At 43.0% G+C, this 144,179-nt stretch overlaps 2 protein-coding genes across 4 annotated transcripts; both read left to right on the forward strand.

The window, feature by feature from the left end:
* The first annotated feature begins 11,089 nt into the window (after positions 1-11,089).
* On the forward strand, positions 11,090-40,986 carry LPXB (lipid-A-disaccharide synthase B). Of its 2 annotated transcripts, none has more exons than XM_086482698.1 (8): positions 11,090-11,355; positions 36,938-37,037; positions 37,130-37,235; positions 37,333-37,556; positions 37,948-38,026; positions 39,820-40,058; positions 40,158-40,384; positions 40,478-40,986. In XM_086482698.1, exons 1-8 carry the CDS (start codon positions 11,195-11,197, stop codon positions 40,653-40,655), a joined length of 1,314 nt encoding a protein of 437 aa, XP_086338824.1. In that variant the 5' UTR covers positions 11,090-11,194; the 3' UTR covers positions 40,656-40,986. The 2 variants fall into 2 exon arrangements, with proteins under 2 accessions (XP_086338824.1, XP_086338823.1); XM_086482697.1 differs by having other exon boundaries at positions 11,091-11,355; positions 40,475-40,986.
* A 78-nt stretch (positions 40,987-41,064) lies between these two features.
* Positions 41,065-102,106, forward strand: LOC147440884 (uncharacterized). Of its 2 annotated transcripts, none has more exons than XR_015184293.1 (2): positions 41,065-41,707; positions 101,649-102,106. XR_015184293.1 is itself a non-coding variant. In XM_086482699.1 (2 exons), exons 1-2 carry the CDS (start codon positions 100,853-100,855, stop codon positions 101,839-101,841), a joined length of 894 nt encoding a protein of 297 aa, XP_086338825.1. In that variant the 5' UTR covers positions 98,460-100,852; the 3' UTR covers positions 101,842-102,106. The 2 variants fall into 2 exon arrangements, 1 of the variants encoding a protein (XP_086338825.1); XM_086482699.1 differs by lacking the exon at positions 41,065-41,707 and adding an exon at positions 98,460-101,553.
* Positions 102,107-144,179: the final 42,073 nt, after the last annotated feature.

Raw genomic sequence — 144,179 nt, forward strand, 5'->3', positions numbered from 1 at the left:
GGGAAATTTTTTTTTGAGCGTCGCTGTGTGAGCGTTGCTAATATGAATAGCCTCTTGTAGTGATTTTTTTTTCTTTGTTCCTCATTGTCCCATCCTATGTCTACTTCAAATTTGATTTTTGGTGACGCTCCTCTCTATAATGAAAATTCCTCAACATAAAATGCTTCTTTATCTTCTCCCCATGCCATGGGATAAAGAATCACATAAAGCTAATGGTAAGAGCTTACATCAGAATATAGTTGAAGCTAAGAGCTTACATGAAAATAAATTCAAGAGCTCGTATGATGACCAAGAAGTAGCTATATTAAAACTCAAGGAACATTTTTCTTACATGAAAATATAGTAAAAACTAAGAGCTGACACGATGATAAAGTCAAGAATAGATATGGTGATCACACACAATTTATATTACAACTCAAAGAGTTGCTTAAGGATTATGAAGGCATCTTTCAAATCATTTGTTTACCACTTGACAAAGCTCTACAACACTACATGGAGGTTGTTTTAGGGAACAAAACTATAAGAAAATCATCATATAGACTTAGTTGCAGCAAAGCACTTGAGGTACAATAACAGCTTGTTGATTACCTCAGTTGAGGCTTCATTTAGCCAAGATCTTCACCATGGGCATCCCCTATTCTCTTGGTAAAGAAGAAAGATAGTACCATGTGTATGCGTGTGGTTTATCATAGATTGAACTTTGTTACTACTAAGAATAAGTATGCGCTCCCTAGGTAGATGAATTGATTGATCAATTGGAAGGAGCATGCTAGTTTACATTGAGTGCAAAAATAGATTTGCACTCAATGTCTCACTAAGTTGGCATAAGCCTTGCGGACATACCCAAGACTACCTTTAGAACATCGTGTAGAATTGCATTTTTTGGTTATGCCCATTGGGTTTACCAATGCTCCTACCATGTTAATGGCACTAAAATTAGTTGGTTATGCTCTTTGGGTTTACCAATGCTCTTGCTACGTTTATGACACTCATGGATAGTGGCTTAAGGCCATCTTTGAACAAGTTCTTATTATATTTCTAGATGGAAGTTGTAGATATAGGGCTACCAATGAGGAGCACTTGAAGCATCTCAAGCATGTGTTTGAGTTTCTTTGCAAACAAAGCTTCATGCCAAGAGAAGAAATGTGAATTTCTTAATTCACAGATGAACTTTCCATAAATAGTTCCAAAGTGGAAGCTATAGTTAAATGGCCTTATCCTGACAAATTGGAAAAGTGCTCAAGCAATCTTTAGCATCAATACCTATTATAGCTAAAGGTTATCAACTTAAGCCATTTTTTAAGGAAATTGATGCGAGTTCTAGGGCTATTGGTGTAGTTCCACTTCAATACAATAGGCTAGTTGCTTTTGAGCGCAAGAAACTCGATCTATAACGATAGCATTATTCTACTTATGAGAGAGAACTCTATGCTATAGTCTATGCTTTAATTGAAAGAGTGGAGACATTATTGGTATGGAGCATAATTTGAAATTGTGTTTGACCACAAAAGTATTAAGTGGTTTACATAGAAAAATGATCTGACATGTCAAAAGGCTTGATGTCTTATTTTGAAGGCGTTGGTAGAATATTTGTAGAAAATATTTGTAATAGGTTGCTAGAGATCAACTCTCTCTAGCTTACATAACTAAAACGAGACTAAAACATTAGTTTATAAAGTCTTCTAAGGACAAAGATGAGGCATACTCCAACAATGATGGTAGTGCATTTAGTATTTCATTACACAACTTTCCATTGTTGAGTGATGAACTTTTGGAAGGCTATATTTAAGAGATTGGGCATGTAACTTCAGAGAAGTACCCGTAATTATCCAAAGATGGATACTCAAGATGAAAGGGTCAACCAAGATCTTGAAATTTTTTCTAGAGCACATGTGGAAAAGAAGCAAAAAATTGGAAATATAATCTCCCCATCTTGGAATTTGGTTATAAAGATGTCAAGCATGTGACGACAAAATTTAGCTCATTTATGCTCATGTATGGCTTCAACTAAGCTCACTGTTTATCATAGAGACGGCCAAAGAAAGGCTTCAACAAGTCAAGGACTTTATCCAAGAATATGAAGGCTTTCATTAGAATGTTCAACAAGTACATGATAATTTTAAGAAGTATGATGATGGAGAAGGAGAGACACACAAATGTGTGTGAAGCATCCTCTTTTCCATTGTGAGAGAGAGCTTCTTATTCTGTAAGAGTAGGAGATGTACAATAGAGTGGGTGCCCAAAAACCTAGTGTAGGTCTAGCCCGAGCAAGGCATATCGCCTTTACCCCAACATATCCTGGAGGGATTGTGGATTTTTATGAATTGTGAACATGGCATCTTGTTGGTTGGAAAGCATTAGTCAAGTGGAAGGATAGACCTAAAGAAGAACCCACTTAGGAAAACGTCAGTGTTCATAAATAGAGATTACCCACTTTTGTTTTTAATGTTAAAAAGTCTTCATCTAGGGGGGAGTAATATAAGGAAATGGATCCTAGATAGCAAGGCTCCAAGATGGCATGCAAGGGGATTCTTTGTGTGGAAGTTTGTATATAGAGGCAGGTCAAGAGGACTCGCGAGGGTGTTGCTATCATACCTTATTCAGGTTGAAAGGCTAGGATTGCATGCATGTTGTGATCCTTCTACCCTCTCCCTAATATTTAAGTTTGTGAAATCTGTATGGCTAAGAATGAAAGTTTAGGTGAAAACCATTTACTTTGTGTATACATTGTAGTTTCTGCAATTAATAAAAGGATTTTGGGATGATGCACCTCATGTGGAAATAATTCTAGAGGTCTCTCCTAACTTACAGAATCGGGGACAACAAGTGGGCCTATAAGATAACTTATGCAAGTGAAGGGAAAAGCGTACCACTCATAGTAGAGTAGGAAGAAAGGAGTTTATCTTTGGAAAGGCCCATTCATAAATTGGTTGATATATATGCATTTTTAAACTTCTTAAGACTAAAAGAAGGCTATAGGTTGATCAATAAGGTCAAATCCTTCGGTATTAGCATTATCTCTCAAGAATCAACCAATAGAGATAATACCCTCTCTCAAACCCAAAAGTTGGGGCGGCCAAGTTTCATGGGAAGACACCCAGGATGTTTGCAATGTGGGCCATTTTGAGCCTAGATGGTCTAAAAGTGGATTTGATGGGCTTTATGGAATTGGCATAAAAGAACACTTTGTAGCAACCCTTCAAGGGAAAGCCATGGCTTGGTTTATGCAGTATGATATTGTTGCATATGATGACATGCAACAAAGATTTTTGACAAGGTTCAAAGGAGAGAAGACACATTAGGATATACTAAAGAAAATAAGGATAATTATTTTTTGGTAAAAGATTAGGTTCAAAATTTTAAAATTTTGGTTGGAAGATTGTTAAATGATCAAAGCTATTTTTTAGAACATTTGAGAGACTGTCACATAGAAAATAGTTGAAGAGAGTAGTTGTAGGTTATAATATAGTTATTGCTTGTTAGGGCCAATTTGCTTGGTAGATGCACCTATTATGGATTTGTGAATTAGAGCAAAGGAAAGAAAAAAAAGGAGAAAATATCATTTAGAGAGTGAAAATGAAGATTCTGAAAGTGAAGTTGATGAAGAGTCAGATGTAGGTATAGATGATGAAGAAGATACTTTGTCTCAAAAGAAAAAGAAAATGTAATTTTCATCAACCATGTGATGATTTTCCACATCTAGTGAACATGTTTCTTTTGCAGTGAAACTCATGCAATTTGAGCAACACGCACAAAAAAAATGCAATGGCATTGATGATTGGGAAATGTCATAAAATCTAATATCTAGCTAATCCAAATGATTTTCTCATATTAAACTGATCATTTAATGTGGGAGAATAAAGGGGAACAAGAGTTAGAATAGAGACATGTGCTTCTAGACCTATCTCAATAGGGGACCAAGAGGAGAGATGGTTGCATCTCAATAGGGGTTCAAAAGGAGATTTTCTACCAAAGAGCAATGTGCAATAAGTTCTTCTAGACTTATCTTAGCAGGGGACCAAGAGGAGAGATGGTTACATCTCAATATGGGTCCAAAAGGATGTAGTCTATCAAAGAGAAACATGCATCTAATGGACCTTAAAGACCTTAGGGTTAGCTTCATTAAAGACCTCCAAAGGTTAGTGTTAAAAGGATGTAGTCTATCAAAGAGAAACATGCATCTAATGGACCTTAAAGACCTTAGGGTTAGCTTCATTAAAGACCTCCAAAGGTTAGTGTTAAAAGTCCTTAGACCTTAGGCAAGCTAGGGATGTGCTTGAGGTGGGAACCCGGCCCAAGCTTCAGGTGCTTGTCATGCTTGGTGACTAAGGTGCTTGAGGTGCTTGTCATGCTTGATGAGCAAGGTGCTCAAGGTGCTTGTCGTGCTTGCTGACTAAGGTGCTTGTCATGCTTGCTGACTAAGGTGCTTGAGGTGCTTGTCATGCTTGATGAGCAAGGTGCTCGAGGTGCTTGTTGTGCTTGCTGACTAAGGTGCTTGTCATGCTTGCTGACTAAGGTGCTTGTCATGCTTGATGAGGAAGGTGCTTGAGAAGATTCCCATGCATGGGGGGTAAGGTGCTTGAGTCAAAAAGAGACCCTACAAAGGAGGAGGGAAAGCCCCAAAGTTAGGGGAATCTTTGACTTAACCTCCCACTCACCCAAAGGGCACCCCCTTTCTCAAGGGGCACATGGACACATGTCAAGCTCTCCCTATGCTTAGGCACATGATGTGCTCGAATCCTATTGACTTACCTAAAGAGGGGTCCAATGAGCCTCTAGGTCAAATCAACAAATATCTAGATATTTTCAAGCTCTCTCTCTGAAAGAGGTAAGGAGGACAATTGTCCTAATGCTACCCATGTTGCTTAAAATGCATTGTGCATGTGATTAGCTAGGCTTAGAGGGGTCCAATGAGCTTCAAGCTTGAGCTACAAGGAGGGGTCGACCAAAGCAAGCAAGGGGTGTGCTTGGGGGTATACACACTCTCTTTCTCTCTCTCTCTCACACACACACACACACACACACACACTCATTTTTCATAGATTCTCACTTGGTGAAAGTGCAAGAACTCCATCTCCTTCTCCAAGCTTGTTGAGAAGTTGAGAGCCTACACCAACACTCTTGGCTATGGAATGCAAATCCAACCAAGAGCCATGCCTCAATGCTTAAGCTTGCCATCTTCTCCATCTTCATTACTATGCGATTATGCTATGCTAAGCAAGAAGAGTAATGATAAGTGAGGAACTATTTCTTTCTCCCATGAATGATTCTTATTCCTCGTCGCTACCCTCATTACCTACCCTCATTCCCTGCTAGCTCTCTCCACCTTCGAAGGTGTTTGAGGCCTTGGGACTGAGGCCAGGATGGTTAATGCTTTTACAAAGTTTATGTTATGCTCGTGATGCATGAAGGTTTCCATCTTCATAGCATCACCAAGGTCACAAGGAACATAAAGATTGTATTATACCAAGTCTCTCTTTATGGGAGAATCTATAATACAAAAGCCTATTGGAGGGGGTGTTGGGATTAAAGCCCAAGTGGCCTCTTATACGGATATGGCTGGCCGCCCGCCTAACTCACTTATCACTAACTCTTTGTATATACTCACTTATACTTTTGTGGATCATAAGGTTTTGGGAGATAACCCTTCAAACGAATTCTCTGCGTACTGTGTAAGCTCTGTGTGTACTGTGTATCTCTATGTGTGTGTGTGTGTGTGTGTGTGTGTGTGTGTGTGTGTGTGTGTGTGTGTGTGTGTGTGTGTGTGTGTGTGTGTGTGTGTGTGTGTGTGAGTCGATCTACGCTCCGCTCCGCGACTTTAGGGGGGACCGGCTCCACATAAATCCGGTCTTCAACTGTTGTCAAGTTCTCTAATTCTCTCTCTCTCTCTTTTGCAAAAGTATTGTTCATGCCAATTTAATTAAGTATAATGGTTATGTTGGTACCTCTAATTAAGTTTACCCTCTATGTTCTCAAAGTAGTCTCACAAAAATACTCTCTTTAAGTCTCCTAATTCCACTATTCTCAAAATTCATGGGCCAATTTCCATTACAGGGAAAAGTAAGCCTAATTTATTTTTGGGCTTTTTGAAATCTGAATCGCTTCCAACATCAAAAGCCCAAACCTAGCTCCTAAAACTGGAATTCCCTCATGCTAAAGGAAAGCAGGGTGTGTCTTTTCATGATTTTTTTAATAGGAGAGAATAGCGCCACCTCTCCCCATTCATTGTGTGTGGTATTTCAGCTCACTTTTAGTGTAGAAGTTATCACATAGGCACTCAAATAGTCACCAATTTTTTGGTTTTTTGTTGCCTTTGGTTGCAAGGAGAGTAGCATTGGAGAAGAAAAAAATATTCAATACGGGATAATTTGCAATCATCTTCTAGCCTACGTAATTTGCAATCATGTTTAATACGAGATAATTTGCAATCATCTTCTAACCTAAGTAGCGAGTAATTTTAAGGGCTTTTCTTTTCTTTTCTTCTCCCATTCATTGAAGCTTGCACTGGTCTAGTAGTCTATAGGAATGGTAAGATGGTTGTTTCTTTATAAGATGTTTTTTCTCTGACATATGTAGTCACTCATTGTGGTATTTTTTAAATCAAGAAGATAGTATTTCATACTCACAAAGACACTTAGTTACTCATGAATTAGTAATTATTGCTTAGCAAGCTATATTAGGGAAGCTTACAAGGATTTTAGGAGTCAAGATTGCAAAGGGATTGCATCTACACTCGTAATGTGCAATATACACATTGACAATGTACATATCATGATGTTGTTGTGGGGACTAACTCTCCCTTGTCCTGCCATTGCTCTCCCTTGAAGGAGTTTTTTTGTCCTTGAAAACATCAATGAAACAAATCTTCTTAAGAACATTAATGTTTTCCTAATCAGAACCTACAGCATGTCAATCGATCCTAAAGCTGCACAATAACTGAACCTACTTCTCTTTGCTTAAAATTATGTGCCCTTATGACTACATGTTGCCTCTAGTTTGAGTAGCCAAAGGTGAACCAAAATGTGACCAAATCTAGCATCAAACCACACGTCCATAGTTTTGAGAAATAGTAAGCTCATAAGAAAATGAAATAAGCCACATAAATTGTGTTTGCTTGTATCTATATATACAATAAAAGAGAAATACTGACGTGGAAAATTGAACTGGAACACGTTGTTGGGCGCATTTTCGACATCCCATTTCTTATAAATTTGTACATATGGACATGACACCCGATGTCAAAAGGGTGTGTGGGGTTTCTTTTGTGGGTTTTAAAAAGCAAGCACATGTACATGTAGGGCAAATCGCTAGGGTAGTGTCAGCTATCGGGTTGATGTAAGTTCCCGTTAGTGAGTTTTTAAAGGCATGACTTGTATATAACTAAAACTTATGTACAAACTTAAAAAATTCCAGCCAAAGTTCAAAAAATTGCAGGTTTTAGCTCGTTGTGCCTCCTTGATGCTTTTGGATGCAGTTTTTTGTCCTCACCTTGCCTTCTCTACCTGTAGTTTGTACCGAGACATCGTCAATTTTGCACATAGTTGAGTCGTTGTGCCTCCTTGATGCTTTTGGATGTAGTTTTTTGCCCTCACCTTGCCTTCTCTACCTGTAGTTCGTACCAGGACATCGTCAATTTTGCACATAGCGGAGTGTAGAATCAAATTTGATCATCTTTAGATTTCTCGCCAATCATTTTTCAAGATTTATTCCAAGCTTTAAAGTGCCCCAATCTTATTTGTGCTCTTCAAGTTAGGACTAGTTCTCTGCAGGGTTATGGCTATGGCAGCCTAGTGGCAAATTGTCTGTAGAAAGATTGGGACGGCATGTATCTATGAGTTGTGGAGTTAATGGTGAAATTGTGGGTTTGTGATGTTCAATAGTTAAAGGGGAGGCCCTTGTCTTCGTATGCATTGGTCGGTGTGTGCTGTAAATCCGTGCTTTGACAGGGTTTTGCTCCTATGTGCTATGGTCCTTTGGGCGGGCGTGTGCTTGTGAATTCCCAAGGGAGCTTTTTGTTGGGGTTTACTAAGAGTGGTTTTGGTATACCTTTTGGCGCTGAGGTTGAAGTTTTAATGCTCTTGGGCTATAAAGATATAAAGGTGTCCCACTTTTTCTTTTGCCCAACAACGTCTACTATAGTATCGTGATGTTTGTGAAAATGATCTTGATTTTCACTTTGCTCGAGACACACTCAATATATACCTTACCATCTCTTTGATATACTGATAAAAAGTGGAAGTGCAATTGTTTGATGAAATAAAATCCAAATTAAAAGTGCACATTGTACTTGGTCTTTTGACATGCATAGACTACCTTAGTCTAGAAATTTTAAATATGATTGTACATATGATCGATGCTATAATCGAAATGGAACACTCATAGTGTTTGGATGGAGTGAGAATGAATCTTGGTTTGAATGTTTACCAAGGCATTATACTCATAAAGCATACCTTACCACCTTGTAGAGGTAGTGATAAAATCTGCATTAGAATTGCTAAAAGAATAAAAGTAAACGAGTAGTTTGTATCATACTTACATGTCCTCATACATGTGATAAAGTATCCATAATATTGCACTTAGAACACAGCTAGAAAATCTAATCTCCACTCTTTGAATGATCATAGCATAACAAAGAAAAAACCATTTGAAGTGACATCATCATTAGGTTTGCTTTATTTATAAAGACAATTTAGATTAGCAAATTGCTAGAGGAATAATATTTGGTTAACAATCCGCCCATGTAGAAGTACTTTGTTATGGTTCATGACCATGCGAACTGATAAGGGAAAACATCATATGCTGCATGCATATGATGTTATGGTTCATGACCATGCGAACGGATAAGAGAAAACATCATATGCTGCATGCATATCATAATGAAAGAATTCAATCATAAATGAGTTGTTGGTCGTCCAATAGAGCCAAAATAAATGCTTAGAAGAAGATATCCATATCCAAAGCATAAAAAATTGTGTACAAGGCACTATAAATGCCAATCAAAACCTTTGTTGCATCGTTGTGCATACCTTGCATACCATAATATGGTCGATGTTGTTCTCGATAGAGTGTCGTGTGTCGTAGTGGAAGCGTGAATAAAAACCTTCTTGTTTGGAGTTAAGTCCACCACTGGCATGCCTTGCATTCAGCTTCTTCACATGTAGCAACAAGCATTTGCAATGTTGTTCTTGATAGAGTGTCGTGTGTCATAGTGAAAGCGTAAAGAAAAATCTTATTGTGTGGAGCTAAGTCCACCACTGGCATGCCTTGCATTCAACTCTTTCACATGTAGCAGCAAGCATTTGCAATTTTTTGACCTCTTAGATCTCCAAAAATTGGTTTGTATCCTCAGGTTCCAAATCTTGAGCCGTTTGCCTTCATTGAAGCCACCATGCCTTGCTAAGGAAATTACAGTTTCGATAATGTCTTGGAAGTGTTTGCCTTCTTGATAGACCATCTACAGAGCTTTGCTCTTTGAAAGTCGATACCTTTGCATGATGGTTTTTGCTTGGCCTTGTTCCTTAAATTAGCTCCCAACTTCGAGCTCTACATTTTCTTTTCTCTTTGAACTTAATAGTCTTGCCTTGCCTTGCATGGTTGTGCATGGTCTTGCTGCGCTCGTCACACACCTTATAAAGAGCCTTGCTCCGACAAACTTGAATTGCTCGTGCTTGTTGATCACTAAATTGGTAAGTAAAAGCGTGGTTCAAATCCACTTGAGAGGAAGGGTTATAAGCCATGTTTGTAGAGAAACAAACCTTAAGCCTTGCTTTAACATCTTGAGATAATGAAAACATATGGAGCTTTGATGGCTCCTCGCCCCATGGCTTGCCTTGCAGCTCAAAAATTTTCCATGGCTTTCCATGCTCTTCACATGCCCTTGCATCCGGTAGAAGCCTTGCTCCCCTTTCATTGAATTTGCTTGTTGCGTGTTTGGCTCGGGTATTACCAATGTAAAGCAACAAGGGGGAAGAGAGAGAGAGAGAGAGAGAGAGAGAGAGAGAGAGAGAGAGAGAGAGAGAGAGAGAGAGAGAGAGAGAGAGAGAGAGTACATAGTAGAATTTCTAATAGGAAACTTGATTGGAGGGTTGCAAACACCATAGATTCTTGAATGTCGATGAGGAGTGGAGGAATGATGTTTCTCCCCATCGTCTTCTCTAAAGGGTTGTCCCATGTGGCCTTATTGAAGGCATAAAGAGATGTATTCATTGAGCCTTTGAATCTCGATGGTCCACCCTTTGAATTCTCCACACAATGTGATCAAATTGTGCTTTGGAATGTTTGCAATTGGAACTAAGGGCATTTACACACTAAAGGAGTCTCTGCCCATCCCTAGGATGGACAGGGTGTTTTACACACCATACAATCCAAGCACAAGTATATATTCAAAATCAAACAAGGGCAGAGACTTTGGTGGTCAATTGCTTTGGCCCTCCCTTTTTACACTCAATCCCCTACCCAATTTTGGTTGTCGAGCGCGAAAGTCTCAAAACCCTTAGAGGGATCCCCCATAGACCCTTTAATGGTGCTTTTGGGGGGCCCTTGAAAGAAGTAATGCATGCCTCATACGGTTGCTCAAAAGCAAAGGGCCCTCCACCTAAATTTTCTCTCAAAAAGTTTAGGGGGTCCTTCAACCACCCCTTACAATTGAGAAATGCCTTTTTAACTTGTTATAGGGGATCAACAAGTCAAAACAGGTATGTGTACTCTGAATTTCCTTGTGTATGCAGTCGAGTGGATACTTGTTGTTACTGGGCATATGGGCACACATGAAGATTTGTAAAGGGCCCTCTAAATTTCAAAGGGTCCTTTTTTTAAATGTTGATTAGAGGGCTTTTTTGTCACTCAAAAGCCCGCTGGCTCATGCACCCGATGTCCATCTTTAGGCAACTGTTGTGTAATCTGCCATGGCCTCCGGGTGCAAACCATGGAATCAATGATACATATCCAAATCGGGGCTATTGTTGAATCTCAGTCGTCGATATATAAAGAGATCTCGAGATTAATTTTTCCGAATCCCGAGATTAGTGTTTTATTAATTATTAAAAATTATAAACGCACAGTTTCGCAAGGTATGCATGCGAGCGAGGCGTTGGGATTGAATTTGGGTCGGTCAATCCCATGGGTTGCACCCCGTTGTAAAGGGGAGGATGACTCTTAAGGAGCACTAACGGCAGTAAACAGCAAAAGCACGGGGATGAGGTGCTTCTTCAGGAGAGCCTTCAGTTGTCGCTACTACCATCAGCTCCGTGTGTTCCTGATCGCGGGTGAACCTTCGGGCGATGTCATCGGCTCCCGCCTGATGGCCTCCTTAAACCAGCTGCATCCTTTTGGTCTCAAGTTTGCTGGAGTTGGCGGGTACGGAAATCATGTCTTCACACACACACACACACACACACACACACACACACACTTTTTTTTGTTTTTTTGTAAATCACTGGTGTTAATTTACCAAGTGGGAAACCTCAACACGAGGAAAACCCACTAGAAGATGATATACAACAGAAGGGAACACTAGTGTTCTCATGAAAAGAAAGCTAAAAACATTCAAAGAAATTTCTGGAGGCATAAAGCCAGCCTCCAAGGCATAGTGTAATGATTGCCCAAGCGACAATTTAAAGTGGTGAAAAGGATCAGCCATAGAGCCATGAAACATCTGAAGTTTGTGCTGGTATAGGGCCCACAAAGCCCAAAACCTGACCCAGCTAAAGAATACCTCAAACTGAGAATGCCGAGGCTGTATCACACCAAAGAGCCAAAACCGTTTATGAAAGGCACCTGAGGGGAAACGAAGATGAAGGTCATCCGAGAGCCTACAATAGAAAAGATGAGAGTGTCTACACTGCCATAACATGTGCGACACTGATTCCTCAGCAACACCACATCGGGAACATGAAGAGGACGTGATATCCCTTGCCTGTAGGAAGCGACCAATTGGAAGAGCACCCACCACACATCACCATAGGAAGATGCGCTCTTTCAGAGGCAAATGATTCTTCCATATACGAGACAAAGTGCGTTTCCACCACAATCTGGATTCATGAATAGTCCATGACAGGCTGCCATGCTGCACTATCCAAGCATCCGCTTGTAAGAAGGCATAAACACGGCCAGCGGACAAGTGATCAGAGGCACCAGTCGAGCAAACGAGAATCCACGATGCATGGAGGTATTGGGGCAAAGTCCACAAGCATGGACTGAATCTCCCGCCAAACATGATGATAATGAGGACCCAATGTGAAGCGCCGAGTTGCATCCCGAAAAGGCAAAACATGCCCATCAATATCAACCACCTGATCAACTTGCGATAGTCCTTTTGGAGAGAGGAAGTGTAACAAACTTGGACACTCCAAGTCAAGAATCAACCGCGACAGCACCAAATAACCACTTCAAAACAATTCACAGATCACAATAGATTTGCACTGGCCCGGCGGAGTTCCGTGCCTAGAGATATTGGCCCCAAAGACTGGCGCCCCTTTCGGTATTTCTTTTTATATTAATCAATCATCAAAGTACAAGAGAGCGGTTAGGGTTTCACTCTCAGACTCTGCGTCCAGATGCTCTGAGAAGTGAGGCCCTCACCACTAATTTAAAGGTTACAAGGGATGCCCAAAAGTAGAGCCCCAAAAGCTTTTAAAATCAAAAGCATCAGTTCTCTCTCTCTCTTGAGAGTCTTTTCTCTTTTTTTTTTATTAAAAAAAGAGCAAAAGCAAAATTCGCGTCGCTCACCATTTTCAAATTTTTTTTTTTTTTTTTTATAATAATAATCCGCCTCCGCGATTTCTGGAATTTAGGGTTTTTGGCAAAAATTAGGGTTTGCAAGAATTTTAGGGTTTCTGGCAGAAATTAGGGTTTCTGCTGTCCGCCACGTCATCACTTTGTGACATACCCCCCTCTTGAAAGCATTGTAATCGACCGCGATTACGCCTGCAAAACCGACAAAAGCCATAAACCGTCTTAGCAGACACTGACTGTTAGTACCTACGTACTAGGAACACACATCTAGCACATGTACAAAATCGACAGTCACATCACACGACATCACAGGACATCACCAGACATCACAGGACATCACATGACATTCAACATTCATTCGGATCTTAGACCATGATTTATCGGCAATGTAGCTAGCAATCACATCTAGGTCCAATCGGGACCTCATCGATGTCCGATTGACTAACCCCTATTGCAACCATGTCTATTCGAGATCAATTAGACCAAAATGCTGCAGTCATTTCGTCTATCAGTTCCTGCACTCACAAGAAGTCAAGAACAAATCAGTATCATAATCAGGAATTCCATTTCATAAAGTCATCCAGCAGAAGACTGTCAGCTCTCAGTATCCCTGAAGCTCAAAGAGACATCAGTGACTTTAGTATCAAAATCGAGGCATCTGTTGACAAAAGAGCGGAGTAACTCCCCTCTTGTGCATCCCACTGCACCAGATCTTCGGCCAAGCTGAATTCTGGGTTCCATTTGGAGTAGACTATGCTAAACCAAAACATCGAGGTAAAGTTTCACAATCCGAGGAGTATCTGCTAGGTCCTCCTCCTCCATCCACTTCGCATCAAATGCAGGAAAGTTCTTGAACTTAACCAAGAACCCGCCTTCGGACTTTACCCTTCTTCGTATCATTATGTGCCAAAATCTGTTCAGAAACAAGGATCTCCTCGTTTTCTTCCACTTTGGGTTGCTCATCAGGCTCCCCATCATCAGGCACATCACCCTTAACAGGTTTCAAGAGACTCACATGCAATGCACTGTGAATCCTCCAAGTATCTGGCAGTTTCAATCGGAAGGAGACATCATTTATCTTGTCAGTAATCTGGAAAGGTCCGTAGTATCACATACTAAGCTTTGGAAAAAGCCTCTCCTTTCCCTTGTTCTTTCGTAGGCGTGCCTTCTCAAAACGTAAGAGCACCCAATCATCCTCCTTCAATTTCATGTCGCGACGATGGCGATCCGCTGCCTTTTTCTGTCGTTCTTGAGACTTCTGCAAAGTCTCGCGAACCTTGGCAAAAGCCGTATCCAGATCTCGCGTATATTCATCCGCTTCAAAGATCTTATCTTTCGTGCTCAGGAAGGGTGGAACCTTTGCAGCACCTTCAACAATCTCAAATGGCGCCTTCCCTGTCGACGAGTGTATCGTGTTATTGTAGGCAAATTCCACCAAAGGTAAATATCTTTCCCATTGAGTCTTCTGATCTGAGATATAAGACTTCAATAAATCTAGAACCACTGAATTGGCAATCTCGGATTGCCCATCAGTCTGCAGGTGGAACGATGACGAGAACTGCAACCGCGTGCCAATGTTCTCCCAAATTGCCTTCCAAAACAAACTCGTAAATCTGGGGTCTCTGTCGGAGACAATTGTCTTAGGCATGCCATGTAATCTGAAAATCTGGGCCACAAACAGTCTCGCTAAGTGATCCGGCTTGACTGTTTTCTTCACTGGAATGAAATGAGCCTGTTTGCTAAATCTGTCAATAACAGTCCAGATACCATCGTGACCACTCTGTGTTCTCGGGAGATCAAAAATGAAATCCATCGCTATACTTTCCCAGGGGCGGGTGGGTATGGGTAAAGGCTGTAACAATCCCTGTGCTTTATGCCTGTCAAACTTGACCTTCTGGCATACCAAGCAACTGCGCACAAACTCTTCCACATCTTTCTTGAGTCTCGGCCAAAAGAAATATCTCTCTACCCCTTTCATGGTGGTAGCAATGCCGCGGTGACCCGTAAAGGTGGACAGTGGCATTCAGTCATAACCTTTTCCCTCAACGGCTGTGTAACGCACAACATAGTCTTTTTCATCAAGTAGCCTTCCCGAAGGGAGTATCCCGCTACTGTCTCCCCATCCCGTATCCGTGTAAAAATATCTGCAAAATCTGTATCTGTGGCATACTGATCGACCATATCCTCGAAGCTCCTATGATGTATCGCGGAAATAGCCAGAACCAACGGTTTCCGAGACAAAGCATCTGCCACCACATTCTTCTGTCCCTGCACATGGACAATCTGGAAGTGAAACTGTGACAAGATGTTCGCCCACCGCATCTGCTTTTCCGAAAGCTGCTTCTGTGACAAGAAGTAGCGCAAACTCTGATGGTCTGTAAAGACAGTAAAATCCGCTCCGAGTAGGTAATGCCGCCACTGAGTAAGAGCATGGATAACCGCCAAAAGCTCTTTCTCATAAATCTGTGCTGTCATCTCCGGCCTAGAGAACAAACGGCTCTCGTAAGCTATGACATGGCCTTCTTGCATCAAGACCGCACCCAGACTACGACCACAAGCATCACAATATACTTCGAATGACTTCTGCAAGTCCGGCAAAGTCAAAATAGGTCCCGTAGTCAAATTTCTCTTTCAATGTCTCAAAGGCAGTCACCTCTGTGGGTCCCCACGAAAAAGGTACTCCTTTCTGTGTCAAGATATGCAAAGGGGAAGCAACCTCTGCAAACTTTCGTATGAACCGCCTGTAGTACGAACACAGTCCCAAGAAGCTTCCAACTTTATGGACATTCCTCAAATCGGGCCAATCACGGATAGTCTCTATCTTGGCCGGGTCCATTTGCACTCCTGCTGCTGACACAATGTGTCCCAAAAAGTGTATCTCTGGTAGGAAAAAAATTCACTTTTCTTTGCATTAATCACTAACGTGTGATCTCGTAATGCCTGAAAGACTTGAAGCAGATGATCTCTGTGTTCTGCCTCATTCTTGGAGAAAACAATGATGTCGTCAAAGAAAGTGCCAACAAATAGCCTGTACTCTCGAAAAATCCTGTCCATCATCCGGTTAAATGTCGCAGGAGCATTGGTTAAGCCAAAAGGCATCACCAAAAACTCAAATAACCCAAAAGTCGTCCGAAAAGCTGTCTTGTAGACATCTCCTGGCGCTATCCTGATCTGATGATATCCACTCTTCAAGTCAATCCTGCTAAAGCACGAGGATCCCTGTAACCTGTCGAGTATATCATCGATCCTAGGAATCGGAAATCTGTTCTTGATGGTGATTTCGTTGAGAGTGCTATAATCGATGCACATTCTCCAAGATCTGTCTTTCTTCAAAACCAACAACACTGGAGAGCAATACGGTGAAGTACTAAGCTGGACAAGACCCTTTTCCAAGAGGTCTTTCACTGAGTTCATAATCTTTTCATTCTGTACTCGGCTCACACGATAAGGTGGCCGATTCGGTGGCGTGCTTCCAGATATCAGATCAATGGTATGATCTTCAGGCCCTCTCAAAAGCAATCGGCATGAGCGTGGAGAAAAAAATCTTGGCGTTCTTTTCTTCAGGTCAAAACATATTCAACCTTTATCCATCGTTCAGTTCTCCCAAAAGAATGAGTAAGAAAACTGAAGTTCATCAAGTACAATCTCTAAGCCCTTCATTTATCAAAGTCGCTTTCTCGGCCCGGTAGTCAACCACGGCGTAGTTCTTGTGGTACCAAGGGATCCCGAGTAGAACGTCACTCACGTGCCCTGAACACCCCTGTCATTGCAAACGAAGTTTGCCAATGCTCGGTGTAATGGCAACATCCCATCCGGGTGCCAGTCGAACTACCTCCGCCTGTGGCGTCAGTCTGTCGGGCGCAGTTCCAAATCGAGCCGCCAATTCCAAGTGAAAAGAAGTTGGCCTTGGCTCCTTCAAAAGAGCTTCCTGATCCTTCACTTTGTCCCGAAAGCGGCAAAGTTTGTACTTTCATTCATTAGATTCGGTGCAGGTCCCACGCCATGTGGTACCAGTTCTGCTTTTCTATCTGCCTTTTCTGCCACATTCCTCAACTGCTCTCGAACTCTCAGACCTGTCGTCGTCTTTATCTTTGTGTTCTTTCTGTGCCTTATCAGGGCACTTTGCGGAAATATGTCCATGTTCCCCGCATCCAAAGCACTTCCCCTCGCTCTCTCCTCAGGAGTAAGCTTGGGTCGTGCATCCTTTTTTTTCTCTGGGTTGCTCTTTTTCATTCTACTTTCATTCCCAGAAGTCTGTTCGGCTCGTTGTGTCATGGCCTCATCTGTGGGGTAGGTCAGACTGCCAGAGTGAATGGCAAAGCCCCGCTTCGCATGACTCATCAACTCTTGAATAGAAGCTGACTTCTGTTCCAAGCAGTGATTTCGGATCTCTGTAGGTAGACCCAAGGTAAACTGCTCAATCTGTTCTCTGAACGAGATCTTCTTGAATGAAGAGGCGGGTAGAAAAGAGCTCCAAAATCTTTCACAATAAGAATTCACTGTATCGCTCTTGGTCATCCGGAGATGGTTCCAAGCAGCTCGTATATCTCGCTCAAACTCTTGAGTCAACCAAGAAGAAATAAAAAGCCTCTTGAATTTCAGCCATGTAACTGGCACAGTCTTGCTTAATAGAAGCGTGGACCACCAAGTACGAGCATTCCCCTTAAAGTAAGAGGCAGCTCTCCGAATCTTGGAGTGCTCTGAATAGCGTCCTCCCGCGAAAGCGATGTCAAACTGCTGTATAAAAGACAAAGCCTTCGAAGCATCTGAGTATCCTCAAAAGTATCAAACTTGATCGAGTGGCCACCTTCCTTAAACTCTCGGACTTTCTTGCTTTTATCTTCGAGAAAGTCATACTGGTTGGCTTTGTAAAAAAAAATTCTTCTTGTTCGCATAAAACTTTCCGTCATCGGAGTCTGAGCTGTAAGTAGACGAGTCCTCAGTAGAACTGTCTATCTCTGGGCGAGATGTAGCCTTCTTTGCCTTTTTCTTGCCCTTTCCGAAGCTTTGTGTCTTGCTTCACTTTTTGCTTTTTTCTGTCTTCTTCGCTCTAATCCGAGGAGCTAGAAGAACTGTCAGAAGAAGAAGAAGAAGAACTGGGTAGGTCTTCAAACTTGACGCGCTTCTTCAATTTCTTTGCCTTGTCAAATGTCGACCGACGACCTAAATATCCCGGGAAGTCAGTGTCTTTCTTCTGCTTTTTGCCGTGCTTTTTGGCTTTCTTTTGCGTGTCAAAAAGCTTAGCAATCCGTGTATCAACCACGTTCTCCAGTTCCTTCTCCGTATATTTCTTGGAGGCAGAAGGTTTCTTGAGAGCGGGTTTCGGGAGTGGTGTTGTGGTTCTCTGCAACTCCATCTGTACCTCTTTCAAAGAGGTCTGGTTCATATATTTTGCCATCTTCGGGTCCTTGGCAAAATTGAGCATCATCTTTGTTGCATCGCCAATCAATTGACGACACTCCATCTCTCTTTGCTCCGCCTGAGTAGGCCGAGGCGGGCCATACTCTCTGTCTGAATCTTCGTTGTGATCCCAGCCTGCATCTCCAGATGCAGAGGGAGTCGACTGATCATTGCCTGAAGCCATAGGTGCCGCGGAAAAAAATTCGGGGATCGGATTTCCCGTAGAAGAGAAATCGACCGTGCTCTGATACCACTGTAACAAACTTGGACACTCCAAGTCAAGAATCAACCGCGACAGCACCAAATAACCACTTCAAAACAATTCACAGATCACAATAGATTTGCACTGGCCCGGCGGAGTTCCGTGCCTAGAGATATTGGCCCCAAAGACTGGCGCCCCTTTCGGTATTTCTTTTTATATTAATCAATCATCAAAGTACAAGAGAGCGGTTAGGGTTTCACTCTCAGACTCTGCGTCCAGATGCTTTGAGAAGTGAGGCCCTCACCACTAATTTAAAGGTTACAAGGGATGCCCAAAAGTAGAGCCCCAAAAGCTTTTAAAATCAAAAGCATCAGTTCTCTCTCTCTCTTGAGAGTCTTTTCTCTTTTTTTTTTATTAAAAAAAAAGCAAAAGCAAAATTCGCGTCGCTCACCATTTTCAAAATTTTTTTTTTTTTTTTTATAATAATAATCCGCCTCCGCGATTTCTGGAATTTAGGGTTTTTGGCAAAAATTAGGGTTTGCAGGAATTTTAGGGTTTCTGGCAGAAATTAGGGTTTCTGCTGTCCGCCACGTCATCACTTTGTGACAGGAAGTATGCCTGACGAGGAGAGCGCTGAGTCAGACTGGTTGAGAAGACCTTACTCCAATGAATACTCTCCAATCTCAGAGAATTCCTAGAAGGGAATCGACGACCATGCCATGATAAATGCACTGTAATAGCCTCCAATTAACAATAAGGGAAGAAGCAAAGGGGCAGCCTGAAATACGACCTTCAAGCTTGCCAAATATGACCTTCCAATACGATGTATGCCAATGACCAAAAGCAGGTGTAACAATATTGGCGCATAGATAAGAAAGCATTTGAGTCCAAGGTTGCTGTTGGGCCACCAGAACAGGTAACAACATAGAACGGGTAACAACATGGCTTTCCTGGCGTAGACATGTTTTCGTAAATCCAAAATATTCAATCCCCAAGGCGCTTAGGAGTGCATATTTTATCCATAGAAAGAAGCCTAAGGCCTTTACGACGAGAGGAGGTGCGCCAAAAATACTCCATGATGCATGACATGAGGCTATTCAATCTTTGTTGTGGCCAAGATAAGAGAGGCGGATAAAACTGCACATATGCCACAAGAATACATTGGACAATTTTGAGACGCACATGTAGTGGCCAGGTAGATAATTTCCAGTAATCCAATTTAGATTCAAGGTGATACCATACCCAATCAAGCTTATGCTTAGCAGACACATTTCATTCAATTGAATATCCCAAATGACACACTAGTGTGATAGGAAACAATCTCACCCGGGCATAATACCTTGTGCCATTCATGAGCATTGAGAGGGATCAACCTGGATTTGCGAAAGTTAACTTTCAGCCCAGCCGCCAATCCAAAGAGATGGAGAACATGCATAATTTGCTGAGCATCCTCATAATGATTCCGAGGTGTGAACAATGAATCATCCGTATACCCTTGACTAATAAAATGCTTTCCAGACGGCAGTGTCAGGCCATGCAAGTCTCCAGCTGAGGTTAAGGACTCTAAATGCATAAACAAAGGATGAGTAGCAATAGCATAAAGCAAAGCACTGAGAGGACATCCTTGCCTGACAGAACGACCTAGAGACCAAGGATCAGTAATGTAACCATCAAGCAAACCAGCGGATGTGCTATGAGCAATATAAGAAATACACCACCTGCGCAAGTTTAAGCCCAAATCCAAGCTGCATACCTCAGCAATGTAGTCCCAAAGGACCGAGTCAAAAGCTTTTTCTATGTCAACCTGCATGGCCAGCACATCCTGCTTGGTGTACTTTGCATATTCCATAGGAAGAATGACATTTGCCAGATTATTAGTAATTTGGCGTCGTGGAATAAAACCATATTGAGATTGATGTATGCCTGAATGCAGGTAATCTTTGATACAATTAACAAGCATCTTGGCCATTAACTTATAAACAATAGGCATGAGAGTGATCGATCGCCAATGGGAGAACTCCTCACATAGGACCAGTTTCGGCAACAATTTAAGAAAGCCCTCTTTCTAAGAGGATGGCATCTGCTGTTGTTCCCATGCCCTATTCACCATAAATAGCAATGGGTCCTTGAGATGATCCCATGATGAAATGAAAAACTCAACAGTGAGTCCATCCCAACCCGGGGATTTCCCACGGCCCAAATGCCTTAAGCTGCGTTGCAATTCCTCCTCAGTGGAAGGAACCTCAAGCTCCTGTGCTTGCTGCGGGGAAAGGATTGGATTTACATGCGATAGACAAAAAACGTACTTGCCGTGCTTTCTGTGAAAGATGAGTAGGAGCCGCAAAAACAGTCCCATGATGTATCACCAAAGCTTCAATAAGCTTCTGCATGGAAGAAGTCCACTCCCTAGATGGAAGTTTAATTCTTTTGATAGCTTGATTTTGTCTAGTATGATGTAAATGCTTGAAAATCTGCTTGGAAGCACAACCTCTATTTTGAAATGCATGCTATCTAGCTCTAGTTTGCCACTTGGTCAGTTTTCTTTGATCATCGAGACGCAATATATTTTGAGCTGAAAATAATTCAGCCAGCTGAGCTTCAGAGAGCTGAGAATTATTGACCATTTGCATTAATATTTGACATGTACTTTTAGCATGCTGCACTTGCCTTCGTTGGCGTGACATCTAGACTTTTCCGTACTCTTGAATGACATGTTGAACTCGCATAACAAAACGATACCAAGCCATGTCAATATGACCATACATCTGGAACAAAAGAGGCGAAATGGTATCCACAATCATATTGCGAAAGGTTGACAAATATGCATTATCGATATGTAGCAACCGCTTCTTGGGTAATGTGGTAGCATCTTGCATGTAGACAAAGTGTAATGATACACTTATGGGAGCATGATCTGAGATGCCAAGCATATAATCAATACTCATTTCACATATATAGTCCTCATACTGTTGCATATGCAAAATATACCATTGATCCAAGCGAGCACGATAAGAGGACAACGCTTGTGCTGGAAAGTGAATCCTGGATCATTCTTATGCAAAGAATACCACATATCCAATGCATTACATCGCGACATCAAGTGATCCCATGACTGCTTTTCCACGGCTAGCATATGAGAATGACCAGTCGTATTATCCCGAGGATTCGGCGCATTATTAAAATCCCACAAAGAAATGCATTCGAGCGCCAATTGTAATATGCCATATCATTCCATAGCTTGCCCTTTCCGCAGAAGCTGTATAAGCATATACACCTGCAAATTCAAAGACTTCCCCATTCACCATACATTGGATTACCATCCACTCCCATCAGGATCGTTAAAAGCCAGAATTGGTTGCAGTTCATGACGAATAAGCATAAGCACTCCTTAGTAATCGCCAGATCCTGCATAGGCGATCAAATACCCCTCGTAGTAAGATATCTGGCCAGCATACTCATGCTGATTATGTTCTTGTAAAACTACGATGTTTGCCTTACATGTATGTACATATTGCCAAGTAAGCCGCCACTTTGCGTGATTGCTTAACCCACGCACATTGTATGAAATGCATTTTAAAGAGCTATGCAGTATAACTAATATGTACAAAGGTCAAAGAAAGAGGATAATTTAATTGTTGCTGTGCATAAGCACATCCTCGTCGACCAAAGGTGGATGAGGAAATGCTACCTGATAAGACTTCGGCAATATCGAATGGGATGTATTGGGCGAAGAAGAAAGAGGTCTTGAAGTATCCTCTATGACTACATCCTTATAGGAACGAACGACCTTGTCCCAAGCCTCCGCCAAAGACTTGTTATCGTTGCAGAGAAGCTTCTTCTGAGAGAGGTTGGGAGAGGAGGAAGAAGGTACATAATTGCGTAAAGAAACCTCATTACGTACTTTAATCACCTATTTGGGAACTATCCAAGCCTCTGTGACTAAGACGGGGGTCTTGCCTTTATCTTTACTCTTGTCTTTCGCTTTATCCTTTGTCGTTGTCTCTCTCTCTCTCTCTCTCTCTCTCACACACACACACACACACACACACATCAATCACAATGTAACCACGCATACCCACCCACACATTCACACTTAGATGCACGCGATTACATCAAGCAAATGTCGTTGATTTAGCTCGAGTATCTCAAAGATGTACAATTTTTGACATTTTATTCAGCTCTAGTATCTCAAAGACGTACAATTTTTGACTTTGCCACACCATCCTCCAAAGACACATTAGATCCTCAAAGATGTCCGTTACACCAACCTCCAAAGATTGATGAGGTCCTCTAAGCTCTGCCAAGGAAGTAGGAATCACCACCTTAGCACCATCTTTGGCTACTCAATCACGTCATGAACTATGAAGTTAAGGTCATAGGTCTCCAATACCGCCTCCATAAGCACCTTCTAGCCCTGGTAGTTGATGGCATCCAACTATTGGTCGTGTGGAAACATCGGCAACACCAGAACCTTCTTCTCAAGTAACTCTTGCAACTCCTCGCTATGAGTAGACTTTCGTAAACGCTCCAAAGCATTATCCACTACTGTGTATGTCTTCATAGATTTTTTCTTTAGTGTCTCCATCACGAGAATTCTTTGGTCGTGTGGAAACATCGGCAACACCCGAATCTTTTTCTCAAGTAACTCTTGCAACTCCTCGCTATGAGTAACTTTCGTAAACGCTCCAAAGCATTATCCACTACAATGTATGTCTTCATAGATTTCTTCTTTAGTGTCTCCATCACAAGAATATTTTTTTTTGGTTTGGTGCCATCATCAAGACACGTTGAGGTCGCAGAGCAATCCTCCGTAGATAGGTACAACCTGGGTATCAAGGTTGCAAGCAACCTCTTGTCAAAAGGGGGATTTACTAACGTCAGGTGCAATGGAATTGAAATGGTGAAGATTTAGGTTTTACACTTCCAAAAATCCTTTACTTCTTTTCCTTGCGTTAGTGATTCCTTTTAGCTTGAATGATGGTTCCTTTTACTTTTCCGTGAAGAGAGGGAATGAGAGAGAGCGATAGAGATGTGTGTGTGTGTGAGAGAGAGAGAGAGAGAGAGAGAGAGAGAGAGAGAGAGAGAGAGAATTACATCCGATGGGGTCCCAACCAACCCTCTCAAGGGCCCCCCACACCGTTGCCGATGTGGTATTTACTTTTGATTACGTAAATGGAGCATACACAAATGCAATACCTCAAGTGCAAACTCTACTGACTCTGTAACGGACTTGGATACTTCAAGTCAAGAATCTACCGCGACAGCACCAAATAACCACTTCAAAACAGTTCACAGTTCACAATTTATTCGACACTGGCCCGACGGAGTTCCGTGCCTAGAGATATTGGCCCCAAAGACTGACGCCCCTTTCGGTATTTCTTTTTGTATTAATCTGAGTTCAAAGTACAAGAGTGCGGACAGGCGCTCACACTCAGACTCTGCGTCCAAATGCTCTGAGTTGTGAGTGGCCAGCCCGCTTATTTAAAGGTTACATGGGATGCCAAAAGCAGAGCCCAAAAGCTGTTAAACTCAAAAGCTTTGAAAAAATAAAGCAAAGGTTCTTCCTCTCTCTTGCTTGTAAAAATAAAGCAAAAGAAATCTCTCTTTCTCATCTTGCGTAGAAAAAGCAAGTCCAACATTGCGTAGAAAATAAAGCAGGACTTTCCCATGCTGAATTTGCCCAAAAGCAGCGCCGCAATTCACGGAAGTCGTTCAGCCTGCCACGTGTCAGGTTCTCCGCAATTTGCGGGCCTGTCCGTACCCTGCAGCCACGTCATCAGTACGGCAGCCTTCACTTAGGGTACTGGGCAGCCACGTCACAAACTGCATTTAGGGTTTCCTGCAGTTAGGGTTTTCTTTAGCATTGGGCTGAGCCACGTCACAGTTTGTGACATACCCCCCCTCTTGAAAGCATTGTAATCGCCCTCGATTACGCCTCCAAAACAGATAGAGGCCATGAACTGTCTTAGCAGACACTGACTGTTAGTACCTACGCACTAGGAACACACATCTAGCACATGTACCCATTGACAGTCACATCACATGACATCACGGGACATCACATGATATTCAATATTCATTCGGATCTCAGACCATGATATATCGGCAATGCAGTTAGCAATCGCATCTAGATCGAGTCGTGACCTCATAGATGTCCGATTGACTAACCCCTATTGCAACCATGTCTATTTGAGACCATTTAGACCAAAATGCTGCAGTCATTTTGTCTATCAGTTCCTGCATTAAAAAACAAGTCAAGAACAAATCAGTTTCATATTCAGGAATTCCATTTCATAAAGTCATACAGCAGAATACTGTCAGCTGTCAGTATCCCTGAAACTCAAAGAGACATCAGTGACTCTAGTATTCTAAAAATCAAGGCATCTGATGACAAAGGAGCGGAGTAACTCCCCTCTTGTGCATCCCACTGCACCAGATCTCCGATCAAGCTGAATTTTGGGTTCCATTTGGAATAGACTATGCTAAACGAAAAGCTTCAAGGTAAAGGTTCACAATCGAGGAGTATCTGCTAGGTCCTCCTCCTCCATCCACTTTGCATCCGATGCAGGATAGTTCTTGAATATAACCAAGAACCCCCTTCTTACTTTACCCTTATTCTTTCTGTCCTTATGTGCCAAAATCTGTTCAGGAACAAGGTTTTCCTCCACTTCGGGTTTCGCATGAAATGCATTGTGAATCCTCCAAGTGTCAGACAGTTTCAGTCGGAAGGAGACATCATTGATCTTACAGAAATCTGGAAATGTCCGTAGTATCGCATACTATGTAACAGACTTGGACACTCCAAGTCAAGAATCAATCGCGACAGCCCCAAATAACCACTTCAAAACAGTTCACAATTCACAATAGATTTGCACTGGCCCGGCGGAGTTCCGTGCCTAGAGATATTGGCCTCAAAGACTGGCGCCCCTTTCGGTATTTCTTTTTGTATTAATCAGTGTTCAAAGTACAAGAGTGGTTGGGTCTCGCTCTTAGACTCTGCGTCCAGATGCTTTGCAGAGTGGGAGCCCAATCCACTTACTTATTTTACAAGGGTTGCCAAAAGCAGAGCCCCGAAAGCTTAAAATAAAGCCAAGGTTCTTTTCTCTCACAAGCTCTCTTGAGCTTTCCAAATTAAAGCAAAGTTTCTTTCTCTCTCTCTTTTTGCGTAGAAAAAATCCATCAGCTGGCCTTCCGTAAATCACGCCGCAAAAAGCGGGATTCTACCATACGGTGCCATGTGTCATATCTGCGCATTTTCCGGGTTCTGCCTTGCTGCCATTAGGGTTAGGGTTAGGGTTTTTGCAATTTTAGGGTTTCTGGCAGGTTTTAGGGTTAGGCTTTCCAGAATTAGGGTTTTCAGCAGCAGTTAGGGTTTCTGCTCTCGGGCAGTCACGTCATCACTTTGTGACATACCCCCTCTTGAAAGCATTGTAATCGCCCTCGATTACGCCTGTGAAACAGACAGAGGCCATAAACCATCTTAGCAGACACTGACTGTAAGTACCTACGTACTAGGAACACACATCTAGCACATGTACCAATCGACAGTCACATCGCACAACATCACAAGACATCACTAGACATCAGAGGACATCACATGACATTCAACATTCATTCGGATCTTAGACCATGATTTATCGGCAATGTAGCCAGTAATCGCATCTAGATCCAGTCGGGACCTCATCGATATCCGATTGACTAACCCCTATTGCAACCATGTCTATTCGAGATCAAGTAGACCAAAATGCTGCAGTCATTTCGTCTATCAGTTTCTGCACTTAAAAAGAAGTCAAGAACAAATCAGTATCATATTCAGGAATTCCATTTCATAAAGTCATATAGCAGAATACTGTCAGCTTTCAGTATCCTTGAAGCTCAAAGAGACATCGTGACTCTAGTATCAAAATCAGGGCACTGCTGACAAAGGAGCGGAGTAACTCCTCTCTTGTGCATCCCACTGCACCAGGTCTCCGGCCTGAATTCTGGGTTCCATTGATTAGCCTCGAGGTAAAGTTTCACAATCTGAGGAGTATCTGCTAGGTCCTCCTCCTCAACCACTTCGCATCCAATGCAGGATAGTATGTGTGGGTGAGGGTTTGTCAGCTCAAACGGTATGCATAAATATTAAACCCACACAACTGTACATATAGATGAGTAGCCCTTGAGCTGGGCATCACGTTTCTGCATTCAAAAGGTGAGAGAGGTGCATGAGAGCGGAATCATTGTGCTACATTGAACAGAGGAGAAGGCAAGCTTTCCATTGAAACTGTGATCACCTGTACCCACTACTCACACACACAATAACACTGATGGGGGCTTTTCACAAGCCAAGCTCCCATACCCCTCTTCTCTCGTCCCCACCCCATGAAAACCCCCTCTTAGGGAGGGAGTGATAAAAGACATTGGAAAAAGTAAGAAAAAAATAAGGTATGATTATGTAAATATATGAGAAAGGTAAAATAGGCCACCTCACGCCTGCGGGGCAGCCCATCCCCACCTTGCCTCCTTTTTCTTCACTGTTGCCCCGCCGTGTGTCCCTTTTCTTCTCTTCCACTCAAAAGGTCAACCCCCTCTCTCTTCCCCTTGTCCTTTCTCCTTTCTCTCTCCCCTCAAGCTACCCCACCTCTCACCAATAATGTATTCTAACTCACCAATAATGCACCCTAACTCACATGCAACTTACCTTATTTTCCAAAATAGTATACCCCACCCCCCCTTTCTCTCTCCTATCATATCCCATGACCCAAATACCCCCCTCTCTCTCTAAAGGGCGCCATGTCTCTTGTCTTGTAGCTAAATAACCTCCCCCACACTCACACACACTCAGTTTCACTAAAAAAGGTGCCCACAGACCCATCCCCACCCGGTGGTTACCTGATTTTTCTTGTGTTCACACACATTTGCACACAGATTCACCTCTGAACACACTCCTCTCTCTCACCTCTTGTAATTAGTTTATTCTCCATGTCACCTCTCACTTTTTTTCATCAACCCATCTCTCTCTCTTAGTCTCTCTCTCATGAGACTATTGTTCTGGCACATATACACACAGCCAGACAAGTGGGGCCCACAGTCACATGGCCTATGTAGATAATGATTTCTTCATTTCTAAATTCTAGAATTTCTCCCCCCCCTCCTCCCTTATATAAAGAGGGGTCACCATCACACAAAAACACACAACATCACCAAAGAACACACTATGCACTGTGTGTGCCTAGTGCACACACACACACCCACACCATCACCATCACCGCAATCACCATGCTTGTCTTGAGCATGACCTCTACACCCTTGGCTATGGAAGATGAAGGGCAACTAAATGAAGGATGATGGCCATAATCCTCGTGCGAGTCTTTGCCATCAACTCCCACCTATCCGCCATGTGCTCTACCACTCTCTCCCTTCTCATTCCCCTACCCTATGCTCCCCATTTCATCGCTTAATTCTCTAAATAAAGCTTGAGGTTTTGTGAGTATGTTTTCTTGCAATGTTTTGTCCATGTGAGGTGTGCGGAATCGTCACCTAGTCTTGTGTTTTGGAGTGAGCTTGTGTATGTGTGAAGGGTGTGCGGATTCGCCATCCTTTTGTGATGCCTAAGTACTAAGCCGCTATACCCCCTCCCTCACTCTCTCTCTCTCTCTCTCTCTCTCTCTCTCACTTGATTTCATTCCCTTTCCTTTTCATCATTACTCCCAAGCATCCATCTCTCTTGGATGAAAACTTTGTTATGGTGGTGTGTTGTTTGCGTCCTAGCCGCTGAAGCTAGGTGGTGCCCCCTGTTTGCTTTACCATGACAGGCTCGAGGCGCGCCATTCGGTCCCCGGTGTTTTAGAGGCCGTCGGGGTTCGGGGTTCGCTTTGCTCCCGTCATTTGGTGCCTCCACTGAGGATCTTTTCATGAAACCCTTCAGTTTACAAGACTGAAACCCTTAAACTATTGTGAATGGATGAATGGCTAGCAGGATTTGCTAATTGGACGACAGAAGAAGAAGAGCTCCAAGCACAACTAGACGAACTCCGCATCTCCATCGAAGCTCGAGTGCCAGGCGTAACGGTAATCGATTTGCAGTGGGAGAGTCAACCAACATGCCAAACCCAGTGGATATACATAGGCCAAGTGCCAAGAAGAAGAAAGAGAAGGTCGAAACCATGTCCGCAGCCTACAACCAACCCACAACAACAAAATGGAAGGAGCTCTACACAATAGAGAATCAACACTATTCTACTTTGAGAATCGGGTAACTCAAGTCACCGAGGTAATTATCACAGTCAGTTTTCAAGTCGCACCTGATGCTGCAGCACAGATAACGGAAGCATTGGCTCACACTCTCACTAGAGAAACTAGGGATCTACTGAGTTTGTTTCAGGAAAGAACACCACCCTCTCCCACAAGCTTGGACAGTGACTAAGCACCTCTAAGCTTCACATGAATCAGTACAACCTACCTCAAGACAGATCACACATACCAACACGTGTACGTTCAATCAAGGTAATACTGGATTTGAAGGCTCACTACCAGCACGTCATTGACACCATGCCGGGTGGGGAGCGGTTTTTGGAGGTTCTGGCATCAGATCAACCATTTGTCTTACCTTTGGTACAAGGCAATGTACCGTTTGAAGTTTTAATCTATGTCCTAGTATAAGAGGGTATACACGCCTCCTTGTAAAGAAGAAAAAAACTTTTGCAAGTTAAGCAGTGTGTCTTTCTAGCTCTCTCTTAGTAATCATGGCAAGTGTAGCATTTCCAACATTTAAAGAAAAGAAGGGGGAGGATTTGGTAACAGACTTCCTAGATGACTTTGAAGTAGCATGTGTAGTGAGCAACAAAGATACGGATGAATCCCGGGTTAGAATCTTTAAGCATCTCATGAAGCTAGAAGCTAGATCATGGTACAATGCACTTCCACAAGCAACCAAGGATGACTGGGAACCCTTAAAAACCACTTTTAAGAGGCGCTTTGGGGGAGGTACCACTTCAGAAAAGTTGTGGGACAAGTTGAGAGACTTGAAGCAGGAGGGTCTTTTAGAATATGCCACCTATGAGTCCAAATTTGTGGATTTGTGGGAACGGTGGGTTGAGTCACTGGCTAGGGGGGAAGCTGCACCCGATTTCCTAAAAAAAGATCGGTTCACGCATGGCTTATGGCTGCTTCTTAAGGAGAAGGTGAAAGGTAGATTCCCGGCTACGTACGAGTTAGCCGTTGAGATTGCTCGCCTTAAAGACAAGAAGCTGCGAATGAAAGCCAAAGAAACCGAGTCAATAGAATCAGGAACATCGCGTCGACCAGCAACTACGACAACCACCATTCCACCACCACCACCGGCTCTTGGGGTAAGAGATGACCAACAAGATATGCTGGCCCATATTACTGACCAACTGCAGAATTTGTCTGTCCACTTAATACAACAAGGGAGGAGTCAAGAAAGAGATCAAGACCCTGGAAGAGCACGACGACAAAACAGGGAGTATCATTGCTACAACTGCGGAGAAGACGGTCACGGTATGTACTATTGTCCTAAACCACGACAAAACTATAATAGAGGAGGTAGGAGGAACCATTGTCACCCCCTAGAGAAAGAACACCCCCACCCCGAGCACCACCCCCACCAACACAAATTCTACGTCCACCCCAGACACCACTACAAGCATCCATCCCACCTCTTCCACCAGCCCCACCACCTGATCGCCCTGTAAACATCTTAAGGCTAGAAGAGAAAGGAAAAGCCATAGTAGTGGATCCGCCCAGAGCAAAGGAGAGGGACAAGGGTAAGGAGAAGGTAACCTTTTTAGAACCACTTGAAGCCATGACTGTGAAAAGAGCTAGGAGGGAGAAAGCTACACAATCAGATGATGAGAGAAGCATGAGAGGAGAAACTAGCAAGAGGCCATCCAGGCCACGACGGAAATTGGGCATCACCGACTTCCAGCTAGGGGAAAGTTCTAAGCCCTATGATCTAACATTGGATGTGGCAGAGCAAGGACCGAAGATTACATGGCTATAGCTGCTACATCTTGCACCAAAAGTAAGGCAACAATGGTCTAAAATGGTAAGTACAAGACGCTCCAAAACAAAGGTAGCCGGAGCAATTTCGGGATGCAACATGGATGACATCCTTCCAATTGTCGACGTAAACATAAAAGGAAAGAGGGTTGGAAACACCTACATTGATGGAGGTGCACAAATCTGTGTAATGAGCGAAGCTATGATGCTTCGATTAAGGCTCGAGGTTGACAGGCCTTCTCCATGCAAGGCAAAGATGGCAAACAACGCAAAAGTAAAGTGTGTGGGTGTGGTAAGTGCCGTGAAAATCAAAGCTTTCAACACTGAGGTAGAGGTAGATGTTTTTGTAATGCCTACTAAGGGGGAGGGCTATCCACTAATTTTGGGAAGGCCATGGTTGATGGCTATGAAGGCAAAATAGGACTGGGGTACTGGCCTTCTACGCATGACCGGTAAGAAAGGGGAGACAATCTACTACGACATGAGGATTGGCAAGCAGAAGCAAATGAATCTGGAAACATCGGCAGATGAAACTACTAGCGAATCTTCCAGTTCTGAGGAGGAGACCACATCCACCGACGAAAGTGACAGTTCCATTGATGTGATGGGTATCATTATGAAGGATCCACAAAGGGTAAGCACAACTGGTGATCCATCACCAAAAGGGAAACCCAATGAAGAGGAGAGAAAATCACCTGGCCTAGGAGGAAGTAGGTTGAAGGGTATGTTGTCTACGGAATTAACACTTGAGGAGAAAGATAGTTTTTTGCAAATGTTGATGGGATTTCCTAAACTGTTCATTGACAACTATGAAAGAATCACAGGAATTACAGTGGTGGAACATCATATTAAGCTGAAGGAAGGGGTAAAACCAGTTGTGCAAAAGCTACGACGATTGGGGGTCATACAAGAAAAGGCACTCTTGGCCGAGGTAAGGAAACTGCTGGAGGCGGGATTCATCTATCCTGTAGAAAACTCAGAATGGGTGTCACCCGTAGTGGTGACGCCTAAAAAGAATGATAAGTGGAGGGTCTGTGTTGACTACAAACCACTAAATGCAGCTACAAAGAGAGACCACTTTCCTCTCTCTTTCTTGGATGAAATTCTGAATGAAGTAGCGGGTTTTGAATGCTATACCGTCTGTGATGGTTATTCTGGATACTTTCAAATACGCATAGCCTTGGAAGATCAGCTAAAAACCCCTTTTATCACGCTATGGGGTTGTTTTGCATACAGGGTTATGCCATTTGGTCTCATAAATGCACCTGTCACATTCCAAAGATATGTCACATATGTTTTTCAACCGTTGTTTGGAACATCCATAAGAGTGTTCATTGATGATTTTTGTATATATAGCTCCCGTATTTCACATTTAGAAAAGGTAACTGAAGGTTTGGCCAGGCTGCAGAGCCTAGGTGGGCAATTAAATGTGGATAAATGCCACATTGGGGAGAGTAAAGTCATTCTACTAGGCCATGAAATTTCAGCAAAAGGTATCAACGCCGACCCAAGTAAGGTGTCCGCACTCATAGCCCTACCTTCACCAACGACCGCACGTCAACTGGTCTCTTTTCTACAGAAGGTGAGGTACTTAAGTAGATTCATACATCTACTATCACAACTTGTTCTACCACTGCAACAACTCACTCAAAGATCAACTTTCACTTGGGACGAGGAAAGCGAACATCACTACAACAAGGTAAAGGAGGTCTTAGCCACTCTGCCAACTATCTCACCACCTAAGTGGGATGAAAAATTCTATTTCACCTCAAGTGTTGGTGATGACTCATTGGGGGCTGTGCTACTCCAAAAGGATACGACGACATCTTTCATGAGGCCAATCTACTTCTCTAGTTGAACGATGACAGCAGGAGAGAAAGGTTTCACCCATGTGGAACACTTAGTCCTAGCTCTTAGATTTGCAACTACAAAGTTTAGGTCATATTTGCTGCCTAAGCAATTTGTGATTCTAACCACGGATGAAATATTTCCCTATGTTGTACAACACATGGATGTGTCTGCTAGAATTACTAAATGGCTAGTTCGTCTGCAAGAGTTTGACTACACGGTACAGGTAGAAAGAACGACAAGGGCAAGTTTGGGGGGACTCATGACCTACCAAGTCTTTGAAAGGAAGGAGAAGTCCGATTACCTCCCGTACCACCGATGGTAGAAGGAGCATACTCTCTCTACTTTGATGGAGCCTACAAGCGAGCGTCCGACAAAGCAGCTGCAGACATAGTGGTCTTTGATGACAAAGGGACAAAGGTATTTTCGTTGGGCCAATTGTTAGATTCACATTCTAACAATGAAGCTGAGTATGCAGCACTAACCAAGGGTCTACAATGGTGCGTCTCGCAAGGTGTACAACGCCTTAATGTATTTGGGGATGCTCTACTTCTGGTAAGGCAAGTAAATGGAGCATGGACATGCAAGAATCCTAGTTTAAGGACTCACTTAAGTGGTGTAAAAACCTTGTTGGGTAAGTTTGAAGAAGTTCAAATACACCATATCCCAAGGGCTCAAAACCAAGAAGCAGATGCCCTAGCAAGTGAAAGACTACAGGAAGTGGTGGTTGGAGCAATAAAACTAAAGCTCTCTCTATTTCAAGGAAGTGATGCCTTGCCTGACATCATGCATTTTTTGGAAACAGGGGAATGCCCATCAGATTTAACAAAGGGACAGAAGCAATGGCTGACGCGGAAGGCCACAAGGTATCAACTCATCAATGACGGTTTGTACTGTAAGGGTAAGGACCAAATACTCAGGAAGGTCCCTCTCTCTCAGGAAATCACGGGAGTAATTGCTAGCTGTCACGACGGGGTTTGTGGTGGTCACTTTGCCCTAAACATAACAAGTAGGAAAATCTTGCAGGCAGGCTTCATATGGCCTAGCCTCAACCGTGATGTACACCACTCGTGCAAAACATATAAGTTGTGTCAAAAGGCGGGCACTAGGTCACTTATGCCTGAACCACAGACACCTATTCTCTCATATGGCCCATTTGAAAAATGGGGTATCGATGCCATTGGGCTATTACCTAGGGCCAACTCAGGAAAATTCTACATTATCATGGGGGTCGACTACATGACTAGATGGGCAGAGGCTACAGCCACCACTAGAATCACAGCGGTAGAGGTAGCTAAATTTATCTACGAGCACATATGTTGTAGGTTTGGCACACCTTTAGAGATCATCTCTGATAGAGGTCCAGGTTTCAGAGCAGACTTGGTAGGAGAATTAATGCAGAAACTGGGCATTACAAGGAGGCACTCTTCACCATATTACCCTCAAATGTAATGGCCTAGTTGAAAAGGTAAATGGAATGGTTTCTAAAATTATTACCAAGCAGGTAAACAATCATCCTGGAGACTGGGATAAGTATCTACTACCAGCTTTATGGGCCTACAGAACTTCATTTCGTACATCCTTGGGATTTACACCGTATCATCTAGTATTTGGTAAGGAAGCAATCTTGCCCATTGAAGTGCAACTACAAAGTCTCAGAGTAATGGCAAGCCAGCTTCAACAGCCCAACATGCATTTGAGAGATCACATCATCAACTTGGAAAGACTGCAACTGGACAGAGAAGAAGCAATAAATTATTATGCAGCACAAGCAGAGCATAGACGGCTTAGCTTTAACAAGCATCTCGGGAAAAAAGAATTGAAGAAAGGAATGTTGGTGCTCCGCTACGACAATCGCTTCGACACGCGCAAGGATAAGAAACTCCTACTCCGATGGGAAGGTCCTTTCATCGTCAGGAAAAAGTATGCCAATGGAAGCTACCAGCTTATGGAGGCTGATGGAAAACTTCATAAAACCAGGGTAAATGGTTGGCGACTTAAACCTTATTTTCTTCGATTTGACCAGGCTCCACCTATTGACATTCCAGATGAGGACACACCATTAGCCGCCACCTCCGACGATAATGATCAAACAGATGAGCTAGAGACATGAATGCCTCTAGCCAAAAGGGGAGGGCTAATGATGGGGGCTTTTCACAAGCCAAGCTCCCATACCCCTCTTCTCTCGTCCCCACCCCATGAAAACCCCCTCTTAGGGAGGGAGTGATAAAAGACATTGGAAAAAGTAAGAAAAAAATAAGGTATGATTATGTAAATATATGAGAAAGGTAAAATAGGCCACCTCATGTCTGCGGGGCAGCCCATCCCCACCTTGCCTCCTTTTTCTTCACTGTTGCCCCGCCGTGTGTCCCTTTTCCTCTCCTCCACTCAAAAGGTCAACCCCCTCTCTCTTCCCCTTGTCCTTTCTCCTTTCTCTCTCCTCTCAAGCTACCCCACCTCTCACCAATAATGTATTCTAACTCACCAATAATGCACCCTAACTCACATGCAACTTACCCTATCTTCCAAAATAGTATACCCCACCCCCCCTTTCTCTCTCCTATCATATCCCATGACCCAAATACCCCCCCCTCTCTCTAAAGGGCGTCATGTCTCTTGTCTTGTAGCTAAATAACCTCCCCCACACTCACACACACTCAGTTTCACTAAAAAAGGTGCCCACAGACCCATCCCCACCCGGTGGTTACCTGATTTTTCTTGTGTTCACACACATTTGCACACAGATTCACCTCTGAACACACTCCTCTCTCTCACCTCTTGTAATTAGTTTATTCTCCATGTCACCTCTCACTTTTTTTCATCAACCCATCTCTCTCTCTTAGTCTCTCTCTCATGAGACTATTGTTCTGGCACATATACACACAGCCAGACAAGTGGGGCCCACAGTCACATGGCCTATGTAGATAATGATTTCTTCATTTCTAAATTCTAGAATTTCTCCCCCCCCTCCTCCCTTATATAAAGAGGGGTCACCATCACACAAAAACACACAACATCACCAAAGAACACACTATGCACTGTGTGTGCCTAGTGCACACACACACACCCACACCATCACCATCACCGCAATCACCATGCTTGTCTTGAGCATGACCTCTACACCCTTGGCTATGGAAGATGAAGGGCAACTAAATGAAGGATGATGGCCATAATCCTCGTGCGAGTCTTCGCCATCAACTCCCACCTATCCGCCATGTGCTCTACCACTCTCTCCCTTCTCATTCCCCTACCCTATGCTCCCCATTTCATCGCCTAATTCTCTAAATAAAGCTTGAGGTTTTGTGAGTATGTTTTCTTGCAATGTTTTGCCCATGTGAGGTGTGCGGAATCGCCACCTAGTCTTGTGTTTTGGAGTGAGCTTGTGTATGTGTGAAGGGTGTGCGGATTCGCCATCCTTTTGTGATGCCTAAGTAGTAAGCCGCTATACCCCCTCCCTCACTCTCTCTCTCTCTCTCTCTCTCTCTCTCTCTCACTTGATCTCATTCCCTTTCCTTTTCATCATTACTCCCAAGCATCCATCTCTCTTGGATGAAAACTTTGTTATGGTGGTGTGTTGTTTGCGTCCTAGCCGCTGAAGCTAAGTGGTGCCCCCTGTTTGCTTTACCATGACAGGCTCGGGGCGCGCCATTCGGTCCCCGGTGTTTTAGAGGCCGTCGGGGTTCGGGGTTCGCTTTGCTCCCGTCAACACTTACGAAGTCAAAATCAGCCCCTTCTCTTGCCTTGATGGATTTTGGGTGCCCCCGTTAGCTCAGGTGTCTGGCAGATGCACCTGGAGCCGCCAAGTGTCCTGTTTGCCCTTTTGAGTTAATTTCCTAGTACTCACCAACTTATAAAATATCGCGTGGGGTCTAAATGACTTTGAACCGAGCGTAGCCACCCTTTTACTACATGGATTTCAGTGCTAATTGGCCCAACCAACTTGTGGTGACCTGGCCTTCATTGCTGCGAGTGAAACTCTCAGCCGTCAACCGTTTCACACTGGCCATACAGTGTCCGGCCATTTGTGACTTTAAAAAGAGGGTCCCAAAAATTAAAATAAAAAATCAAGGGAACGAAACCAACAACTAAGGTTAGTGGTCGTCACAGCCTCGTGGCAGACCTTTAAAAGAGCCTTCCATGTACACACTCTTTGAATGTAGTATCAATGAATCCATCTTTCCTTTTTCTCAATTACATTTGTTCATTGTGTCTACACATCACCAATGCATCATCTGTTTATTATCCTTAATCACTACTGCATACAATTTTTTGCTTCCTCCTAACTCATGCACACAAGCATCATTGCATAGATGTGCTTATAAATTAGACAATGTCTGCATGTGATGGGTGGCGAGCCCCATAATCCAAGCCTTATCCTACCCTGACTCATGTCTAAAAGTTTGATCATTCCTTGTATGAACAGGGGTTTTAGTATATAAATGGCCACGTCCAAAGTGAAATACATCAACCCTGTAAGAATCCACTTGAGAAGACACAACTCTTTAACTACTTTTCACTACATATAAAAAGCGTCATTCTGAAACTGTGTTAGGGGCCCTACAAAGTAGCGGGCATTTGAGCATTTGTAAAGGGTTGTCATTCTTTTTAACTTGGGTAGCCCAATGCTGAAATTTTCGTAACAGCAAACACTGTGCTTACAGTTTCTTTATGTCTTTAAATGTTTTTTGTATCTTAGATATGTCTGCATAACATTCTATGCTGTAATGTTATTCTGATTTTTTTTCTTTGCAGTCCCTTGATGGAAAAACAAGGTCTGACATCAGAGTTTCCAATGGATGACCTTTCAGTCATGGGTGCCCTTGAGTTGCTTCCCCACTTATTCAAACTCCGAGTAAAGTATTATGGCTTTCTGTACTAGCCGCTGCTCTTAACAATGGCATCTGGTATGATCTTCTCAAAGCATAGGACATCTGCATCTTACAGGCTCGGTTAAAGCAAACCCTGGTAGCGGCAGAAATATTTCAGCCTGACATTGTTGTAGCTATTGATTCCAAAGGATTTTCTTTTCGTGTGCTTAAACAGTTGAGAGGTACTGTACGCATTTGCTTTTCCTGCTTTAGAGAGGTTCCAAGGTTGATTTTTCAGTACTTTGTTGCTTGCATATCTGATACAAGAATTTCTTGTAGCAAAGTGTATGGAGCAGCAACGGAACATCCCTTTGAGCATCCTTTATGTGGCTCCCTCAGTCTGGGCTTGGAAGGGTGGTGAAAGACAGTTATGGAAATGGATTGGTATTGTGGATCACATTCTTTGTATCCTTCCATTTGAGGAGTCACTATGCAAACAGAATGGCTTGGCAGCAACTTTTGTGGGCCATCCTGCCCTTGAAGATGCATTTTTTGATTCTAATGTATGCCCTAATTCTGAAGATGTCTTGTATTGTGTATGTCGATGTTGAAAGAATGGGCCATGAATATGCAGGAAATTTATGTTCTTTGTGGTCTTCAAACATGCCTACAGCTTATCTTATGGCCAAGTTAACTATCAATCCATTTGATGTAGGAGCAAAGCTACCAAGACAAAACAGTTTGGAAGTCACTGATCAATTTTGAAGATAGATGCATACACTCTAAAATTCACAACTAAAGATAATGCAATGATTATCTGGAAGGGTTATTGATATTGCTTTTGCACACATCAAGTTTTATGTGCAGTGGAGTTTAGTTTTGTGTGTACTTTTTGGATAGTGTTTTGTGGGCATGCTGTTTCATGATATTGTTTTTTTATTTTAACTTTTTCAGAGAGCCAACAGTTGGACATTGAAGTGGCATATAGAAGGAGATAAGAAGAACTTTTTCTCATCACACGGCCTGCCTGAAGGTAACTTTGTTGTTTTTCTGATGCATAAAAAGGATCCTTCTTGTAGTTTTTGAAACTGCCCAATGCGCTACATTACCCCTAACGTGAGGGAAACTGTACCAAAAATGGAGACTCTCTTAGGATGAAAAATTAGAGATATACGATGGCTACTTCAAATAGTGGGAGGGGGAAAATTCCAAACTTGAGGCCTGTTAGTGCCATTCAAGAGTCAAGACTATACCCCACTGCGAAGAAAGGTCTCGGCCACCATAAACTAATGAAATCGTGGCGCCGTCTCAGCTCGGCAGGTATTACGAGTGCTCTGCCCCACACTTCTATCCAGAAGTGTGGTGTGTGAGCTGCCCTGTATGTTGTTGTATTGTGTGTGTATAGCTCAAGCCAGAAAGCGTGATCCATTGCTGCAGGTGGCTTGGGCTGCCCCTCGAAGACATGGTAACACTGAGTCCTCCAAATGAGGCAGAGGCCCCCACTATCAATAATCCCATCTAAGGTCTCGCTCCTGAGTCCATGCCGGGGCCCCCTGAAGCTGCTGCCCCCCATGTGAAGATCATGCCCACGAGGATGGAAGCAATCACTTGAAGAATCTGGAGCCAAATCAGCTATGCCTGCAGAGGGCAATCCCATAAGCAATGCCGCTGAGTCTCCAGTGGATGCCCATGTCCAATGCAAACCAAGGTGTATTCAGTGTGGGCTAACCAAACTCCCACTGCTGCCCTTGTGTTTGCAACTAGGAGGTAACTAGCCACTGAAAAGCTGTAATCCTTCAAGCCTGGTGACTAGCCCAGACAGGAATCAGTTGGAAAGTCCTCAATAATGCCTTGTCGCTGCTAGTGCTTCGCTGTGCTCCTCGGGTGGCCTCCTGCTTGGACCTTGGTATCAACCGCCCCCAGGGTCCCATTGTACCTGCTGCAGAGGCCGTGTGCCAAAAGCCCACAACCTCCAGCCTTGCCGCCCCAGACACATTGACCCCTCCGTCCACCATGGCCACCGACCCCTACCGGGGGTCCACTGTCCCTCCACAACCACCCCCCCGGATCCCACTGTAGCTACTGCAGAGGCCATGTGCTAGAATCCCACAACCTCCAACCTCACTGCCCCAAACACACTGACCCCTCACTCCTCTTGGCATGCCACCAGGGCAGGCCTACGCCACCCTGGGCTCGCATCACACCAAAAGTAGCTGACGAAAATGTTTCATATCTTGAGGATACTTCAAAACCGTCAAGATATCAGTGCATCCACCGACCAAGCATCTTCAGAGCTCATGCCTCAGATGTTCCCTATACCATGCATACTAAGGCCCACTTGCCCCATGAGATGATTTACATTCACTCTACATTTCACGGGAAGCTTGACGAAAGAGGATTCTCATGGGGAGCTTGACGAAACTGAGGCTGCCTGTAGCAGCAAAGCTCTCAATCTTTCTAGCGCTTGGGCTAGGGCAGCAGCAGCAGCAGCAGCAGCGAGCTAGTTCTCTCTTCCTGCAATATTTTGCTCTCTTAAGCCTTTATGAAAGGTAACCTCTGTTGTATGTTGTCATATACTTAAATAGGCTCATCAAAGCTTAGTTCTGTGCTGTAGTAATCTGTTGTACTGATGGTCATTGTCTTGCTAATGTCATTGGCAGCACTGTATTATAATATTTGTTTATGGAGGAGTGCACTCCAGTAGCAATGAAGTCTTTTGAAGTAGTACCTGCTTTCTGAAGCAGTGACGACTCTTCTTTGTTGTTAGCATTTTGAAGCATCCTTTTGTGCTGCTGTTCATGATAACTGATAATAAAGGAAATCCAGGTACCACATTGCTTAGTTTGTTACCTGGAAGTCGACTACAAGAAGTGAAAAGAATGATGCCAATCTACAGAGAGACTCTAGAAATATTAAAGGACGATATTTGCAATCTTACAGTGACTATCCCAACTACTTTCAGCAGTCAGCTTATCCAAAAGATTGAAAATGAGATTACAAAATGGGACATTCCTGTTGTTCTACTACCTGGGGCAACTCTTAAGCAGAAGTACGATGCTTTCAATGTGAGTTGAAAACTTTTAAGATGTAGATCCTTGAGTGCGGCCACTCTACATGTTTGCTCAGTGACCATATAAGACATTAAGGTGGAGGTTTTCATGCAGGCGAGTGTTGTGGGACTTTGCACATCTGGAACTATTGTACTCCAAATGCAGCTTGCTCGCTTGCCTTGTGTTGTTGCATATCGTGCAAATACAATCACTGAATGGCTGGTTAAGCGCTCAACACAATTGAGATACATGTCACTCCCCAATATTCTTCTGGATGCACCCATAATTCCTGAAGCTGCACTTTCGGATTGCACTCCAAGCAGGCTCGCTGAAATGTTGAGGTGCAAGCCCTTCAATAAGTTTTGTTTCTGATAGAAAGATTTGTTTGAGTCTTTTGATTGAGTTAGACTTGGGTTTTTGTCTGCCTTCAGAAGGCTTCTTTGTGATGATGCTTTGCGGCAGGAGCAGATATTTGCAGCTGAGAAGGTACTGCGTAAACTAGGTGCAGTGGACAGTGAGAGAGTTGAAGCTTGTCAATCTGGGAAGCAAATAACGAAACCCAGCATTGTAGCAGCAAGAACTATCTTGAACCTGTTTGAGACAAAGGGCTGACAATCACAGATTATTTGCTTGCCCACTATGTTTCTCTATCGAGTTAAGCAATGGTCACATGTTTTTCGAGCAACTGAATTTTTGAAACCCTTCAAAAAGCTAGAATGTGAGCCATTTTGCTTTCCCAGATGAAGGCATACAACACTCTCATGCAATAGCGCAGAGCGCGTGTAACAGCTGTACCTTTCTCTTATAGACACTGCAAGCGTCTGTTTGAGCCCATCCAAAGTTCAAAGCAAGTGTAGACATTCAGCCATTCTAAAGCTTGATACAGTGGTTCATATTATTTGGCTCCAAGATGACAAGTCTTCTGCGTCCCTATTCAAGAAGGTAGGTGATTGTGGTGGAAGCAAAAGTATGCCAACCATTCTGGCTTTGTTGCATTATCCTTTCCATCCCCATGCTTGAAGTTCCTCTTTGCTGTATATCTTGTCAGAGGGGTAAGTGGATTATTAGGAGTTTCTGGTCATGGCATGTGGTCCAGAGAAAAGTGCAAATATCATGGCCTTAAGTGCTCTCCTCTCTCTCTCTCTCTCTCTCTCTCTCTCTCTCTCTCTCTTCAATAAAAGTGGGGCTTTGAGTCTTGACCCTTAGCATTAACAGGCTCTCTCGTCCAAAAGGAATATATGTAGAACTTGCACTCTAAATCTGATCATGGGAGCTCTCTTTGGATTGAGGAGAATGTGACGTGCTCTTGACAATTGCAGGAAAAACATGTCGACACAGTGGCCCACTCCTCAGAGAAACGTGTAGAGATCTCCATGGGCCAACTGCAAAGAACTAAGAACTGAGTAGGCAGAGATCGGGCCATCTATTGGAAATGCGTGCTGAATAGTCAAAATCCTTTGCAAACTGCGAAGACCTATTCTCTTACTCCCCCTGAAGAGTGCCTACTGTGAAAGGCACTAGTGATTGAATCTCCAAGAGATCCAAAGTCTGCTGGACTGGCCTATCCTGTGGCAACTCATGCTGCTCTTGGACTGCCATCGATTGTTGGTCCTCCTCTATGCCTCTGTCCAACGGCCGTGGCACCTCCTCTCGATCTTGATCTGGTAACCTCTCCTCCTGAGGCTATTCCGTTTGCCAACATCTGTCTCACTACTCGTCTGTAAACAAGGGTAGTGTTACAAACGGGAGCGGACACGAGCAATTAATAAGCTGAAAATAATTAGAATCTTGGAGGGGGGGGGGGGGGGGGGGGGGAGGGGGAGAGAGAGAGAGGGGAGAAGATCAACACTTTAGTGGAGACCAAAAGACGGGCTGTCCCCCCCCCCCCCCTAAAGAGAATCTTTATTCAGGGAGAATCTTTTTACAAGCACAAGAACCGGAGTAACCCCTTCGTTCTAGATCTTAGACTCGATGGTTGTTTCCTTCCTGCTAGGGAACATGAGAGACTAGCCCTCAACTTTGATATCTTGCGGTTTGTACAGTGTTGAAGCTCCGCAAACTGTCTCGAATTTTGTTTCTGGAATCCCTAAGCATAGGCCATCCACTGCGTAGCTGCATGGAAGTTGGCTAAGAACCCAAGGATGTACGAGTTCTTAGAGGCTTCTACAAAAGATTTACAGACTCCGACACAGGGTTTTCAGGCTTCGTGACTGAGCCGTTGCAAGAAAAGGAGATATTCCATGCACAGAGGGCTCGTGATGGGCGAGGGAAAGCCCATGTGATTGAGCAACCAGCGGTGTCCATTGATCCCAAGCAATTTACTTTACTTGGATAGGAATCATTTGTGAATGGTCAAGGGAGTAATGAATAGGCTATGCGTCAGATCTAGGTGTATTTTTCCTATTGCCTTCCTTAAATATGTACTATTATCTATTTTATTTTTACTTATTTTCCTTGAAAAAGTGCAAGTGGACAGTGCATGCTAGTGTGAATCGGATGCGACCGAACGGGTTTCTCACATTGGGAATCTAGGTCAGTCAGTCTGGGATTGGTGGGGCCAGTTAGCATTGAATTTTGACGAATACGGAAGCGTGTGTGCGCCAAATGGAATTTGGGCCACCGGCAAGTCACAACTTTATAAGTTGGTGGATACTAGGAAATTAAACCAAAGGGGCAAACTGGACATATGGCAGTAGGAGAGCAACTTGCAAGCCAATTCACACTCCAGAAGACTCATCCCAGTTGGGGGGCACCCAAATGTGAGAGAGGAGGCTGATTTCATTTTTTACGTGGATTTTCAGGTTTTGAAGCTTTAATGGAAAGCTTACCTTCTTCCCTTGTCTCATGTAGCGCGATGATTTGCTCTCATGCATCTCTCTCTCTCTCTCTCTCTCTCTCTCTCTCTCTCTCCTTTGCACATACAGTAATGCCCCACTAGTTCGGCTACTCAAATGATCATGTACAATTCTGTGGGTTTTATGCGTGTTTGCCAAGGCAAGAGCCTTTTGAAGAGGAACCGGACTAGCAAATTGCTAATCCCCCATAGGGATGCGTAGTTATTGCAAAGGATTGTGAATTTGGAGCGTTGTCTTGCATGAAAACTTGTCCAAATCACAGGGGGAGTGTCCCATTGCGTGCGGGAGCTCTTTGGACACGCGTAGACATGTTTCCTCCGCCCAAAATGATCCAAAACAGAGAATTACAGCCTGCTGTGTTTTTCTGCAGGTTTAGGGTTTTGCACATTAATTGCAAATTAACACCGGGGAAGCCTTGGGGTGGCTTGTATATATCCTTTGTAACAGACTTGGACACTCCAAGTCAAGAATCAATCGCGACAGCACCAAATAACCACTTCAAAACAATTCACAGATCACAATAGATTTGCACTGGCCCGGCGGAGTTCCGTGCCTAGAGATATTGGCCCCAAAGACTGGCGCCCCTTTCGGTATTTCTTTTTGTATTAATCAAATCAAAGTACAAGAGAGTGGCTAGGGTTTCACTCTCAGACTCTGCGTCCAGATGCCCTGAGAAGTGAGGCCCTCACCACTAATTTAAAGGTTACAAGGGATGCCCAAAAGCAAAGCCCCAAAAGCTTCAAATCAAAAGCAATTGCTCTCTCTCTCTCTCTCTCTCTCTCTCTCTCTCTCTCTCAGAGTCAAAACTTGAAAGCAAAAGCATTCTCTCTCTCTTTCTCATTAGGTAGAGAAAAAGCAAAATTTGCGTCACTCATCTTTCTAAAAAATAAATAAATATTAAAAATAAAATAAAATATAATAAGCCTCCGCGATTTCCGGAAATTAGGGTTTTTGGCAAAAATTAGGGTTTGCAAGAATTTTAGGGTTTTTGGCAGAAATTAGGGTTTCTGCTGTACGTAGCCACGCCATCACTTTGTGACATCCTTCCATAATCTCGAGATAAGGTGCTAATTCTTGCTCGGTCATCCTTTGTGCATCCAAGATAGAATAGTACTTGAACTTCACCAAATACTTCCTTGTCATCTTGCCGGACTTAAGTGGCGGCTCTTGATGATGAATAATCTGCTCCGGTTGGAGTATCTCTTGTGTTTCCTCAATCTTAGGGCGTTCTTCAGCAATATGGCCGGAGTAAACTAACATGGAAAGCATTATGGATTCTCCAATTAGGCGGTAGCTCCAATCAAAATGTCACATCGTTCACTTGGCCAGCTATCTTTAAACGGCCCATAGTAGCGGTTGGAAATTTTTACTGCCGCCTCCTTATGAGCCGCTTGTTTCTTTAGTCTAACCTTCTCAAACTTGAGTTAGACCAATTGACCGACTGTCGAATTCAAATTTCTTTTGTGATTGTCTGCAACTTTCGTATGTTTTTCCTGAGAGCCTAATATATTAAAAGGATCAATGGAAACAAAGGCTTACCATAAAGAATCTCAATAGGAGTTTTAACTTTTTCCCATAGACAAATGTACTATATTGTTCTACGCATACACGACAAGCGGCAAATACTTTTCCCAGTTAGATTGTTTGTCATGTGCGACACATAGGATTTCAACATATCCAATATTGTGGAATTAGCAATCTCACTCTATCTATCCGTTTGAGGATGATATGCAGAAGAAAAATTTAACTTCCTACCAAGCTTATCAAACAAGGCACACCAAAAATTTCTTGTCATGCGAGGATCTTGATCCTAGCCATATGATCTACTTTGGTTGTTTTCTTGACTAGAATACAGTGAGCTTGCTTTCTAAATCTGTCCACAATAATCATTTCTAGTTTGAGTCTTAAGGATTTCCAAAATAAAATCCATGGCAAGAGTCTCTCAAGGTTGATCAGGCATAGGCAAAGGTTGGAGTAACCCAAGTGTCTTATGTCGATCGTACTTGACTTTTTGGCAAAGTAAGCATTCCCTGACATACTAATCGATGCCTGCTTTTAGGTTTGGGCCAAAAGAAATATCGTTCCAATGCTAAGGTCGCAGGGAGAATACCTCGGTGACCTGCATACGGCGAAGCATGTGCTTATTCTTTCTCAATGGGGTTGTCACGCAAATTGCTTGGTGGTGGTAGAGGTAACCATTCGGAATTGAGTAGGGGTATTCATTCTCTCCGTTCTGTAACTTTCTCCAAATGGAGGAGAAGTTTGGGTCATCTGGATACAGGTCAGGAAGTGATCCCAGTTCTTGGTGATATACAGAAGTGATTGCATTTATCCTTGGGTGTCTAGACTGCAATTGCATCCACGTTCTTACTTCCAGCTGTATGAAGAATCTAGAAATGAAACACGGACAAAAAGTTTGTCATCTCATCTGCTTCTCTGATAATTTCTGTCGTGCAAGAAAATACTGTAGATTTTGATGATCGGTTTGGATCACAAAATCAGCTCCTAGAAGATAATGCTTCTTGGTGGACAAGGCGTGAATCACAGCCATAAGTTCCTTCTCGTAGGTCAAGGCATGCAATTATGGATCCTTAAATTGTCTACTTTCATAAGCCACTGCATGGGCTTCTTGATTAAGCATTGCACCGATGCAATCACCTAAACCATCGTAGTGAACCTCAAATGGTTTCCTTAAGTTTGACACTATCAGAATATTCCCATGACTCAATAGGTACTTTAGTATATCAAAGGCATCTTGATGTCGTGTGCCCCATTTGAAAGGGATCTTCGGTCATGGAGTGGTCCTGCTACATGAGCAAAGCCTTCGTCCATAATATGAACACAATCCTAAAAAGCTACGTACATAATGTATAGTAGTGGGAGTTGGCCAGTCTTGTACAACTTGAATCTTTACTGGATCCATACTCACTTGATTGTGAGAGACTATATATATGACCTAAATAGTGTATTTCCGTCAGAAAGAACTCAGGCTTTGGCAATTCCTGAAATACTATATCCATGTGCTTCCGATGTTCCTCTTTTGAGTTAGAGAAGATTAATATGTCATCAAAGAATATTCCTGTAAAGGCTCGGTATGTGCTGAAGATACAATCCATCATTCGATTGAATGTGACAGGAGCATTGGTTAGGCAGAAAGACATCACCAAAAAATCATAAAGTCCAAAAGTGGTGCGAAAAGCAGTCTTGTGGACGTCTTCAGGGGTGGTGCAATAGTTTCACCCACAAACTTAGTCCTTGTCAAATTTATTAATAAATCATTGTAATGATTTATTTTATAAGAATTTGACAGAGGTTTTGCCCTACCTAAGCCTTAAGAAGTTCAAAAAGCTCAATTCTCACCTATAAAGGGAGCAACAGACAAACACTTGCTACAGATTGAGCAAGCTCTGATCCTCGTGTCACCAGACGGGCACCACGTGCCAATAGAAAAGAACAGACTGAACAGATTTTTAGCACTTCAATAGCAACTAAACTGAGAGAGAGAGAGAGACGACACGTGACATGGAGTGACGGAATTCCACCCCAGAGAGTATTGGCCCCAAACCTTGACGCCCCTTTAGGTATTTCTTTATATTGCATCAACTTAGTACAAGCCGGTACTCCAGACTCTGCACCTTCTCCAGGAAGCATGCCAAAGAATGAGCCTTTAGCACATATTTAAAGGCCCTTGGCCTATGAAAAGCAGTTTACACAAAAGCTTCTGGTCCGAAAGCAATGCCAAAAAGCTGCTAGCGTAAATCATGGAATTTCGTACAACACTGCCATGTCAACAATCAACGCAAAACGTGGAAATCCGTACAGTGTGCCACGCCAGCAAGGCAACACGAAATCCGGGTTCATCTTCTACTGCTTCTGCCTCTTCACTTAGGATTTAGGCCCCTCGGCCATGATCTGCAAGTTGGCTCCATTCTTCAAGGCTTGACACGTCAGCAGTTTGTGGCATCTCCCCTTCCTGAAAGAGAGTAATCGTCTGCGATTACAACATATCTGCAAAACAACTCAAGCTAGCTCAAAAATTTCCGAGGGTCATTCCGACGATCATTCTGAGGGACAATCCGAGGGACAATCAGTTTGCTCTTTTTGGTAAGGAGTTAGCTTCTCCTTTCGGCTCTTTTGATCAAGGAGTTGGCTTCTCCTTTCGTCCAGATCGGAACTCTTGATATTCCGGCATAGTAAAATTAGCCATCACATCGAGACCGCACCGATCTTCCACGGGTGTTTTGATGCGCTAAAATTACATACCCAGGCAATCTCATCCACTTAGGAATATTCAGTGGTTGGCACATCACAATGCAACACGAATGCTCACATATGCATGTTACAAGAAATAGAAACATAAAGCCGCCGATGAACACTCCTCCCGCATAACCTAACAATCCGGACCGGGAGATATTCAAGGACTCCCTCATGACTCCTCCCGCATAACCTAAAAAGGTCCGGGCCAAGAGATATAGAGACCTTTTACAACCAAACGCCCCCTAGACCGCAGCCTGCGTCGTTTGGAGGTGCTGAGAGTAACCACTGCTCAGACTTCTTAATACTCCTCCCGCATAACCATCCATGTCCAGGCCGGGAGTCACAACAATAATTATTGTACAAGCATACAACCAAACGCTCCCCAGGCATCGGCTTGCGTCGTTTGGACGTTTTCTAGCATACAACGCAACGCTCCTTAGACATTGGCCTACGTCGTTCCGAGGTTCAAACAATACCAAAACAGTATTCCTCACTTGTCCACCCGGGAGTAAAATCGCCAATCAATGAAACCAGTATTAAAACCAGAGTCAAACATTTCAAATCGACACCAAAACAGGTTCAAAACAGATACCATCCATTTCAAACAGGATCACCAAACAAGTTCTCAAACAGATTTCAAACTTAAAAAGCAATGTCGATATCAGTCTTGCTCGAAAAGTCGACTGACTTTCCATCCTGAAACGTGCACCAGTAATTAGGGTTAGGTTCATTGCATAAGGTCGTAGCCGAGCACAGCATGGTCCATCAGCTCTTGGACAGACAACGTTTCTTTGGCGGCGATGGTAGTCCCAAGATAGAAATCGCACTAGACTTCCAAGGTCATCTGCTCGTGAAGAGTGTTTCCATGGCAAGCATTTCAGGATACCCCACTCTGCCAGAAGTTGCACTCTGAAGGAAGATGTCAGAAACCATACAACTTCGGGCAAAAAATTTCTTGAAAGCTTCCCAAGTCCTTGGTGTGTGCGGCTTGGTAGCTATAGATATCAACATTTGTATGTCACTGCTTTTGAGAAAAAAAAGTGACTCGAAACAAATCTTGGATCCTTCTCATGCAAGTGATCTTTATGGCTTATGCCCTGTAAGACATGAGGGGTGAAGACGGGAGCGCGCCCGATGCGCGATGTATGAAGGGTGGGAGTAGCTAATAAGTCCGAGGTCGGGGCACGAAGCTACTTCAAATAAAATTCTAGTAGTCTGTGCTTTGCTTTGTCTGCTCTTTTGTAGGACCGGAATGCTTTCAGAAAAGCACACGCATGATGCTCTAGATACCACTGTCACAAGACGGGCACCACGTCCCAATAGAAAAGAACAGACTGAATAGACTTTTAGCACTTCAATAACAACTGAAGTGAGAGAGAGAGAGACGACACGTGACATGGAGTGGCGGAATTCCACCCTAGAGAGTATTGGCCCCAAACCTCGGCACCCCTTTCGGTATTTCTTTATATTGCATCAACTCAGTACAAGCTGGTACTCTAGACTCTGTACCTTCTCCAGGAAGCATGCCAGAGAATGAGCCCTTGGCACATATTTGAAGGCCCTTGGCCCATGAAAAGCAGTTTACATGAAAAGCCTTTAAACTCAAAAGCTTTTGGTCCGAAAGCGATGCCAAAAAGCTGTCAGGGTAAATTACGGAATTCCGTACAACTGCCACGTCAGCAGGTAGCGCAAAACGCGGAAATCCGTACAATGTGCCACGTCAGCAAGGCAACGCGAAATCCTGGTTCATCTTCTACTGCTTCTGCCCCTTCACTTAGGGTTTAGGCCCCTCGGCCATGATTTGCAAGTTGGCTCCATTCTTCGGGGCTTGACACGTTAGCAGTTTGTGACACCTCAAGCGCGGCCACATCAGCCTGCATACACAATCTGGGGAGAGACACACCCGACCTCGGCTTGGAAGCCTGTCTCTTAACTTCTCTCGACCATCTCCACTTGTCTACACGGGGAGGCATACACATAGAAGGGAGGTGCAGACCTTCCTTTGCTTCCCTCGATCCTCTCAAGCATCATCTCTAATCACTCCTCGCTTTAGCTCCCACACAACGGAGATCTTACACGGCCCTCGAGCTCGGCTTCGCCGTAGAGAGCTCCTTTGGCGAGCTGCTTGCCTTGCAACATCCGTTCGAGCTCTTCCATGGCGTTCTCTCCCATGCGCTCCCCCTCCCAATTCACTGAGTGCTCACCGCTTCCTCGCTCTTTCTTTGCGTCCCTCTCCTTGGCGCTCCTAGCTTGCAAAGCGTTACCCTCTTTTGCTTTTTGAAACTCCTTTGCTAAAATGCCACCCTCCTAGAACAATGCCAACCATTGTTGCTCTTTGTCAGCATAAAAACGTTTTTTTATTTTATAATTGAGCCTTTAAACATTAGTCCACTCTTATTTTTTTAACCCAAAACAAAGAGAATTGGAGCATGTAATGCCCACTTCCATTCTTTGCACTAATAATAAAGAAACTCTAAGCATGGAGCTCAAACTCTTTCGCCAAAATTTGCATAGGCTCAAACTCGCCAACTGCATTAGGCTCGCGAATGAAAAAATGTAAGGTGTAGCGGAATGAATGTTTGCGCTTTGCTCAAGATGAGTGCTCCGAACTGTGCTCAAGGTTCCTTTTGTTCTTATGGAAGGGAGAGCCTTCCGTTCTTAATGAGAGAATGCTATGATCACAAACAAAGTGAATGGACACTGTGCGTGCAAGTGTATGAGACTGAGAGATAGAGAGAGAAGAGAGATACGACATTAGAGACGTTGTAAAACCCTCCTCGGAAGGCCCCACTCTCGTCGGCGAGAGTGGTCTACTATTGATTGCACAATCTGGTACAATGGGAATGCATGTGACTGATGCAAGTCTAGGCTATGTCGGCGATGAGGATGGTGATGACGAAGTCGATCTAAGGGCTGAAATCTGCAATCTTTCTACTGCTGTCCAAAAACGCTATGGGCTGAAATCTGCGACTAGTCCAAAAACGCTGATTTGGGGGCTGTTTTCTGTGGGTCTTTGACGCTGAAAATCTGCAGGTTTAGGGCTGAAAACTGAGGTTTCTTTAGGGTGAAAATTGATGGTCTTTCCGGGCTGATTCTGCTACTCTTTTAGGGGCTGATCTTGCAGATTCTTCATTGCTGAAAACGCTGCATTGCTGTGGCTGAAAACGCTGCAAATCTGCAAACGCTGGGACATGCAAAAACGCTAGGTTGATGTGTTTCTGAAAACGCTAGGGAAGGTCTTCAAAAATGCTAGTTGATGGGGTTACTGTGGCGATGATCTTCTAATGCAAAATGCTAGGCTTAGGCTGTTGAAGAAAACGCTAGGGGATGCTGATGGTTCTTCTTGCTTGGAGGGGGAAACCGCCAAGGGGTCTTGTTGAGAAGTTGCCTGCTGAGCTTGGCTCCTGTTGCCTCTTCTACCATTTAGTGCTAGCTTTGGTTTGCTTATATACAAACTTACTCAATTTGCCCTACCTACTTTCCAACAAAAGTCACTTATAAATAATAAGTGAAAAATGTCAAAAATAGGTAAAATAGGCTAAATGCACTGGAAAATTTCCCTGAGGGATTCTGATGGATTCTAATGGGAATGCTTATGATCATGCTGTGTGCAACCAGAGGATATGTATCTACACTAAGTGACTGGGCATGCATGGTCTACGAATAGACTCACAAAAGTGCCAGATCACTTCTAATCTAGACTGACTGGACTGACTGAACCCTGATCTTGCTGTAGCTTGTCCATGGACACATAGGGTTGGATGTGTCACGTGCAAAAAAACCCTTTAGCACATCTTCCAAAGGGAGCCTTTTAAGAGGCATTTTGAACGACTTGACATTCCCGATGGGAGTCGACCAAGCATAAACTGCTATACCGCCATAGAAAACTCATGATCATCCTAAAACTCCCCAACAACACACTTTGCCAGGCCCTCTTGTCGGCTAGAGCTCTCATGCTCGGCAACAACTCACTGAATTGGAAGCGATTCACCATCCATACAACCTGTTCATGAGGGCGTTTCCCACGGCGTCCTCAATCAAACACCAGAATAGATAGATCCTATAACCTCGAAGCAAGATACAAATGTCTACGGAGCCAAAGTCCAAGTGCAAGCCCATACATGCAAGTGGAAACAACTCAGAATTTCTCGTCGTAAACAGAGTAGACTAGCCCTTTGCATGCTACATATCAGCTTCCCGTTTCGTACAGTGCCAAAAATGGCCTCTTTTCACGAGCTCTCAACATCGAACTGCCCTGCTCGGTGATACATCTGGATGCAAAGCAATTTGACTGCATCAGCTTTTTCTCCAGCCTGCCAGTGCTATTGCGCCAGATCAGCCCTAGCTCTAGTGCTAGCCTATTCCCAACAGATCAACCAACGTCTTCAGTTTTCACCCCATTCCCTCGTGGGAGATATGCGAGATCTGCTAACACCAGCCATTCAGATGTGTGGTACTTCGACAGCCCATTGAGCCTCTTCTCGGCCATTCCCTCGCGGGAGATGTACGAGATCTACTAAGACCAACCATCCACATGTGGTCCGGTACTTCGGCAGCCCATTGAGCCTCTTCTCGGCCATTCCCTCGCCGCATCGAGTGCTCCCATTGCTGCCCATCATTGGCAACATTGAGATCTGCGTTTTCAGGTTTTTATTCCTCTCACATTGGGAGTGCAAATCAACCTCTTGGTGGCCATCCACAACCTCACATAAAGACAGATCTAAAGGTGCATCAAATCAGCCCTGGAGGTGCTTCATTTTGAAGAGTTGCCGTGGCGATATTCTCCATTCGAGTAAGTAGAAGTATTGCATGAGTGTCCTTCTATTTACGCAATCAAAAGCAAATACCACATCCACAACAGTGTGGGGGGCCATTGAGAGGGTTGGTTGGGACCCTATCGGGTGTCATGCTCCTCCTCTCTCTCTCTCTCTTTCTTTCTCTCCCTCTTCTCTCTACCGCTCGCTCTCATTCCCTCTCTTCAGGGAAAGTAAATGGAACCATCAATCATGCTAAAGCAATCACTAACGCAAGGAAATAAGTAAAAGATTTGTGGAAGTGTAAAACCTAGATCTTCACCATTTCAATTCCGATGCACCTGACATTGGTAGTAGAGCTTTGTGATTTTGCACTACTACGCTAATCTCTCTTTTTTTTTTCTTTGTAGTGTTTGAGTGTGTGTTGTAGTGTCTTCATCTCCCATTCGGTGTTGTTTTCGCCAATCTTCCTGGTAGGGGTAGCATATCTAGCCGGTAATCTTCGTAGGCATCAGCGCTTGCATATCCAGCCATTCGCTCTACAAGCATCCATCCAGTTTGCAGTTTGATTCACACTGTAACAAACTGCTGACGTGTCAAAGCCTAAAGAATGGAGCCAACTTACAGATGCCGGCCGAGGGGCCTTAGCCCTAAGAAGAACAAGCAGTAGAAGAAGTGTCACAGAGTGAGGACGTGGTTGCCCAAGTGCAAAAAACCCTAACCCTAATTTCTGCCAGAAACCCTAATTCTGAAAACCCTAATTGCTGAAACCCTAATTTTGGAAACCCTAACCCTAAAACCTGCAAACCCTAATTTCTGCCAGAAACCCTAACTGCTGAAACCCTAATTCTGGAAACCCTAACCCTAAAACCTGCAAACCCTAATTTCTGCCAAAAACCCTAACTGCTGAAACCCTAATTCTGGAAACCCTAACCCTAAAACCTGCAAACCCTAATTGCAGAAACCCTAATTCTGGAAACCCTAACCCTAAAACCTGCAAACCCTAATTTCTGCCAGAAGCCCTAACCCTAAGGCAGCAGACAAATTCCGAAAATTGCGCTGACATGATGACGTGGCAGGCTGTACGGATTTCCGTGATTTACGCTGGCAGCTTTTGGCATTGCTTTTTGGACCATAAGCTTTTGAGTTTGAAAGTTTTTCATGTAAACTGCTTTTTGGACCAGAAGCTTTTGAGTTTTAAAGGCTTTTTACTATAACTGCTTTTCAGGCCAAGGGCCTTTAAATATGAGGCTAGGGCTCATTCTCTGGCATGCTTCCTGGAGAAGGTGCAGAGTCTGGAGTACCGGCTTGTACTTTGATGATGCAATATAAAGAAATACCGAAAGGGGCGCCAAGGTTTGGGGCCAATACTCTCTGGGGTGGAATTCCGCCACTCCGTGTCGCGTGTTGTCTCTCTCTCTCTCTCTCTCAGTTCAGTTGTTATTGAAGTGCGAAGAGTTTGTTCAGTCTGTTCTTTTCTATTGGCACGTGGTGCTCGCCTTGTGACAGTGGTATCAGAGCATCAGGCGTGTGCTTTTCTGAAAGCATACCGGTCCTACAAAAGAGCAGACAGAGCTTTATTCGAGGATATCTTCGCCCTCCAACCCGGACTTATTAAAGAGCAGACAGAGCTTTATTCGAGGATATCTGCGCACTCCCACCCGGACGTATCAGTCACTCCCACCCTTACTTCATCGAGCATCGGGCGCGCTCCCGTCTTCACCGCAGTGTCTTACAGGGCATAAGCCAATTAAGATCACTTGCAAGAGAAGGATCCAGATTTGTTTCAAGTCACTGTTTTTTTCCTCAGAAGCAGTGTCATGCAGATGTTGATGTCTACAGCTACCAAGCAGCATACTCCAAGTACTTGGCAAGCTTTCAAGAAAATATTTGCCCGAAGTTATATGGTTTCTGACATCTTCCTTCGGAGTGCAACTTCTAGCAGAGTGGGGTATCCTGAAATGCTTGCCATGGAAACCCTAGCAGATTATAACCTGAAGTTTCTCGACATCTCCCAGTAGATGTCTCTTCACGAGCAGATGAACTTGGAGACCGAGTGCGATTGCTATCTTGGGACTACTATCGCCGCCAAAGAAACACTGTTTGTCCAAGAGCTGATGGACCATGCTGTGCTCGGCTATGACCTTATGGAATGAACCTAACCCTAATTTTGGTGCAGGTTTAAGGATGGAAAGTCAGTCGACTTTTCGAGCTCGATTGATGTCGAGATTGCTTTTTAAGTTTGAGTTCTGTTTGAGCTTGTTTGGTGATCCTGTTTGGAATTTGTTTGAAATGGATGGTATCTGTTTTGAACCTGTTTTGGTGCCGATTTGAATTGTTTGACTCTGGTTTGATACTGGTTTCAATGATTGGTGATTTTACTCCCGGGTGGAGAAGTGGTAAATACTGTTTTGAACCTCAGAACGACACAGGCCGATGCCTGGGGAGCGTTTCGTTGTATGTTTGAAAACCTCCGAACGACGCAGGCCGATGCTTGGGGAGCGTTTGGTTGTATGCTTGTAAAATAATTGTTGTTGTGACTCCTGGCCCGGACCTGGATGGTTATGCGGGAGGAGTATTAAGAAGTCTGAGCAGTGGTTACTCTCAGCACCTCCAAACGACGCAGGCTGCGGTCTGGGGGGCGTTTGGTTGTAAAAGGCCTCTATATCTCCCGGCCCGGACCTTTTTAGGTTATGCGGGAGGAGTGATGAGGGAGTTGTTGAATATCTCCCGGCCCGGACCTTGTTAGGTTATGCGGGAGGAGTGTTCATCGGCGGCTTTATGTTTCTATGTCTTGTAACATGCATATGTGAGCATTTGTGTTGCATTGTGATGTGCCAACCACTGAATATTCCTAATTGGATGAGATTGCCTGGGTATGTAATTTTAGTGCATCAAGACACCCGAGGAAGATCAGTACGGTCTGGGTGTGATGGCTAATTTTACTACGCCGGAATATCAAGAGTTCCGATCTGGACGAAAGGAGACGCTAACTCCCTGATTAAAACAGCCGATAGGAGCAGCTAACTCCTTGATCAAAAGAGCAGAAAGGAGAAGCTAACTCCTTAATAAAAAGAGCAAACTGATTGTCCCTCGGAAATTTTTGAGCTAACTTAAGTTGTTTTGCAGATATTTCCTTTAATCGCGGATGATTACTCTCTTTCAAGAAGGGGAGATGTAACAAACTGCTCACATGTCAAAGCCTAAAGAATGGAGCCAACTTACAGATGCCGGCCGAGGGGCCTTAGCCCTAAGAAGAACAAGCAGTAGAAGAAGTGTCACAGAGTGAGGACGTGGTTGCCCGAGTGCAAAAAACCCTAACCCTAATTTCTACCAGAAACCCTAATTCTGAAAACCCTAATTGCAGAAACCCTAATTGTTGAAACCCTAATTCTGGAAACCCTAACCCTAAAACCTGCAAACCCTAATTTCTGCCAGAAACCCTAACTGCTGAAACCCTAATTCTGGAAACCCTAACCCTAAAACCTGCAAACCCTAATTTCTGCCAAAAACCCTAACTGCTGAAACCCTAATTCTGGAAACCCTAACCCTAAAACCTGCAAACCCTAATTGCAGAAACCCTAATTCTGGAAACCCTAACCCTAAAACTTGCAAACCCTAATTTTTGCCGAAAGCCCTAACCCTAAGGCAACAGACAAATTTTGAAAATTGCACTAACATGATGACGTGGCAGGCTGTACGGATTTCCGTGATTTACGTTGGCAGCTTTTGGCATTGCTTTTTGGACCATAAGCTTTTGAGTTTGAAAGTTTTTCATGTAAACTGCTTTTTGGACCAGAAGCTTTTGAGTTTTAAAGGCTTTTTACTATAACTGCTTTTCAGGCCAAGGGCCTTTAAATATGAGGCTAGGGCTCATTCTCTGGCATGCTTCCTGGAGAAGGTGCAGAGTCTGGAGTACCGGCTTGTACTTTGATGATGCAATATAAAGAAATACCGAAAGGGGCGCCAAGGTTTGGGGCCAATACTCTCTGGGGTGGAATTCCGCCACTCCGTGTCGCGTGTTGTCTCTCTCTCTCTCTCTCAGTTCAGTTGTTATTGAAGTGCGAAGAGTTTGTTCAGTCTGTTCTTTTCTATTGGCAAGAGGTGCCCGCCTTGTGACACACTCTATCCGAGTTGGGGCAGCAAAGGCTGGCTAGTAACCAACAAGGGAATTGTTTATCTAGGGAGGCAGTCCAATGTTTGCGAGTAAATATATCATCACCATCCCTATCTTTTGGACATTTCCACATCACCCAAGGGAGCCTCTCTCAAAAGTAGCCGCGGAGGACATCATCTAGAAGACCATTCGTTCGAGACTATCTTATGCCATGCATGGAGTTCAGTACCGGTACCTCATCTTAAGCAGGAGGGGATGTCATGTGCACATGGCTCTGTGTGCCACATGGACATGCTTCATTGACTTCCTCTTTCTAAATAGGAGTGTCTAGAATCCTAGGAGGATTAGTACCGAAAATTTTGTGAGTCTGTTCGCAGGGCCTACGTGTTTAGACGAGTTCATTAGATTAGGTTTTCCAAACCTCTTTCATAAATGGCTTGTACAAACCACGGTGGGCATTTGGCATGACGTGCATGTAGTTTTAGGTTAGAGGAATCCAATGAGCCATTTCCCGCGTCAATCGGATTTCTAGAACGGGATGTGCGACAGTTTCACCGAAAAATTTAGCCTTGGTCAAGCTTATTAATAAATCATTTTAATGATTTATTTTATAAGAATTTGACAGAGGTTTTACCCTACCTAAGCCTCAAGAAGTTCAAAAAGCACAATTCTCACCTATAAGGGAGCAGTAGGCAAAGACTTGCAGGAGATTGAGCAAGCGCTGTTCAGCCCTAGCGTTTCTATAGCCTACCAATGGTTTTACTCCAGATCAACGCTAGTATTTTGGGGGCATTTGAGCCAGTGTTTTGCCTAATCAGCCCTAACACTAGCGTATTCCCAGTAGATCAGCCAACGTGGGAGATGTGAGAGTTTCTGTCACAGAAACGGGAGTGTGCGCTTAATACTTTCAAATCAATCTACCTTTTCGTATGAGATTACATAGATAAAGAAAAAGAGAATATGATGCAGAAGACGGACAGAGCACTAGGGACCAGAAGATGGGATGGTCCTTCCCCTTTAAGGAGTTTTTCTTATTACTTTTGAACAATTACAAACGCATAAATCCAAAACAGCATACGCAACTCGTATCCCAAATGCTATTCTGATGCGTAAGAATGCATGAAAATCATAAGCCTATTGGCTGTAATTTTTCATACTTGTAGTCGTGAAAGGCTAAGTCTACTTCGTATCGGAGAATTTTTTGCGCGGTAGCGGCCTCTTTTGATATCTGCTCATGTGGGGGATGCCCGCACGAGTTTTCCTTGGCTGAATTCTACTTCTCGAACGCGGTCGGAGAGCTGAAATTCGTGTGAGCAGCCGGTTCCGCGCTTGTCTGAGTGCGTCTATTCCCCGTAGGGGTGCACACAAGCTCTGTCGGTTGCTCTACCTTATTCTGCGAACTTCATGGCCTCTAGATGCACTTCCTAAATCCAGAGCAACAAATTGCTGGAGAGAGAGGGTGAGAGGGCTGAATTTGGAGCTATGCCGAGAGCTGTGTGTGTCTCTGTGCTACTACAGAGAGGTCTAATTTGATAGCGCTACCTCATCTTATAGCATAGCGTGGGGAGATTGTGGCCATCTGGCGTGGCATGAGAGAGAGAGAGAGAGAGAGAGAGAGAGAGAGAGAGAGAGAGAGAGAGAGAGAGAGAGAGAGAGAGAGAGAGAGAGAGAGAGAGAGAGAGAGAGAGAGAGAGAGAGAAAAGAAATGAAATGAAATGTTATATTAACGTCTTCAAAAGGCCAGAATGACCTATGAGACCAAACTGATACAAAAGTGGTGAATCTGTTACAATGTCTAGGTACCTTAGTACTAAAGTACTAAGTGTGAAAAGTGTGAAAGTGTGCAAATAAATGTGAAAAACTAAATACAAAGTATTAAATAAACTTCTTAGGAGCATTCTGGGTGTCTGGTTAGAATGCTTCTAATCCTTTGTTGTAGTCTCCTCCGGTGAAGTGTGCTTCTGCATCTCGGTCGTGGTCGTCTTGATTTCCTAAGCTCAATCGCCCTGTCAATGAGGGTGCCTTTGGTATGAATGTGGGTGCTCCTTTGTGCTGGTTGCTGGCCTCTTGCTTCTCCTTCCACTCCTGCTTCTCTCGATCCAAAGAAATCTGTGATCTGCCTCTGAGGCTGTAGTGCTCTTTGTCTTCTCATTAGATTATCCCTGTGTCGATGTAGTTCCAGTAGGTACAAGCCTAAGAATCTTTGATCTTGGTATTGCATGACTCTATCTAGAGGTCCAAAGCCTTCTTTAAATAGGCAGTGGAAACGCCCACGTATCTCATAGTATACGGTGCAATGGCATATGTAGTGTAATTCTGTCTCCGGCTCCATTCCGCATAACTTGCAAATTCTGCTCTCAGGTGGGATTCCCCTGAATCTGCCAAATTCAATTCCCAGCTGATGTGAGGATGTACGAATCTGACCAATAGCACATCTCAAACCATGAGACAGGTGGGTATCCATGTAGCTCGGGCGAATCACAAATCCATCTTCAGATAGCTGTAGGAAGTTTTCTTTGTAGTCGGCCATCTTCGTGCCCAATTCTTGTGTAGGGTCTATCCATGTCCTCTTAGTATCCAACTATATAAGATCCTGACAGATGATTTTATTAATCTCCATTCGTGTAATTGCCAGTGATGGAGCCGCAAGAGAGTATTGGAAGGGGGGTAATCTTTCCATACTGAACCTGTGTCTGTGAAACCACGAGGACAGTTGCGCATACCAGCATGATGTATCCCATTTCATTGCTAATTGTCGAGAAGATTCAAGGGCCAATCTAGTATATCGACAATTATTTGTATCCCACAAACCATGTATAAAGGACACTGATCTGGTAAGGGCTTCAATTTCTATCGGAGGGGCAGCTAGTTCCGCTCGCTCGCTCGCTCGAGTTTTAGAAACGTTGGCTATTGCAATTTTTCCACGCTGCTCTTTTAGTTTTTTAGTGATTATTAAATTTGGCCGCGTTCACGCCGGCGCGGCCACTCGGTTTTAAAAGTTTTAAACCTTTCACTTAAAAACAGGCGTTCAATGTTCTGACCAAACTGGAGTATAATTAGCTCGCCGTTTTCATGCCCCTCCTGACTCAGTCCGTTCGCTCCCGTCGAGACGTATTTACATTGTGTCTGGCCAGCCACTTGCGTGGGCCGCCACAATGGAAATATTTAATTATGACTTTTTTGAGTCTATTAGGGACACCATCTTATTCATGCGCTTGTTATGATCTATTCTACATTGTGTCCGACTACTGCTCCACTTATCTGACTATCCAGACATGGATAAATTCCGAGATTACAGTGGAAAAATTTATTCGTTCTATTTTAAATAATAAATTGGAACCAATTCATAAGCTCATAAATTCATTCTGTGTGCACAAAAATCATTTCTATATTATCTGTAGTCGTAGCGAAAATATTACAGTTTCACTCGTAGGAGGCCAAGCCATGCAATCACGAGATGGTTGGCGCTGAAATCTGATTACTAGAGAAGTGGCTAGGCTAAGTTAAAGGTGTTTTAGGCGACAAGACTTCATAAGTTGGAGGGGGTTAGGAATTAAACCAAATGGAGCAAACTTGACACTTGTCAGTAGGATAGCTACGTGCTGGTCAACACACACCTCTAGAAGGTCTCTTCCAAGCTGAGGCGCCCAAATATAAGAGTGGAGGCTGATTTTGAGTTTTGTGAGTGGAATTTTAGATTTGAAGCTTTAATGGAAAGCTTGCCTTCTTCCCTTGTCTCATGTAGCGCGATGATTTGCTCTCGTGCATCTCTCTCTCTCTCTCTCTCTCTCTCTCTCTCTCTCTCTCTCTCCTTTGCACATATGGTAATGCCCCACTAGTTGGGCTACTTAAATGGCCAATTACAATTTTGTGGGTTTTATGCGTGTTTGCCAAGGCAAGAGCCTTCTGAACAGGAACTGGATTAGCTACTTGCTAATCCCCCGCAGGTACGCACAATTCCATCGTGACAAATTGCGAAAACGGAGAGTTTTATATATTGAAAACTCGGCCAAGTCAAAGGGAAAGTCTCCCATTGCGTGCGGAGCTCCTGAGACACGCATAGATGTGCTTGCTTTTCTCAGAACGATCCAAAACAGAGAATTACAGCCCGTTGTGTTTATTTGCAGGTTTAGGGTTTTGCACCTAAACTGCAAGATAACATCAAGGAAGCCTCAGGGAAGCCTTGGAGTTGTTATATAGGGGTTTGGGCACTTGACAATGACCAAAACAGGAAATTACAGCATACTAGAGTTGATCTACAGCTTACCAGAAAGCTTCTAAAATGCAAGGAAATTCGTCCTAGATGTATACTTTTGACCTAGAGGAGTTTTGATGCTGTTATGTTGGCGAAATTGGATCGAGAACCTGCAATTTCAGCCCGTGATTGATTTGGATAGCTTGGTGAAAGTTTGTGTAAGTGTTCGGGTCGTTTGTTTGCAATTGAATAAAGAAATACCAAAAGGGGTGCCAATCTTTAGGGCCAACAGGGTGTCATTATCTACTTGGGAGCACTCTAGCTACTAAGTCGTGGATTGTTTTGAAGTGGTGAATTCTAGTTGCAAGTTCATTTGTGAAGTTTCTTTGTGTCATAAAGTGCAGGGGAATTTAGATGACATAGTTTTGGGTGAAAGCTAAAGTATTACCGTCCTTCAGTAAGTCTATAGGCCGGTTTAATGGTTCCATTCTTGGGATGCATCACTTTTTCCTCAAGAAGTGAGCCTTGATCTGTTTTGGGCCAAGACACAAAGTATACTTGGAGTTCCTCTATTGCTAACAAGATAGATGACACTAGAGAAGAGGGCTCTTCTTTACAACTTAGATAGGCTATTCCTAAAGTGCGTGAGGTTGGCGAAAGTTCACAGCCACCACTACCTATAACCCTACACTGATGTGAATGCATCGCGGGATCAAATAGTAGGGATTGGCCAACAAGGAGAAGATGTGTTCAGGTTCATGCTTATCATGGTTGTGACTATGTTCAATCATTAATGCAAAATCCCATGTTTATGGAGGTTTTACAACCTCCTCTAGTGTCACAACAAGCTAAGGAACAAGCTCAAGCGCAGGTCCCTAATGTGTCCCAACAGGGCAGGGAGCATTCGCATGTTGCGGAGGCTCCAAGGAAAACTTTTTTTGTCTATGAATAGGTGGCTAGGATGCCAATTCCTCAGGCTATACTAGTTCAGCCAGCTACCTTTGAGCGTTCAAATGTTAGTCCAAATGAACAGAGAACTACCTTCCAGGCTATGCATCAGGTATTTCCACCACTTACGGTGTCGTGCCGCTTGCGGGCACGGGGTGAAAGATGCAAATCAGCATACATATACAAGGTTTTGCCAAACTTATGAACAATGTAAGCAACTGTTATGTGAGTAAGAGGACTGAAATGTATGCTAAATTTGGATTTCGATGCCTTGAAATGGAGCTGCTGCTTGTGAGCCGAGTTGTAAGTGATGCTACCAAAATGTGATTTTACAAGCCAAATTTGTAGTGTTCGAAGTGCTCTACAGGCCTGTCTTTACGGCTCGTCAATTGGAGCTTTGGTGTGAAAGTTATAGCAGTTTGAAGCTAGCAGTTTGAAGCTGGGACATTTTGCAGATCTGAGCCGGATTGGGCTGTTGCAGATGAAGGGTTAGGGATGGTGTGAGTGCATGGGTCTGAAGCACAGTTACCGGGGAACGTCCCCTAGCCCCCGTTCCGGCGTTCCGGGGGGGCAGTTCCCTTCCCGAACGTTCCGAAACGTCCCGAAACGTTTGACGTTCCGGGTGGCTAGTGCAAACCGGAACGGCCGTTCCGGAACGTTCCGAACGCCCCCAAAACGTTCCGGAATGCCCTTGGAACGGCCAACGGCTACAAACAAATTTGGCAAAAATTGAAAAAATTGAAGTAAATGTTTGGGCTTCTTTTTGAAGTGTGCAAGGCCTCAAGGACTCATAAAATGAATCCCCCTCCCCCTTTCTCTCCACAAGCTAATCCTCAAGGCTCAAGCTCTCTCCCTCTCACACTCTCAAGATCTCTCCCTCTCAAGACTCACTCTCTCAAGGCTCAAGGCTTTAAGCCTTCAAGCTCTCTTCCTCTCCCTCCCACTCCCTCAAATCTCTCCCTCTCCCTCTCACTCTCTCGAGTCTCTCTCTCTCTCTCTCTCTCACATCATCTAGTCATAGCAAGATTGAATGGTCTTCAAAACGAGTTTTTTGTGAGTATTAGAGTCAAAGCACTCTAATACTCCTTGTATTTAAACACAAGAAGCTAAAAAATGCACTATTTGGGTGTTTTTTATACCTCCCGTTCCGCGTCGTTCCCGTTTCGAACCCCTAGCCGTTCCCCCGTTCCGCGGGGATCCCGTCGCCGTTCCCGTTCCGCGTTCCGGGTAACTATGGTCTGAAGTGCTTATCATATGGAGAGTGCTGGTCTTTTCGGATTGCTAATTGGAGCTCAAATGACCAAGATATGAGCGGTTAAAGTTTCACTGGGGGCTAATTCTATACTCGTTTGGTCGCCTTGGTCAGCATGCCAGATGGGAGTTTTTGGGGGTGAACCAGGCTCTGGAATACAGTGCACTTAATAGATCAATAAGTGCTCGAGGAGCATCTTGTCGTGAATGTCATCTTTTACAGTGCATTGATAAGTGGGTATGCGGGTGGACTTGTGCTCGGCACTACCGTGGTGGAATGATATGCGTAATGTAGTGATCTGGCAATGCCCGATGTGGATGTGGCAAGGGTTTTGTGGAAAATTTTAACCGAATGCAAAGGGAAGGCTTTTTGCCAAATGCAATCACTTATACTTGCATCTTGAATGCATGTGGCTCTATTCAAAAAACTGATATGGGCAATTAAATTCGTGATGATGTTGTTTGTTAAGGGTTGCTGGAAACAAGGTTGAGTTGAGCAATGCCTTAGTCAATATTGATGCCAAATATAGTCTATGTTGGTGGCCAGTAAGTGCATGAGGAGCATCTTGTTTGGAATGTCGTGCTTAGGAGTACCTTGGCCGGTTCACATGCCGAATGTGATGCCTTTACGAAAGCACATTGAGTTCTCGATGAGCTTTTTGTGTCGAATGTGTTGCTAGGTAGTGCCTTAATTGATGCATATGCTAAATATGGTGCCCATTGGAAGGCGTTCATAACCTTCAAAGGCCGCCCAGTATGGCAAGAAGGCTGCGTGGCTTCAAAGGCCGCCCAAAGAAAAGGAAAGGGGGGTTTTTTAATGGGAAAAGAAGGAAAATAAAAGAAGGAGATGGCGTGCAGGCAGTGGATGTGAGAGCAGGGGAGAGACAATGTGCTCATAGCGCGTAGTAGAGACCTCGGATGAGTGCCGCCAAGAAGCGAAAACTGCTCACGACCTCCAAGCGACCCTATTCGGCACCGCTCTCGATCGATTTGGCGGAGCTCCACTACCAACCTGCCATGTCTCAGAGGCCGCTCCCACTACCAACCTGCCACGTCTCAGAGGCCGCTCCCATGCCATGTCAGTCACAACGCCGTGACTATCGTGGAGGGGCAAAAAGGAGATTTTAGTGGATTTTTTAGGAGAGTAGGGTATTGCATGAAAGAAGGAACATGAGGGGCAAGGGAGGGGTGTGCTAGCAGAGGAGGAAGGGATTCAAGGAGCAGGGGAGGAAGCGTGGCAAGAGAAGGAGGTCGTGGGGGCAAGCAGTGGACGGGAGCTCAGCTCCATACTCACTCTCTCTCTTTCTCTCTTGGAGAGAGGAGGCACAAAGGAGGGAAGGTGAACGAAGATAAAGGGAGGTGAAGGAACGGTCACGGCTCCAATCTCTCTCTTGCTCTCTCTTGACTAAGTAAAGCAAAAGGGAAAATCTCTCTCTCGGACTTAGCTTCGACAAAGGAGGAGATTGGAGTGGAAACAGAAGGTTGACAAGGGAAAGGAGATTAGGAGAAACGAGGGAAACAAGCAGAGAGTTTTACCTGGCGATTACAGTTTGCTTTCATCGAATTGGGATTTTCTGATTAGGGGTTTGCAAATCAACAGGCATACCATCGGTGGCGTATGCGATCACTTTGTAACGGGATTATTGGGGATCAAAAATTGGAAGTAAATACTGATTGCCAGCGTCAATTAATTGTTGATATCTTCGTTCAATTTGTTTTAACCTTAATTTGTGTTTCCAATCGTGCTCGTCTCTCTAGCACTCTTAATTACCCTTAAATTTTTCCTATCCGCACCGGAACCCCTTGGTTTGAGGCTACACTGATTGTCCGTCTACAACCATAAGCCCGACGCTTTCCCGGTCGACCCCGGAGACATGCATCTTGGGTATTTTGGAGGTGGATCTGTGTTTCAAAGTATGGTTGGTTATGTGCTTGGAAATCAGTAGTATATGTCAGGGACAGTGTTTGGTGATAGGAATGGGATCGTGCTAGCTAGGGTGGATGAAAGAGAAACATTGCACACACAAGTGAGTGTGTGTAGGTTAGATTATCACTCAAGCGAATTAGGTTCCAAGATAGATTAACTTGGACTCATAAACACGATCTTGAGTATTTGCTAACCCATCACAAGCTCACTATAAACAAGAGAGATGTAATGCAAAATAGACTTGGTTTATTCATTCATGAAATGAGCTATAAGTAGCTCTACAACCTTGCACCACTGCATGTGGGATAATTCCTTCTCTTCTGTCCTTGACTCATAGTACTCTAGGACAAAGCTCACACCTTACAATCCTTCCCTTGAGGTTTGGACGAGGAAGAAACTGACATCTCTCGCACACTTCAATCCAGGAGCAAAAAAGAACATCTCCAATCTAGGAGACCATCCCCAATCCAGTAGACAAACTATCTCTAATCCAAGAGACGCTTAACACCTCCCCTCAAACAGATGTATAAGAGTGAGACCAAGCTAGTCTAAGCTATCTCCAAACAAATACAACTGAAGGGGAAAGACAAAACAAAAGCTAGAGAATGTCGTCGTAGACTAGAAGGCTATTGCTGCCTTCTTTTTCATCTTCATCTTTGTCTTCTTCTGCCAAATAGACTTTGGGCCTCGGATTTCTGTTGGTGTTGCCTCTGTCCCTTTTGAAACACTTGGAAGAAAGGTGACCCTTCTTCCCGCAAATGCTACAAGTCTTCGATGCTAGACAGTCCTTTGCTATGTGCTGTTCTTTGCCACACTTGAAACAAGTTTTGTTACTAGAGCTAACTGTAAAAGCTCCTCTTTTTGAAATAGAATTCCTCCCTTCCTTCTTCTCCTCTGACATTAAAGAGTTGTTTACATCTTGGAAATTTGGTGTTGGATCCTTCTCCCCAATGATGGTCATGATCTGGTCAAAGCTAGGCGGTAAGGCTGGTAGAAGAACTGCAATTTTGTCGTCCTCTGGTACTGCACTGTTTACATAAGCTAGTTGTGTGGTCATGCTCTTAAGGCGATTGACCAAGCTTGCAACATCTTCGTTATGTTCCATTTTTAATTTGTATAGATCCTTCTTTGCATGGAAGTGCAAACTATGCGGCTTTGAACAGCAATCCGGCACAACCAAAGTCCGTGCTCACCTCCTTAAGCTAGAGGAACAACAAGTAGCAATTTGCAAGGCCGTCAACGAGCAATTGTTGAAGGTATTTGAAGCCAAGGATGCCCCCATCAAAGCCAACAAAGAAGAGAAAGACGCGGCAAGGCCTAAGCGTCCCGCAATCGACCCCAAAAACTTGGTTTTTCCCTCTTCTACACCTTCTTCATCGGTTTGTGGTGATAGTAATGCAGCAACGACGGAGACAGCGGCGACATCATTTTGATCGGCATTTTCAATGTCTAATACTACTCCGGTCTCCACTCCCAAATTTCACCAACGCACCTTACATACCACTTGGGATCCAAAAAGGAAGGAGCATGTGGATACAAGTGTTTCCCGCTTTTTCTATCATGATGACATCTTCTTCATAAAGGCTCGGTAAGACTTACTATCATTTTCTCACAATCAATCATCTTGGCACGAGGATTGGAGAGTATGGGGCACGCTATGTGCCACCCTCTTCCGAGGCCCTTCACACTACTCTACTTGATAGAGAGAGAGCCGTTGTGGAGATGGCAACCCTCAACATGAAGAGGCAATGGACGAAGTATGGCGTGACCCTCATTGCGGATGGATGGAGCGACACTAGGAGGAGGTCCATCCATGGCATTGTTGCCTATTCCAAAGGGGAGATGTATTTTGCCCACTCCCATGACGCCATGGAGATAGGAAAATCAGCAGATGTCCTTGCGGGTGAGTGGGCCTCTGCCATAGAGACCATTGGGTCGGACCTTGTGATAGGTCTAGTCACCAATGGGGAGGCATCAAACAAAGCAACCGAAGGTATTTTGGAAGGCACTTATCCTCACATCACGGTGTCTTTTTGCATGGCACATTGCCTTAACAACCTCTTGAAGGATTTCAGTAAACTACCTTGGATAGAGCCTCTCATTGCATCCACATCCAAGGTGGTTGCTTTCATCAACAACCACAACATACTTTGAGCTGAGTTCTTGAAGGGGTTGGGGGGCAAAGTGTTTTTGAAGTATTGTGAGACCCGCCTCGCCTATAACTATCTTATGGTAATCTGCTTTGTAGAGTGTCAAAGTGCAGTGCGGAAACTCTTTATCAGTATAGAGTTTGCTGAGACTTCCCATGCAAGTATAGTCGTAGGGATCATTTGTACTGGGAAGGTAGAGGATCTTGAGTTCTGGGAGTCTTTAAAGACTATTGACAAAATGGTGACACCAGTGATCCACTTGCTTAGGGTGATGGATGATATGCAACTTTGCATTTGCAAGGTCTATGAAGTGATGGATCGCATGGTCGAGGCGCTTGAAGATCTTGAGAAGGACCCAGATAGGCTCGAAGAAATCAAAGACCTTTGCAGTAGCAGGTGGAATGCCTATTGGTCACCTCTTCATGGTGCAGCTTTTGTGTTGGACCCATAGTTCCAGGGTGCAGGGCAGGAGCATGATTCGGAGGTAAACACACATTGGAACACCAGCTTGAAGAAGCCTCACCTTGATCGTGACATGCAACGCAAAATCAAGAATCAGCTTGCATTTTATAGGGATATGCGAGGATCATTTGGGACAACCGATGTCCAAATTGATCGCACCAAGATTTCCTCCGTCTTATGGTGGCAAGAAAATGGTTTAGATGGTCCCGATCTTGAGTGACTTACCGTCCGCATTCTCAGCCAAGCGGTTAGCTCCTCTTACTTGGAGCAATTGTGGAGCCACATTGCATCTAGAAAGAGAAACCGACTTGGAGTGGAGAAAGCAAATGACCTTGTTTTTGTTAGTGCAAACTTAAGAATGCTTTGCAAGTCAGCATCCAAAGTGACAGATCCTTTTCTACAGTGGGAGATGGAGGCAGAGGCAGAGGTGCTTGGAGAGGCAGGAGGATCTATGCATGAGGATGAGCCTATGCAGGAGGATTGGGATGATATTCATGATGTCCAGGATTCCACTACAGATTGGGAGGTGGGATGCTCTTTTGTCCCTACCCAGAGGTGAACATCAGGCATGAGTCATGACTCATTGCTCATTGGTTTTTGATATTTGTTTCCTTTGTGGCCGCTGTCTTTGCCCCCCTTTTTGTATTGCACTATCACATGAGCGATTGAGTCTTGACATGTCACCTAGTGACTATTACAGTTGTTATTTAGCACTCTAGCCTCTACACGTCTTTTTGTAGCACCTTGGCTGGCCTTGTAAGCCATCTTTATAATCTATCATCTTTTCGATCTAAAATTTTGTGTGGAGTCTAGGCTCTATTCAACTTTGAGTTAATGTTCTTTCTATGAAGAATCAAGATGCTTTTGTAAAGGATGATCCCAATTCATGTGTTGTGTGTGGTGCGCAATCGCATGTAAGCCTTAAGATTGAAGAATCATTGCAAAGCATACCTAAATAGGATTCTACTTGGACTAATGGGTGTGTGTGGCTCTCTAGGCACTTAAAAGCTTACAAGGGATGCCCAAAAGTAGAGCCCAAAAGCATTAGTTTAAAAAGCACTCACACACAAAAGCATCGGCTCTCAAAAGCCATCGCCAATTTTCTTTTGAAATCTGCCAATGCGAAATTGGGAAATCAGTATAGCCTGCCACATCAGCTTGTCAGCGCGATTTACAAAAATCTAAGCCAGAGTTCAAGCTTTTGATTTTGGCCCCTCGGCTGGTGCTCATACGTTGGACATGGTTAGAGTTTTTTAAGTCTAATCCCTTAGGCCCCACGGCCACATCTTTAAGTTCTTCCAATGGGGGGCACGCTACATCACCACTTTAAATTGTAATCGCCGTGGATTACGCGTGCAAAAAAGCCGAAGGACAGAAACTTTCTTGAGTAGACATTGACACCGGACTCACCAATCCAACACTTTTACAAAGACGTCAGTCACTGATCAATCACATTTGTGTCGAGGGCTTGAGATACAACTCATGATCATTGTAACCATTTAGCAATCACATCTACACCGCGCTGATCTTTTCATGGATGCCTTGATGTGCTACATCTTATTACTATCAGATTCATATCCTTTCTTTTTACATTTTAATCAAGCAAACCATGGCCACGACCATCTCCACAAAACAATACATCCACCTAGCATGCAATTCACAAAATCAAACACTTAGTTCACACTAAATACCGTGTTTCAATCATTCAATCTATCCATCTCATCCCGTCTAGAACTGTGAATGCACCCAAATCACAGGTGCTCAATCATCTCATCCTTCGGGAACTCTTGATGCACTCACAACGGTATCCAGAGAGGGCGTCGCTGTCACCAACGTGTGACTACTATCTATCCTTTTTGTTGATTTCTTTCTTATTATTTATTTACTTTCACTTTTTGGAAACACCCCTCGGGAAATCTAACTGCCATGCATTGCATAGCTAGTGTGGAACTGTCCAGAGGAAGTCCAAGCCTGAGGGCAAGAGAGCACTAAGGTTGGACAAGGACTATGGTTAGCCAAAGTGGTGTCATTGACTAGCCAAAGTGGAATCCTTTGCTACATAAGCTACATTTCAGTTTTTGATGTGGCTGTAGTGTACAAAGAGGGTCGGATGACGTAGAAAGATACAATGGTAGCATCTCCTAAAATTTAGGGAACTACTATTTGGGACTTGAAAATGTATTCGCGTCATTACCTCCGGAATGACAAGGGGAACATTTTATTACTCTGCCGCGAAGTCAACTGGGCAACCGGTCATGATATTTTTAAGCGGCGAACCCGAAACGGGAAAATGCTTGTAAATGCGCCAAGTGGCACATTTCTGTGCACTTGTCTCCTCAAGGAAGAAGTGGCGCTGAATTTATAGCTGGGAGGCTCATTCTGCAAGTTTCTGTCACAGGTTAAGAGCTATGGAGCGCTTCCTTTCCCTCTTATGTATAGTGCGGTGCCAGGAGTGATGCCCTGCACGCTACGCATTGCCCCCTCTCTCCCTTGTGGCAGTATGTTATGCCCCTCTAGTGGGCTTTTCAATTGACCAATGTACAGTTGTGTGGGTTCATGCGCGATTGCCAAGGCAAGAGCCTCTTGCGCAGGTACTGGATTAGCTAGCGGCTAATCCCCCGCAGGTACAGGTGAATTCGGAGAGGTTTCACGCCAGAAATCTCGTCCGATTCAAATGGCAAGTAGCCCTACAGGTGCAGGAGCTCGAGGACTTGCTACGGATGCGACCGGCACGCGAAACGGAGCCCGAAACAGTAAATTACAGCCTGCTGTGTATTTTTGCAGGTTTAGGGTTTTGGCCCTAAACGGTCCCTAATACCCCCAGGAGGTTCGGGGATGCGAGGGGACCGCTGTACAGGTGATTTGGCGCATTTTCGGGGCTGAAAACAGAGAATTCAGCGTGCTGCAGATTCTCACCAGGTTTTGCAAAGTGCCCGTATGCGTCGGGAAAGTCATTCAATGCGTGGGAATACTGACTGCGAAGGGTCCTAGTACAGTTATGCTGCCGAAATCGGGCCGAAACAGTTGAAATTCAGCCAAGCTTGTGCGGGGCAGCTTGTAGGGAACCACAACGTTTATTCCCTCTTTTAAACAATAAAGAAATACCGAAAGGGGCGCCTAAGTTAGGGGCCAATCTGGTGTCGGTCTTCTCATATAGGTGCAATCTAGCAGCCTGTATCCCTTTCCCCTTTGTTGTGTCTTGAAAGTACAGGTAAAGTGGGCGACAAATTAAATGGGTGAAAGCAAATAAAGTTTAAGTCTAAAGTCTACCGCCCTTTTTGAAAGAACAGGCCGGTTTCATGGTTCCGATTAAATCACTTTTTCCCATAGAAGTGAGCCTTGGTCAGGTTGGGCTTGAAGACACAGGGACAGGGGATCATAGACCAGACACAGGGAATTGCAATTATGGTTGACAGACCAGATGATGTGACTGAAGAGGTTTCTTCTTCACAAGGTCAACAGACACATGAAGTGGGTGAGACTTCAAGACCACCACAGACGGATGATAATATATTCAGGACCCAGTTGGCTACTGCTGTGTCTGTTCACACAAGTAATGCAGAACCCGAGGTTTTTAGCCTTTCTGCAACCTTCTCTTCCGTCTCAGCAAATTGGGTCACTGGATCATATTCAAAAGCCTGTTAAGGCTCGAGCACAGGTGATGCATACTGCAGAGTCAATGGAAACACCTGTACACTTGACGGAGAACATGCAGTCTCCACAACCTGTGCCTAAGGTGCAAGAACAGGTGGTTGAGATGCCAATCTTTCAAGCTGTACCAGTTCAGCCAGCCACTTTTCAGCAGCCTATAGCTGGTTCTAATGGGCAAGGAAGCAACCTACAGGCTATGCAACAAGTCTTCCCACCACCTTCAGTACACCCTGGCTATTTTGGAGGTGGATCGATATTCCAGAGCATGGCTGGTCATGCACCTGGAAATCAGTTTTACACTCCAAGAACAATGCTCGGGGGTGCTCAAACGATGATGCCTAACCCCATGTATGGTGTCACGGGCATGCTACCAGGGTTTCAAAGCACTCAGGGCCAATTTGGGATGCCACCGGCTAATTTTGGTATGGCTGGAATTACAAATCAGCAGCCAAATATGGCATTTCTAGGTCAACTTAATTGCGGTCAGGGAACACAGATGAACCCTAACGGTGTTCCCATGTTTCAGTCACTTCCATATGACAACTTAACGCCGCTGGAGAGGCCAACTCCGTACAAAGAAGGTGGCAAAGGTGTGACATTCACGACCTTTACAGGGTTTGATGACAAGAAGAAGGCTCTCTCATTTCTCCAGCAGTTTGACAAGGCCTATGCAGGGGGAAACTTTACAGAGGCTTCAAAGGTCCGTAAGGTAGCCACTTTCTTGACAGGGAATGCGGGACAATGGTGGACAACTTTATTGCTTCAAGGGCAAGCTCCGTCCACATGGATTTACTTCAAGCAGATTTTTGCAGCAACATGGTTATCTGATGACTTTGAAGCAGATGTCATGACAGAATGGCATCAACTTAATGCTGCTACTTGCAAGAATCTCGATGACTACAATCGGAAGTTTTGGAAAGCTCTACTTCCAGTAACTTCCTATAGGTTTGTGCCATTGACAGAATAGATTGAAAAATATTGTTGTGGCCTACCCAAAGGATTAAGAAAGTACTGCACGAAGACCAAAGTCATTACTTTGACGTAGCTCATCGAGGTAGCAAACACTGGCAATGGTTTGCTCAAGGGAGAAGATTGTGAATTCAATACTGGCGTCAAGGAAGGATCAGCCAAGAAAAATTCAGCGAAGAAGCACGTTCCCAATGAGGTTCCTAAAGGGACTCAGGAGCCAGCCAATGCAGGGAAAGGCAAAGCTACGGCTAAATCAGAAAAGGGACTAGCAAAGAAATGGAAAAGATGTTTTCCTCGCAAGTCGGAAGAGCAAAAGAAGGTCCTGAGGTCAGAGAACAAATGCTTCATCTATGAGCAGCCTGGCCACATTGCTTACAATTGTCCTACAAAGAAAAGGCTAGCTGATTCTGAAGACAAGGAGCACAGGAAAGGAAAGAAGCCCATGGCTGGTCTAGTGCCAAATATGGTGGGCGACAAGCCAAATTCAGATGCAAGTGAGCTTTGCAGAGCATGGGGAAAGGTCAAGGATCAAACAGTGCTTATCTTCTTTGATCCAGGTGCCAAAGTCAACTTCATTTCCCCAGAATTGGCTTCAAAGTTGGGAATCAGACCTGAAGAGATGGGGTATACAACAGAGGCAGGTTTGGCATGTCCTGGCCATAAAGAGGCTGTGATACCCATCATCGGAAAGTTGTGCCTACATATCCAGTCCTATGTAGATGCTGAAGAATTTTACATCATGCCACTGGACGAATGTGATGTGTTGTTAGGTATTCCTTGGTTATTTCGTGTACAGGGAATCATGGATGCCTACAACAGAAAGATCACTGTACAGAACAGGGGAAAGACTCACATTCTGGATGTAAAGCTTAAAGGGGAGTCTATTCCCACTGTATCAGCTTCTGCTATTACTTCTGTAATGAAAAAGCATCTTTTTGCGTACTTGGTTTTTGCACGTGAAGTGTCAGATTGTGATGAATCAAATTTATCTGTGCTAGATAAAGAAAGGTCAATGTTTTTACAACAGTATAGTGACTGTTTTTCCGATTCATTACCGACTTAATTACCGCCAGAGAGACTCGAGGACCATGCGATAGATTTGGTGCCAGGCAGTAGCCCACCAAATAAGCCTCCATACAGGGTTAGTGCGGCTGAGCAGAAAGAGATAATGGGCCAAGTACAGGAGCTGTTAGAAAAGGGGCTGATTCAGCCCAGTTCATCCCCATTCTGTTCTCCAGTGTTGTTGGTGCAGAAAAAGGATGGCTCATGGCGTATGTGCATCGACTACCGTGCACTGAACAAGAATACCATCAAGAATAGGCTCCCTATACCTAGAATTGATGATATTCTGGACAAATTAGAAGGAGCAGCTATGTTTAGCAGGATAGATCTAAAGAGTGGGTACCATCAGATCCGCATTAGATCAGAGGATGTGCACAAGACTGCTTTTAGAACAACGTTTGGCCTTTACGAATTTTTAGTGATGCCCTTTGGTCTCACAAATGCTCTTGCTATGTTCAATAGGATGATGGACAGAATTTTCCGTCCACACCAGCAGTTTGTTGGTACATTCTTTGATGACATGATAGTCAACTCAAAGAATGAAGAGGAGCATAGGCATCACTTGGCCATTGTGTTCAAAGAGCTACGCAGTCATAGGTTGCTCATCAATGCAAAGAAAAGTGAATTTTTTCTGTAAGAGATTCATTTTCTCGGACACATTGTCTCAAAGGATGGTGTCAGAATGGATCCTGCAAAAGTAATGCGATCAAGTCATGCCCAGATTTAAAGACGGTGCACGATGTCCGAAGTTTCTTGGGACTATGCTCCTATTACAGAAGGTTTATCCGAAATCTCGCTGAGATTGCTTCACCTTTACATGCTCTTCAAAAGAAGGCAGTCACCTTTACATGGACACAGAAAGAGATTTCAGCTTTTAATCTCTTAAAGGAAAAGATGACTTCAGATCCGGTCATTGTGTTGCCAGATCTTAGGAAGTCATTTGTGGTCCAGTGTGACGCCTGCGGTAGTAGCATTGGTGCAGTGCTAATGCAAGATGGCAGGGTAGTAGCCTATGAGAGTAGAATCTTGCAAGGGCCAGAAAAGACTGCAAGTCTATGAAAAAGAACTGCAGGCTGTGATTCATGCGCTCTTAAGTTGGAAACACTACCTGCTAGGTGCAGACTTTGTTGTCCAAACAGACCATCAGACCTTGCGATACTTCTTGACACAGGCAAAGTTATCTGAGAAGCATATGCGATGGGCAAATATCTTGTCCATGTTCCACTTTCAGATTGTGCATGTGGAAGGCAAGAAGAACGTTGTGGCTGATGCCTTGTCAAGGGAGCCATAAATTTCAGCTGTGTCGATTCCTTCTCATCATGAACTTGATGATATGAGAGAACAGTATGCAAATGATGAAGATTTTGCAAGGGTCTTCGAGCAGCTAATGGATGGACAACTTCATGAACACTATCTTCTCAAAGATGGGTTCATGATGATGCATGGCAGATTGTGTCACAAAGCCATTGCGACGCAAAGTTATGGAAGAGAGTCATGTCCCACCGTATGCAGGGCATCGTGGAATCGATGCTACAGTTAAAGCGGTTGAGACATTCTTCTACTGGCCTACATTGAGAAGAGATGTGGATGCCTTTGTGCGAGAATGCCTAATTTGCCGGAAGGTCAAGTTTGACAGGCAAACGGCACAAGGGTTATTGCAACCACTACCTATTCCAGATAAACCATGGGAAAGTATTGCTATGGATTTTATCTTTGATCTTCCGAGAACGTAGACAAGAAACGATGGTATTTGGACCATCATTTGCAGATTCAGCAAGCAGGCTCATTTTATTCCTGTCAGGAAGTAGATAAAGCCAGATCAGATGGCACGCTTGTTTATGAGCAATATTTTCAAGTATCATGGCATGCCACAGTCGATTGTTAGCGACCGTGATCCACGCATGACAAGTTTGTTCTGGAGAGGCTTGTTTGAGAATATGGGCACAACGCTCAAATTCTCTTCGTCATTTCATCCTCAAATTGATGGGCAATCAGAAGAGGCAAATTCTACTGTCCTAGATCTGCTGAAGTGCTATGTGTCAGAGCATAAAGGAAAGTGGGAGCAGTATTTGCCATTGGTGGAGTATGCATACAATAATACAGTGCATTCATCAACTGGCAAGGCACCTTTTGAGATAGTTGAAGGTGGCAAGAAAGTTCTTCCCATATTGCATACAAAGAACAAGATATTTGAAGCAGATAAGTATGTTCAGGACATGGATGAAATGTACAAGAAGGTCGAAGTGGCCTTACAAAAGACTCAGGCAAAGCAAAAGAAAGCAGCTGATCGTCACCGTCGTGAAGTGGTATTTTCACTTGGTGATTGGGTGCTTCTACGCTTTGAAAACGCAAGGTTAAAGAAGATGAAGGGCAAGGAAAGACTGTTTCCAAAGCTCAGCATGCGTTACTATGGGCCTTTTCAAGTGTGCGACATAATCAGTGATATTGCATATAGGCTGAAATTGCCTGACAGTTGGAAGATTCACAATGCGTTTCATGTGAGTCTACCCTATGTGGGTGATGTGCCAGAAGATATGCCAGCTGAAGATCAGCCGGAAGTCGAGGAACTTGACGAGATCTTGGTCCCCGAACAGATTTTGACACATAAAGAAAGAAAAGTGAAAGGCAAGGTTGCTAGGCGCTACTTGGTAAAGTTCAGAAACTATCCACCAATGGATGCTAACTGGATGGAAGAAGGTGAACTTTTAGAGTCACCAACTGTGTTATCACTTTACCTTGAAGCCTTCTATTTGCAACCTACCTTGACCTCTTGAGTTTCAAAGCTACATGGATTGTCGGTGTGACAATGGCTTCTGAAACAAATGATGTACATGGTATTTAAAGTGAGCTCAAATCAAGTACATGTTACATGAATGTTAGAGCTGTACAGATTGTCAGTTTGGCAATTGCTCTTGTGGAATGTCCAAAAGTATGGTTAGTGCTATAGAAGTGAGTATTTCTTGTCACTTTGTCAAGGATACAGTAATTGTTTCTATTAAAGAGTGCATGTGTAACTGCATTCTTAAACTGTCGATTTGGGTATGCTCGAAAGTGTTACTGGGCCCAACGTGTACTATAAGACAGTGGCAAAATGTGTGCCTACTATTTTGTCATTGGAAAGTTAGTGACTCAAAGCAATGGTAGAGTGCGAAGCTACCACTATGTCATTGGGACAGGGTTCACACGCAGGCAATACATGTGTTGACAAGGTGTTGAATACACACGAGGGTTGACAATGAGCATGTATGTGTCGTACATATGTCGACAGGTGTTGAATACATCAGTGTTGACTGTGAGCATGTACGACATAGATGCAAACGAGGACGTTTGAGATTTCAAGAGGGGGGTATGTCACCAGCGTGTGACTACTATCTTTCCTTTTTGTTGATTTCTTTCTTATTATTTATTTACTTTCACTTTTTGGAAACACCCCTCGGGAAATCTAACTGCCGTGCATTGCATAGCTAGTGTGGAATTGTCTAGAGGGAGTCCAGGCCTGAGGGCAAGAGAGCACTAAGGTTGGACAAGGACTATGGTTAGCCAAAGTGGGGTCATTGACTAGCCAAAGTGTAATCCTTTGCTACATAGGCTACATTTTAGTTTTTGATGTGGTTGCAGTGTACAAAGAGGGTCGGATGACCTAGAAAAATACAATGGCAACATCTCCTAAAATTTAGGGAACTGCTATTTTGGGACTGAAAATGTATTCGCGTCATTACCTCCGGAATGACAAGGGGAACATTTTATTACTCTGCCGCGAAGTCAACTGGGCAACCGGTCAGGATATTTTTAAGCGGCGAACCCGAAACGGGAAAATGCTTGTAAATGCGCCAAGTGGCACATTTCTGTGCACTTGCCTCCTCAAGGAAGAAGTGGCGCTGAATTTATAGCTGGGAGGCTCATTCTGCAAGTTTCTGTCACAGGTTAAGAGCTATGGAGCGCTTCCTTTCCCTCTTATGTACAGTGCGGTGCCAGGAGTGATGCCCTGCACGCTACGCACTACCCTCTCTCTCCCCTATGGCAGTATGTTATGCCCCTCTAGTGGGCTTTTCAATTGACCAATGTACAGTTGTGTGGGTTCATGCGCGATTGCCGAGGCAAGAGCCTCTTGCACAGGTACTGGATTAGCTAGCGGCTAATCCCCCACAGGTACAGGTGAATTCGGAGAGGTTTCACGCCAGAAATCTCGTCCGATTCAAAGGGCAAGTAGCCCTACAGGTGCGGGAGTTCGAGGACTTGCTACGGATGTGACCGGCACGCGAAACGGAGCCCGAAACAGTAAATTACAGCCTGCTGTGTATTTTTGCAGGTTTAGGGTTTTGGCCCTAAACGGTCCCTAATACCCCCAGGAGGTTCGGGGACGCGAGGGGACCGCTGTACAGGTGATCTGGCGCATTTTCGGGGCTGAAAACAGAGAATTCAGCGTGCTGCAGATTCTCGCCAGGTTTTGCAAAGTGCTCGTATGTGTCGGGAAAGTCATTCAATGCGTGGGAATACTGACTGCGAAGGGTCCTAGTACAGTTATGGTGCCGAAATCGGGCCGGAACAGTTGAAATTCAGCCAAGCTTATGCGGGGCAGCTTGTAGGGAACCACAACGTTTATTCCCTCTTTTAAACAATAAAGAAATACCGAAAGGGGCGCCTAAGTTAGGGGCCAATCTGGTGTCGGTCTTCTCATATAGGTGCAATCTAGCAGCTTGTATCCCTTTCCTCTTTGTTGTGTCTTGAAAGTACAGGTAAAGTGGGCGACAAATTAAATAGGTGAAAGCAAATAAGGTTTAAGTCTAAAGTCTACCGCCCTTTTTGAAAGAACAGGCCGGTTTCAGTCGCATTGTGATTATGGAGAGACGTACCACATGACGGTGCGAGGCCTATGGAACCAAACTCAACGTTGCTGCTTAGAACTGTAATGGGTCTTTTGAGACTAGATGTAGGAGCCTTTAGGAGATTTTCAGTGGGAGGGACATTCTATTTTACTCGGAGATGCATCAAGCACATGGACAAAGTTTACTACATGTTAGTGGATGTAGATGGGAGTCGGCCAGTAGACAGGAGACGAGATCGGAGGGATTAGGGTCAAGCCGAATGGCTGTACTTTACAGGGAGGAGTTAGAGCTAATGATACACATTGCTCGCAATGAGGATCATGTCAAGTAAATATGGGTGATTTTGAGGCTAAGGATTGGTAGATACCTATATGTTGCTATATATCACCATTTACTATTTTGGATGAGGATATATGTAGCGCAGTGACGGTCAATCTTCTATGACACCTTTGCGGAGATGTTGAGAGCGCTTGATACCATTGACATGGGTCAGGCCATAGACTCACATGATCGAGAGCAGAGGGAGTATGACAGATTTCTTACTGAGATGGGTAGTGCACATGGTTTAGTCATTTTGAATGGTATCAAGAGATGCCCTAAGTCGGCCAGTGTCACTTGTTTCCCCCATCACTATGGAGCTAGTACAGTGGATTATGTCATGACTACACCTAGTTTCATTCCATGTATTGATGATTTTGTGGTCGGCCCTAGGCCGGTTGGAGCTGCACCGTCGCAGGCACACATGCCCACTCTACATTTGCAAGGGAGACAGACTCTATCTATATTGATGAGATATACATGCGCCTATGCGTGGAGAAACCAGGGTGCCCTCTTGGTGAGCGCACAGGTTCTGACAGAGACACTACATGATGTAGTAGCACTGGCCTTCCCACATAGCCACCCTTCAAAGAGACCTCGTACTGGGAAGATGGCCAAAAACAGTTGGTATGATGAGGAGTGTAGAGAGACGAGATTCAGACTACAGAGGGAGGCGCTCATGGGTGTCATCACTCACAGACAGTCACGGATTACCTTTCGGCGCGCTGTGCAACGAAAGAAGAGAGCTTTCCTAGCGCAGCTGGAGAGAGAGTTATATCAGTTATTCTTGAGCCAAGACTCAGGTGAGGCTTGGAGATTCTTTTGTGCTCACTCCCCAGCACCAGCTATTATATCTACATACATATGGGGTGAATAATCTACTTCTTTCTACATGGCTTTAAATCAGCAATCATTGCCAAATCCACCAGAGGCATGCCCACGCACTTGCGCTTTCTTTCGTGCGGAGAGCAGTCATTGCCAGATCCACCAGAGGCATGCCCACTCACTTGCACTTTCTCTAACGCGGCGATGGTAAAGAAGGCTATTGCTAGGATGAAGACTGGGAGAGCATATGATCATGATGTAACCACTTCACCCATGCACTTGTCTTGAAAATAATGGAAGTTTGCTTGGTATCGTAAATGCAAACCGATATAAATTAGGGAAAATTTGGTGAGTGCTGAGGTGACATTTTCGAGGCTCCAGATCCATGGCTTTGATTCTGCTGGTGGCTGCTAAATGCACCCCCATACTTGATCTGCTCCATTCTACCGATGTCACTTAGAGAGGAGGCCTCACAAGTGAAACTCTGGAGTGTTGAGTCATTGACAAATACATAGAGAATGTACACTCCCTCATACCCTTTAGCCTTCACACATACCATCAGGTTTGTTCCCTCCTTTCATCTGCCTCATCTCTCGTTGCGCATGGTTATAAGGTCGAAACAACGTTCCTTAATGTTTTGGAGCTTCAGTTCAACCAACTACCAAATTAGGAAACAGATATGAGAGACATGCATGGTTATATTCTCTTGGAAACTCAAATGAAGCGTTGTCCATTTGTGTTGCTAAACTCTAGAAGCCTAGTCGGGGCATAGCAACACAATGCTTGCATAACAACTTAATTCCTAAACCAGGTTTGAGATCACTCATTCTTTTCAAGATTTCATTTTTAGAGCATTGTTTCTTGGTGAAAACATACATTGAGGCATGGTGCCGTGGTAAATTTTGAGGATCTATTAAATCGAAAATCTGGCTTATGGGGTCAAGTACAGCGGTTAATTCTCCTTTTCTTTAAATGGATACATGAAAGCAAACAGGGTTAGATTTCACTCAAGTAAGTCTATGCTTTTGATATACTTGAGTTGATTGTACAATCCCTTTTGCGCTTTGAGCTATTGGTACTCTGAGATATATATACTCTTATACCATTCATGGTATATATATTTTGGTGTTTTTTTTTTCCGAGAAAAAGATCCTTCTATTAGTTACTGAAACTGCCCATGGGGCTACAACCACCTCTGCTAGAGAGGGCTACAACAGACATAAGGGGGAGACTCTCCCATTGACAAACAACATATGTAGAATGGGGCTAAATCAAGAGATGGGAGGAGGGAAAAGCCACACAGGTGGGCGGAAGTGCCATCTCAGTACACCCTTGACCATGGTGAAGAAAGGCCCAAGGCGCCAGAGTCGCCTCTCTACGCTCCCGCATGCGGTCGGAGCTGCCTTGGAGTCTCTCGATCTGTCCTCTGAGAGTGTGGATCAGCTCTAGCCAAAGATCTCGAATAGTCTCTGCTGGTGGTACAAGGCGAGCCTCAAAGATGCGGAAGCCCGCCAGATGAACCAGAGTGTCAGGCCGCATATGAGCTCCCAACACTCCTCTCTCTCAATGCACCACTCCTGCGGAGTAAGCTCTGTAGCAGGCTGGAGTGTAGGTTGACCCCCCTGCATCACTATCATCTTGTTGGTGGAGGATAGCTCAAACTGAAGTGCCGGGCCCGTGAGAGTGGACCAAGCAGCTGCCCCCCAAGTGTACTGTCGTGCCGTGGAAAGAGCTGGCATGAGCCAAAGGACACGAAGCCAAATCTGCCGTGCCAAAGGACAGTCGCAAAGACAATGGCACTGACTCTCCATAGGGTGGTCACAAGGTGCACATGCTGTCGAGAGACCACTATGTACTAGCCAACTCCCAACTACTGTAGCTCGATGTGCAACCAGCCACTGGAACAAAGTGACTCGCCACGGCTGTTTGGAGTCCCATAACCTCTCCCAAAAAGCTGACAAGAACTCAGCTGTGAGACCCTCCGCCTGCCAATGAGGTGCTGCAGCAAGACGAGCCTCTCTCCGCCCTGCCAGTATGTGACGTCTGAGTCGAACCGTGTACTGAAAGAAGGGGACACTTGGATGGTCCACTGAGGAGAAAGGGTCCCTCCAAAACCACTCTCCAGGATCCCACTGCACTCGTGCCAATGGACAACACTCCCAAGCCCACAACCTCCAGTGTCTAGTCTCAAGAGCTGCAGGGTCGGGATCTACGACACAAGTCCTCCCACAAATGCCCACAACTCGGATCCTCTGAAAAAAGCACTCTTGCCACCTGTGGGGCCTCTACTGAAACTCGGTGTAAGCGACCTTCACCCTGTAGCTTGAAAAACAGGGAGGTTACAGCCTTTGAGCAAGCCCGAACTGCGATGAGAACCTCCAGTCCCGTGAAGGCCTCTAGAGGTGTGAGCCACTCAGCAGGTACTGCCTCTGAGATGTCCTGACACATGCTTTGCACCCCTCTCATGCCCTGTAGCTGGATGTTCTGAAGCTCCTCTGACAAACCTGAAAAAGTTGTAGCCAATCACCTAAAGTGCGTGTTGGACCCTTTGCCAGGGGTTGTCTTAGGCGCTCCTCCGTGCAAGTAGGCTGATGCTGCTCCAGGCCTCTCCGCAGCCGCTCCCAGGAACGGAGAAGACTCACAGCGAAACGGTCCTCTAGTCTCCTACTTAGGCCAACTCTGTGCATCTCTATGAAAATCCATTTGGTCGAAGGTCGCCATGGGCCTCCAGTCTGAGGTACTCTAGCACTAAGTCGCTGCAGCAAAAACTCCTTCTAGGGCTCTTCCCCTGGAAGTAATCCTATGACAACAAACTTCCCAAGAAGGGCTCTACTCTGCTGTGCTGGGTCTATCATCCCCAACCCTCCCTGAGAACAAGGAAGAGTGATGACTTGCCAGGCCACTTTGGCCCGGGCTATCCGAGTGTCATGCCCTGACCAAAGGAAGTTCCTGATTAGCCTCTCTACCTGGCTAATGCAGGAACTCGAAAAGATCCAACAAGATGTGATATATCACATAGTAGCCAACAACACCTGGTTGGCCACTACAACTCTGTTTGCTAGAGAAAGTCGTGCGGAACTCCGATGTAACAACTTCCTCTTGATGGATAGGAGGGGAGCAATTTGCTGCTAAGGAGACAAGTCCAAGCCAACCTGACAGCCCAAGTATCGAACTGCAATCCTTGGGGGAATCCATCTGAAGCCCTCACATGGCAGCCAATCAGGCGTAGGAGCACTACCAACTGAGAAAGCCATTGTCTTTCTCTAGTTGATCCGTGCGCCTGATGCACAACAAAAGGTCTCAAGAGCCTGCTCACACCTGTGAAGGTTGGCCTTCTGGCCCTCCAAGTACAACGCTGAGTCGTCTGCAAACTCAGCATCCAGTAGCTCTTCTCCCCGAATAGGGAGCGCTAAGCCACGAAGACCAACCTGCTGTGAAGCCAAAAACTTGCTCATTGCCTCAGCATAGAACAAAAAGAGGAAGGGGGCAAGAGGGCAGCCCTGTCTGACCGAACATGTGAGCATGAAACGATCTTCTCTACCAACTGTGGGGAGTAATCCGCATCCGAACGATCTCTAGACAAGCGCCAAAGAAGTGACTCTCGCCCAGGCCCAAGCCGAGCGTGCATCCCGAAGGGCTACATCCTCTGTCCAAGAATCCTCATGTACAAATACATAACAAGGAGGGCTCTGAAAGTTAGCAAACAAGTGCACCACAATGTACTTGCAACCCACTGCATCCGGAGGTGTGACGCTGAACTTGGCCAGAGGCCAAAGTGTTTGCACCAGATCTGTCACCCCTAAGTCTGCTGGAGCCAGTCAAGGATTGTGTGTTGGGTCCACTCTCCGTGATCCCTACCGCACAAGAGGAAGGAGAAACCCACTGATGTGTCCAAAGCCTCACTACCTCTAGCTGCAAGAAAGAGGACATGGACGCGAAAGCAAGCCTCCTCCATGTCAGGAGAAGAGTCACCCAGAAACCGAGTGAAACTGTAGTCGGAGGAGTCCTAGCGTTTGCGAATGTCAAAGCTAGTCAAACCTCTAGGGACTGTTGCAAAAGAAGAATTCTGCACCAAAAAAGGCGGCCTCAAGTGGGGCTGTCCCTCTCGAGCCACACAGCTCGTAGTGAAAGCACTGCCAAGAGATCGCCTTACGGCTGACGTGTGTCTAGTCCCTTGCGTCTGAGGAGGAGTGGTGGAGGGGTCGATGGGAGATGAGACTATGGGCCCCACCCAGGAGAAAGGGGGGACGGGAGGCGGAGGTGGAGGTGGAGGTGGGGAAGGCGGAGCGGTAGCGTTTGAGGGAGGAGGAGGTGGAGGTGGAGGAACTGAAGTGGATGGGGGTCTCCTTAGGCGGGTCCTGCTGAAGGGGTCAAAACGGTTCCCTGTTGGAACCCAGTGCTACTGAGCTATAGAAGGTCGACTACTAGGGGGAGCAGTGGGGTGAGCCCTCCCCTGTCGGCGGCGGGCTAGGAACCTGCTGCCATCTTACTGTCTCATCGCTGATCTCAGTCGAGGTACCAGCTTGTGCGTCCTGTGTGTTTGGCTCCTGTGCATGCTCAGCCTTGGTAGGCTGCGCCTGCGCTGTAGGGCGAGGTCTCCTGCGAGGACAGGCCTTAGCCAAATGGCCCATCTGTCTGCAAATGAAACACTGGTTCGGGAGGCTTGAATACTCCAGGCTTTGACGGAACCAACCCCCACTCAGTAGGATGACCTTCGGGAGAGTGTGGGTGTTCCGAACCAAAACACGCATTGTGGGGATGCCGGTCGCCTTGGCAGCTACAGAGGTTGCTGTGCGAGGTGTCTCCAGGACAGTCCCATTCTCTGAGCCTATCCTGGACAAAAGTGGTAGGTACTCCCTCCTCAAACAGGGAAAGCAAACGGAGATGGGTAGGTGTGCCTCGTCTACCAGAACATCTGTAGTTGGATCGAAACCATGCCTCCATTGTCGAAAGTGGGCTTGAACTGCTCCGATGGCCAAGGGACTCATCGCGATGACCTTGGACGCCATCTCGGAGGTCTCGAACTCTATCTGATAGTAGTCGTGTTCAAGGAGATGAACATCTAAGATCTTGCCCACCTCTTGCGACGCTCGCTTGCTCTGTTGCCGAGACAACAAGTTAGATGGTGGGCTCTGCGGGGGCTTCCTGAAAGTCCCTTTGAGGTGGAGCATGAGCCTCCATCAGTGTCTGCTACCATGAAGAAAGGGCGAAATGTCGATGACGAGCAGTGGCCCTCTACTAGCCGAGCGCGACAGAGATGTTGACGAAATCAACCGACGGGAGGGGGGGGGGGGGGGGGGGGGGGGGGGGGGTAGAAAGTCAAAAGACATATAAATGTGGAAATGCAAAAGACCTTTTGTGCACACAATTAAAGGGGTGTTTCTCTTCTCCTTTATTTTTTCTTTAGCATTTTCTTCTCTTTAAAGTGTCTTCTCTCTCTCTCATTCTCATAATTGGTCTTGAGTTCAACTCTCCTCGTTGGCTTTTAAGGTCTCTTGGGATAGTTTCTTTCGACGTTAAAACTCTCTTCTTCTTCTTCTTCTTCTTCTCTCTCTCTCTCTCTCTCTCTCTCTCTCTTTCTCGCACACACGCACACAATGTTGTATCCATCCTTCCCATCCTTCCATTCTTACCAAAGTCTTAAGTACTTCATGATGCAGACCAAGCTCTCCGACAAACAAATGAGGTGGGCAAATTTCCTTTCGCAATTTCATTTTCATATTGCTCACATTGCTGGCAAGCATAATCAAGTAGCTGATGCACTCTCAAGACGGCCGAGAGTGAATGTAGTTTCCATAGCAACTCACAATGATCTATCTTCAATGATAGATGAGTTATCCAATTTTCTCAAGGGGTTTCAAGATGTTTTTATTGACGACATCCCTTGTGAGCTACCTCCTAAACGAGGTAATGATGACCATGCAATTGAACTTCTTCCAGGATGTTCACCGCCTAACAAACCTCCTTATAGAGTTTCTCAAGCTCAACAAGAGGAGATTATGCGGCAAGTGCATGAGTTAGTTGAGAAGGCATGGTTAGCTCATCTCCATTTTGCTCACCTGTGCTATTAGTGCAAAAGAAAGACGGCACATATCGTCTGTGTGTCGACTATAGAGCACTAAATAGGATCACTATTAAGAATAGGTATCCCGTTCTACGGGTAGAAGACCTATTTGATAACCTACAAGGATCGACCTACTTTAGTAGGATTGACCTAAAAAGTGGCTATCATCAAATAAGGATAGTTGATCAAGACATTGTAAAGACTGCATTTCGCACCACATTTGGTCTTTACGAATACATTGTCATGCCTTTTGGCTTGACCAATGCACCAGCCACATTCAACTGCTTGATGGAGAAGCTGTTCAGGCCTCATCGAACCTTCACTGGAGTGTTCTTTGATGATATTATCATCTACTCTAATTCATTAGACGAACACAAGCAACACCTCCAGGTAATTTTTCAAGTTTTAAGAGAGAATAAACTTTATGTTAATCAAAAGAAAAGTGAAATTTTTTTGCAAGAGATTCAGTATTTATGTCACATTATCTCTCAAGATGGCATACAAATGGATCCATCAAAGTTAGAGGTAATAAAAGGATGGCCTAAACCAAGGAATCTTCATGAACTAAGAAGCTTTATAGGTATGTGTGTATACTATAGACGCTTCATAGAAAAGTTCTCACAAATTGCGGGACCATTACATGACCTAACAAAGAAAAGCGTTAGGTATACATGGTCTGCTAAGGAGAACAATGCTTTCGAAAAGCTTATCTCTCAACGTGTGCTTACACTACCGGATCTCTCAAAACCATTTGAGGTCCAATGTGATGCTTGTGGTGATTGCCTTGGAGTTGTTTTGCTTCAAGAAGGGCACGCCATAGGCTATGAAAGTCGAAGGCTCGATCCTGTTGAGCAAGCTCTAGGCATATATGAAAAGGAACTCCTTGCAGTTCTACATGCCTTAGACTCATGGAAGCACTATTTATTGGGGACTCCTTTCATTCTGCGAACGGATCACCTAAGTCTTAAGTACTTCATGATGTAGACCAAGCTCTGCGACAAACAAATGAGGTGGGCAAATTTCCTTTCGCAATTTCATTTTCATATTGCTTACATTGCTAGCAAGCATAATCAAGTAGCTGATGCACTCTCAAGACGGCCGAGAGTGAATGCGGTTTCCATAGCAACTCACAATGATCTATCTTCAATGATAGATGAGTATGCTATTGATCCCGATTTTAGAGATGTGATTTCAGCCCTTGCATTAGGGAAGAAAGAAGAACCATTTACTTTACAAGATGTTTATCTTCTCTATGGCAATAGACTATGCGTTACTAACTCACTACGTGAGAAAGTAATGCATGAATATCATGCTCCTCCTTACGCGGGGCATAGAGGGATTCAGTCTACCCTAAAGGGAATTGAAACATATTTCTTTTGGCCTACCATGAAAGTGAACATACAAGAGTATATTTCTAAATGTGTGGTATGCCAAAAGACAAAATTTGATAGAGGGAAGCAACCTGGATTGCTTCAACCCTTGCCAATCCCTAATTCACCATGGGAGAGTATATCCATGGATTTTATCTTTGGATTGCGTAAGTCTATCCATGGGAATACGGGAATATGGACGATAGTTGACACGTTCAGTAAACAAGCTCATTTTATAGCTGTCAAAAAGACTATCAAAGCCCATCAAATGGCAACCCTCTTCATTTCACAAATTTTCAGGTATCATGGCTTGCCAATGTCCATAGTGTCGGATAGAGATCCTAGAATGACGAGTAATTTCTGGAAGGGTCTCTTTGAGAATTTAGGGACAAGGCTAAACTTCTCTTCGGCCTATCATCCACAAACGGATGGCCAAAGTGAAATAGCTAACCTAACAATTCTTGATCTACTTAAAGCCTATATAACGGAAGTAGATTAAAGATCCCAATGGGACACGTACTTACCCTTAGTGGAGTATGCTTACAATAACACTGTACATACTTCCACGGGAAAAGCACCTTTCGAGGTAATTGAGGGAAGATAAAAAAGTCCCTTGCTACTTAAGGTACATGGGAAGATCTTTGCTGCAGATGAGTATAGCCGAGACCTACAAGAATCTTTTCAAAAGATTAAGGATGCTATCTCTATCTCACAGCAAAGACAAAAGGCTGCTGCTGACAAGCACAGAAGAGCCCAAGCGTTTAAAGAAAATGATTGGGTCTTATTAAAATTTCCCAAGGCTCGATTAAGGCACACGACGGGCAAGAATCCTACGGGACACCAAAAGTACTATGCTAAACTAGCAAAAAGGTACTATGGTCCCTTCCAGATTCTTAGGCCAATGAATGAGATGGCCTATCAACTCAAGTTGCCCAATCATTGGCTCATACACAATGCTTTCCATGTGAGCCTATTAAAGCCTTATAAAGGAGAGCCACCTCAAGAACCAACTACTGAAGACCCACCGGAGATCGAGGACCAAGAAGAGGTGACGCAGCCCGAGTCCATTGTCCGACATGAAGACAAGGTACTAAGAGGCGGTAAGACTATTTGACGATATCTTATTAAGTTTAAGAATTATCCTTTTGAAGATTCTAGATGGATGCAAGGTATGTACAAAATGTTAAAAATGAACAAAGTTGTGACTCTCTTTTTCTTTATTGTGCACAAAATTGAAGTAGTATGCATGCTTAGATCAAGTTTTTTGAGACGACGTCTCCCAAACACACGGGAGAGCTTGTCACTCTACTACGGGAGATTGATAGGACTAATGTGCATACATGCTTGTGGCAGCCTCAGGCTCTCAAGCGCCAGATGGCCTAGTCATCCATTGTGGAATGATGTCGTAGGGTAACATAGGGATCCTCTACTCGTTAAGAAAAGGAGTCAAGAATATGCTTTATCTTCTTTACACCATAGTCGAGGACGACTATGATTTCAAGAGAGAGGTAATGTCATAATAATCAATATCTAATTCTCCTAAATGATTTTCTCATTTTAAAAATGATCATTTAATATGGAGAAGTGTCAGGGGAGAAAAAGCTAGAATATTGGTTAAGCTAGCAGACCGGCCACAGTAGGGATCCAAAGGAGGGAAAATAGGGATCCAAAGGGGGGCCCATCTGCAAAAGAGCCATGTGCAACAATGGGCTTAAAAGACCTTAAGGTTGAGCCCAGTAAGACTTCCAAAATGCTAAGGATCCAAAATTCAAAGGTTGTGTTCTAAGGTCAACCATGGGGGGAAATTGGATGCTTTGTGTGTGACCCAAAAGTCTTTATCAATCCCTACATAGGAGGGGGCGAGCCTTGGGAGTAGGGGATGAGAGAGAAACTCACACATACACACACAAGCGCCCTTTTTACAAGGGGAATGTGGGACACATGTCAGCTCCCTAGCCCAGATGTCCACAAGGTGTACCCAATTCCTATTGGATGGCCTTGTAGGGGGACCAATGAGAATTAGGCTAGAGTAAATCTAGTTTAGTTAATTTAAAAACACTTAATAAAAGAACAAATGAGAATTAAGCTCTTTAGAAGACTATTGGACAGTCTCCCAAGGGGTCCAATGAGCATTCAACAGCCCAATGGCTTGCCTGATTCGTATCGGCCAGGAGGTAAAGGGGTCCAATGAGAGTTTAGTTGAATTATTAAATTACCTAAAGCTCTCACAGAAGAGGAAAGGGGGACACATGTTAGAAGGCTATCACTTATGCTGCTTAATTGTCATTGGCTAGCCCTAGGGAGGTCCAATGAGAGAGTAGCATGAGCAAATAGCAAGAGGGGTCGACCAAGAGAGAGAGGGGGGCTGATTTTTGAAAGTATTGTTCATGCTATCTAACTAGGTGTTATGCTTTTTGTTGCTCTCTCCACCGAAGCACTCTTGTAATTCTCATTAGGAATCTATTCTGATGAAATTTCCACTATGTTCATGCTAATTTCCGCTACACACAAGTTTTTAGGCCATTAAATGTTACATTGGTATCAGATCACAAGGTTTCTCTTTTCTTGCTCAAGAAGGGAGGTCCTCAAGTTAGCTATAAATGGTTGGTATTATTAATTTCCTGTGAGTAAGTAGAATAGGGATTCTTCAGCCTTGCAGTGCGCCTGCCTTCGTGCAGCGAACGGGGCAACACCGTCGAGAGCTATGGTCTTAATAGTGGAGTCCTACGGGGCTTGCTTACGGCTTAACCACTATTGAGCTATTAGAAGCTTGACAGGAGCCGGTGTTGTTTTGGTGTTGAACGACCCTCTCTTCTATTCCTTGCAATTAATGATATTCGAGCCACGGGTACAGTAGCTTGAGTGCTTTTTCTAAAGGGGTAAAGAGGAGTAGCAACTAGTGCTTGAAGTGCCAAAGTACACCTAAAAAGTTTACACCTAAAAGTTGTTAGAATGGCTGACAATAGTAAAGAGAGTGAAATTAATGTTGATAACTTTGATTTTGCTAATGAGCAAGTTACTAATGATGCCCCAATGCTTGTTAACTATCTTGTTTCTAGGCTTCAACAAGCCATGGCAATCCATCTCTCCAAAGTGAAGTGCAACGGTAGCTCCGTGCTCATGGGATTCTCCAAGCTCACTACCATGACGAGAGAACACCTAGGAAGCTTCCTTGTGAGACTTCCAAAAGAGGTCTCTCTTCGATTCGGGAAGAAGAAGAGAATCCATACGAAGGGCTCAAGAATTTACTTCTTGATAGTGCTTCTCCTTCCCAAAGGAGAACTCAAGAGCCTCCACCGAAGGAATGAGAAAGAAGTGAGTCTCCTGCCACCTCGGCGGAGATGGTTCCACGAAGACGGCGGGCTAAACGCTCTCCATTACCTCCAAAACGGAGAAGACCATCGCACCCTTCTCCACACCATAATTCAAAGAGGGATGATAAAAAGCAAGAGAAGAAAAAGGCGAGAAAGAGGACACCCTCTTCTCCATCTTCTTCATCCTCTTCCTCTTATGAAAGTGATGGTAAAGACGACAAAGATCAAGACAAGAAAAAGGCGAGAAAGAGGTCACCCTCTTCTCCACCTTCCTCAAATTCTTCACCTTCTGAAGAAAGTGATGGTGTAACCTTTGAACCATAAAAAAGAAGAGGTCATAGGAAATCCTATGCCGCGTGGAAGAGGTCGTCCAAGCTCAAGAAGTTCAAAGAGGGAGGGAAGAGCACCTCTTTCCTTACCTATGATGGCACCTTTGGTGCTACGGACAAAGTCTTGGCCTTTATCCAACAATTCGATGCGGCGTTTGGAGATGAGGGCTTCACGGAGTCCTCTAAGTTACGCCATGTAGCTATGCACTTTCAAAAGTCCGCCAGACAATGGTGGTCTAGCCTAGGAGCCAACGGTGAAGCTCCATGAACATGGAAATCTTTAAGAGCTTCCATTATGAAGCAGTTTTTGGCCACCGATGCCAAAGACAAAAGTACTCACCGAATGGCAAAGCTTAAAGCTCTCTCCGTATGAATCCATCCACAAATATGTAGACAAGTTTTGGGACCTACAACTCAATGCCACTGTCTTCAAAAAGTTGGATTTTGGAGAGCAAAAGCAACAATTTTGTGCGGGCTTAACCGAAGAAATGACGGAGTATGTCAACTCCCAAAGGCCACGTACCATATCGGCGGTAATACACCATACTATGGTGGCCTCTCGAATCAATTTCCAAACGGGGGCTAAAAGAAATAATAAGCCCACGGAAAACAAGGGTTCCAACGAGCCTAAGGGGAAGGACAATGTCCAAAAGTCTCGTAAGGGCAACTCCAACAAAGCTAAAGAGAAGGCAGTTTACAAAGGTAAAAATAAACTCTCTCCTGAAGAGCTTGAGCGCTATCGAAAGGATAACCGGTGTGTCAAGTGCGACGAACAAGGGCATGCGTACCACGCTTGTCCCCAAAAGAACACACGCCAAGAACCTCTTAGAGCTACCTTGGTTGAAATCCAAGAGGAGACTCACCAAATTCACCACAAAGAATCTCCTCTATGCCATGCTTGGGGAAAGGTAAGAGAACATGATGCTTTTATTATCTTTGACCTCGGTTCTACTCACAATTTTATATCTATAGAGTTGACCACCAAGCTAGGCATACAAGCCTACGAGAAGGGAGATGTCCTACCCGCAGATAGTGCTTTCAAGGGGCAAGAAACTTCAGCCACTCCTTAATCGGGAAATTGAGGCTTCATGTCCAAAGCTATGTGGACAAAGAGGACTTCTTTATCTCTCCTCTCAAGCATGAGGATGTAATCCTAGGGGCACCATGGTTTGACCGCCTGGCTGCCAATGTTAAATTCCCTGAAAGGAGAATCTCCTTTAAGTTCAGGGAAAAAGACATGTATATAGATGTTAAGGAAATGGGTAACACTATCCCCATTGTACATACACGAGCTTTCAACAAGTCAGTAAAGATCTCTATTTCCGTGTACATGATTTTTGTTAAAGATTCTCAAAATGAACCTAATGCTTTAGCAAAAGAAAATAAAAGCAACCAAAAGGAATTAGAGTTATCCAATTTTCTCAAGGGGTTTCAAGATGTTTTTATTGACGACATCCCTTGTGAGCTACCTCTTAAACGAGGTAATGATGGCCATGCAATTGAACTTCTTCCAGGATGTTCACCGCCTAACAAACCTCCTTATAGAGTTTCTCAAGCTCAACAAGAGGAGATTATGCGGCAAGTGCATGAGTTAGTTGAGAAGGCATGGTTAGCTCATCTCCATTTTGCTCACCTGTGCTATTAGTGCAAAAGAAAGACGGCACATATCGTATGTGTGTCGACTATAGAGCACTAAATAGGATCACTATCCCGTTCTACGGGTAGAAGACCTATTTGATAACCTACAAGGATCGACCTACTTTAGTAGGATTGACCTAAAAAGTGGCTATCATCAAATAAGGATAGTTGATCAAGACATTGTAAAGACTGCATTTCGCACCACATTTGGTCTTTACGAATACATTGTCATGCCTTTTGGCTTGACCAATGCACCAGCCACATTCAACTGCTTGATGGAGAAGCTGTTCAGGCCTCATCGAACCTTCACTGGAGTGTTCTTTGATGATATTATCATCTACTCTAATTCATTAGACGAACACAAGCAACACCTCCAGGTAATTTTTCAAGTTTTAAGAGAGAATAAACTTTATGTTAATCAAAAGAAAAGTGAAATTTTTTTGCAAGAGATTCAGTATTTAGGTCACATTATCTCTCAAGATGGCATACAAATGGATCCATCAAAGTTAGAGGTAATAAAAGGATGGCCTAAACCAAGGAATCTTCATGAACTAAGAAGCTTTATAGGTATGTGTGTATACTATAGACGCTTCATAGAAAAGTTCTCACAAATTGCGGGACCATTACATGACCTAACAAAGAAAAGCGTTAGGTATACATGGTCTGCTAAGGAGAACAATGCTTTCGAAAAGCTTATCTCTCAACCTGTGCTTACACTACCGGATCTCTCAAAACCATTTGAGGTCCAATGTGATGCTTGTGGTGATTGCCTTGGAGTTGTTTTGCTTCAAGAAGGGCACGCCATAGGCTATGAAAGTCGAAGGCTCGATCCTGTTGAGCAAGCTCTAGGCATATATGAAAAGGAACTCCTTGCAGTTCTACATGCCTTAGACTCATGGAAGCACTATTTATTGGGGACTCCTTTCATTCTGCGAACGGATCACCTAAGTCTTAAGTACTTCATGATGTAGACCAAGCTCTGCGACAAACAAATGAGGTGGGCAAATTTCCTTTCGCAATTTCATTTTCATATTGCTTACATTGCTAGCAAGCATAATCAAGTAGCTGATGCACTCTCAAGACGGCCGAGAGTGAATGCGGTTTCCATAGCAACTCACAATGATCTATCTTCAATGATAGATGAGTATGCTATTGATCCCGATTTTAGAGATGTGATTTCAGCCCTTGCATTAGGGAAGAAAGAAGAACCATTTACTTTACAAGATGTTTATCTTCTCTATGGCAATAGACTATGCGTTACTAACTCACTACGTGAGAAAGTAATGCATGAATATCATGCTCCTCCTTACGCGGGGCATAGAGGGATTCAGTCTACCCTAAAGGGAATTGAAACATATTTCTTTTGGCCTACCATGAAAGTGAACATACAAGAGTATATTTCTAAATGTGTGGTATGCCAAAAGACAAAATTTGATAGAGGGAAGCAACCTGGATTGCTTCAACCCTTGCCAATCCCTAATTCACCATGGGAGAGCATATCCATGGATTTTATCTTTGGATTGCGTAAGTCTATCCATGGGAATACGGGAATATGGACGATAGTTGACACGTTCAGTAAACAAGCTCATTTTATAGCTGTCAAAAAGACTATCAAAGCCCATCAAATGGCAACCCTCTTCATTTCACAAATTTTCAGGTATCATGGCTTGCCAATGTCCATAGTGTCGGATAGAGATCCTAGAATGACGAGTAATTTCTGGAAGGGTCTCTTTGAGAATTTAGGGACAAGGTTAAACTTCTCTTCGGCCTATCATCCACAAACGGATGGCCAAAGTGAAATAGCTAAACTAACAATTCTTGATCTACTAAAAGCCTATATAAGGGAAGTAGATTAAAGATCCCAATGGGAGACGTACTTACCCTTAGTGGAGTATGCTTACAATAACACTGTACATACTTCCACGGGAAAAGCACCTTTCGAGGTAATTGAGGGAAGATAAAAAAGTCCCTTGCTACTTAAGGTACATGGGAAGATCTTCGCTGCAGATGAGTATAGCCGAGACCTACAAGAATCTTTTCAAAAGATTAAGGATGCTATCTCTATCTCACAGCAAAGACAAAAGGCTGCTGCTGACAAGCACAGAAGAGCCCAAGCCTTTAAAGAAAATGATTGGGTCTTATTAAAATTTCCCAAGGCTCGATTAAGGCACACGACGGCAGCCTCAGGCTCTCAAGCGCCAGATGGACTAGTTATCCATTGTGGAATGATGTCGTAGGGTAACATAGGGATCCTCTACCCGCTAAGAAAAGGACTCAAGAATATGCTTTATCTTCTTTACACCATAGTCGAGGACGACTATGATTTCAAGAGAGAGGTAATGTCATAATAATCAGTATCTAATTCTCCTAAATGATTTTCTCATGTTAAAACTGATCATTTAATATGGGGAAGTGCCAGGGGAGAAACAGCTAGAATATTGGTTAAGCTAACAGACCGGCCATAGTAGGGATCCAAAGGAGGGAAAATAGGGATCCAAAGGGGGGCCCATCTGCAAAAGAGCCATGTGAAACAATGGGCTTAAAGGACCCTAAGGTTCAGCTCATTAAGACTTCCAAAATGCTAAGGTTCCAAAATTTAAAGGTTGTGTCCTAAGGTCAACCATGGGGGGAATTGGATGCTTTGTGTGTGACCCAAAAGTCTTTATCAATCCCTACATAGGAGGGGCGAGCCTTGGGAGTAGGGGATGAGAGAGAAACTCACACACACACACACACACACACACACACACACACACACACACACACACACACACACACACACACACACACAAGCTCCCTTTACACAAAGGGTATGAGGGACACATGTCAGCTCGCTAGCCCAGATGCTCACAAGGTGTTCCCAATTCCTATTTGATGGCCTTGGAGGTGGACCAATGAGAATTAATTAGACTAGAGTAAATTTAGTTTAGTTAATTTAAAAACACTTAATAAAAGAACCAATGAGAATTAAGTTCTCTAGAAGACTATTGTATAGTCGCCCAAGGGGTCCAATGAGCATTAAGTAGCCCAATGGCTTGCCTGATTCCTATTGGCCAAGAGGCAAAGGGGTCCAATGAGAGTTTAGTTGAATTATTAAATTACCTGAAGCTCTCACAAAAGGGGAAAGGGGGACACATGTCAGAAGGCTATCACTTATGCTGCTTAATTGTCATTGACTAGCCCTAGGAGGTCTAATGAGAGAGTAGCATGAGCAAATAGCAAGAGGGGTCGACCAAGAGAGAGAGGGGGGCTGATTTTTGAAAGTATTGTTCATGCTATCTAACTAGGTGTTATGGTTTTTGTTGCTCTCTCCACCCAAGCACTCTTGTAATTCTCATTAGGAATGTTTTCTAATGAAATGCCCACTATGTTCATGCTAATTTCCGCTACACACAAGTTTTTAGGCCATTAAATGTTACATTAATGAGGGGTCTTTATCTAATAAATAGGCCGCTCTGTTTCCTTGCAATTTATCTTTCACATAGTCACCATATTGTGAGTTTCACACAATGGTGCACTATAGTTTTTGATGCTACATGTTGCAAGTAGGAGAGTGTGAGTGTCATATCTCAAGACCATTGTTGTACATTCTCTTATATCATCATCAAAATTGAGTTTTGGTGTGTCAAAAGCGTGATTGGACTGTCAAATATTCCGCAATCCACTTGTGGGATGTTGTTTGATAAATTGAAGGTGATTTATATCTTTGAAGTTTTCGCTTGAGCTTGTTGCGAAAGCGGTTTAACATGTTTTCATTGCTTAATTCTTGTCCATTGTAAGTTTTGAGAGATCTCTCTCAACCCTAAGACAAAAGGTGTGTGATGGCAATGTTTAGCATCCATGAAGCATAGGTATCGTTTTTATGTAAGCTTCGTGATATCTTTACAAAGAAGAACATCACCGTCCAAGTGGTAAACCAAGTATTGCACAAGCTCAAATCCTTTGTCTCTCCCTTTGATCTACATCTTTCTTGCTCTACTTGATATCTGTGTTTGCTTTAAATCGTTTGTGTGTTTCGTTCTCTATCCTTTAGGTCGTGAGACGAAAACTCTCGTGAGTTTTATTTTGCATCCATAACTAGGTGGTTCTCTTTTTCTTGTTGAGGTTTGGCTATGAATTTGTTGTTTTTGGCCTGTGGGTATCCCAACCACAATTAAGCAGCGTGAGAGCTTTGAGCAGTGCTTAGAGGTCGCTTCTCTTGTCATCCGTCTTGGTAGTATCATGGATATCATAATAGGCTTGAAGAGTGCAACCATTTTCTTATTTTTTTATTACGCTATCAGACAAAACAAACAAAAATAAAAACTTAATTTATAAGTTAAGAAAATTTATGTAGAACCAAAACAAACCATCTTTAAAACATCCAAACTAAATCAAATTAAAGAAAACTGAAACCCGCTACCAAGAACCAAAGCTAAGCTTAGAACTTATTTTTAACCATCCGAAACTAGTGAACAAAGAGAGATAAGTTGTTCCATAATTATCTAAAAACCCAATCGTAATCAAGAGAGAAAGAGGGTAAAGGAAGGGAGGGAAGCCCTCTTCCTCATTGTAAGTTCACATGGAATAGAGAAAGAGAGGATAATTGCTCTCCATTGTTGAGAGAAGAGAGTGAAGAGGGTTGCCCTTCTTGAAATCTAGGAGGGTTGTCGAGTAAGGGGAGAGACGTTTGGGGAGAGAGAGAGAGAGAGAGAGAGAGAGAGAGAGAGAGAGAGAGAGAGAGAGAGCTAAGAGTGGGCTAATTTGAGAGGGGAAGCTGAGAGAAGATAGAGAGCTAGGAGTGGGCTGATTTGAGAGGAAAGTTGAGAGTAGTTTACCTCTCTATTGAATTGAATGATTTTTTAGTAGAAGAGAAGAGAGAGAAGCTCTCCGGTGAATCAAGGAGAGAGAAAACTTGTAATGGTGCCAAGAAGGGCTAATTTGATTGGGTTAAATCACGGAGAGAAGGAGAGTCGAGAGATTGAATCTCTAGCTATAGGTAGAGATCAAGAAGAGAAAGAGAGAGGTTAACCCTCTTAGCCATTGTAGAATCAAGAAGAAAAAAGAGGGTGGCTTTTTTCCTGTTTGCAGGTCGACAAAGAAAGGAGTTTTGCTATAATGAAAAAATATTTTTGAATGCACTTGATGCACTAACAGGGCGTGAGGCAAAAAGGGAGGGAGGATAATTTTTTAAGTTCCAGGAGCAATCCTAAGAGACCTTAGAAACCTTTTTGAGGAGGCTTAAACCTTGAGATCCAATAAATCAAGAGAGGACCCGGATAACCAATTGACCACATTTTTTTTTTTCAAAATGTTAAGAGAGATTTTAGAGTGCGAATAGGAGAGAGAGTTTGAAAGATAGAGAGGAGCATATGTTGCACATCTAGTAGTGAGTGGAGGGAGTGGGGCATGTTTATGTGAGAGAATATCAGTTTTATTAAAAAATTAGGATTCTTGGAGTGGAAATACTCATTGCAAAAGGTTTTTAGTGGTCCCCCTTTATTTAAACTTTCTTAAGACTCCAAGAGTGAGCCTCTCCATGCATCATTACATGACCTAATATATTCTAAAGGGCTTGAGCACATGCATGCAGGAAGATTATTGATAGATATAATATATATACATGATGTAAGTACCAAACAAGTTAATACATGGACTATTCATAAAATCTATAATGATGAACACACGGTGTCCATGATGGTGGAAATAAAATTTGAAAAAATATGATATATACAAGAAAAAGAGAAGTAGAGGAATCTTGTAAGAAGAGACTCTCATTTTTTTAACTGATAGAATGATGTGATTTTATTTACTTGATGTAAAGGAAAAATACATGTAGAAAATAATGGTATAGCAAAAAATGAATGACTGAGTGAAAAATATTTTTGTGTATTTTTTATTAGAGTATATTCACACAAAATTTTAGAAAGGTCTGCATGAATAGTTTAATCTATGAAATGGAGGTATGTATAATGGTAAGGGAAATAATGGCAATGGGTGAGCCAACGTAACTAGCATACTTAGACAAAAAATAATACATACCTATGTGTAACTATTAAAATAAATATCCAAATAAAGAAAACCATATATTTTGACCCTCTACAAGATGAAATATTTACACATAAATGAACCATAATGCATTTTTCATTTTTACTTTTATGTACATATTTTTGGTTCTCTAGCCAAGTGACTAGCTAGTTGAGGGTTTTCAAGGAGATGTAGGGAAAGTCCTCTTAACACACACATGTCTATGTACAATGTAAAGGTAAGGATAGCTATAGTGTTAAGGTGAAATTTTATTGGGTGAGGTGGCTCACAATGACATAACATGGATAGAAAAAAAATGGCCACCATTTAATCCCCTTGATAATGATACATTCATATACCATTAATTCAATTGATCTATTCACACAACTTTATCGGTTTCAGAACCAAACCCCCTTGTATCGTCAGTGCCAGATCCTTTATCTATGCCTGATCCTTATAGCCTGTAAAGCTTGTAAAGTCTGTCTTTTTCTGTTGACAACTGTTTTGAAACACTTGTGCTATATGATTAGAAAACCTTGTGCACTACAAAAGATTCTCTCCAGAGTCAATAGCATGATGTAATGAAGTGGTCGTAAACCTCCTTCATTAGCCAAAGTTTCCATAACCACCCCAGGAGCAAAATTATTGAAGGTTCTTTCCTAGGGAGAAATATATGGTATACCAAATTTGGTTGATAAAACATGAAACTCTTCTTTTTGTTTACCATTGCTGCCACTATGAACATGATATAAGGCATAGGTTTCTCTTTCTCTTATGCAAGGTTGATTATGTGATGATATCTTCAAGAGCTTGTATGAGTAAATCTTTGAACCACACCTCATAAAATGAACCTGGTAACGTTAATCAAGTCAAAAATTCCATGACCTTTATAACATTAGGAAAAATATGGACTCTCCTTGGGCCTTTTTGATTAGTGAAGGCTTAAGGGAGAACCAATGAGAAGGCTCTTGGGATATCACCTAGAGGGGGAGGAATGGTAGGGGTGCAGCCTAATTGTCTCCCTCTTCAATGCTTGGTTCTTAGAGAGAGGTGGGAGGTAGGCTGGGGGGGGGGGGGTAAATAGGAGGAGAGAGGTGTCATAAAAGAGGGAGGGACCCCAAAAAAAAAACGCGCATGCTTAAAAACCCAAAAGATTGAAATTTTTTAAAAAGTTCCAAAGTTGACCCATTTGCTTCCAAAACTGCCCCAAAACATAAACTAACTTAAAAAAGTCAATTTTCCCCCCCAAAATCCACTTTTGTCTCTCTCCCTCATTACTTTTCTCTCCCACACTCTCCCTCTTCTTCCTCCTCCCATTCTCTCTCTACAGTCAAGGCAGCCATAGCCAAAAGCTTTCCACCACTCTCTTCCTCTCTCTCCATAGCTCCCCCTTCTCTCATACCTCCATCAACCCTCTACAGTCCCACACTCCATAGCCCACAGCTCCAATATCCTCTCTACCTCTCTACCTCTCACTCCTCTCTTTCTCTATCTTCACTGTCAAAGCCACCATAGCCACCATAGGCAGCTCACCTCACCCTCCCCTCAGCTCCTCATTCTCTCTCCACAGTACTCAACTCTTTCAAATCCCTTCCTAAGCCCAACTTCCCAAGCATGTCCACGCATAGACGGCCCAAACCAGAGATAGAGGAGATTGTGTTGCACAACACAAAAGACTCTGAGGGGGTATGGATCCCACAAGTGTTCAAGAAGGGTGCATGGATCTACATACAACCGTCACGTGCTGGACCTCATCGCGTACGGTGTCGAGGCGTATTGGAACGTCATTGGAAGGGCCGGCTATTGACATTCAAAGAAACAAAGTCCGGAATGGTGGCCATCGTGCAACACGTCTACAATGCAGTTGAGCTCCACCTCAAGAGAGCTTCTACTCAATTTGCACCTCATTGTAAGTTTTCATGGTTTAGCTATCCCATGCATATGTCATGTTTACGTTTATGTGATCATTATGTTTAACTAAGGACATTTGTAAAGATGTTTTTCCATCCAGCTTAGTTGAGAAGCAGCCACTTGAGTGCCTCTCAGGCACGTTCATGGTTGTGCATGCTCACATTGGGGAGCTTATGTTTCCTAATGTTTCATCGAAAAAACTTATCGAGCAACGAATATTCATGTACTCCCACAAGTACGTGGTGCCGAAGTCAAGCCAAAGCTATGGTAGGTTAGAAGCCGCGGAGACACCCTCATTGCAGAGTGCAGAATGGCCAACTCCAGACCATTGGGCTTTGCTTTCTTTTAAGCGTAAGGTGCTGCAAGATTTCCAAGGGTCCCTAAAGTTTGGTAAGGCAACCAGATCAGTGGGTCTCAGTTGGCATTGTCCCATTCATTTGTTTGTGCATGCATTCCGCTCTCTACCGATTGTAGAAACACCAACAATGTTTGTTTGCAAAGAAGTTGACATAGATGCAATGGACACCATTTTAGGTGTCAATTGGGGCTATGTTGACGGTTTGCATGATGGTGACCGTTATAAGTGCAATGTGTCCCCCACATAGCTTTGCCTTCGGTATTTGAAAGCAAGGTGCACCTTGTATGCACGGTTTAGCTATGAGAGGTGGATGCACAAACGTGGCAAATGGATACCCTTGCAACTGACAACCGAAGAGATTCAATCCTTTGAAATTCGTGTCCGCATGCCCAATAACGAGGTGGAGGTGGTTGCAGTGAATCCGCATTGGACTCTTGCCAATCTTCGGGAACACTTTGTCATAATGGGATTCGAGGATGTCGGTAATGCAAGTTTCAAACTAGAACAACGCAAGGTCTGCTTTGTGTTTCCTTAGCTACCTTTTTTAATTTTCTATGGGTTTTTGTATTTTGATTGCCCATTTTTGGTTGTATAGATTGGAAGGCGGATGGAGGCCACTATGCTTGTTTACAAAGATTGGGCTACAGACGAAATCATCTTGTCTAAGTGAATTGGCTTGTAACTTTAATCGTTTATATATTGGATATTTTATTAAAGATTTTGAAAAGTTTTAAGGTGTTGTACTTGATTTTGTACTTGAGTTTTAAGGTGGTGTAAATTTATTTTTTAAATCCATATTTTTTATTTTTTTCGAGATAGAATATGTCTATATAAGGAGGACCACCTCCTCATTTCACCATTTTCATCCCAGCATTGCAGAGAGACCTAGCATACCCAATCACGCAAAGAGAAGACATGGCTGCTACTAGTGCTTTAGATGCATTCCTTACTGAGGTCGGGCATGCAAATCGCCCTGAGCTTCAAGCATTTTTCACAACCCAACCCGATTTGGAAACCACCTTGACCCTCCACTCTCAATCTCTTGAGCACATTACTTCATACATTTTCACGTGCATGGGGAGCTCCATTCATTGTTGAGTTACCAAACCGACCAGGGCAATGGGTCCCTGAAGGCCTTCTCCACCACATCTACCAAGGGGACAAGCCATTTCATGAGCGGCTTTCACGCTTTGCCACCATAGCACAACCCGCCGGACAATATGTGCGGCTTGAAGCTGATGATGTGCGAGCAATGCGTAAGGGAAGGATCGGAAACACTTTTTTCTCTGTTCAGGACATAATGATCTTCCTCCTTCATGAGTGCCCAACAGGCCCTGACGTAGTGCTACCTCACTTGCAGATCGACGGGATATTGGCTGATGTGAAGGACCCCAAGCCCGCGGCCATTGACTCATCCGCAGAGGGGAGGACGCTTGCCTTGACCTACCCTGTAGGGATTCAAGGCCTCTTGGAGGCCTCTCCATCAGTCAGTTCATCCTCGGGACCGCCAGAAGGAACCACCACTCGGGATGCCATCCCTGAGGTAGAGATTACCCGCTTCTCCTCCATTGTGGTGGGTGGGGAGGAGTTTGTGTTTATGCACGATCTGGAGAAATCCTTTGAGCTTCGCATGGATGAGTGTTTCGCCATCCTCGATGCCCATGGAAAGTTTGAGCTTGATACCACCACCTCCCATGACGATGATCTCCTACTATCCATGGGGAATACTTTGGCGAACACAGTGGCGATCGCACAAGCCGAGGTGGCAGCGGCCGAGCAGGCCAAGGTCTCTGAGGAGGAGTTTGTGGCCGTGCAAGCCATGTGTTTGGCTAACGCGCAAGAGTGGATTCACCACCACCTGCTGCAACACCTGTTTTGCTTGATCCAAAGAGGAAGTCAAGCGTGGATCTTTACTTGCATCCGGATGCCGATGAGGAGGATCGTAGACAAGAGGTATAGATGCTCACTTACATTTGATTGTTACAAATGATTTTGTTAATGTTATATCATAATTCTGTGCCATATCTCAGAAAACCTATGTTTTGCAGGATGTTCTGGAGGTTGACGCCTGGGCGCAACGGTCAGGGGGGAGGAGGACGCCGTTCGGACCTCAAGCGGCACTTGCTCACTACCTCGGCACACTTCCCACTGGTGTCGTGGTGTTTGTCCATGCCGACTACTCTCCCAATGGTCGCTACAACATTTTTGCTTTCCGTTCACTCTCCAAGGCGTTGTGTTTAACAACACTTGCCCAAACGGCCAACCTTGTAGTGCTTGTAAAGAAAGATTTTGCAATATCCACTTTCGGTGTAAACTTTCGCGGGCACCTTATTGCCCATGTCGGCATGAACCAAGCTGTAGGGGTTAATGACACCCAAGAAATCACAACCACTTTACTTAACAGGGAGCCACCCCAAAATGCCAAGCGCCAGAAAATTGTAATTAGAAAGATCCTAAAGCAAAAGCCGGATATCATGTAAAGCATTGATTTCTTTAATGAAACTACTTTTTGCTATCTATGACTCTCTTTCTTGCAAGGTTTTGAATTTCTTATATGTTGGGCTTCCATTGTGTATGAGAAGCACCATAATTTTTGCTATGACTACTAAAGGGTTTGGCAGGCATTAAAATTTAAAAAATGTATACTTTGTTATATCTAGGCTTCCAAAGTTATGTATGTGCCTAGTAAAGGGCTTGGAAGTCCCTAAACAATGTTGCCACAAGGGCGCGCATTAGGGCTTTCCATCAGCAGATGAAGTGTGCAAATGCGCGCCCTTGTGGCAGATGAAATTGGACACATCTAAGAGCATACCCAAGTACAAAACAGAGTGACAAGGCATTAATACCCAGTTGCAAAAGAGAAACACATGGATACCCAGGTAACCTTAAGCCCATCTTGCCCCAGATACCTTAAGATGTATTAACAAACCACAAAACTGTGGCAATATCTAAACCCTTCTTGGAGAATAGGAGTATATCCAGTTACAAAATAGAGTGAGAAGACAATAATACCCAGCTGCAAAACAGGAAGACATGGATACCCAGGTAACCTTAAGCCCATCTTGCCCCAGATACCTAAAGTTGTATTAACAAACCACAAGAGTAAACTTTGTGGCAATATCTAAGCCCTTTTTCGAGTTTAGGACTGACATGGACTATGGGGGGATGAATTCCAGCAGCATCTATGCTAATTGAAGCATTGAAGCAAACAAAACATACTTATTGCTTGTCAAAATTGTCTGGAAACCACTGGAGAGTGTCAGCAAAGCACTAGGAGAGGCTGCCACAAGGGCGCGCATTATATCCATCCATAGGCCTCTGGAAGCCCCAAATGCGCGCCCTTGTGGCAGCCAACTTGGGGGCATTCCAAGCCATTTTGAACACTTTGTAGATGTTTTTGCCATGCAATAGTGAGTCACATAGCATGGATACATCAGGAAGTGCATGCCCCACTTAGCCAAGGTGCTAAACGTAGGCAATTTTTCACAATAACAAGCTAATGGCTACATATATACAATAGAAGGTAGACAAAACTTGAACCAGTGCTACATTGCATGGTACAGAATTAAAACAATACAATGCGCACTGGGGTATACAATAAAAGACGCTTATATTCAAATTCTTCCCAATACAATGCACAGAGTGGGATATAGAATCAAAAGACACTTGTATTCAAATTCTTCCCAATCTTGGAGTTCCGTAAATACAAAAAGGTTGATGCCTAATTACAAGCTACTCCTCATGGCGCAAACGGCGAGCAAGCTGCATATCCTTGGGCATAATGGTTACACGCTTTGCATGGATGGCACAGAGGTTAGAATCCTCGAATATGCCAGTTAAATATTGCTCTGCTACCTCTTGGACTGCCTCTATGGCCACGACGCCCATCCGAAACTGAGTGTTGTACAATTGCAAAACCTCCCTGCATAGCCTTGCAAAAGGGGCCCTTCGAATCAAGAGCTTGGTGCTCTTTTGATAGTGTCGAATCTCCGCAAAAGCACGGCTGCGCTTTCGTACCTTCTGAGGTCGACGTGGAGGTGCATTTTTGGCACGAGTCGGGGCAGCTTGCTTCCTCTTCTTGTAGACAATGCTCTTTCTCTTTTTATTCTGCACAGGCACTTCCAACACCTCATAATCGGATTCCACCCACATTCGGCCCCTCTAGATATGCAATCCTAGCCGTTTGTTTTGTTCGTGCCATGGTTGCACCTAGTAGGGAAGATGACAAAATGAGCCCCTTCAACCTTTAAATAGTTTTTTTTGAGATTTGGGCCCTTTCACACTATGCGGCCAATTGGGTGAAACTCAAATAAAGCAATTGAATTGAACAACTAAACCTGGATCATGCGGACGGCTGACGCGACGCCCAAACGCTGCCTTTTCGATATTTAGTTGCACGCCAAGCTTCGTGGCCGAGGGACGCTCGCGAGCGTTTCCACTTCTCGGATGCTGCAGTACGGGAAGCATTGCGTAACTGCTTTGCTAACATCGATTCTCTTGCTTTCTCAATAGTACGAGTTCTCCCAAAGGTGTGCCTAAAAAACCAATTAAACATCTCTTGGAAGTAGTTGGAGTGTGAACTACCACCACCATGCCGAGTATTCTTGAAGTAGACTCCTTTTTCTCGATAGTGGGACTTCTCCATGCCTTGTGTACTCCATATATCAAGCGAACCATAGCGGTCCATGAAGTATGCACCATGCGCATAGAGAATGTGCTAAAACAACCAAAAAGGAGATAAGCGAATAGAAAAGTTACATTTTCAAACATTGCATATGTATTAAGTTCGTTAAAACAAACCATGTAGTGTGTAATCTTGCTTTCAGACCATCCGTCCTTAGCGGCCTTCGTGAATTCATAAAGCACCTTCTTGAACTCCTCGCGCTGCTCAACGGTGGTGCTTGAAAGATTCATCAATTGCACAACCTTTTGAAAGGATGACCATACTAACTTGCATTGGTTAGCAACCTCCACATTGGGATCTTTGTCCGTCGTGCATGAACACAAATCTTTCCACAACTCCCACCGCTTCTCACTTGCTAGATCGACACTTGCCTTGGATACCTGCATTGGAGACTTTGACATCTTCTTGAAAAATCGACGTGCTTTGGCTCCATTCATGGAAACCTTCTGTGCCACCTCATATGTCTTCTCCCTACAAGTCTCTGCTACAATGTTCACCCTTGATCGGTGACATCCAATCTCATTAAGGAGCGTCTCCACCCCTTGCAAGGAGTCTTTTGACCGTTGAAAGGGCTTCATTGTGAAACCATAATTAATGTGATGCTTTAAGATCCTATCAAATATTCGCATAAACGCATGCAATGTGCAAAAGTGAACATTGTTGAGGGAGAAGGAAATTATGGGATTCCACCCAGGATCTTTGCTATCCCTATTGGGCACCTGCAGCATATTATATGAAAGAACCGAACTTTGCCACTCCCTATTTATATGGTCATCATTATCATCGTCCTGAGCTTCCACTTGAGTTGCTCGACTTGTCTTGTGCCCTTTCGTACAGAATGGACAGGGAAGTAAAGAATTTGCACCTTGTTTGCATCCAAGCATGCACTTTATGGTCTTTAGATCACCACCTAAATGCCATTCAACATCAAACTCCCCACGTCCTGGAACCATGAGCTTCTCACCGTTTATTTGAGCTTTAATGACCTCTGTGACCCATGGGATTCTACTGAAAATCCATGCAAGGACTTCATGTGTCTCTTTCGGAACTTCAATTGCACCAAGCCACCATATATCCTTCTCTGATTGCACACTAAAAGAGGGCTTTGTTGCTTCACTCGAACTGCAAGATTACTTGGCATAAGCTAGGGCTTCATTCATAAGCGTGATGCTCATTCTCTCCAACTTTCTCCCTTTAACAATTACACACTCATCCAACTTCAGCACGAACACAAGCTTGCCTTTAAGAACTGCCAACAACATAAAGCCTCAGAATGCATCTTATGACACATCATAGAGCATATAGGCAACTCTAAACTAACCTGCATCACTCAAATTGTAGAAAACAGCCATGGACTGCTGCAATCGTATCAAGTCCACAAAGATATTGTTGAATTTGGTGTAAACAAACCCTTCGGTCCACAACACACTGTTAGAAACAGCATCGCTTCCCTTCCCGCGGCCCTTCCTTCCTTGTGATTTGCTACGGAGCGGCTGAAGAGGCATCACGTCTTCAATATACAAGTAGTCCCCTAATCGGTGAACAACATCTTCATTTGACACCTTCTTGGAAATCTGCACTCTGTGAGGAAGTGGGAATAGGTTTTCCGTGACTCCTCGACTTCTTAATGCATCTTTTAACACTTGATGTATTGCTTGATAGCCCTTGGTACTAATCCCAACAGCATCACAAATATCCTGAACATCTAGATCAGTGACAATATTAGAAAAATATCTAAGAACTCTCTTAGTGATTGCGTCTTTCAAGTGTTTTGCCTCTGGAGCATCAAGCATCCCAATAAAATCCTCTTTGTTGAAACAAGAACGAAGTAAAGTAGCCCTAGCTGACGCATTCTCGCCGCCGCACATTTCTTGGACGAAGTTCCTATTGCCCAAAACAACAATGATGAGCCGTATTAAACTTAAACAACATGAGGGATAGAACATGTTACCTCATAGCTGTCACCCTTCGTTTTCTTGCACCTCCACGTGGTGCAAGAGTTTGAATTTCGGACAACTCTCATTTCCTCACCCTACCTCCCATGGCAGTACTCTTCATGTGTGAAAGAGTATCCTCAAGCTTTTTAATTACATTTTCCTTGGTTGTGATGGTGCTCTTTGCCTCCTCAAGCGCACTAGTAGCTGTTTGCATCTGAGCTTGAAGATTGTGGAAACTCCCATTGAGCAATTGCCAATGACGCAAGTAGATCTCGGACCGCGCAATCTCGTGTTTGTTGAGTCTCTTGTAGCAGCCCAACAAACCTTGCTCTTTATTTCCAACGTATTGCAACAGTGATAGAATGTTTGTAAAAGACGGATGAACATTGAGAGAAGGATCCTTTGGATACAAGCATCCGTTTGTCCAGAGATCCACATTCTTCTCCCCTTGAGCGCGGCGTTCGTTGGCAGAAGGTAATGTACCCAAGCATGTTTTCTTTGTCGGAACATACTCTTGAGGTAGGCGTAGGAAAAGCCCTGGAGACCTACCGCGTGAAGAGCTTGCTGGGACATTGGTCACGTCGTCAAGAGGCATTGTAGGATGGAGAGATGGAGCTTGAAGGATGGAGAGATAGAGCTTGTAGGATGGAGAGATGAAGCTTGAAGGATGGAGAGATGGGTGCGTAGGTGCAGCAGCAGGTGCAAGTGCAAGGGGGATGGGTGTAGGAGAGGAGCTTAGATTAGCAGAGAGAGTTTTCAATTTTGGGGGGAATTTTCTAAAAGTTTGGAGGGAGTCAAAAAATGTTGAATTTTGAGTAATTTAACATAAAAATATTTTTTTTTATTATGTGTATATGTTGGGGGTACTTTTTAGGGGGGAATAGAGTTTCTTTGAAAGTTTTTGAAAAAAATCATTTTTTTGACCTCTTTGACCCACGGATTTGCTTAGGTGGCATGGGAGAGTTAAGAGGCCACTTACAAGTTGGCCAAAAAGGTAGAGAGAGAAGACCCCCTACCCCCCTACTTTTCAAATGGTTTACCCCCCCCCCCCCCCCCCCCCCCCTTCCCCCTACCTTTTTAGGGGTCAAAGGTGGAGGAGACCCTACCAAAATAGCCCCATTCAAAGCCTTTGTCCCCCTTAATCTTGGCAGGCTTCCTTTAAATTAGGGATTCTTACAAGGCCCATGGAGAGTCCATTTTTTTCCTAATGATTTAGGAGAGTTTGATACATGCCTCCAGATACTATCAGATTATACAGTATGTACATTTCTTGAGGTTAGGTGGCTTTTATCATTATATCAATGGTTATTTGTGTTAATAGGTTAGTAACAAGAAAAATGATTGAGGTATGCACACAAGGTGCATTACATAGGAATTTACAATAGATAAGTCCTTAAAAGGGATGAGAAATCATATGGAGTGTGTGAAAACTAGGAAACAAACTGAAAAATTTCACCTATGTATAACGATCGATGAAGCAATAAGTGTAGACAGATCTTGCATAGTTGCATTTGTTATTGAAGTCCCAGTGAGTAAAGTATTTGTTTTTTTTTAATGCCAAAAACTCACAAGTCAACGTGGATATTTTTTGGTGGTTTTGGAAGCGATGAAGGTAAAATGATAATATAGAAGTGATTTAGAGAGAGACATGGAGTTACATGTGCGTATAAATGATGCATGAGAGCTATGGACACAAGGGAGAAATGACAATGGTGAGAGAAAGCACTGACATAGCAGGTTTGGGTGAGGGATGGAGAGTATTGTGTGTGTGTGTGTGTGTGTGTTTGTGAAAGTGTGAAACGGGTAGAGAGAAGACTAGGTATCTTATATGCATGAGGTGGAAAGACCAAGATCCACCAAAAAAATCCTATCTCAAAACCATGAGCTCCAAAAATCATGAAAAAAATTAGGCATATCACTGAGCTCATGAAATATTTTTTCATGTTAACAACTTCAAATTCAAAGTGGAAGAAGCCACAAAAAAAAAAAATCAGCACAACAAAAACATATGTGCAAAAGTCTTTAAGTGGTCCCCTCTTTAATAAGGCTCCAAGAGTGAGAAAAGACACATAGATTAATAGAGATAGCAATTAATGAAATGAAAGAATGGATTATAACAACATAAGAAGAGAACTCAAAGAGAGCAATGGAGTGAGAAATTAGAATTTTACATCCAGTCAATTTGCAGCAACTCAAACCTACTAGGATCAATGAAGACTCGTATACTCGAGCTCTCCCACTTCCACTAATTCAGTATGAGTGTCTTCACCGCCATTAAATAAGAAATTTCTGAAGCTCAATTGAGTCAGAGCGGTAACCAAAGTGGAGGAAGGCAAGGCTTGAGAAGCATCATGAATGGCAGATCCACATGATGCAGGCACCCACTCCACTTGAGCAAGATGTTACCTTCTTCCCAATGCCTGGAGTTAGAACTTGGAGTCAGCATGAAATGGTGCAAAAGAGATACTGCAACTGGCTGAATTACCCAATTTTACAGGCCTGAAATATAATGAAAGATTAGATGAGAAATACATGCTATGAGCACTCACCATAGCAGTCAAGATATACTAGGTCTATCATGTCAAACGCTTAGAAAGATATGTAGAATGATGGCCACATGAATCACCACATATCATATATCATGGATTTCAAAACACCATGGCTATATTTCTTGGAGGGAAATAAGGACTTAGTTTATGATCTCAAGAGACAACTAGATGAACAAATTTTGCATGGAGTCTTTGTGTAACTGATGTTCATGCCCCCATACTTCATGACCACATTTGAGGATAAATTTTATACATGGTTTGTTTAAATGAATACAACCATTTTCAAACAAGAAGTCAATAATCTACGGGCAAGATTTGTGAGCTCTCACGCTATTAAACTCCACTAGACTGACACCATTAGACTATTTTCCCTTGAAGATGTCCAGTTAGCAAAAGAATATAGAGAAGAGCTTCGATGGATGGCAAATATCTACATGCAATGTTTTGGAAGTTCAAAGACCACCACGACATTGACTCATGTCAAGGAAGACATGAAATGGGAGGGGGGAGTGTTGGAAGATTTGAACATCAATGGAGGCCAGCTACATAAAGAAGTGGTCAAGCAGACTTTCCCACGGAGCCTGAATCTACAAAACCTTTAGAAAAAGGGGAAATCTCAATCCAAACGGAGAAATTTTTAAAAGAAAAGTGTACTTTGCAATCTATTGGGACTAACTACAAAACCTTTAGAAATGGGGCAATCGGAATCCATTACTTCACAATCTATTAGGACTAGCTAGGGGGTATACTTCACAATATAATAGGACTAACTAGGGGGTATGAGAGAAAGTGAGTAGGGAATATGTATAGTCCGAGTAGGCCAAATAGAGTCTCATTCTCACTAGTGACTTTTAGAGGAGAGCTCTGGGACTTCTGACACACTTTTAGACTTTTAGCAAATTCTATACTACAGAGTCTTGTAGGAGATATGAGGGGTGAGTATCTAACGTACTAGCAAGAATGTTTGAATGCATGTATGATGTCAGGGTAGCTAAAAAAACCATACATTAGCAGAACCTTCCTAAGAAAAGATGAATGTAAAAATGACTATAGCGGCCGGCCTAATGCACCAAAGTTGGCCAAACTTGAAGGCAGCCATATCATAGGCACCTAGAACAATCTCACAAGCTTAGGTGACCATTTCATTGGGGTCTAAGGGGATCTATAGATAATAAGCTCAAATTTTACCAAGTATCGTAGTCAAGTTTTGACTTCACAAGAGGCTCCCACATAAGGGTTATAACCAATGTACCTCATTGGGAAAGAAAGAAAACACCATTTGGGGACCATGGGGGAAAAAAACCACACAAAGGGCCACAAAGCATCATTTTTGAACTATGACCATGAATCAACTCCTAATGGAACCAAACTTGATAGGGTAGATCCCTATAACATATGGGACCATGATCATAAGCTTGAAATTGAAGAGAATGACTATCACCAAGGATTGGGATCGAAGAGAATGACTACCGCCAAGGGTTGGGGACAAAACCAACAAAGTCAGAGGAGCAAGTGTGGAGAACAACTCAAAGGGACCAAAACAAATTCAAGAAGGGGCTAAGGATTACTTACTAGGCCTATAAGACAAGTGTATGCCATTCAAAGTTCAATTTTTCAAATATCTGCAAAGCTAAATAATAAGTGTGCTTATTATGTTTAGGTTAAAAAATGACCCAAACTTGCATTTTCTCATCACAAACATCTTACACATGTTGCGTTCACACCCCTATACCCACAAAAAGCACAAAAATCACTTCCACTTTGTTCCCAACTCCCAAAAAATATACGTGCTCCCAGATTCCAAAATCTATCCCAAGAGGACACTTCCAAATCCAAATTTCTTCAAAACCACATTCAACGCACTAGTACATAATGGTCAACCACCCCAAGAAGCAAAAATGTTGTTATTATGGATTTTAGTAGTATTTTTTTGGCTTAAAACTTGCATTAGGCTCATCTAAGATCAAATGAGGCATCACAAGAAATTTTTTAATCTGAAATTTATCTAAGCTTTGCCATGTAGCATATGCTGGAAAACCTTTGTTGTAGCACAACACAATTTCAAAGCACATGAAGCCCTTTTCTTGGGATTTTGAATGTGTGTCTGTGTGTGTGTCTGAAATTTTTTAATCTGAAATTTATCTAAGCTTTGCCATGTAGCATATGCTGGAAAACCTTTGTTGTAGCACAACACAATTTCAAAGCACATGAAGCCCTTTTGTTGGGATTTTGAATGTGTGTCTGTGTGTGTGTCTGAAATTTTTTAATCTGAAATTTATCTAAGCTTTGCCATGTAGCATATGCTGGAAAACCTTTGTTGTAGCACAACACAATTTCAAAGCACATGAAGCCCTTTTCTTGGGATTTTGAATGTGTGTCTGTGTGTGTGTATGTGTGTGTATGTGTCTCTCTCTCTCTCTCACACACACACACACACACACACACACACACACACACACACACACACACACCTACTTGCACAACCCTCCCACTTTAGGATTTTCTTCCCTTGTGGGCCATCGACATCTGCATTTGAGTTTTGACATTGGCCTTGGTAGTGTGCTCACAGATGCACCCAGGTAGTGTGATCACATATGCACACACATAGGTACACATATGCACACACATAGGTACACTGACCATTGGCATTGGTGTTTTGGATTGGCATCGGTGTTTTTTCTTTGAATTCATGTCAAGCTAACCCACGAGCTAGCTATCAAAGGTTTTTCCCATGTCTCTCAGATTCTTGACTCCATTGGGTGTTTTCTTTTCAAGAGGTGGCACCTCCATCCAATGGTACAGGCACAACATTGACTAAAGATTTTCGAAAGTTAATTCCCAAGCGCATTGCTCAAAGGCATAGTTTCTACATTGAAAAGCGTGTTGAGAGCCTTGGATCACGGACCAAGGACCACTTTTTGCACTTGGCATAGTTCTTTAATGATGCCCTATAGATGAGTTTTTTCACAACATTTTCCTAAGGGTTTTGATAGTGTTTGCCATGTTTGTGGTCATGCAGGCACTTATGGCTACTTGGTGAGATATGGTCTTCAATTTTGATGCATGTTTCCTAGTTGACCAGTAACGTGCACCATGTACAGGTTTCTCGCTAGATATAGTTATAGGATTCTTGGTGGATAGAACTACAAGATTTTCACAAGAACTTTTTGCAATAGTTTTACTATTGTAAATTGAGCTCCATTAGGAAGGGAATGGGTTCTAAGAGGGCCTCTTTATTTTCTATGTGATTTAAAGTGGGATATGGAATTGCAAATGGGTAGATGCCATGTGGATTAAAATGGTGGGTATGGTAGGGCCTAAAAGTGAGTGGTCAAAATTGTAAGTTTAGAGGTGATGGAAAATAAGTATTTAGTAGTATAATGATAAAATATCTTATAAAAGAAAACAATAAATCATTTTTTAAGAAATTGGGATAAAAATCAGTCTTTTATCTCTCTAGTGGTTGTCAGTTTCTCCCTCCTCTCTCCTAAAAGAGGGTCCCCCTAAAAAATGTGATGGTCATTCCGTCCCTCTCTACTATACCATCTCCATCCTCTCTTCACTCCACATTGCAAGTTGTATATCCTTCTTCAATGTCACTTTTCCCTCCCAAAAAGCTCTTGTAGCAGAGGTTTGAAGTCTCCTTTTCCTCCTCAAGCCTGCATTCTCCTTAATGGTAGTCATCACCTATTGAACCTCTCCATTTCTATATGAACCTCATTTCACAACTCTACCTAAAGATGTAGATCTCAACCATATCCTACTCCTAAGGCTTCTCTCTTGTGTGAATTTACTTTTTCAACAACTTCCCTATTCCTTCTTCTCCATTTAGCTCTCAAATGGTATTCCCTCACAAAAATTTCTTTTGAAGATTTAATATCTTCTTATGCACCGGTGGAGAACTATTTGGTAAAACCATTAAGCTTACTTGGGTGCTTTGCTAGGTAAAAGGCATCCTATCTCATATTTGGTAGTACCTATGCTTACTATATTATTAAATAAGCGAACCAGTAGGTGGAGGTTCATAACAGTGACATTAATCGTCTTTGTATATCTTCTAGCCTTGCTCTATATGCAACTGATAACATGAGTGTGCATGGAATAAACATAAATTTCTTTGTATAGATGGTGCTACTTGCTTTCATGGCATCCCCCTAGGTGCTTGACGACCTAGGGTTTTATTGACTCAATGTTTTGTAGCAATTATAGGATAATCGTGGTCATTGGGTTACTATCAACTATAGACAATGTATGTGGGTGACAATGCAACCAAATTCAAGAGGTGCACACAAGGTGGCAAGGAGACACATGGATTCTAGAGTATACCACCAGAATGAAATAATCTTGGAGCTCAAGCAAAAACAAGACTGTAAGCAGCTCGCAAAGCTGCAGCATGTGTATATAGCTTTCTAATTGAAGCTAAGGAAAACATTAACTCAACCAAAGTTTCCTACAAATCAAACATCTCCTTCCCTTTAAATACTTAGGATTGTCTATTTTTTTCTCACCTCATAGGTTTCTTGCAAAATGTACATCCTCTTCCCTTTAAACATGTAGGATATTCTATTTTTTGTTTTCACGTCATAGCATTAGGAAGGGAATGGGGTCTAAGGGGGCCTCTTTATTTGCCATGGGATTAAAAAGGAGATTATGGAAGGGGCAAATTGGTGGATGCCATGCGGACTGAAATGGTGGGTATGGCAAGTCCTAAAAGTAAGTGGTCAAACTTGTGCTCTTTTACAAAATACAAAGAGAAAATCTCTTATATTTAAAAAAAATGAACTTTTCTCTAAATAGTTGAGTAAAAACCAATACTTTCTCTCTCTAGTGGCTGTCAGTTTCTCCCCCCCTCTCTCCTAAAAAAGGTTCCCTCCAAAAACGTGTTGATCATTCCCGCCATCTCTCTCTATTGTACTATCTCTCACTTCTCTTCACTTCACTTTCAGTTTTCCCTCCCAAAAGCTTTGCTTCTCTTTCCTTCCTTTCAGTTTTCCCTCCCAAAAGCTCTGCAGTAGAAGTTTGAACCTTCTTTCCCTCCTCAAGATTACTGCATTCTCCTCAAGGTGAAGTTCTCCATTTCTCCATGAGCCTCACTAAACACCTCTACCTAAAGCTGAAGATCTGCTGCATATTCTTCTGCTAGATCATCCCTCTTTCTTTCCTCAACAGGTTTCCTGCTCCTTCTCCATTGTTCTCTCTAGAGAGGATCTACTTTCCTCTCAAGCTTTGCAACATTATCTTTCCAATTAAGCCAACAAGCAGGTGGAGCAGTATAGCAGTAAGTGGCATCCTTCGTCTAATGTACCATCAAGAATCTTGCTCTATACAACTGAGAACATGGATGTGCAATCTCTAATGATAAGTGTTTGTCTGCAGGTTGTGCCACTATTCTCCATGGTATCATTGGGTACTCGATGACCTAGGAGTGTCATTGACTCCATTTCATGCAGCAGTGTACAAGACGACAGTGGATGTTGGGTGACGATGGAGTTCAAACGATTGATGTGGGTGACAATGCAGCCCAACTCAAGAGGTGCACACAAGGTCTCAAGGAGACACATGGATTCTCGAGCACACCATTGGAAGGGAAGGATCATGGAGTTCAAGCAAACCCATGATGGCAAGCATCTTGCAAAGGTGCAACATGTGTATGTTGCTTCACAAATGAAGCTAGAGACAACAATGGCTCCATCGAGGTTTCCTGCAAACTGTAATTTCACTCCTCTGTCAATTTTTTAGATTGTATATTTTGTATTTGTGTTGTATATATTGCTTTGATGTCTATAAGGATTTCATTGCTTGTTCATGTTTGCAGATGTATTCCCATCTGATTTGGTAGAGTGGGAGCCATTAGAGTCCTTCACATGAACTTTTGAGGCCATCCACGTTGACCTTGGCAAGGTGCTCTATGCTGGTTGTCCATCCGTGGAGCTTGTCTCACGGGACATTTTTTTTTATAACCATACTTATGTAATACCCAGGAAAACTGGGTATGGTAATCTTTCTCGAGTTCATCCACCAGCCTCGTAGAGTACGGAATGTCCTAAGTGTGATAGTGCCTTGATCACACAGCAACCAAAAGGAGAATCGAGGTGGATGTGTATTCAGCAATGAAGTGCACCTATGGTTCCCATAAAGCTTCCCTAACTTGGTTTATGTCCCTTCATGTGTTCGTGTTTATCTTTCGACTGCAGAGTGTTCACAGGACACCAACAATGTGGACTTACAAAGGGGAAAGTGCGATCAATAGTTTCCTTGTAGTTGGATGGCAGACTAAGGTGGTCAACCACCAGGGAGATACAATCAAGTGCTCTATAGTTGCTTAGAATGTGGTGTGCAGATACCATATTGCGAAGCAGAGCTTGTCAATTGTCTTTTCCTACAGAAGATGGAAGCTGACGAAGGGAGAATGGGAGGCACTAGACTCTGATGTTGCTCCTAGAGAATCAATTGATCTGCAAATATGCCTCCATAATAATGCAGTGCATGACATCTTGGTGAATAACGACTGGAATCTCAGTCACCTTCGCGAGTATCTTAATCTTAGATATACCTTGCCCAATCAATATGTTTTTGTAATCAATGAAAAGGTTGTTCGTTCTAGAAAAGAGAAGAGCTTTCTGTGTGAAAACATTGGTTTTCCGCGATGTATTAATGTAAAAGCTTGTAACTAAAACGATTTCCCTCCCATTAATATATATGGCGTTTTGAATCTCGATCTCATTTTTTAATTTGTTTAAGATTAAGTTTGAAATATGCAAGTCTTTTACTTTCGAGTGTGAAGACTTTCAATGTTGGTGTCTTTCAATGCTTGTCGCGTGATTTTGTTTATAATTATAGTTTTAAGTTAATTCGATGTTAATTTTAAGTGCTTTAAAAAAGTGACATTGAGTATTAAAGTCACTTTGTAGGTTTTAAACTTCATTTCTCACATTCACAAAACACAAGCTTTTAGCTCTCTTCCCATCTTCTTCACGAACAGACCCATGGAAACATCTTCTGATGCACTTCTCACACAATTACAGAAGATAGGACTTGCAGATTGCCCACATGATCTAGTCAGTGTGTTTGAGGGGACGATCGACATGCATGCCACTACTACCCTTCATGTAGAGGTATTCCAGAGCTTTCTTGACTACATGATGGAGCACATGGAAGAATATGCAATAGTCTTCGAGGGATCTAATATGGCATGGTTGCCAGTGGATTTTCTCAAACACCTCTATGCGGCTAACAAAAACTTTCGCTATCTCTTGTTGAGGTTTATAAAAGGGCTTACTGAGTGGGACTACAGGACAGAGGATGAGGATGACCTCATAGACTTGGGCATGGGGTGCATAGGCACCCAATTCATCTCTTGGGACATGGTTCTGGTATTGCTTGAGCTTGAGGGCATGGAGAAGGGAAAATCAAAGGAAAAGGCCGACAAGAAACCTCTTGTAACCATTGTGGAGGAATCAAATGAATTTGTTAAAGAGGTTGATGAGCAGGCTGAAGCATGTATGGCACTTGTCCTCTTGCAAGATCCCAGCTCCACTAAGGAGGAAGATGGGATGATAGAGGGAGACGAGGTGCTGGAAGAAGCTCTTGACCTCCAAATGCTCACTTTGCATGCAGTGGTGGTGGATGGTCGTCACTTTTTGTTCCTTGATGACATTGCAAAGACACTAGGACTCTGAGAAGATGAGTCGCTCTCAGTGCTCGCTATCTATGTAGGCATGAAAGATCCCAGTGGAAGGCAAGAGAAGGTCAACTTTCAAATTGACTTTGAAGACCGAGGTCTCCCACCAAGCATGTCATTCCTCCCTAGTGAAAACGAACAGAATTTGGTACAAACCGTGGCAAATACACTTATGGAAATCAAATCATGTGCCTCATTTTATGAAAGCATCCCGGAAAGCGCTTTTCTTCCACACAAACCACTGACCATTATGGGTGGAGAAGATCGCTCTAGCATTGACCTTACAAGGAAAACTCTTGAAGAGATGGATGAGGAAACTGAGGCATCCACTTTTTAACTTTATCGTTAGTAAATTGTTTCCTATAGCAAGTGTTGAAGTTGTTTAAAATGTTTTGCAGACCGCATACCATGTTGAAAGTTTGCAATGCGTACTGGAGGTTCACGCAGCAATCCTTTGGGTAGAGATAGCTCCCTGTGGCACTACCTTGGCCATCTGGGGCCATCAGTTCTTCAAGTTGCACACACAGAGTTCTCCAAGTATGGTTCTGTAGAGTTGCTCAAGTGGAAGGCATTAAGTGCCATCCTTGCTGAAGATTCCCTTACCCTTAATGCTCACAAGTGTATCTTGGTGGATCGAGAGGCCGCATTGTATGCTTTTACAGGAAAGCACCCTGGGTCAGTCCTCTCCCACTGTGCCTTAAGCCAAGGTCAAGGGGTGACAAACCCAGAGGAGATTGTCAAAACTTTTGGTGTCAAGTCGGCCATTCACCCTATACCAAAAGATGTAATTTACAAGAAAACCAACCAGCCATGATGTAATATCCAAAGCAATATACAATAATTTTTTCTTCTGTCTTTTGTTTGTCACTTCATCTACTTTTTTTTTCTATTGCACATATTGGCCAATAAACCTTTTTTTCAATGTGTTCACACCTCCTCGACCATGCAAGCACCCGTCTGACGTGGGACGCCCACCACCGGTGAATAATTTATGAAACAGAGCCGTTTCGGGTGCGTACGGAGGAAGTGGGACGACCAAAAGCCACGGCTATGACCAACGACGCGGAACGGACCGCAAAAAAGCCTTGGTGAAAACTGCGCCACGGCACGCATGGGACAGTTTTCACCAGGGATTTTTTGTGGCCCGTTCCGCATCGTTGGTCATAGCCGTGGCTTTTGGTCGTCCCACGTCCTCCGTACGCACCCAAAACGGCTCTGTTTCACAAACTATTCACCGGTGGGCGTCCCACGTCAGACGGGTGCTTGGATGGTCGAGGAGGTGAAATCTAACTACTTGATTAATTCAAATACTTCAACAATAGAAAGTACACAATTAACTATTAGAGTTACACCGAATGAGAGAAAATCGAGTTGTTTATATTATATCGAAAGATTACAAATTTGATAAACAGAGATAACATGGGAAAACTAATTCTTATGGAGGAACCCTTCATTTCTCAGATTGAGTGCTAGAGCTAGATCTGTATTTTTTAATGTAACTCGCTTTGCATGCACCATACAAGATACACCATCTTGGAACAACTGCACTAGAATGTCCTCGGCAGCATCCTGTAAAGCCAAAAGAGCTGCATGCTGGATACGTGTAACTGAATCTGAATATTTGTCCATTATTTCTCTTACCACCCAAGAAAAAGTTGCCTTTGGTGTTATTGGCTCCGTGCTCTTTTGATATTTTTGGATCTCACGTAGAGCAACTGTTCCAGGCTTCCATCGCCTTTTCTTCTGCGCTGTTGGTGGTGGTGGAGGAGCCGCTTGTTTGGCCAATTGAGGAGGGTCATTTTTATACTTCTTCCTCCTCTCTTCTTGGGCTTGCTGCTCTTCAGGTGTGAGCTTGTCCTTTTTCTTTTTCGCACATTGTTTTGCTCTCTGAGGAATTTTTGTTGGTCTGGGGTTCCTAGCCTTTGCTTGTTGGGAGGCCCGAGCCCCGTCCTCTTCCGCTCTCTTCTCGGCCTCTGCTCGTGCTTGTAATTAGCCAAGTGGGCTCTCTCAGCCTCGGCTCTCTGCCATTCTTCCTGATCTCTCTACCTTCTTTGTTCTTCATGCAATTTTTGTGCTTTTCTATCTGCTGCCTCTTTCTTTTCTAACTCTCTCATTCTCTTCCTCCTCTTGGCATCTCGTGCTATTGAAACAGGATCACCGGGAATTACCTTGATCACCCTTTGTTTGATTCGCGGAGAGAATTTCCACGGTGTAGTTGCGGCTGCTTGAGCTTCAGATGTTGCCGTTGCTTGATCTCCAGTTGTTGTCGTTGCTTGATCTTCAGTTGCTGCCGTTGCATGAGCTCCAGGTCCAGTTTCCTGTGTTGTTCTGTCATGAGCTGCAAATGAAAGTCCGGTACAGGTGTGTGATTTGCATGTTGTAGTGGCTGGAGATCACCAAATATCTGTCGCATGGTGTTTTGATCCTCTGTAGTTAAAGGTTGGGGGAGTGGTTGGGTGTTAGGAGCTAGTTCTTGTGGTTGAGGCAATGGATTTGAAGCGGTGGATTCTGTACGATGTGCTGGTTGCGGATTTGCAGTGTTGTCAATGGCAGTGGTGTCATCGTTGTGCGTGGTGGTGTGCTCTTGTGTATCGTCCATGTTGTGCAAGATATGAGTGCGTGTATGTTTGGGCTTGAGAGGATCTTCTAAAATGTGCAAACAAGAAATGAACTTTGAGTTATGAGTTTTGACTTATTTAGTACTTAAACTTTTAAATTTTTTTGCAAACTCAATAAAATCACTAAAAATTAAAAAAGACTCCAAAATAGATGAAACTTGAACCATGAGACTAATAATTGTCACCTTTACAAATCACTTTGCATGACAATGCATGTTTACAATAGAAATGGTTAGTGTCAAAAGGAAATTAAATTTCCACCCAACGCTTGTCATCACGCCGCCTTGTCTCCAACTAGCGTCGGAATCGATCTTTTGCACTCAAAGCATGATATGATTGTGATCGCCTTAAGCTAACCACTTTTTCTAAACTTCTACATTTTAAACTTCTTTGTTCTCTTGTCTTTTTTTCTCTCTCCTTGCTAAAACTCTGTAGAACCAATTGAACATCTCGTGAAGGGCAATGGTCTTTTTTCTTCCACCTCTATGTCGTGTATTTTTAAAATACACTGCTTTTGCTTGATAGTGTGATGTAATGTGTTATGTCTGTCTCCCTTCAAGCATCCACCATTTGTGCTGTAAAACTATTGATTACAAACTTTAGGGTGGATATCTCATCATCGGTTAGCTTTGCCTTTTCGAGAAGACGAAAAATATCATCAGTAGATTGCCACACATGAGCACACTTAATTCCTAGGGCTTCTTCATTACCTTTGTAGGTGGTAATGCCACACACCGTTTTCCACAACTGAAACTCATTGGGACTTTGGGAGTCTAAATAGTTTGAAAGCAAATGTCTAGCTTTACTACCACCCATACAAACTTTATTAGGGCGATCTTGTGTACTTCCAGATGCCTTCTTGTCTTTTGATAGCTCAACTGCACCCCCATGTAGACCAACGCTCGATAGAAAAGATTCTAGTTCTTGTATACACTCTTCTCTTCTTTCTGCAGGCTCCATATTCCAAGCGTAATTAATATGGAGTATAAGTAACTTGTCAAAAATTTACAGACGGGCATGAAGGGTGCACACATGCACATTTATCAATGGTATTGAAAGAATAGGATCCCAATTTGGATCATCCATGTTTCGATTAGGAGGTACTTGCTGGTCACAACTGAGGATACCTTGAAACCATTGTTGTAGTGCTTTACCCACTGCTTATGTAGTGGGTTCACCTTTTGCAGAGTTGACTGTAACTTTGCCTCCCTTACCCTTACCACCTTTCAACTTGCTGGCCTTTGCACCCTTGCCATCAGTTCCCATTGAGACTTTACTGTGGCAGCAATAAATGCATAGAAAGAGGGTCATTGCACCTTGCTCGCACCCTAACATACACTTGAGTGTTTTCAAGTCTCCTGCCAAATGCCACTCAACTTGGAATGTTCCCAGGCGTGAAACATGCAATCTTTGTCCTTCTTGCTGTTGTTGAATGACATCGACGATTGTTGTGTGATTGAAATACCATTTGAGAGTCTCATGTGTCTCATGTGGGAGATGAAAAGCTGCCAGCCACACCAAATAACTTTCTCTGACTGAACACCTAAACAAGTGTTTCCCTTCTCATTGGCATTTAGCTCCTCATCAACACTTACCAAGGCCCTGCTCATCAACGTAACACTTACCCTTTTGAGCCGTTGACCTTTAACAACTTGGCACTCATCAAGTTTCATAACAAATATCACTTTCCCATCACACTCGTCTTGTGTCAACCCATAAAATCTTATCATTGACTCTTGGAGCTTCAACAAGTCAACATACACATTGTTGAACTCATTGTAGCGGAATACTTTGTTGTCATCTAATGGCATGTCATCCTTCACATATTGAAATCTGCCCAAGAAGCTTGCAACATCATTATTGGCACACTTTTTTGCAACACTGACACTGTAAGGCGTTGATAGAAACCGAAACAAACCTTTTGTCCGATGACCGAGTGTGACACTTTTATACAAAGCTTCATAGGCCTTGAAACTTATTCCTGCGCTGTCACACACCTCCATCATCTCTTGAGGCGACACAATGTCCTTTAGCTCAGTGAAATACTTCTGCCGCAAAACATTAGAAGTGGCAGCAATGGATGGATCATCTAGTAGCTCAACCAACTCCTTTGGCTTGATGATATGCTGCAGCAGAGCACGTTTGGTTGTTTGAGCATCGGGATCAATTCCCATCATCATTCGAGCCAAGTTTCTGCATATTGAATTACCATTACACAAACCTGTAGAACATTTAGGAAATCAGAATCTTGCATCAGTATTCTTACCGAGTTTGACGGACACGTTTCTTTCGAGCTCCACCACTTGAGGATAGCAAGGACATCACTTGTCTCTTGCACTTACGAATGTGGTAGCCGAGGGAAATGTGTGTGAGATGATCGATTCGCCGATGCATATTGCGTGAAGTGTGTTGTAGTTGAACATAATTGTCTAGTCGGACGCTCCTGCTCTTTTTTTTGTTGCTGTACTTTTTCATTGAGATTCGCCATCTCATCATTCAATTGCTTCATCTTCTTGTTGGCTTCCTCTCTAACCTACTGTAGATCTTTCGCAGACTTCTCTTGTAGTGATGAATAGGTAGCCAAGAGATGTTTACTTGCTTCCCTTTCATTGACAAAAGCTGAATACAATCTCCAGCAATAGCGAAACAGTCCGCCTCTTCCATCTCGAATAAAACGCAGAAGCTCTGTGACATTGCGAAAGGGTAGTGGTGCATTAGTCGTTCGATCACCTGGATAAATGTGGCCATCAACCCATAAGTTGATTGCCTTGCACCCAATGCTTCGTAGTTGATCTGTAGCATTGGGATTTGATGTGCCAAGTCGCATAGTAGCATACTCCTGCTCCAAATCAGTGTTTAATCGATATCATTTTGGCCTGTTAGTAATGTCTTGCAGTGGAGGGAGATTGAATGACATGTTTGTTAGCTAATCAAGAAAAATAGTGAGAGAATGTGTAATGGTGACTACTGCAAGCAGAAAAATTTGGCTATGGAGGGAAAAAGTGGAAGGTACTCAGAGATAGTAGAGAAGGATTATGTTGTGGAGGGAAGAGAGAGAGGGAGTGTAGCTCAATTTATTTTGAATTCAAAATATTGATCATGAGGGATTTAGAGAGAGAAATGCAACTGCACACAGAGGTAATGGAGTTCTCCATTGCTCTTACCTGAAGCTAGAATGGGAGGAAGGAGAGAGAGAGAGAGAGAGAGAGAGAGAGAGAGAGAGAGAGAGAGAGAGAGAGTAGATCTGCAGCCTTGGAGGATCTGCACTTTCTATCAGATGTAGGTAGCATAGAATGTCCTCTTTCATAATTGGGAAATGGAAGTGACAAGAGAGAAAAGGGGGGGAAAGAGAAAGAGTTGGCTCACATTTTAGAGAGAGAATGCAAAGAGAGAATATGCAAAATCTGCTTTTTGGGCGAGGGGGCTGAAAAGTGCTTTTTTTAATGAGAACTAAGTGAGAGAGAGTGTTTTATATGTTAGAGAGAGAGAGAGGAGAGAGATGGGGAAAGACATTTTAAAATTCAGTTACCCACCTCTCTTTTACGTTAAAGTAGCCTATTTTCAAAATACAAAATATACAAATGGTATTTTTTAAAATCTCAGCATAGGCCTTTTTGCCCTCTCTTCTAGGCTTGGTCAAACTTGACTTAAGCTTTAAGCATTTCCTTAAACTGCCAAATAAAGAGGCCCTCCTATACCCCATTCCCTTCCTGATGGTTTCCTCGAATGTGTATGATATATGTTGTTTTATCCTTCTTGCATATATTTTTCCATCTGATTTTGGTGAGTGGGAGATGATAGAATCCTTCATAAGACCTTTGAATCCATCCATAAGGATCTTGGCACATTACTATATGTTGGTTGTCTATCCTCTAAGCTTGCATCATAGGACATCCTTTTTTACAGCCATACTTATGTCACATGTAACATGGGTATGGTAATCTATCTCCCATTCACTCTCCAAGACTAGAGAGTTTAAAATAGACTACACCAGGCAATGCATTGATAGTAGCAACCCAAAGAAGGATGGAAATGAATGTGCATGTATCCATGAAGTGCACATATGAGTCACACAAAGCCACGGTAACATGATTTATGCCTCTTTATGTCTTTGCATATATCTTTCAAATACAGAGTGTCCATAGAATACCAACAATGTAGATTTACAAAGGGGATGGTGTGATGAACAACTCCTTGTAGGTGGATGGGGAAACAAGTGATTAAGCACCGGAGAGATAACATTAAGTGTTTTGTAATTGGAAAGAAATTGGTGTTCAGGTACCATAGTGTGTTGGAGGGCTCTATCAACATGCATGCCACTGCTACTTCCAACTTGCATATTGAGGCCTACCAAATCTTTCTTGATTACATGGAGTAGCACATGGACAAATAAGCCATTGAATTTAAGGGATCCCACACAATGTGGTTGCTAGTGGATTTTCTCAAGTAACTCTATGCAATTAACAAGAAATTTTGCTTTCCCTTTTGAGATTTGTTAAAAGGTTCACCAAATAAGAATACAAGATAGAGGCTAAGGATGACCTCATAGACTTGGGCACGAAGGGGGTTTAGGCACCCAATCCATAGCTTGGGACATGGTTCTAGTTGTACTTGTGCTCAAGGGCATGGACAAGGGAAAATCAAAGGAAAAGTCCAATAAGAAACCCACTATAACCATTGTGCCAAGGAGTCAAATGAAGGTGTCAAGAGGTTAATGAGTAGATGGAAGTATCCATGTCACATATCCTCTTACAAGAGCCCAGCTTCACCAAGGAGGAAGATCGGATGATAGAGGGAGATGAAGTGCTAGAGAAAGTCCCCGACCTCCAATTACTCACTTTGCATGCAATGGGGGTGGAGGGTCACCAATTTTTGTTTTTTGATGACATTGCTAAGATACTTGGACTCAAAGATTACGAGTCACTCTCAATGCTTGATATCTATGTGGGTAGGAAGGATCCAAATGAAAAGAAAGAGGCGACCAAATTTTGAATTTCCTTTGAAGACCAAATTCTCTTGGAAAGACTATCCTATCTCCTCAGTGAGAATAAGCACAATTTGGTGCAAATAGTGGCAAGCAGATAAAATCATGTGGTTCCTTTTATGGGACAGTGCACGTAAGTGCTTTTCACCCACACAAATCACTTATTCCAATGCATGAAGATGATCATTCCAACATTGATCTTACAACTCTGAACCATTTTCCACACCAATAATGAGTAACATTCACAAGTATTATGAGAAGGAGTAAACCTAATCTTACACATAACAATGAGCTATTTGAGACAACTTCTACATCTAGGGAAGTGCAAGCTCTCAAGAACTTAAAATGGTGATTCATGCCATAACCTCCCTCAAGTAGAGACTTGACTTGAGTTATGGATAACCACACATACTTGCATAAAACTTTCATAGAAAAGAGGAAAAATAACTTCACATAACTAAGTATTTCAAGAGAGGATTATGGTTAGAGAAGATCAATCAACATGCTAATTAGGTTTAAGTGAATTAGAGAAGGAGAATTCTTCCTCTATTTATGTATCTAATGATACATAAGAAGAGGTTTATTCTTATTAATCTAGACACTTAATTATGAGTGAAAGAAAAGACTATAATCTCCTTATAAATACTTTATAGGATTGCTATAACCAAGCATGCATAATCCTCTTGTAAAATCATCATCAAGTTACCATAACAAGCATCTACCATATGCAATATGAGGTCATATTCTTGCATCAATTAGGTACATCAATTTAATGTTCAATGAAAGATTATAACCATGCATAGACTAGGGCAAAAAGAGAATCAAATTCAACTTTACTATGTGAAAATTGATTAGTGAAATAGGAGACCCCAATCATGCATCACTTTAATGTACAAAGAAGATTACAATCATGCATCAATTTTAGTGCAAAAGAGATTGCTTTTTCCCTTATTATACATCAAATTAATGCAAAAAAGTAGATCAATTCCTCAAAGATATGCACTAAATTCTATGCAAACCAAGGGGTTAATGTCACCTTGATTATGCTACAATTAAGTGCATAAAGGAGAAAAGAACAATTCCTTCATTACTATGCACTAATATGCATGAGTGGAAAAGAAACAGTTCATCACCAAGATGTATTTCTATGCATCAATCAATAGAGCAATTTAACTTTACTATGCATTATTATGCATAAATCAAGAGAATTGAATCTCCTTGAGAGATTAAGGTTTCATAATGATCCTTAATCCAACAAGGGAGGGTGTGATCAATAGATGAGAGGCTATTGACATTCACACACACATTGCAAGACACTATGGAATATAAATTACTGTAACCAGCTAGCATAGAGTAGTAGTAGAATAGGCTCGACATAAGACCTCTAGAGAGAAGAGGCTATGGAGCAATAGGATTAGCATAACTTGAAATTAATTACCCTTTGATCAAGCCTCCTTGTGTGTGCTAGTTGACGTAGATACGCTCCTCCAAGGACTAGCTCCGACAGAAGCACTTCGTTGTAGAGATCTTGGGGTAGTGTGTGTGTGTCTAAAATTGAGTGTGAATGCTCTTTATATAGGGTTTGGAGGTTCCTTGTTAACCAATTCAGCCCCATACCTCCCCAGCTCGCTCCCTCTTGCTAAAATAAGGAGTAGATGTGTCACAAGCTCCTACTTAGCCATTAGAGGTGCCCCTCTTTATCCTTTTGGGTGATACACCTCATGTAGTGCCCCAATGCTCACTTCTCTAGTCGATACTTAGCCTCCATGCCACACTCCCACACTTGACCCAACACTTGGCACAAGACTACCTATGTGCATGACCCATGGCCACACGTGATGGGGATACATGGCCATGCATCCATGACCATGCATGCACACCCATGACCATGCATACCCATACATGCACATGCACATCCATGCCATACACATACCTTAGGAATTTAGTAAACTTAGGCTAACTTGATCTATACTAACCCAAATTAAATTCCAAAACTTGCTAACTCGAGGCGAACCTGCAAGTGATAGACACGACTACATGCCCTAAATAGCAGCCTCCGATGTTCGGACTCTATTTTTTTGAAAATCTGGGTCGATGCAGAGTTTGACGAGCCAGTTGATCCTAGACCATTTCGGGGGTTAAAAACTTTCTATTTTTGGAAATTTTTTCACAAAAATTGAATTTGAGGAGAATTAAAATTTCTATAAGGATCACAACTGAAAATGATATCTGATTATTGAAACCTGCTAAAAATAGCATCTTTTTGCCCAACTAATGTTTAGGCTTAAATTTTACATAGGTAACCCTCTTCTAGGGTAGGTGGAGACCTTAAATTCTACCCAACGCCAAAAATTTGAGATGTCCTCATCTCAAGATTACGTCAGGAAAGATTCTTTGGAGGAGCAATCATCTTTCCATAGTTGGTTCGCCTATTGCAGTAGCATTGGCTTTGGCATGAGCTCCACATCCACGTCCTCCACGATTACTTGATTGGCTTCTTTCATTTGTAGGTGGGGGCTTGTATTTTCACCATTTGCTTGCACTCTCCTAGGGCAATGATTTTTGTAATGCCAAAATTCTTGACACTCAAAGCAACGCACATTGGGAAATTGCGTAGCTATCGCGATGGCTACTATCGGTCGATTCTGGTAAGCAAAATTGGCCGGTGTATTGTCCCAATTATTGGACCTTGCCCTCTTTTCTATATAATCTCTGAAGCTAAAGGCTTAGCTCTCAACAAGGAATCTTGTAAGGTTGTTGGTCTAAGAGCTTCAAGTCTACTATTTAGAGGTTCTATGAGACCTTGGTAGAATCTGCCTATTTGCTGTTCTAAAGACATCTTTGGAGCATACCTCTTCAATGTTACAAAGTTGGAATAATATTCTTCGACTATCGAAGATAACTATCGATGAGAGAAGAACTCATACATCTTAATAGCCCTATGAGCTAGGTAAGATAACGTTCTTTCACCTCAGATTTTATATCTTCCCAAGATTGAGAAGATCCTACAATGTCAGAATCACGGCAATGCTATTTCCACCATATTTTGGCATCACCAGTTAGGCAGAACATCGCGAGCATAGTCTAGTTTTTTGGTTGAGTGCCCGCAAGTTCAAAATAGTCATCCATTTCTCTAACCAGACTTCAATATTGTGCTTTACATTAGTTCCTTCTCCCTTGAAATTAGGAGGTTGGGATTTCTTGAGAAGAAGTTTCTTCTCTTGAGCGGCAGTGTAAAGAGCGGTAGGTGATACCTATACGATAATATTCACGTCGGGAACCTGATGGAAACCTAAAGACTTAACACACCGATTCAATCTTAAAATTAACTTCAAAGTAAATTACAAGACATAATAAGGTACTCAGATCAAGAAAACTCAAACTCATATTTATGATGGACTATTTACAAAGGTAGCCTTTCCAAGAGGCTAAGGTACACTTTATTTCTAACTTAATACAAAGCTTGGCGGCATCTAAAGGATCCGCACAACTGACTGCCCAGGAACATGGTGATACAGATGATAGGTGTCTGAAGTCAGATGCTTATAGTCTACTATCTCATTAGAGTAGTACCTCTTGTACACATTGCTAATAGGCTCAAATAATACAAAATTGTCATTCCAAAGAAATATATCTGGAACGGTAATAGGCTTAATCCTATCCCTAGGGATTACTTTCTTCACTTGATCAAAGATCCATCTATTCAAGGTTGACTTGGTACCATCTACAATGATCTTGACTTCTCTAGAAGTCCCAAGGAAGTAGAAAACTTGGATAACCCGCAACTCATGCGCGTCCAACAAATATTCTTCAAATCAGTGTTGATAGATACTCAAATTTCATAGCATCGATGTAAAAGACACACCCTTACTACTCCATGCAAGCTTCCATCCTTGATGGAGGAGCAAAAGCCTTAATCAAAACTTCCATCATACTTCGGCGGAAATTGTAATTTGGAGAATGACACGTCTCTGTATACATTATCTCAAATGTTCTAAACTTGCAATAAGCAATTTTGGCATCTTCCTGAAACATCAATGCTCGCATTCTTGAGTATGGCTATCCCACTATCCATTAATTAACATTATTTTTTCAAATTCACAAACAATAACAATTTTTCCAGTTTCCTAACCTAGGCTTTGATACCACGTGTGAGTTCCCCAACCCGTTACCATATCCATTTGGCGAAAGGAGGGTACCTGACAGGTCGGTAGGCCCTAATCAATTGAGAAAAACATAGTCAGATAGACAAGATTTCTAATGGACAGACTCTTGTCACCAAGTAACTTGAGTCTGAGCCATTGAAAAAGGGTCCTAGCCGTGTCTCGCATGGAAAGCTTGAACTAACACAATATTATAATGTTCCTAATTCTCACCTTCCAAAAGACAGAAACCCCAAATGCCTTTTTCCCCATAATTTTCAGAGGCACGTACAATTGGGACTTCTCGACTCTTGGCACATTAAGTCTCTAGTTTTGCTTCTTCTATCAATGAGAAGCGCAGAGTTTCTCGACAAATCGAGACCACCCATCCTTGACTCGCAACCTGAACCAGTCCCCACTTTCCACCCCCACCCCCACACTCACACTTTGTTTTTGCTTATTTTCTAATTACTACAACATGATTGTTTATACACAAAGTTCCTTTTTATGATTTCCATTACAAGTTCGTTAAGACAACACTTCAACAATGATCAAATTGGCACCAACACAATCTTTTCCTAGTAAAAGTACTTGAAAACATAAATTCATTGACTATTCTAATACTCTAGAGTCGTAGAAACTTCCTCCAGCGGGCAGATGTTCCATCCATTGTCAACTGGCCGCCCATACAACCAGTCCATGACCCACCCATTCTGGAGTATCCCTCAAAATAAAATCATGTATTCACCACGTAACCCACAAGTCGTGGACATTTGAGCCCCTAACTGGTCAGCTCTGCGTAACAAAATACGCTAGCTCCTGTGATAACCTCGCGAGCTATCTCCCAATGATCTAGAGGGGGTTCTTGACTAACTTCAATATTGGAATAGAATGAAGTTCTGTTGCAACATTTTCCCTAGGCAAACAATCTTTCCTAGATCAATCAATTAACGGTCAAACATTTCTTCCCTACTTTATCTAGGTTCAAATTTTACAAGACAATTAAGATGCTCATGCCATAGTTTCGATCGATTTTTCTAACACATTTTGGAAAGGTTCAATCATTCACTAGCTACCGTAATGCAATGCTTAATTAAATGTACAAAATGACTTTGAGCCTACCTCATCATTCCTTGCTCCCTCGCTTTGTGAGATGGTTGGATCCTCCTCCCTCATGGGTGCCTTGACATTGGGAGTGGCGTTGCTAGTACCTGCCTCCCGGTCATTAGCGTCACCAAAGCAAGTTCTCTTGGGGGCCATGTCTCACTACTTGGGTTAGACAACTCCAAAGAAACGAAAGGCTATGTGTGATGAACCATTTTCCACACCAATAATAAGTAACATTCACAAGTATTATGAGAACGAGTAAACCTAATCCTACACATAAAACGATGAGCTATTTGAGACAACTTCTACATCTAGGGAAGTGCAAGCTATCAAGAACTAAAAATGGTGATTCATGCCATAACCTCCCTCAAGTAGAGACTTGACTTGAGTTATGGATAACCGAACATACTTGCATAAAAATTTCATAGAAAAGAGGAAAAATAACTTCACATAACTAAGTATTTCAAGAGAGGATTATGGTTAGAGAAGATCAATCAACATGCTAATTAGGTTTAAGTGAATTAGAGAAGGAGAATTCTTCCTCTATTTATGTATCTAATGATACATAAGAAGAGGTTTATTCTTCTTAATATAGACACTTAATTATGAGTGAAAGAAAAGACTATAATCTCCTTATAAATACTTTATAGGATTGCTATAACCAAGCATGCATAATCCTCTTGTAAAATCATCATCAAGTTACCATAACAAGCATCTACCATATGCAATATGAGGTCATATTCTTGCATCAATTAGGTACATCAATTTAATGTTCAATGAAAGATTATAACCATGCATAGACTAGGGCAAAAAGAGAATCAAATTCAACTTTACTATGTGAAAATTGATTAGTGAAATAGGAGACCCCAATCATGCATCACTTTAATGTACAAAGAAGATTACAATCATGCATCAATTTGAGTGCAAAAGAGATTGCTTTTTCCCTTATTATACATCAAATTCATGCACAAAAGTAGATCAATTCCTCAAAGATATGCACTAAATTCTATGCAAACCAAGGGGTTAATTTCACCTTTATTATGCTACAATTAAGTGCATAAAGGAGAAAAGAACAATCCTTCATTACTATGCACTAATATGCATGAGTGGAAAAGAAACAGTTCATCACCAAGATGTATTTCTATGCATCAATCAATAGAGCAATTTAACTTTACTATGCATTATTATGCATAAATCAAGAAAATTGAATCTCCCTGAGAGATTAAGGTTTCATAATGCTCCTTAATCCAACAAGGGAGGGTGTGATCAATAGATGAGAGGCTATTGACATTCACACACACATTGCAAGACACTATGGAGTATAAATTACTGTAAACCAGCTAGCATAGAGTAGTAGTAGAATAGGCTCGACATAAGACCTCTAGAGAAAAGAGGCTATGGAGCAATAGGATTAGCATAACTTGAAATTAATTACCCTTTGATCAAGCCTCCTTGTGTGTGCTATGTGACATAGAGACGCTCCTCCAAGGACTAGCTCCGACAGCAACACTTCGTTGTAGAGATCTTGGGGTAGTGTGTGTGTCTAAACTTGAGTGTGAATGCTCTTTATATAGGGTTTGGAGGTTCTTTGTTGCCCAATTCAGCTCCATACCTCCCTAGCTCATTCCCTCTTGCTAAAATAAGGAGTAGATGTGTCAGAAGCTCCTACTTAGCCATTAGAGGTGTCCCTCTTTACCCTTTTGGGTGATACACTTCATGTAGTGCCCCCATGCTCACTTCTCTAGTCCATACTTAGCCTCCATGCCACACTCCGACAGTTGACCCAACACTTGGCACAAGCCTACCTATGTGCATGACCCATGGACACACGTGATGGGGATACATGAACATGCATCCATGACCATGCATGCACACCCATGACCATGCATACCCATACATGCACATCCATGCCATACACATACCTTAGGAATTTAGTAAACTTAGGCTGGCTTGATCTATACTAACCCAAATTAAATTTCGAAACTTGCTAACTTGAGATGGACCTGCAAGTGACAGACAGGACTAACCCGCCCTAAATAGCAGCCTCTCACGTTTGAACCCTATTTTTTAGGAAATTTGGCTCGGTGCATAGTTTGACGAGTCGGTCGATCCTACACCATTCCGAGGGTCAAAAACTTTCTATTTTTAGAAAATTGTCACAAAAATTGAATTTGATCAGAATTAAAAGTTCTATAAGGATCAGAACACAAAAATGAAATCTGGTTACTAAAACCTGCTAAAAATAGCATCTTTTGCCAAACTGATGTTTAGCCTTAAAATTTTACATAGGTAACCCTCTTCTAGGGTAGGTGGAGACCTTACATTGTCCAAAATCTTGACGCAAATGTGATTAGAGAGGAGTGGATGTAGCCATCTCTTTCCTACTCTCACTTAAGTATAAAGTGATGACAATGAAAAAGCACATCCAAGCAGAGGAGCCAACACCACTCTCTGACAGTGATATCAAAGATCAAGAGGCCTCTAAAAGGATAGTGGAATCACATTCTAAATGGCAAAGAGGATGGATCTCCAAGTATCCAGCATACCTTGTATGCCTGGTTGAGGCACCCAAATCAGTAAGGGATGATGTCTCCTTTTGCCTTGTGCCCAGAGTTAGAGCCTAGAAGGATCACTCGATATTGTTGGAGAAACATACCAATTGACTAAATTACCCTAAGCTTCCACCACCCAAGTAAGGAGAGAGAATAAGTGGAACTTATATGGTGAAAACCCTCACGGGCGCCATTAAGCTTTTCACTGGCTCCCCTGACTTGACCTGTGTAATGCTTAGGAAGATATGTAAAACATCACTGGCCTGCCTCAAAAGTGTTTGCACTGTCCAAAGCAATAGACTCAAAATTACTATCAATCGGCGACATCGTCACCAAACTAACCTATGATCTGTCAAAGCAGCCATTGTTAGTGGATCGCCGCGACGGACATCTGCAGCATCGCTCTTTTGTACTAACATAATTTCAATATGCAAGGAAGGAACTCAGGATGGGTCAAGGAGACTTAATGAGAGTGTTGGTTTCACAAAAGTGAACTCAGAGGGCTACTCATTTTATGACAAAATCAAATCAACCACTCCTAGTCAAAAAATTAGTATACGTCCAGTCTCACCGCTCTAGGTCATCACACCTTTTCGGCATCCAAACGAATTTGGAATGCAACAAAACTTAAGGAGAGGTATCACAGCACCAAGGGGCACAATCCTAACAAGTTCTATCACCATCTTGGAAGGTACATAAATCCCAATCCATCACAAAAAATGTGCAAAAAACTGAAATAGAAGTACTCGAAAAGGTCCCCCTTAAGAATAGAAACACTTCTCTATGGTCGAAAAATCAAAAAACAACCGTTTTAACCTTCAAATCAATGCATTTAGCTCACAAGCAAAGCGTTGCCAACCACAACAGAATCAAGAATGATTACACTTAGATTGTAGAGCAAGAGACGAGGAACACAATGTGCTATTCGGAAATGAATTGATTACCAGTCCAAGAGAAAAGAGGATTACAACTTGTAGCAGCAAGAAGCTCTCTCAGTAAACATTTTCAAATCTTCCAAGGTAATGATATATCCTTAGTCCAAACTAAGGGTTTTGACTTAAAAGTTAAGGGAGCTTTCCCACGGCCATTCGGCCACTTACAAGGGTGTAGACTCAAAGAGGTTGAGAGGGTATTGTCAAATTTCATTACAATTACAATCATCATAGGCTAAATTACGTAGCTTCTTTTGAAACATTGAGTGAGTGTTTACAGGGTTTGGTGTTCATACGCCTGTATCCACCAAACATTCTCGCCTTCCTAATCATTGAACGTCCTCATGCAAGCCGTCTCTAAGTGTAGGCTATTGTCTTCTCTCGAGCGTTGCAGTGAGGTTTCTGAACTTCTGAGCTCTTGCTTCAATCTCTACTTTGGTGGCCAACTCTCTGAAAGGATTGTTGCTAAGAGTATTTTGCTAGGCGATGTGACGTGCTAACAAATCTTTTGTCATGGATGGAATATGGAGGAGTCCACTTCAAAGAAGCTTGTCATGAACGCCTCTTTGTAGGTCTACATGTAATGAGAGGACAGGAATGTGACTCTTGCATATAATCCCATTATGACATTCTTGCTTGGGATTTCAGTGTCCATATTCCTCCAAATGCCTCTCGTGTCTTTAACAAAGATTTTCTAGGGATACTCTGCTGCTTCTATATCATTGAAAGTTGTAATGCCGGTGATGAGCATCTTGTCAATCTTCACAAGCATCTGACATGCGAGATCCATGATCTCCTTCATCATGTTGATTACCCCTTTGAGAGTTTGAACCATATACTGCTCAGACGGTGGGTTGTTATTGAATGGATTTGTGATTATCGGGTAGTTCAGCACCGCCGGCCTTTTGCTTTGCCAAGTGTAAAAGTTGTCCCAGGATCGCCGTCTATTGATGGGACAGTAAGTTGGGTTGATCCTAAGATGATGGAGAGCGCTCTTGTAATACGTTTCATCTGTTGGTCTCTGCTCAAACCATTTCTTTTGCTAGAGTGGTTGATTATCAATGATTTTTTGAATCTAAAGTGCCATGACAGGAACCTCCCTGTGATCCCCTCTACTGTTTGGTGTAAGTTCTGGTAGCATTTTTTGCTGCCATAACCTAACTTCTTGCCGCATCCGTGGCAGGGCGATCATCTCATGCCCCAGATTCTTTACCACCTCATCTGGAGTAATCATAAGGAGGGTAGCCTATTCCAACACTTTCAGTTCATACTCCATATAGGCTTTGTGCAAGGGATCCTTTACTTCTAAGATCTAGTGCTGAATTTTGTCCTTGGCCGACTCCGAAGTGGATGTCGTGCTGGATCTGCAGATTCCTAAGTTGCTTTTCCCGTGCTGGTAGTGGGAACCTCTATTTGATGAGCTTCAAACGTGGACTGTTCAAATCCTCCTTCTTGCTCAAATCCTACTGGGGCCTGTTGATGCTTTGTCTGATTGGCCCTCAGAGTCTCTAAGTCCCCTCTTGCCTCAACCAACTGCTTCCTTAATTCGTCAATTTCTTCGTCTTTCGTTCATTGTAGGGCCCTATGTCCTACTGTCATAATCTGCCTATCATAATTTTCTAGAACCAGGGCTTCTTTTAAATCTTTAATCTCTTGGTTTAAGGAGGTAGATCTTGCAGTCGTTTTTGAGAAGGAGGGGGTCTCTTGTATGGCAAGGAGCTAAGCCAGAAATCTACTAACCACAGCATACGAGGCTTGCAGCTTCTCATTTTGTTATCTTTCTTTGGTTAGCTCCTCCTCGAGACGTTGTTGCTTGATTTGCAGTGCGGAGTTTTCCTTCTTAAACTGTTGCACCTCTTTGTAATAGTAGGCTGCATTTTCTTGTTCCCTTTGCAACTTTGATTGTGCCTGGAGTTGTGCTTTCTCTAATGCCTCTATCTTTGCTTTAACTGCTACTGCAGGGAATCTGTTGCTACCTTAGATGCTTCTTTTTTTGTATCTTCCAACTACAGCTTGTGCAGATTGTAAAGAGTCCTTTGACATTGAAACTGGAGCTTGATCTGCTATAAGTGAGCATCAATGTCAAGGGACTTGACTATTTCTGCTCCTTCCTCTAGTGCATGTTGTGATCGATGCGATCTTGGCCTATGCTGCCTTTTTTGGCCCTGCTCCAATTTTTTTAGCCTCATCAGTTTGCTTTTCTCTCCATTTGGGATCTTCTAGAGCCACAGAGGTTGTGGTGGACTTTGTTTGTGTGGCCTCCGTTTCTTGATCTGCGTTTAGTTTCGATTGTCTTTTCTCCGCTCCTTGCTTTGGCAAGTCTTCAACTTTTTCTTTTTCTTTTACCACATTCTCTGGAGGTGCCCTAGTGTCCTTGGGAGAACCAAACTCTTGACCTTGCTGGGCCTGCCTGTCTTGTAGTTCCTCCCCTTGATATTTATTTTCCTCTTTTTTGCTTCAAATAGATTCGTCAGATGATTCAAGATCATCGAAGCGTGGCTTCTTTGCTTCTTCCTTTTCCATTTGCTCCATTTTTTTCTTGAGTTTGTTATGGATTCGTTGGCGCATGGCGCGGTAATCTCACGTTTTTTGTTAGCTTCCTGTCTTTTCTGCTGCTTGATACTTTCCAAAGTAGCTATTTGCCTGTGTATAGCAGTGTTATTTTTTTTGCTTCTTCCTCCTCTTTCTCATCATCAGCTTTGGTTCCTTGGGTTTGTTTCTCATCATGCTTCTGTTGGTGGAGCCTTTCCCTCAATGTCTGAGCTTCTTCCATTGTCCTCCTGGCATGAGTAATGGGAATAACTTCTGCCATGTGCACAATTTTATTTCTCAATCGTGTATATCCTAAAGTGTATTGGTTGTTGTGCTCCTCCTTCGAAGACTGGTACTCCGAATAAGTGTGTCTCTGTTGGGACCCCGCTTCCTGGCTACTCCGAAGATCTGACTTTGTCTTTTCACTGTCAAAATCTTTTAAAGTTGAGATCTACCTTATCTACTTAACTTCTGGTTTTGGTCTAGTGGAAGGTCCTGCCCCATAGGAATACTGCTCTTTTAGATCTGTGGATTAGATATATCTGGGCCTCGACTGGTGGTAGATCATCGATCATCCCTGTTCCTAATAGGCAATATGCGTCAGCATTGGTCCCGTGTTCATGTAGGCTTTGCTTCTCTGGATCCCCTTTAGGTTTGCTTCAACAACGTTGTGAAGAGATAATTTCCAAAGTCACAACTGACCACTCTTCCCTCTACCAATCCCATTGCCATTACCACGGCCATGGGCGACAATGGTTCTGCATATGTGGGCAGATTATGCACTTTAAAGTGTTGCGATATAAGGCACAATGGCAATTCAGTTTCTGAGTGTATCAAATCTTGATACGTCAGCTTGTGGCCTTGTTGCTTCAGGAAGGCTTTATCATTATCTATTGGCTTTGTCCTTTGCAAGAGATTGTGTGTCCTTTGCTGCAGGTGGAGGGCTTCATCTATAATTTTTGCTGTGATCTTTACCTTAACTACTACCCCATCCTTGTCGATCAGAGTTGCTTCCCCATTGTACTGAATTGAACTTATGAGCTCCTGAGCTCGTATGAAGTCCGTTCCCCAAGGAGGAAATCGTAAGAAGATGTCTAACTGTAGGCACCTGCCCCCTGCTTTCACTTCTAGATTTTGGTGTAGTGTCCACATTTCTCATGGAAAGATTGTGGCCTTTACTATTTCTCCATCTGCGGCTTGAAACTTTCCGAGGAAGATGTTACCCGGAATTGCTTCAAGTACCTATTTGGTGATGTGAGATTTCTCATTTGAGGAGATATCTGTTATATCATAGGGTACAACATTCCACTCCCTTTGTGCTTTCCTTAGGCATCTTGCGGTGAATTTTAGCATTGAAAATAGGTTTTAGCCATTGATCAAAAAATGTTGGAAAGTGTAAAATTGACCATAAAATGAAGAATGAGCATACCTTTGTCAAAACTACCCCAAATTTGACCAAATTTCACAATTCCATCTTGAATTACTATAGGCACAAGGATGTAATGTAACAAATGAATTTTGGCAAAAAGGAACATAGATCGCGATCCATGTTGGGAAGAATTTCAAAATTCCAACTAGGGGAAGTTGTTCCTGGGCATATGGAGATGCTACTGTGCAATTTCCTCTGGATTTAGAGTTGGAGGTACATGGATCACGATCCATGTTGGGCAACATTCTGGAAATCTGATGATACCATTTGGTAGGGTTTATCTAGATGATGCCTTGGTCCAAATTTTTTGGGATTTGGATCAATGGTTTGACACTTGGGCTAAATTTTGGAAATCTCTTGCAGACTTAGAGATTTTTGGCATTTTGAAGTGGATTTTGGGATTCAAATGGCTTGAAACTCCATGGCTTGGCTTTCTTGAACATACTGGGTCAGATGGCATGGTTTTTTCTTTGATTGGGCAAAAAGGTACATAGATCGCGATCCATGCTGGACAAAATTTTGATACAGTTCCTTTGCACATATGTGCCTATAGGTTTTCCTAGTACACTGGTGAAATATTTTCAAATCTGGACATGTTTTTTCTTAGTTTGCCCCATTTTCTAGTTTATGGCCATGTTTTGACCATATCTATTTCTTGCAACCATTTTTGGGCACATGTTTTGCTTGCTATCTCTCATTGCCTTGATTCCCGATGATTTAGGTCTATAGTTCAGAGCTTTGCCTAGTTCCTTGTCACATTCCATCAGAAATTGAATCCATTTGAGGGGACAAATTGATTCCTACAATTTTCACCATTTTGCAAGTAATGCTTTGCTTGGGTTTGATCCTACAACCATCCTTAATTTACATTTCCTTGTTGATAGTCTCCGAGGAGAGTGTGAAGTCTCCCAATTGGCTTACTTAGCATTTTGAAAACTTGTCAAGAATTTTGTCTTTAGCCCTTCTTCATAAGTTTTGCCAGCATCCCAGCATTTGACCTCTCCCTAAGTTTTTTTTGGGACCCTATCCTTTTTCCTTTGAAAATGGCCAAAAGACCATTTGCAGACTGAAGGTAGCAAACTAGGAGGATTTGATGATATTAAGAGCAATTTTTATGATTATTTTTGCAGCATTAGTACTAATTTTGCATTCCCCAGCTAGTGAGCCACTCTTGCCCAGATTTTGGCAAAAAGGAACATGGATCACAATCCATGTTGGGATGCATTTCCAAAATCCAGCTATAGGAGTTTGTTCATGGCTACCTATGGGTGCTCCTGTACAATTTTCTTTGATTTTAGGCTTTGAGGAACATGGATCGCGATCTATGTTTCACCACATTTTCCTGTTGTTTTTGTCCTTCCTGATTTTGTCAGCTACTTGGGGTCTACTGGTGAAAGATTTTTGGTTTTTGATGAGTTCTGGACTTTCCCATTAGCCCTGTTAATTTGCCAATTTTGTGACTTTGTACTGCTATGCTTTGTTGTTTTGGCAATGTTGATGCAATATGGGGCATACACACATGCTCTTGCAAGGTTAATGATTATACCTGTCAAATCTAGTGTATTAAGATCCATCGACGTGGCCGCAGTGGGCAGAAACAAATCCAGAAACTCTATGCTTCTGTGGCTCACTCTCTCTCTCTCTCTCTCTCTCTCTCTCTCTCTCTCTCTCTCTCTCTCTCTCTCTCTTTGAATGTAAATGAGCTTATGTTACCCCATTTGACTATATGTTCTTGGTCTACCCGGAATGCCCCATTTATACTTACCTCCATTGATCATGTCTTATTGTTTATATCACCTGCGGTTCGAACCATTCATCATTCTAATGCTCGGTTGACAAATGGCGTTCGATATGTAGTTTTGATCCTTTAGAAGTTGTCTCAAAATCCATCTTGTGTCAAATCTTTCCATATTCGTCATGTTTGAAGTCCTTGCTTTGAAGTTTCGGTGTTTTCTTTCAAAAGTTAATTCCGACTTTCCTGGCTCGACTTATCAATTTTTGTTGATTAACTGTCGTTTTTTTGCTTTTTTGTAAAAAACAATTATTCACAATTGTTATTAGTCGGTCAAAAATTAGCAAAAATTAGTGTAACCTCCCCTGCATACATACTCTTATCCTGGTATTGGATGGTGATGGTATGGTTTATGATTATGCCGGCTAGGAGTTTATAAGGCTCTAAAGAACTTGTTTTAAAGAAAAAAAAGGAAATAAATAAGTTGATAATAATAATATATACAAATGATAATCCTGCCGCATTTTCCCCCCTTCCTAGAGTGAGTCGTCCTAGACGAACATGTGGTAGAGTACATGGGAACAAAGCACGTGTATATGCATAATCGTATAATGTTTCTCTATGATGCTGATGGTGAATATGCATGGGGAAACAAAATGTTGTGCAAGAGAGAGGCGTTGAACAATATGTTCAGTGGCTATTGGTGGCGAGGTCAATTGAAGCTGCGTGGTCCGAACAGTAGTAATTGTAGAAGACACGCCCTGTGTTTGACGTTGACCTACATATGTTGTGATGCTGCTGGTTGTTGTTGGGCTTGAGGGATTTGTTTTAGTTGCCATTGAAATTGCTTGCTTGTGGAGTTTCAAGAAGAGGCCTCGTGGGTGCGAGTTTGTTTTGGTTTCCATACCCATTGACATTGTTGGGTTTTCAAGGGTGGTGTTCCATTGGCCTAGTTTGTATGACAAAAGCAGTAGGCAATTTGGCGAGGTCTGATTTTTGTGTAGGCAATGTAGGTGGACTTGTATTGTTCTGTCATTTTGGTATCCACAATTGCTTAGGATTGGTTTGCATGATGGATTTTTCAACCCATATTTTCTTGACCACGATTGTGGAATATTGCTGAGCTGGTGCATGTGGCCATGGTAGAGGTTCCCATACATGGTCTGTTTGTACGAAGGGAGTGGCAAAAGATTGGTTCCCTTGTTTGAGAAGTAAGGTATTGTCTTGCCAGTTTGGCGTGGCTTGATAAGTGCGCATCCACGGCACTCTCATAATAACTCCTTCATTAAGATGCTCATGGTTGACCACCTAAAACTTATGTGGATAAACTATTCCATCAATGGTGATTGGTAAATTTATGTGGTCCAGATTGTCCATAGTGTCTCTGTTTGCTACTTTGAACCCCATACTGTTTGGCATTAGAGGCTCACGCATGATTTTTCTGAAAGTGGAGTAGTTAATTACATTAGCTTTGGCCCCTGTGTCCATTAATGCTCACTTTGTGGTGCCATCTGCAAGTTGTAAATTAATGCGTAGATCCATTCCTCCTAACCATGTAGCTGCCGTTTGTATGGATGCTATCAGAGTAGTATATAACATCATTTTGTTGTGATTTTCTCTAAAAGTTTGCTTGCTCCTTGCACTTTAATATTTTGATTTTGGCTTCCTGCTATGCCTGTTTCCAAATTTCATGTGCTTGACTTCTGCGTTGAGCTGTTGTATGTATTGTTGCAAGTCCTTTTGATGTCAGCGAAAGAAGATATTTCTTTAATCACAGCCACTCGTCCAATTGGGCATCTCCTCACCTGCTAATGTTGCAAGCTTGATGGTGCCACTTTTGTGATATGTATTACAAAAGGCCCCATCCCTCGCTTTTTGAGTTTTTTGGAGTGTTGTTTGAGGGTATACATTAAAACGTAATCCCCTTTTTGGAAATTCTTGCCGATCACGTGTTGAGATCATGGAAAGCCTTTATTTGTTTTCTCTGAGCATATATCCCAGTTATCGCTCTAAGTCGGGTTTCATCTAATTGTTCTAGGGTGTCTAGTCTCTCTGATAGCTCATGGCTCGTCCATCCTAATTGTGTTGCTACTCTTAGGGTTTTGATTAGGAATTCCAATGGTAGGATCGCATTTATCCCAAATACCAAGTTAAAGGGAGTCGTGCCGATGGAAGTTTTAAAAGCTACTCTATAAGCCCATAAGGCTGTGTGTAGCTTTTGATCCCAATCATTTCTTGAGTCACTGACTATTTTGGTGAGTACGGTGCATAAGATTTTGTTGGTACTCTCTCCTTGCCCGTTAGCTTGCGGATGATAGGGTGCCTATTTGCAACGGACCACCATGAATTCGTCAAGAAGGCTCTCAATGACGTCGTTTAAAAAGTGTGCTCCCCTATTGCTTACTATTTTGATAGGTAGTCCATATCTCATAAAGATGTGTTCAAAAAGGAACTGGGCTATAGTTCTTGCATCGTTTTTTTGGGTCGCCTTTGCTTCTGCCCATTTTGTCATGTAGTCTATTGCTACTATGATGTATTGTGCGTGCGTCCTATATCTTGGAGGTATGATGGGACCAATGAAGTCAATGCCCCATTTGGCGAAAGCACATACCCCCATCGTTGGCCTCAGTGGTATTTCATCTCTTCGTAGGGGTGGTTTTGTGCGTTGACATTCATCACATCGTTTGACATGTGTCTTTGCATCCATAAATAGGATTGGCCACCATATGCATGAGTGTAGCACGAGATTTGCCATTTTATCAGTAGAGAAATGTCCCCTTGGATGTCCAGAGTGTGCTTGATCTAAGATAACGTAATATTTGTTTTTTGTAGCACACAACCGTAGTTGTTTGTCCTTTCCTCGCCTATACAGTTGGTTGGCAATGAGCAGATAGTGTTTGGCCTCGTCTTCTACAGTTTTCATTCTTGCTTTGCCCCATTCCTCTGGGAAGGTCTTGATTTTAAAGTACTCAACTATGTGAGTACTCCATTTGGGTGCTTGTACTACGCGAAACGGGGTGGCATGTTCCACTGGAGGTTGTTTTGTACAGTTATCGCAGGATTTTACATATATATGGATGCTATGTTCCATGTTTGGCTAGTAGACTCCCAGTCTCTTTAGCCATTGGCCTGTTTGCGTTTCTCCATTGTGAAATCTCATATTTTGTATATGAGCCTATTTGAGGTAGTAGATGGATTCTTCGGGCTGTACACATAGTCGCACTATCCCATTCTTATCATGTTTGTACAATCATCCTGCTAAAAGCTGGAGATTTTTTGTTTGATGTATAATTGATGGTTGTCTTTCTATCTGTAATGATCCAATTGTGAGTAGAGGAATGAACTCTTCACTCCATCTCGATACCATTTTGATGTTAAACAAATACAAATCGGGAAGATCGTTATTGACACCCTCAGGTGCTTCTCCATGAAGCAATCGTGTTTCAACCATGATTTCTTTAATTTTGGCCGTGTAAATTGGTTAATGTTTTATACTGCTTTTGTTTTTTTTAATCCTATGATAAAACATGGACTTGTAGCATACATGGCATTCTAATAAACCCTATCAAGATTAGGCTCAGAGAGAGCGCACGAGCAACGCACACAGAGAACGCAAGTGAGCAGCAAACACATAGAAAGCACACACGGATCGCACAGAGTTGGAGTATACGTGCGCGTAGAGGAGCAAACCTGGCATCGTACACAACACACAGGTGGAGCACACAGGATTGACAGTTCGCGCACAAGATAAAGAAACAGCATCGTACGCAACGCTTTCCAGAAGGGCAGGATCGGGCATAGCTTCTTCTCAGGAGACATTGCACACCTCACGAATAGAGGAAAAAACAGGTATTTCTCTCTCTCTCTCGCTCTCTGTCTTTCTCCATATAGAGAAGATGGTTCTCTGTAACTTTTTCTTGCACACACACTCTCTCGTCAAAAGACAGAGATACATAGTTTAAAAGTATTCCTGCACACATACACATATTCCCACACATCGTCTTCCTCTCTTCCACATACATAACCACAGTGAAATCTGTTATCTTGCTGTCTCTCTCTTGAAAATACATGCACATATTCCCACACATTGTCTTCCTCTCTTCCACATACATAACCACAGTGAAATCTGTTATCTTGTTGTCTCTCTCTTGAAAATACGTGCACATATTCCCATACATCGTCTTCCTCTCTTCCACATACATAAACACTGTGAAATCTGTTATCTTTCTCTCTCTCCTCTCTCTAGAGAACAGGTATTTCTCTCTCTCTCTCTCTCTCTCTATCTATCTATCTATCTATCTATCTCTGTATCTTGTTATCTCTCTCTTGAAAATACATGCTCATGTATGTGTGCGTCTGTGTTATCTATGTGTATGTATGTATATTTGTGTTATTTCATTGATGTAATACTCATACATAATGCAGATACACAATTACACTTAATTACGATATGCACACATAGTATATATACATACATAAATATCGCAAATAACCAACACATTGTAATACTAGTAAACTTGAATGGAAGACTTACTTGCGTGATCTGTTAAAGTCGATTCTTGTAGCGAGTTCTGGATGTATGCTGAGCTGATTTTCCTCTAATCCATTTGTATATATGATTGTAACTTCTGTTTCTCAACAAAAGTAGTGTTGTTTAGTGATACACCTAATGGACATAAATGGTTGAAACTAGGACATGTAGAACAAAAATAGAAGTATTTCTTTGGATGAATATATACACTTTTTGGTGACCCTTACCACAAGTGGTGGACCTTGAGACCAGTGGACTATAAGGACCTCCAAACAATACCTTGTACACTCAATCCTTCTTGGTATCTAGGTTGGACAAGTGGTGGACCTTGTTCAAATTCTCTAACCACTCTCTCTAACATGGTGACATAATTTAGGTGTGATAAATTCATATCTATGCAAACTAATATTAGTTTAGGCTTGTTAATTTGAATTTGTTTGAATTTATGTACAATATAATGATTTGAGGTTTGCATATTTGAATTTAGGTGGGATAATGATATCTTTTTGTGGTAAAATTGAATTTAAAATCAATTTCGCGTGGAATATTTTAAATTTAAGTGGTAAAATTTAAATTTTATAAAAAAGTTTGAATTTTAAAATTTGGGCGGGATATTTTAAAATTTAGGCGGGATATTTTAAATTTAGGCGATAAGATTTTGAATTTTAAATTTAGGCGGGACGGTTTTGAATTTATAGCGAGATCTCCCTTACATAAGAGAGTATAGGTTGGACAAGTGGTGGACCTTAAAGCCAGAGCATCCATGCTACTGGACATGATAGGTAGGGAATCTAGTTGAATATTGTATGTATAATATATATGTAATAGATCTAGCTTGGACAAGTGGTGGACCTTGGAACAAAACCCCATGTAAAACATATAATGCACATTCCAAGTGGTGAGAAAAAATATCATTTAAGATATAGCCTGATAGGTTGGACAAGTGGTGGACCTTAACACCCAAACCTTCTTAATATAACGACATAGAGTGGAAAAGTGGTGAATCTTGAGACAAAACCACTCATGCTACTAAGGATAATAGGTTGGACAAGTGGTGGACCTTGAATGTAAACCCCCCATGTACGAAATATCGTGGGTTTAAGGTATTTCACTGGAGCCTAGCATATTGGAGACATGGTGCAGCTTGCTTCTCTTCATGTTTCAATGGA

Source organism: Adiantum capillus-veneris, chromosome 15, assembly GCF_014529385.1.
Source record: "Adiantum capillus-veneris isolate H3 chromosome 15, ASM1452938v2, whole genome shotgun sequence".
In the NCBI taxonomy this organism is placed as follows: Eukaryota; Viridiplantae; Streptophyta; class Polypodiopsida; order Polypodiales; family Pteridaceae; genus Adiantum; species Adiantum capillus-veneris.

What these genes read in the sequence shown, in the direction of transcription:
- LPXB (XM_086482697.1), top strand. Translation starts at nt 11,195, where the DNA reads ATGAGGTGCTTCTTCAGGAGAGCCTTCAGTTGTCGCTACTACCATCAG. An exon ending in TGTGCTTAAACAGTTGAGAG is followed by an intron (nt 37,236 to 37,332) that starts GTACTGTACGCA and finishes AATTTCTTGTAG; the next exon opens with CAAAGTGTATGGAGCAGCAA. An exon ending in ATCACACGGCCTGCCTGAAG is followed by an intron (nt 38,027 to 39,819) that starts GTAACTTTGTTG and finishes AAGGAAATCCAG; the next exon opens with GTACCACATTGCTTAGTTTG.
- LOC147440884 (XM_086482699.1), top strand. Translation starts at nt 100,853, where the DNA reads ATGCGTAAGGGAAGGATCGGAAACACTTTTTTCTCTGTTCAGGACATA. An exon ending in AGGAGGATCGTAGACAAGAG is followed by an intron (nt 101,554 to 101,648) that starts GTATAGATGCTC and finishes TATGTTTTGCAG; the next exon opens with GATGTTCTGGAGGTTGACGC.